Source organism: Quercus lobata, chromosome 9 (assembly GCF_001633185.2).
Source record: "Quercus lobata isolate SW786 chromosome 9, ValleyOak3.0 Primary Assembly, whole genome shotgun sequence".
Lineage (NCBI taxonomy): Eukaryota > Viridiplantae > Streptophyta > Magnoliopsida > Fagales > Fagaceae > Quercus > Quercus lobata.
Window position 1 is genome coordinate 51,524,664 of NC_044912.1, and position 126,188 is coordinate 51,650,851.

A 126,188-nucleotide genomic window follows, 5' to 3' on the forward strand; every position below is an offset into this window, starting at 1 on the left:
CTATGCAGGACGAGGACGAAGACCCCATCCTTTGGCCCCGCCCCGCCCCATTGCCATCCCTTTACGCTTAACTTATATTCTAGTACATTTTCTATATATTTATATAAGGTCATATTAACAGATGTCATTAAGGAAATGATTAATAAACCATAATAAGAAAGTTTTGACATCATTTTCATAGAAAATATAAAAATCTGTCAACAACATTTATTGTTTTATCATTCTCTCAATAAAATGTTCCTAAAAATAGTTCTTAAACCAATGCCTTTAGAACATTTCCTTTTTTTTTTTTTTTTTTTTTTTTGAGTAAACAGTAATACTTATTAGAATACACACGAAAATAATAATATTAGTATCATGAATTTGGGAGAACAATAAGTTAAGTAGTTTTTTTTTTTTTTTTTTAGTATTGTTTATATATATACTTATACAAACAAGAATATTGGGAAAAAATAGAAGTATTTTTTTCTACCATGTATAATAAAAAATCTTAAAACATTTTGGGGGCCTCTATATAGATCCGACTATGCTTCAAATGTCCATGTATAATTTAGTACAATTGGAGACCTCTACATCTAGAGTAATAAGATGTAGAGCCAATTTCTTGTCTTCAACGACAAAATTCACCAAATAGAAAATAGATTTTAACGGCATATTATGTGTTTAGGTATCATAGGAAGGTTTTTTTTTTTTTTAAATAGAGAGGGTATCATAGAAAGGTAATTGGGATTATTCTCATACTGAGTATAGCACAAAGACTTTCTCCCAAAAAAGAAAAAGAAAAAGTATAGCTCAAAGAGTTTATAAAATTTCAAGTGGCAGCAATCTTTTCAGCTTTGCTAGAATAAAAAAATACTAACATAAAGGCATTTGACTACTAATCAATATATGAATGTCCCTTTCTTCCCTTAAAACATTTGAAGTGCTATATGAATGTCCCTTTCTTCCCTTAAAACATTTGGAGTGCAAATTAGATCATGCAATGATTAGAGGATATGCTACCAAATTATAACATTTACCAATACAAACAAAATTTACCTGTAGCTTGAAACCTTTGTCTGTGTATATTAGCAATAAACAAAATATAATAAAATATTAGAGGAAATTTTTTATGGTTTACATTTATTGTCAAAACTACAAGTTATAAAAGAGCTTTTACAATCTAAAAAAAAGAGCTTTTACAAATGTAGGAAAACACTCTATCGATGAAGTTATGCATCACACTTAAAACAATTTAATCAATAATAAGTTTTTGTTTTGATTTTTTTATCTGATATAGAAATTTTACTCTAGTTTAATCTAAGTGTATGTGTGTGAAGCCCTCTTGTGAAAATTTGAACCCTTACCCTTACTCCCCCACCTAAAAAAAATTTATACATGTAAAATGATTGTCATATTAAGGGTGCGCAATAATTAATCTATAATAAGTGTGTATGCAATGGACAAAATTTATCCCTTCATCACACGTTCACATAATCAATTCAAACTTAGAAGAAACCAAAGACCAATAAGACTAGAAAACAGAAGTTGCTTGAACCAATATTAGGATGACTAAAAAGTCAGGTTTGGTTAGCTTGCACTAGCCAATCACAGTGTGGAATTTTGGTTTTGAAAACAAAGCACCATAATAAACAAGGACTACAATACAGAACCCAGAAACGCTCTCAACTCTCAAGCCGAACCCAGGCCCAGGTCCTTTATCTCTGGGCCTGAACTTGACCAGATGCATTAATTGGCGGTGGACCAAACTGAACAATACTACAGTGTCTGAAATAATTGTCTAACCAAGTCATCATCATGGCTGACTATGACTTGCCTTACAGGTTACAGCTCTTTTCCTTCAGCTAAAATTAGCAGCATTGATTACAAGACTTTTTGCAAAATGCAGATTTTCAATAACAAGACATTTAGAAATTTCAGTTCCTCAGTCAAATGACCCACAAAGGAGAAAGTTCCTCCCTGTGTTTGTAATTCCTGCATAGTAACAAGTATTTCTTTCCAAAAATAATTCTCTGAAGACTCAAATCTCGAGCAAACAACAAAGCTATCATGTAAACTGCTAATCAATACCGTTTTGGGGACCCCAAACCAGGACCCAATCTCTTGACCCAAACCCAAATTCTTTATTTCTCATTTGTTACTAACAATAAACAAAAATATAACAAAAATATTAGATTAATATATATATATATATATATATATTTTTTTTTTGGTTTTCATTTATTGTCAAAACTACAAGTTATAAAAGAGATTTTACAAATAGAGGAAAACATTTCATAAATTAATTCTTTTCCAAATATATTTATTGCTTATAGAGTTTTATTGTTAATATAGTACATGTTAGTATGCTAGAATTGCTTAAATAGAAAGAAAATTTTCAAAATTAAATTGATAAAATCTTACTGTGGTTGCACGATTTTCCTGGCCCAAATTTTATTGATCAGGCCTTGGCCCAAAGCGCAACCCACAATAAATATTTGTAGAGGATGGGTCAAAGAACTTGGCCTCAGTGAGCCTATGCGGTCTGATACATAGACAGTATTGTTGCAGAAAATAAAAACACCAGAATGGATCTCATACGTGTGGCTCTATTTCTTTAGTTCCAAATACAGTTTCTCCGTCCCTTTCTTTGAGGGACTCCACTACATTATATAGTTCCCCTCCTCTCATCTCAACCTTACACTTGTTGATCATCTAAGCATCTACTTGAGCACCTGTCCCATCAGACGCCCTCATCTCTCCCTTTGTGAGTTGCAGAGGCCAAGGTGGTACTGTTCAGGGGTCTTTTCCTCATTAATGCGGCCAAAAGGATGGTTGGGGCGCAATTAATGTGGTGGTGGCAGCTTTCCATGAGATATTTTGGATTTTATTCATTTTATATGTTGGGAGGATGAACTGAAATGGATGGGGAGAGTTCCTCGTCTGGGCTTCGTGATGTCCGAGGAGGAGTTACTCCTCGGACAGGTTTCCTTGGCGTTATTTGGATTGAGTAATGTTTCATATGTGGTTTCTCTTCGGACAGGACGCTCCTCGGACAGGCCTGGATTTGGAATAGCCCACTATTTTTGGGCCGGGCCCCACAATAGCCCCTCAAAACTCCGGTTTTTATCTTCTTCCGAGGAGAAAAGCGGGGTTTTGATGTTAGTGAGAGGATGGAAATAAGGAGAGCTTGGGGCGCGCGTGCGGACCGTTACTTTTGACGCGCTACAATTTACGAGGCGCGGTCATTATCTTCTGGAGGCGTTATGTTCCCTTCATCCAACGGTGTGGCGTGGATCGAACGGCCATCGTTTCTTCTCGTATTTTTAGGCAGGAGTGATCTTTTCTCTCTCCTCCCGGCTATATAAGACGTCAGAGGGGTTCAGTTTCTTCTTTTTATCTGCATTTCATAAACCTCAAAGGACTCCAGAGAACTCCATCGAATCCCAGAGATATACGAACACTTGCGTCCGTTACGCCACCGTAGCCGTTTTTTGTGAAGCGTTTCGTCCAAGAGAGATTTTCAGGCGTCCCATCGAGCGTTTTGTGAAGGTACCAGTACATTTCGTTCATCTCGCCGTTTCAATTCCCTCCTCGGACTCTACTTTTCTTCTCAGTCTTTACTTTCGTTTCCCTAGTTCAGTTCAGATGGGTAGATTTGAGAAATTAGTAAAAACTCTAGCCGCTATGGAGGCCTTTAGGGCTAAATATCACATTCCCCCGGGGGTTGGGCTGCAGTACTGTCCTCTTGAAGGAGTATTGACAGATAGAGGTGAGGGAGAAGTCGTTATCCCCATGATTGCTTTCATAGAGGGAGGGATGACACTTCCCATGCGTAGGATTACAAGGGAGTACCTGTTCAACCATAGGTTGACGCCGTATCAGTGTGCCCCGAATATGTTCAAGATACTAGGCTGTGTAGATGTCTTAGACGAGCGGATGAATCTAGGCCTTACTTGGCACGATGTGGCTTATCTGTACGAATGTCACCGCCTCGGGGATGATGGGTATTATCTTAAATCCCGGAACGAGGACGTTAGGTTGATCTCTTGTCTCCCAATATCCAAAAAGACCGTGAAGAATGACTTCCTTATTGCTTCTGGGGAGTGGTTCGACGGTATTCATTGTCCAACTCGGGCAGGAAACCCAAGTGCGGCGTTTTTAGGATCGGTCCTTTTTGGGAAAGGATTTAGTATTGAGGGGTTGTTTTTCTTGCTTTCTTTGTAATTGGAAAATTTCGTGAACTAACCCCATTTTTCTTGGTTGTTTGCAGATAAAGTTCACGTCGCTCCTCGGCTAAACTTTGTGAACGTGCCAGCGTTGAACTACCTTCTTAGGTCGGAGATTTACGTTTCCGAGGACGGACAGTTGCGTGCGGCCCATCTGGTTCTGGGCTATCAACCTCTGAGCAGCTCTTTCCAGGCTATCGGTCACGCTATAAGGGCTGGCAGTCCGAGGTTGGCTAGGATTGACGTGTCCAAGGACGGGTTCCTAGCTGAACACGATCTGCCACCAGTTGTGTTGCCCGGTGTTAGAAATCCCTACTTAGCAGAGCAGCTACCTCCGCCAAACGAGCCTGGTGTTGCCGTTCAGGTTGAAGAGGAAGCTGAATCATCTCGTCTTTCCCTTGAGGAAGAGATAGACGAGTTTTATTTTGAGGAGGAAGTTCAGCAAACCCCATTGGTTGGACTTTCCGATCCTGAAGGAGAGCAGGACCGACATTCTGCAGTTGGCGTTCCTTCCATCGTTATCTGCTCGGACGATATTTCGGATGAAGAGACAGAGCCCATGGCAGGAAAGGGAAAATCTCTAAAGGAGCTGATGGCCCCCCGAGGGAAAGGTCAGTCATCGAAGGGACCACCTCCATCACAAGTCAAAACCCTTCCTCCTGTGGTCCTTCAGGGCATTTCGGAACCTGGCCTTAAGGCCAATCCGGACCTGAAGAAGAAGAGGCCGGTTGACACCCCTGAGGAGGGTGAGGTGGTTGCCCAGCCGACCAAGCAGCAAAAGACTGCTCGGGCACCAAGGAGCAGAAGGGGCAACTCCTCGGAGAGTCGGGACGAGGAGAGCCTTGTGGAGGTACGTGCCACCCCGCGTGTATGGAGCCCCAAGTTGGAGCTGGATGGGGTTGCCATCCCCTACAATGCTTCGGTCCGAGAGTACAACCGAGGCTGGGCAGGGTACGTGGCCGAGGCCTTAGAGAAACCCCTACTCCTTCCTCGGGACATGGAGGCTTATAGGCGATTCTCTCAGCCCGAGATCTTCCTATCCCTTAAGAGGGATCTCGCGATGGTAAGTAATCCTTCTACTGTTTCATTAATTTATTTGACCTTGTTAGATTTTTTTTTAAAGCACTCTTGTTTCGTCCGTAGATTACTCAGCAGGTATTCGTGGCTGAGGAATTCTGCCGAGGTAACCGTAATCGGGCTGAGGCCGAGACCCAGGCTCGGACGGAGATGGAGAAAACCTTGGGGTCCCTCCAGCACGATCACCTTAAACTTACGGACGAGTTCAAGGAGTCGGAGAACCGGCGCAAAAGTGCAGAGGCTAGTTTGAAAAGTGCCGAGGCTCAGGCAGAGGACCAGCGCAAAGAGCTGTACTCGACACAGATTAATCTCGCTACTGAGAGGCAGGCAGTGCAAGATCTCAAGACTGCTCTGCAAAAAGTCGAGGATGAGCTGCGGCTGGTTAAAGAGGAGGCCCAGCTGATCCGAGAGGCTACAGAGGCTGAGAAGAATGCTGCTCGCCAGCTCGGGGCCGAAGAGACGGAGGCCAGGCTATCCGAGGAGATCCCCGAGGTGTGCAGGGAATACTGCAGTATTTCATGGGCTCATGCTCTCGATGCTGCAGGAGTTCCTGCGGATTCGGCACTAAGACTGCCCGAGAACATCTTCTATCCTCAGGAGATCCGAGAGAAGCCTGATGACGCCCAAGTGGCTTTAGAGCAGGACCTGGCGGTGCCTGATGCTGTCCTTGTGCCTGATATGGCGAAGGATCCCGCCGCAGACTCTACCATCGAGGTTCCTCCTCCTCAGCCCGAGCAGAAAGAAGATCCTCCTGCTAAGGCTTAGCCTTCTAGGCTTTTGATCTTTGTACTCTTTCCCCCCTTTTTTTGAATGAGAGTCGTCCTATTTTTCCATTCTTTGTAAGGACCTCTCTTTCTAATGTACTCGGAATATTAATATAAAATGTTCGTTTTGCTTACTATGGATGTATGTCAGTAGCGCCCTTCTTTAAAAATTTGCAACGATGTAGATACAGATAAACGGTCAAAATAAAATGGGTTTTTGGGCTGCGCATTTGAGGTTTGCGATGGTGCCAAACCGCGCGCATGTATTAAAATGATTTCCTTTAAGTAATAATATCCCAGTCTATCATAAGTAATAATTTCCCCTAAGTCTGTGGTCCGAGGAGCCATGCAGGACTTAGGTTCTGTTTAAAACTATGAATAGTTGCCTTAAGTAATAATTTCCCCTAAGTCTGTGGTCCGAGGAACCATGCAGGACTTAGGTTCTGTTTAAAACTTATAAAAATTGTCATGAGTATTAATTTCCCCTAAGTCTGTGGTCCGAAGAGCCATGCAGGACTTATGTTCTGTTTAAAACTATGAATAGTTGCCTTAAGTGATAATTTCCCCTAAGTCTGTGGTCCGAGGAGCCATGCAGGACTTAGGTTCTGTTTAAAACTTATAAAAATTGTCATGAGTATTAATTTCCCCTAAGTCTGTGGTCCGAAGAGCCATGCAGGACTTAGGTTCTGTTTAAAACTATGAATAGTTGCCTTAAGTGATAATTTCCCCTAAGTCTGTGGTCCGAGGAGTTAGGATGTCATGAGCCTAATGCCAAGACTTAGGTTCTGTTTAAAACTTAAGTGATAATTTCCCCTAAGAGGAGCCATGCAGGACTTAGGTTCTGTTTAAAACTTATAAAAATTGTCATGAGTAATAATTTCCCCTAAGTCTGTGGTCCGAAGAGCCATGCAGGACTTAGGTTCTGTTTAAAACTATGAATAGTTGCCTTAAGTGATAATTTCCCCTAAGTCTGTGGTCCGAGGAGCCATGCAGGACTTAGGTTCTGTTTAAAACTTATAAAAATTGTCATGAGTAATAATTTCCCCTAAGTCTGTGGTCCGAAGAGCCATGCAGGACTTAGGTTCTGTTTAAAACTATGAATAGTTGCCTTAAGTGATAATTTCCCCTAAGTCTGTGGTCCGAGGAGCCATGCAGGACTTAGGTTCTGTTTAAAACTTATAAAAATTGTCATGAGTAATAATTTCCCCTAAGTCTGTGGTCCGAAGAGCCATGCAGGACTTAGGTTCTGTTTAAAACTATGAATAGTTGCCTTAAGTGATAATTTCCCCTAAGTCTGTGGTCCGAGGAGCCATGCAGGACTTAGGTTCTGTTTAAAACTTATAAAAATTGTCATGAGTGTTAATTTCCCCTAAGTCTGTGGTCCGAGGAGCCATGCAGGACTTAGGTTCTGTTTAAAACTATGAATAGTTGCCTTAAGTATTAATTTCCCCTAAGTCTGTGGTCCGAGGAGCCATGCAGGACTTAGGTTCTGTTTAAAACTTATAAAAATTGTCATGTAGACCAGCAAGCAGTGGATAGTCACGAAACAAAATGTGGGCGAAGCCATTTTCATTAATAACAATATCTTCTGAGGTTATTTACATTCCATGGTCGAGGTACAGTTTTTTCATCCAAATCTTCTAGGTAGTAGGCGCCTATTCCGGCCACGGATGTGACTCGGTATGGTCCCTCCCAATTGGGCCCCAACTTGCCCCAAGAGGGGTTTTTTGCGCTGCCAAGAATCTTCCTCATCACGAGATCACCTGGACCCAGAGGCCGCAGTTTGACGTTAGCATCATACCCTTGTCTCAGCTTCTGGTGATAATAGGCCATATGAATCATCGCTTTTTCCCTTCTTTCTTCGGCTAGGTCCAGACTCCGTTCCAATAACTCGTCGTTATCGTTTGGGGTAAACGATCTAGACCTTAGTGTGGGAAAGTTGTTCTCGATTGGGAGCACGGCCTCAGCCCCATAAGTCATCGAGAAGGGGGTCTCACCGGTCGATCGTCGCGGCGTCGTTCGATAAGTCCATAAGACGTGGGGGAGTTCTTCTACCCATCTCCCCTTTGCCTCGTCCAGTCTCTTCTTCAGTCCGTTCACTATGACCTTGTTCACGGCTTCGACCTGCCCATTTCCTTGAGGGTAGGCGGGGGTGGAGTATCGGTTAATGATTCCAAACTCGCGGCAATACTCCCTAAAGTTCTTACTGTCGAACTGCAGACCATTGTCGGAAATGAGTGTACGCGGAGTCCCGAAGCGGGTGATGATGTTCTTCCAGATGAATTTTTGGGCGTCCACGTCCCTAATGTTGGCCAAGGGTTCAGCTTCCACCCATTTAGTGAAGTAATCAGTTCCGACTATTATGTATCGCTTGTTCCCCGCAGCTTTGGGGAAGGGTCCAACTATATCAAGGCCCCATTGTGCGAACGGCCATGGGCTAGAGAGGGGGTTGAGAACCCCTCCAGGTTGGTGGATATTCGGGGCGAATCTTTGGCACTGGTCGCACTTCTTAGCGTATTCTTGGGCCTCTCTTTGCATGTTCGGCCACCAATACCCTTGGGTAAGTGCCCTGTGTGCCAGCGACCTTCCTCCGGTGTGACTTCCACAAATCCCCTCGTGTAACTCCTCAAGTAGAGATTCAGATTCTTCTGGATGTACGCAGAGTAGGTACGGTCCAGAGTAAGAGCGTCGATATAATTTGTGGTCCTCTAATAGCCAGAAACGAGGAGCATTCCTTCATATCTTCTCGGCTTCCAATTTTTCCTCCGGCAAGACGTCGTTTTGAAGGAAGTTCTTTATGGGGTCCATCCAGCTGTGACTCTTTCTGATTTGATGGACTCTGGCCGGGCTTCTGCTGATGGGGCTTGCCTGGGCTAGATCTTCAACCAGGATCATTCGCGGCAGATTATGCGCCGAGGACGTGGCGAGAGTGGCCAGCGAGTCTGCATGGGTGTTTACACTCCTGGAGATGTGCGTCAGATTGAAGGATTCAAAATTCGTCTGTAGCCGCTTGACTTGTCCCAGATACTCTTGCATCCTAGTATCTCGAGCTTCCAGCTTACCCATCACTTGTCCGACCACCAGTCTGGAGTCCGAGAATGCTTCTATTATTCTACCGCCCAATCTTTGAACCATCGTCATCCCTTGAAGTAAGGCTTCGTATTCAGCTTCATTGTTCGTGGCCGAGAACCCGAGCCTCAATGATTTTTCAATGGCAGCACCGTCCGGGGATATTAAAACTATCCCAACTCCTGACCCTCTCTGGTTAGCTGCGCCATCCACGTAGACCTTCCATTGCATGGTCCCAACTGCTGAAATCGTACCAACCGATTTTCCATCCATGTCTTTCTTCTCGGTTATTGTTTCTATAGAGGGCTCAGCAAACTCCGCTACCAAGTCTACGAGGACCTGTCCTTTGATGGAGGATCTGGGCATATATTTAATATTAAAGGCTCCCAAGAGCGCACTCCACATGGCGATCCTACCTGTATAGTCAGCGCTTCGAAGCACTGCTCGAAGGGGAAGCTGAGTTAGAACGATGACCGTATGCGCCTGAAAGTAATGAGGAAGCTTCCGGGTTGCATGCACTATCGCCAGAATTGCCTTTTCTAAAGGAAGGTACCGTACCTCGGCCTCATGTAATGATTTGCTCACATAGTAAACTGGTCGCTGCACCCCATTATCATCCCGTATCAGTACCAAGCTTACAGCATGGGGAGCTACAGCGACATATGCAAACAGCACCTCATCTGCCTCAGGGCTGGACATGATGGGTGGTCGAGACAGGTAGTCCTTAAGCTGCTGGAAAGCCTGAGCGCAATCCTCCGACCATTCAAACCCTTTCCATTTGTTTATCAGGAGGTAAAAAGGCCGACATCGATCCACCGATCGCGATATGAACCGGTTTAATGCCGCAATCATGCCAGTGAGCTTCTGCACTTCCTTCGGATTCCGAGGAACCTGTAGGTTGTTAATGGCTTTGATTTGGTCGGGACTTACTTCTATTCCCATGTGGGTGACCATGTACCCTAGGAATTTCCCAGACCCGACCCCGAATGAACATTTGGAAGCATTCAGCCGCAATCGGTGCTCTCTTAAGATAGCGAAGATTACTCCGAGTCATTCACGTGCTCGGAAACCCTTTTGCTCTTCACAACCATATCGTCTATATAAACCTCAATGATCTTGCCCAGCTGTGGCTCGAACATCCGAGTCATCATCCTTTGGTAAGTTGAGCTCGCGTTCTTCAGCCCAAACGACATCACCTTATAATGATAGTTTCCGATGGGCGTCATGAAAGCCGTTTTCTCTTGGTCATCCAGCGCAAGGGGTATCTGATGATAGCCCTGGAAGGCGTCCAGGAAGCTCATTCGAGGGTGGCCCACGGTTGCATCCACCAATCGGTCGATTCGGGGTAGGGGGAATGGGTCCTTCGGGCACGCCTTGTTCAGGTCCGTGAAGTCCACGCAGACCCTCCACTTCCCTGTCTTCTTTCTTACCACCACCGTGTTCGCCAACCATTCGGGATAAAAGACCTCTTTGATAGCCCCTGCCCTTTTCAATTTCGCCACTTCGTCTCTTACGGCACTAGCGTGTTCCTTCGAAGGACGTCGGGGTGGCTGTTTCTTCGGGGCCGAAGAGGGGTTGACGTTCAAGTGGTGACAAATAAGGCTGGGATCAACTCCCGGGGCGTCGTAGGCGTCCCATGCGAACACGTCGACATTTTCTCTGAGAAATCTGACCAGCTCCTCTTTTTCCTGAGAAGGTAATTCAGAGCCGACCTGAAAGAACTTCTCTGGGTCGTCGTTGACAGCGATCCTATCTAAACTTTCACACCTTATCTCCTCGACCAGCCCATCGCCTTGCCCTGCCGAGGGGGTTGGTTGCTATAAGCTCTCTGGGGCCGTGGACTCGATTGGGGGCCGATGTAAAATGGCGGCCACCATACACTTTCTGGCCACGGCCTGATCTCCTCGGAGCTCTTCTACTTGTCCTTTGGATGGGTATTTCAATTTTTGATGAAGTGTGGAGGTCACGGCTTCTAGGGCGTGGATCCATGGCCTTGCAACTATCGCGGTGTAGGGTGAATAAGCGTCGACCACGATAAAATTCACCTCCACCACTTCCGCCCCAGTCTGTACGGGTAGCCGGATTTGCCCCTTTGGCGTAACAATCCTTCCCTCGAAGCTGAGAAGGGGGGAGTCATAAGCTGCCAAATCTTCTGGCTTCAGGTTCAGCCCCTTGTATAGATCAGGGTACATTATCTCTACTGCACTTCCCGAATCCACCAACACCCTTTTCACGTCGAAGCCCCCAATCCTCAGCGTGACCACCAAGGCATCATCGTGAGGTTGAATAGTTCCTCTCTTATCCTCATCCGAGAATTCCAGTATCAAAGAGCTTCCCTTTTTTAACCTTTTGGGTTCCCTTTGCCTGCCCTCGGAGGGGAGCCGATTGACAGCTAACACCCTGGGGATGGGTGGCCCCGTTCTTCCTGGTGCAGCGAGGATGACATGTATCGTCCCGGTGGGGGGTCTTAAGGACACGTCCTTTCGAGGCTCTTGTGTTGCTTGGCCGGGATGGCCACTCGATGGGTGCAGCAGGTGACGTAACTTTCCTTCTCGGACCAACTGATCTAGGTGATTCCATAGATTCCTGCAGTCCTCAGTAGTATGCCCATGGTCCTGATGATAGTGGCAGTACAGGTTCTGGTTACGTTTGGAAGGGTCTCTAGCCATCTTTCCCGGCCACCTGAAATAGGGCTCGTCCCTTACTTTCTTCAGTACCTGTTGTACTGGCTCTCTGAATACGGCATTCACTGTTTGCGGGTTGCTCTGCCCAGCCTGTCGAGAAAAATCTCTCCTCAGCTGACCAGGGTTGTGCCGTTCCGACCTGAAATCATTTGCCTTGGGGGGGATAACCTTCTCCTTTCCCCTCCCTTGCAGCTGATCTTCCTCCACTCTTTTGTACTTGTCGATCCTATCCCTCAACTGATCAACGTTGGCAACCGGTTTACCAGTGAGGGATTTCCTTAAGCCATGGTCGGGGGGGAGTCCGCTTTTGAATGTGCTGATAGCGACAGCATCATGGTTGTCATCCAGGTCGTTATACACTTCCCAGTATCTATCCGAGTATGCTTTCAGAGTCTCTCCCTCGTGCATGGATAAAGACAATAGCGAACCGAGGGGCCTGGGGACTCTGGTGTTGGTGATAAAGCGGGAGCAGAAATCCCGAGTGAGCTGCTTGTATGAGCTTACGGAATTTGTCTTCAGGCCGTTGAACCACCTCATCGCCATTGATCCCAAGCTGGACGGGAAGATTTTACACATAAGGGCTTCATTTTGCGAGTAGATCGCCATTTTTTGGTTAAATTGACTCACATGCTCTACCGGGTCTGCTCGACCGTTATAGATGGCGAATGCCGGTTGGTTGAACCGTCGAGGCAGCCTAGCCCCTTCAATTCTATACGTGAAGGGGGACCTTGAAACCTGGTCCAACGCCTTCTTCATGGCATCGTTTCCCGAACCCTTGCTGGACATGCTCTCATATTTCCGCACAGGGCGTGGTTCCTTTTCGTAGGAAAAGGTTTCACTTGGGGGGGTCCTTGACCTCCGTCGGTAACTCGCATCCTCCGCATTAGAGGACTCGTCTGAGTCTGAAGGAGATCGTTTTCGCTATACCCGTCGTAGCTTCCTCTTCAGATCATCTATCTCTCGCTGCATGGCCTGGTGACTATTTTGCCTTTGGGACACGTGACTACCTATCTGAGTGCGACTCTGGCTTGTCCGGATAGTATGCACACTTCCCTCACGATTTCCCCTGTGGCCTGGGTTGACGGGGTTATTTTGCCTCTGGGACTCGGCGGGTTGTGTCTGTTGGGAGTTAGCCTGGTGAGGATTCTCCTGGTGCGGACCTAGTTCTGCCATGCTTGACCGTTGCGCTAGCTGATGCCCTAGTTCTTCCCACAGACGGCGCCAATTGTGGTTGCACGATTTTCCTGACCCAAATTTTATTGATCAGGCCTTGGCCCAAAGCGCAACCCACAATAAATATTTGTAGAGGATGGGTCAAAGAACTTGGCCTCAGTAAGCCTATGCGGTCTGATACATGGACAGTATTGTTGCAGAAAATAAAAACACCAGAATGGATCTCATACGTGTGGCTCTATTTCTTTAGTTCCAAATACAGTTTCTCCATCCCTTTCTTTGAGGGACTCCACTACATTATATAGTTCCCCTCCTCTCATCTCAACCTTACACTTGTTGATCATCTAAGCATCTACTTGAGCACCTGTCCCATCAGACGCCCTCATCTCTCCCTTTGTGAGTTGCAGAGGCCAAGGTGGTACTGTTCAGGGGTCTTTTCCTCATTAATGCGGCCAAGAGGATGGTTGGGGCGCAATTAATGTGGTGGTGGCAGCTTTCCATGAGATATTTTGGATTTTATTCATTTTATATGTTGGGAGGATGAACTGAAATGGATGGGGAGAGTTCCTCGTCTGGGCTTCGTGATGTCCGAGGAGGAGTTACTCCTCGGACAGGTTTCCTTGGCGTTATTTGGATTGAGTAATGCTTCATATGTGGTTTCTCTTCGGACAGGACGCTCCTCGGACGGGCCTGGATTTGGAATAGCCCACTATTTTTGGGCCGGGCCCCACACTTACCTATGATTTATTATGTCACAAAAAAAGAATAATAAATTAACAATATTACCAACTGAAAAAAAAATAATAATAATAACAAAATTTGAATACAACCACTTCATTTTGGCGTACAATTAGAAGCTCAAGTGTCAAACCATTGTCATTATCCAGTTTGATTTCTATTTATACCTTCTTTTTATTTAATTTTTAAAAATAATTTGTTAGTTAGGAATGTGGATTAAAATCCAAAAAGTCTTTGTTGAAAAAAACCTAAAAGTTTTAATTGAGTTACAAGACTCTTAGCTTATTCTTTATGTCTGTGTTTTTGTTGTATTCTTTATGAATTTTTCCTACAAATTTCTGTTTTACCATTTATTAATTCTCTTCTATGGTGAAATTTATGCATCAAGCTTAAAACAGTTTAATCTATATTGAGTGTGTATGCGAAATTTGTCCCCCCAAATCACACGTTCACATAATCAATTCAAAGTTTGGCAGGAAACCAAAAAAAAAAAATGAAAGAAAGAAAGGGGGACCTAAGTGAGAAATTTGTTTTCCACAATTTATTGAATCCACCATTTTCAAATGCGCCTGGACCAACTTATATTGTTGGAAAATATTGCAAGTCTTATGAATTGTTGGAAAATATTGCAAGTCTTATGAATCAAAAAACAGCTAAAGTTTTCAGTGGCCAAAGACTAGAAAATAGAAATGGATTGAACCAATGTTAAGATGACTGAATAGTCATCTTATTAGTTATGTTAAGAATGAAAACACAATAATAAATAATTTTGGATACATCAAACTTATAAGTTATGGGTTTGATGACAATTGACTTTTCATGAAAAAGTAGAGTAATACTTCAGCTCTTTACCAGTATTTTCAGGAATCCAATGAAAGTTCAGAGGAAAATAATCTTTAGCAAATTTTTGGGGATTTGCAATCATAACCCTGTTGGGTTCAATAGAAAACAAGTTTTGGCAATATTGTTTTTTGACATAACTGGAAGTATTGGGATTTCTTGGAAGAGCAGTTTGAATAGGATGAGTAGTAGTGGCAACTGCATATGGATCATATGAGGATGCAAGAACAGTTGAATAATTGGGTTTAGGAACGGTACCAAGGATAGTAAAGCAACTAGCAACTTCAACTGGTGAAGCAGGTTCATGCTTAACCAATTGTTTACCAACATTTGTAGCAAGTTGTTTATCTTTTGATCTTCGGCTTGCCATTATGGCACTGTAAATTCACGAGTGAGAAAATCAGGGATAGAGTTTTGAAAACCTTTAATATATTCAATATCAAAAAAAAAAAAACACTTAAATTAATTTGCCATCTGGCAAAAATATGTTTTGAAGCAATGTTTTCAACATCTTTTTCTATAACATACTTAGCACTTTTACAATCAATACGTAGTAAAAACTTTTGGTTTAGTAAATCACTTTGAAATTTAGAAATGCATAGTACTATAGATAAAATTTTCTTTTTAATAGTACTGTAATTAATTTGTGCATAATTGGTAGGGATTTTGTAGTGTGCAGGTTAAATGTTTTTGCTTAGGTGAATGAACGTGATTATTGTGGTTTTCTTAACTTCCGTGATAGGTGTTAATGCATGCACAAAAATTTAAAATTTTAGATAAGACACATGGCACAAAATTAGCTATCCAATTTATAATTTAAATTATATTTTCTCTAGCTTTGATTTTAAATATATATAAAAATATATATATATATATATATAGATAATTAATTTTTTTTTTTTTTTAGAAACACACACACTTTAATAATTTATTATTATTACTATTATTTGCAAGTGAAAAAAATATGGATCAACCCTAAACCGAATGGACTTAATCCATCTGTAACCTATTTAGGATGACCTATTTATAGCCCAAACTTGTACAAGTCAAACTAAAGCCCAATCCACACCCATTTTCCATGACCATAATAGAGAGGGGGTTGCATAATAATTTAATTCTATAGGGTACTTCTTGTTTCTAAAAAAAAAAAAAAACTAAAACTTCATATATCATCTTTGTTGGGAAATTTAGATCTTAGTTGATAGAATTAACAAGTTTTAAACGCAAGTTGTTAATTAGATCTATTGTGAATAAACCTTGTTCAAATAAACAAAATCAATATCAAGTCAAAATCATGCACAGCTAAATAGTAAATAAGACAAGATATGATAACCCAGGAAAACTAATGAAACAAACTAGTTTCACAATAAAAAATCTGGAGGGAAACCTTCCCAAAAAGCAATCTACTATAATAAAGAGAAGTTTCAGATCTAGTACAAAACTTTTGTCTTTAGACTCTACAATTTCAATAGATGAACTTACAGCAGAAACTTTCTCCGCTTCAGAACTTCTTAACTCTCCAATATATGAATGCTCCACCCACAATCACAATTGAAACCTCCAACTGACTTCAAGAACCTCTTGACGGTTTTCTTCACAGTAGCAAGTCTGTGGTGGTTGCTATAACTTTAGCTTCTTCACCAACATAATCTTCAGATCTACTTTGAAACTCTTTGGTTTGGTGAAAGAGAGAAACTTCGTTACAAAATCCTAGCCTCATAAATGAAGTGTTTCTCTCTCTAAAAAGCGTTCTAATAGATGGCTTATAATGTTCTTATAATAAACGAATCTCAATTTGGGCTTCAAACGAATAACTTATGGGCTTTTTTGCGTTGTTGATTTTTGTTGATGTACATCGCTCAATCGATCGAGCTTGTGTTGAGGAGGCAGTAAGTTTCTAGCTTCTATCGAGGAAGTATCGAGCTGCTATTGAGGTACATGCTGAAAATGTGCTGGAAATGTGTTTTTCTTGAGCTTTTCTTGAGCAAACTTTGTGTGTTCAACTTAGTCTTCAATTACAACTTTAAGACACATCAAAACTCAATAAAAGACACATAATTTGACATGGTTTGACAATACCAAAACACATAACCTTAACAATCTCCCCTTTGTCAATCTATGACAAAACCTCAAGTACAAAAGTAAGTCCAATACATTAATAACTCGAATATAATGAATGAACCCTTATTCAAATAAACTAGCCTATCTAAAAACTACTAGTCCTAAGAAATCATAGCACGAACTAAGATTGACTGTTTTGATTAGCTCCATATCTGTCTTTCCTTAAAGCACCTAACAAACGTGTTATGCGCACCATGTGAAAGACAATGACAGATAATAAACAAGTAAAGTGCATTTTGTCATAAAATATGCCAATTATATATATATATATATATATATATATATATATATATATGTCAACCTAACCATCTCTAAAATTTATTGAGCATGTAAATTCTATAGGATCCTTATTGTGAATAGCTTTTGCAATAAATATTATTCAATAGTACATTAAAGCAGTATATCATAAACAAGCTTGATACATATTACTCAAAGTTAATTAATGAAGAAAATTTTACAAGCTTGATATCGAAGGGAAAAAAAACACAAACAACATGATTGCTATGGGATCGATATAGGGTAGATAAGTTGCTGCAATGCTGTATATCATAAACTGGAAAACCTTGTGGACAACCTTGATAAGAAGTCATCATCCTTGTTCACCTATGATGGGGGAAGAGAATTTCAACATATTATAATTAACAAGTTTAGGATTTAAAAAAATTACAGTATGCCAGATGAAGTTTTCCCTAAAGTAAAAAATAATTCAAATATTCATTATCAATAACTTAACTTGCAAATTAAACTTTCAATTTTGTTTTTACTAGTAAGAAAATTCATGACGCAAGAATGTCCATTTGTGGAATGAAAAATCTCAACTAGCTCAATATTTGTTGAATTGGTATCAATTTACTTAGATTTATTTAGACTTCCTCAAATCAGTTGTGAAGTCAGAAAAATTTACTTTGAGGGGTCATGGTTAACTTTAATCTTATATATTAGTTATGAATTGAATTCTATTACTCTGGAGTCTGGAATAAAAGAGTAAATATCACAAAACCATATGATATTTATTGTCAAAATAAAGTTTATTTTATATAAACTTATTGAACTATGATTAATTACTTTACAAAAAATTTTACAATGTGTTTTGTTATTCTAACAAAATTATTTTTTGGTATGATATTTAAGTGGTTATGATAAATAAATAAAATGCAATTATATCTCTCCAACTTGGACTATTTTTAATTACACTCCATATTATTTTAATCCGAATGTGGTGTTTATATAGCATCAAAACCATGTGGCTCGGGATTGTTTTAAAGGATAGGGACCAAATATGTAGCTTATCTTTTTTTTTTCTTTTTTTTTGTATTGTTTATATATATACTTATAGAAACAAGAATATTGGGAAAAAAAAAATAAAAGAATTTTTTTTTTTCTACCATGTATAATAAAAAATCATAAAACATTTTGGGGGCCTCATTAAATCTTATGCCCTCGATAGAGACCTCTACATGTAGAGTAATAAGATGTAGAGCCAATTTCTTGTCTTCAACGACAAAATTCACCAAATAGAAAATAGATTTCAATGGCATATTATGTGTTTAGGTATCATAGAAAGGTTCTTCTAAAGAAAAAAGGTATCATAGAAAGGTAATTGGGCTTATTCTCATACTAAGTATAACACAAAGAGTTTATAAAATTTCAAGTGGCATCAATCTTTTCAGCTTTGCTAGAATTAAAAAAAAATACTAACATAAAGGCATTTCACTACTAATTGCTATATGAATGTCCCTTTCTTCCCTTAAAACATTTGGAGTGCAAATTAGATCATGCAGTGATTAGAGGATATGCTATCAAATTATAACATTTACCAAGACAAACAAAATTTACCTGTGGCTTGAATCCTTTGTCTGTGTATATTAGTTCCAAGAAATTTTTTTCGAATTGAGTGTAGCTCAATTATCACAACACCCATGTTCATCCTTTCTCTTGGAAATTCAACAGAACAAGCAACTCCAATTTCAAGTATAAAAATCAAGCATTCTAGTCTCTTCGGACTTCCAATTTGGCTTTCATTGCAAGTAATGTTATTCACTCTGTTCTCTCCTCTTTCACAAAGAAGGATAGGATCTATAATGTCAATTACTCGTTCCGACAGGGCTGCTTTAACAAAATCATGAAGGTTTAAGCTATCTTGAAAAATGTTATCAGTTGGTTTTTTTCCCGTGAACATCTCTAACAATAATATGCCATAACTATATACATCACCATTTATTGACACCTTGTTTCCCATTCCATACTCTGAAATACACATAACAAATATGTAATATGTACATAGTTTTGTATCAAATGAAAAATGGGAAAGATATATAACTTAGTGGTATTAAAGGAGCTTTTACAATGGTATGTAATAAGAATTAAAATAAGTAAGTGAAATTTTTTGTTATATAAGATTCTATCTTCTAAATACAACACATCCTTCCTTTTTGAAATTGTTTTTTCAAGCTTTAAAATATAGTAAAAAACTAAAAAAAAGAGGAAAACAATTAAATTTAAAAAAAGATACCTGGAGGAGTATAACCAACTGTTCCTCTTACTCCAATAGAGCTTGATTGGTTAATAGAAGAATCTTGGATAGCATTAAAAAGGAATCTTGCCAAGCCAAAGTCACCTACATGTCCAATCATATCATCATCAATAAGGACATTCCTAGGCTTGAGATCACAATGAACGATTGGTGTTTGGCAATGATGATGAAGATAATCCAATGCATTAGCAACCATGGTTTTCAAACCCGGACCGGACCGTACAGTCCGACCGAAAAAACCTCGAACCGCTCTTTTTTGCGGTTCTTTTAGCTTCAAAAACCGTTCAATGCAAAAAAAATAGGAACCCGTGTGAACCACGGTCAGACCTCACGGTTTTGAGAACCGTGATCAGACCGCTTCTCACGGTTCTCTACTTCCCTTTGATCTGAACCTTTAAAAAAAAAAAAAAAAAAAAAAAAACACAGAAAAACGGATCCTCATCAACCAAACCATACTGAGCTTTGGGCCGATTGAACGAGCCGATGCCAACGAACGGAACTTGATGACCTTTCCGACGCCAGTGCGGTGACACAGTCGGAGTTGATTTTCAAAACCGACCAATATATAGAAATAAAATTAAGGGAAAAAAGAGAAAAACGTCCTTAATAAATTACTAGAAGGAAATCCTACTTATGCCCCCCAACACAGAAGGTAATATTTTCTTGGTAGATTACATCTTAGCGTCGCCGTTGATGCTTCTTCCGTATCTGCAGAAGAGAGAGCAGAGTTAAGCTTAGAAACTGACGAAGAGAAAAGAAAAGAATGAAAACTGAAAAGTAGAGAAGAATGAAGTAATTAGATAAGATTAAAAGAAAGTGGAGGTAGGTGGGCATTAAAGGAAAGTGGGGGTAGGTGGAGGTAATCAGATGGCAATGCCACGTTTTGATTTCTTAGTTAGTCAATTTTTTTTTTTTTTTTAGTTTTATAAAAATTAGAGTGCCACGTTGATCTAAAAAATATAAAAACAGAAAATCACTACACTTTTTTTGATAATAAGTCCACAGTTAACCAAAAAAAAATATATATATATTAAGAATACTCCTCTTTTAAGTTTAATTAATTTATTTATATTTTAAATAATTATTAAATTAATTATGACGTCATCACGGTTCGACCTTGGTTCGACCTTAAAAACTTTGAACCTCTTCCTTTTATGGTTCAATGAACGGTCCGGGTCTGAAAACTTTGTTAGCAACATCAATGGCAATATTCAACCATTGAAGAAGACTCAAATTTCTTGGTTCCTCAAGAGTCTCATTTATTATTGGAGTTGGATGCAGCCATTCATCTAGGTTTCCATTTCCCATGAACTCCATTACCAAAGCCTTAAAATCATGGCCTTGATAGTCAATACTAGAACATGATGTGAGGACCTTTACAAGATTTCGATGTCTAATATTTCGTAAAGCCTCACATTCTATTTTGAAACTTTTGGAAGCTCCACGATGCAAAAGGTTAAAAACCTTAATAGCAACCATATGTCTACCTTCATCAAGAATCCCTTTATACACGTACCCAAAGCTAACCACACCAATTAAATTGGTAGAAGAGAACCCATTGGTTGCCTTTAGGAGACTTTGGTAAGAGAGATTCGAAAGAAAATTTCCTAAGTCACTTGAGATATTTTCTTTTCTTTTCTTTCTTAAACAAAAAAGAAGTAGAAGTGACAAAACCAAAGATACTCCAATAAGCCCAGAAAATATAGAGATCATTAATTTCAAGGTAAGGGTCAACTTTTTCTTTTTGGATTTTTCATATTTGCATTTAGGAAGTTGAAACTTAGGCATGCCCCCACAAAGCTTATCATTTCCTCTAATTGAAGTTGCACTCATGTTCTTGAAAACTCCGTCTATTGGTACCTCACCCTCAAAATGGTTGTAAGATAGATTCAAAAATTGCAAAAAGACAAAGTTCTCCAAAATTTTTGGAATCTCTCCAGACAAATTATTGTTAGAAAGATCTAGAGATCTAAGGCCTCTTAATGATGCCAAAGATGGTGGAATAATCCCTTGAAAGTGATTTCTTCTCATAGCTAGAAATTCCAACTTTACGCAACTACCCAAACTTTCTGGAATTTTACCAAACAACATGTTTTCTGAAATATCCAAATATTCTAAATTTTTGAAATTCCCTAATTCCATGGGAAGGACACCAGTAAATTGGTTGGCAGACAAATCTAGCCTAATTGGTGAGAATGAAAGACCAATGACCTGTGGGGATATCAAACCACTGAGATTGTTATTAGAAAGAAACAAATTGATCAAATTTTGGCACTTGCCTATGCTAAGAGGGATTTTGCCTTGAAGATTATTCTTGTATAAATACAAGTCTGTCAAGATGGTTAAATTTCCAAAAGAAAATGGAATGTTCCCAGATAAATTGTTTGCATTTAGTGCCAAAAATTGTAGCTTCTGAGACTTTCCAATTTCAGAGGGAATATTACTTGATAATTTGTTCTGCCACATATCAAGTCTCTCCATGTTGATCAAATTTCCTATTTAGGTAGGAATCTTTCCGTATATTTTATTAGCATCTAGAAGCAACCAAGCAAGGCTAGTTGACAAATTGCCAATGCATTTGGGCAACTCTCCCCCAAATTTATTGATATTTAAAGACAATACGGTCAAATAGGTGGTATTTGTCAATGAACAGATAAAATTCAAGTCATTTGCCCCTCCATTTCCAAGATTGTTACCGGTAATGGTAAATCTTGAAAATCTATTAAGCTTCTCCAAAGAAGGAACTTTTCCCCTTAGTTTATTATCATTCAATGTAAGTGTATCTAGATTTGAGGCATTAGAAATTGAAACTGGGATAGATCCAGTAAATCGGTTGTTGCCAATGTATAATAGTTTGATATTTGGAAGAGTGAGACCTATGTCTGATGGAAGATGCCCCTGGATTTGGTTGTCTGCTATATCGAACATGTTTATTGAAGAAATATTGAAGATTGAGTGAGGAATTTTTCCAAACAACTTATTTGCACCCAGACCAAGTAGTTCAAGCTTGGTCAACTGGCCCAAAGAATCTGGGATAACCCCATGCAAGTTATTATATGTTGAAACAAACAGTTCTAGAAACGATAAGTTTCCAAAAGAAGGTGGGATTCTTCCTATCAGATTATTGGTGCTCAGAGAAAAAACTCGAAGCTTTGACATGGTGCCAAGCATTACAGGGATTTCTCCCGTCAAAAGGTTGCCACCGACACGAAGGTATTCAAGGCTAGGGCAATTGGATATATTGCTTGGAATTTTGCCACTAAAAGTGTTATTGGACAATAGTAAGAACTGCAATCTGCGTAACCGACCAATTTCTAGAGGGATTTCATCATGAAAACTATTGTTTTGGAGGGTAAGAATTCTCAAAAAACTTAAATTTCCAACATGTGGTGATATAGAACCTACCAGTTTTGAAGATTGTAGGTCCAACATGGTGACCCTCTGGTGTCGTCGACCACAAGTGACACCTCGCCATCGACAAAAGTGGAAGCTGTCATTCCAAGAGCTCATAACCCGGAAAGGGTCATTAATGATCTTGGCTTTGAACTCAAGCAATGCCAATCGGTCCGTCTCATTATTCCCGCCAGCTACAGAGGTGACTAAAAAGCCACACCCCCAGAAAAAAATAAAGGCACGCATACAAAAGGATGGTGGAGCTGAACTCAACTGAGAAAGCTCCATGCAAGGTCAAGCTTGGTACGATTGGGTGGGTATTAGACTATTAGTTTGTGGAAACAAAACAAAGGGTTTGATTTCGCTGCTTAGCGCTCAAGGAAAAGCACACATATACACATATAGTTGAAGATTGGAAGGGAACGAACTTAGCATGTAATGGTCACATCACATAGTACCGCTAATAATTTTTTCTTTTGACAATTAGCACCACTAATAATAATGACAAAGACTAAAACACAAATTCCTTCGATGTATATGTTTTTGAGCAACAAAAAATTGGGGGTGTTTAGTTTTGTTATTTAAACAACAGTTTTCAATATTAAAATGATATTATATGTATTTTAACATATATTTTTATTCATATATATCTCCACAAAACAACAACATTATTAGAATTTTTTTTATCAAACTAGCTTTGTTAAGCACTTAAGCATATATACCTCCCTTTATTTACGCTGTTGAATTTATTCTAGATAGTTTTATGTTTAAAGAGATCCACATGTGGACATAATTTTGTCAATTTACAACATGGTACATTATTATAATTTACAAGATTGTAAATGCCAACTTCAATACATATACAATTTCAGACTGATCTTCTTCTCAAAAAAAAAAAAAAAAAAAATTGTTCTCTGTTTTCAAAATAACATTGAATAATAAATAATAGGAGTAGAGAAAATAATAAGAAATCGATACTGATTAGAGCTGAGCAAAGACCTGGAAAACCTGACTCAATCACCCTATCCAACCTGACCAAAAGGTCTTGGGCGGGTTTAAACTGCTTCGGATTTCAAGTCAGTCTCGGATTTAGCCAACTTTAACTGACCCACCCAACCTAAGAGAGGGGGTGAAAAAAATCACTAATTAGATTCATCAATCTGAAAATTTTATAAGTTATGGCAGAAACTTTTAACTTTCATGAAGAATGATATTCTCCATGATTGCAAATTTACTAGGTTCATAACTTCTATGTTAATAATGTCATAATATTTATTTATTTTTCTCAAAAAAAAATTTTTTATTTTTTATTTTACATTTTTATGTATTTCTTTTACCCCATATTGGTATTTAAATTCTCAAATAAAAAATCTATAAAAATGTTTTTATTAATTTATAGATTTTTTTTATGTTTGATAGCCTTTTTTAAAAAAAAAAAAACTTAATTTCCTTTTTTTTTAAAAAAAAAATTGTTAGATAAATTTTATAGTTGCTTAGTTGGTCAAGCACTCCCAAGAAATAATTATATATATATATATATATATATATAAATTAAAAGATAAAGCAAAGACAAAATCCAATTAGATTTCAAATTAAAATTCAATTAGAATCTAATTTTGCGCTATGTTTTTCATCTAATCTAATTTATTAAATGTGCCAAGTTAAATATTAATTAAGTCCAAAAATTGGAATTCAATTAGAGTTTACTTTTGTGTCATATATCTCATCTAATGTAAATTTTTTAATATTTGTACCAAGTGAGTTAATTCAATATAGAAAACGAGGAGTTCAATATAAATAAACCATAAAAAACATATATATATATATATATATGACCAATACTTAGAGAAAATTTAATTAGATTCAAAATTGAATTTTGCTTTTATTAGCTTTCCATACAAATTAAATTATTTAGATTTTACTGTTAATTTTTCTCTGAACTAAAATGAGCATATTTTTTATACTGGACATGATACGATACAGAACTTTGTGCATACGATACGATATGAATCGTACAATACGTATTGATACTGACAACTATGCTAGGAATAAACAAAATATAACCAAAAAAATTGGAGAAATTTTTTTATGGTTTAGACTTATTGTCAAAATTACAAGTTATCAAAGAACTTTTACAAATAGAGAAAAACACTATTGAAAAAAGAGTAGAATAATTCTTTTCAAAAGGTATATATTGCTTATAGAATTTCATTGATGTATATTACCTATTACAGGTGCTATATAAAAATAATTTTTTTTAAATTAAAATTGATAAAATTTTATATAAGAATTACTATGTCACAGAAAAGACTAATAAATTAACTATATTATTAATCGAAAAAAAAGTTTAATCTATAACGAGGGTATATGCATGACTGGACGAAATTTGTCCCTGCATTATTACACATTCATATAATAAATTCTAACTTGGCAAGAAACCAAAAAAACAAAAAAGTAGACCTATATACGTGAGCTATTTGTTTTCCTAACATACCCATTGATGAATCCACCAATTTCAACTGCACCTGGACCTACTTATTGTTGGAAGCTATTGCAATTCTGTTGAATCAGAAACAGTTGAAGTGTTCTGTGGGCAAAGACTTGGTGCAACATCGAGATGGACAGGTCTTCGTGGTCTTGTCATTTCTCTTTGCTTTGCCACCGTAAGTTACGCTGACGGCTGACAAAGACTAGAAATAGCTTGAAGATTCGAAGCAATCTTAGGAAGACTAAGAAGAAGTCCTTGCACTGCTGAATCACGAGTGTGAAATTCTTTTTTTGAGAAACAGATACACACATATACAAGGGAGAGAGAAACGAGAGTGGAATTTTGGTATTAAAAATGTAGTACCATTAATAACAAGTCAAGGAGTAAAATGCAAGCAAGGATTAACAACACACTATTTGTTAATGTTACAAGATTTTTTTAAAAAAAAAAGTTTTGTTGCTAAAAAAAAAAATGTTTTGTTGGATGCTTTTTCTTATTTTATGCCATATTCAAATGTGGATTACGTCATTACATTATATCTTGTATATTTTTTATACTTACAAAATTAATAACTATCTCATGTTTCAAATGATTAAATATCAATTTGTTACATTAATATTATAAAAAAAAAAAATGAAAATTTTTATGTCTACGGACATTGCCTAGACTTATGATGTGGTTGTAAATCTACATATAAAGTCAAAGTTGTCATAAGGACAGAGCCAGGACTTGAAATTAAGGGGTGCAATTTTATTGTTAGCTGCATGTGGTGGCTTTGGCATTCGGCTGTACTGGTTAGCCGACAAAAGTTTTCTTTTATTATTATTATTATTATTATTTTTATGTGTGTAGAGCGTGTTTTTTGTTGGTAAGGATAAAATTATTTTGTTTCAAGTTTTTTGAAGGGCTAAGTTGTTTGTTTTTAGTAAAATTGGTTGATTAGTCTCAAATTTTTTTTAGCTTTGCTACCGCCTATCGGTAATTTTTGTTGTTGGGCTAATATTTTGGGCTTGTATATATATATATATATATATATAGATTTTAAATCTATAAATTTTTTTATGGACTTTGAAAGATGGAAAATACTAGATTAGTAAGTAAAAATATAATGTAAGTGGTAGACTCAGATGCAAATCAGTAAGAATTTTCTACCTCAATAGTTTGTAAAAATGTTCTAAAAAAATTTGTAGTTGCAACATTTCTCTTATAATGATCAATAAGATAGACAAAATGTAATTTTATTGAACAAAATTGCTAAAATTAGTACCTAGATGTATAGGTATATAATTATATTATTTTAAAAAAAAATTTGGGGGGAGGGGGGCATTGCCCCCCCTAGTCCATGAATGGCTCTGTCCATGAAAGTTGAGAAAATTCAATTAGATTCTCAATTTTGCACTACATGGCAATTTATTTATTTATTTTAAACAAGTGAGTTATTGGGTTCAAAATTCAAATAGATTATCCATAGTTTTGATCTACAATCCCTAGATACAAACTCTCTCTCTCTCTCTCTCTCTCTCTCTCTCTCGTGCCCGTTGATTTCTAAAGGGTTTTTTTTTTTTTTTAACCTTCTTCATGCTTATCTACAAAGGTTGTCCATCTTCCCATCAAATACAAATACCTAATATTTCTCCATCTCTTACCTCTTTCAAGTGCCAAAGGTCTCCAAAACACTAAATCTCTACTCCATTTTAAATTATTACACATTACTATTGCTAATAGAAAAAGAAATAGTCTCCGAAAACCCAAAACATGACTCAAATATTATTACCAAAAAAAAAAAAACTAACTAACTAAACTACTTTAATTCGACACACTCTATTTATATTTTTTTTCCTCTCCTTTAAGAAAATAATATTAATAACATTTAACAAATTTTGTGCATTGCACAAGTTACAAGTTACATGCCAGTAAGCTATGAAGTATAAAGTACATTTACACCTTTTAAGTTGGGGATGACTTCTAAATTGGTCTCATAATTAAAGAAATATGAAATATACATTCTCAAGTATGACATTGATGCCAATATACTCTTTCCATCATGCTTGGACACAAATTCACGATACAATATAGAACTTTTTGTATACAGTACGATATGAATCGTACAATACGTATCGATACTGACAACTATGCTAGGAATAAGCAAAATATAACAAAAAAAATTGGAGAAAATTTTTTACGGTTTAGACTTATTGTCAAAATTACAAGTTACCAACGAACTTTTACAAATAGAGAAAAACACTCTATTGAAAAAAGAGTAGAATAATTCTTTTCAAAAGGTATATATTGCTTATAGAATTTCATTGATGTACCTATTACAGGTGCTATAGAAAAATAAATTTTTTTAAATTAAAATTGATAAAATTTTATATAAGAATTACTATGTCACAGAAAAGACTAATAAATTGACTATATATTAATCGAAAAAAAAGTTTAATCTATAACGAGTGTATATGCATGACTGGACGAAATTTGTCCCTGCATTATTACACATTCATATAATAAATTCTAACTTGGCAAGAAACCAAAAAAACAAAAAAGTAGACCTATAAACGTGAGCTATTTGTTTTCCTATCATATCCATTGATGAATCCACCAATTTCAACTGCACCTGGACCTACTTATTGTTGGAAGCTATTGCAATTCTGTTGAATCAGAAACAGTTGCAGTGTTCTGTGGGAAAAGACTTGGTGCAACATCGAGATGGACAGGTCTTCACGGTCTTGTCATTTCTCTTTGCTTTGCCACCATTGGTTACGCCGACAAAGACTAGAAATAGCTTGAAGATTCGAAGCAATCTTAGGAAGACTAAGAAGAAGTCCTTGCACTGCTCAATCACGAGTGTGAAATTCTTTTTTTGAGAAACAGATACACACATATACAAAGGAGAGAGAAACGAGTGTGGAATTTTGGTATTGAAAATGTAGTACCATTAATAACAAGTCAAGGAGTAAAATGCAAGCAAGGATTAACAACACACTATTTTTAATGTTACACAATTTTTTTTTTTTTTAAAGAAGTTTTGTTGTTAAGTTTTGTTGGATACTTTTTCTTATTTTATGCCATATCCAAATGTGGATTACGTCATTACATTATATCATGTATATTTTTTATACTTACAAAATTAATAACTATCTCATGTTTCAAATGATTAAATATCAATTTGTCACATTAATATTGTAAAAAAATTGAAATTTTTTATGTTTATGGACATTGCCTAGACTTATGATGTGGTTGTAAATCTACATATAAAGCCAAAGTTGAGAAAATTCAATTAGATTCTCAATTTTGCGTTATATGACAATTTAAATTTTTTTTAATCAAATAAGTTATTGGGTTCAAAATTCAAATATATTATCCATAGTTTTGATCTACAATCCCTAGAAACAAATTTTCTCTTTCTCTCTTGTGCCCATTGATCTCTAAAGGGATTTTTTTTTTTTTTTTTAAACCTTCTTCATGCTTATCTACAAAGGTTGTCCATCTTCCCATCAAATACAAATACCTAATATTTCTCCATCTCTTACCTCTTTCAAGTGCCAAAGTTCTCCAAAACAGTAAATCTCTACTCCATTTTAAATTATAACACATTACTATTGCTAATAGAATAAGAAATAGTCTCCGAAAACCCAAAACACAACTCAAATATTATTACCCAAAAAAAAAAAAGACTAAACTACTTTAATTCAACATACTCTATTTGTATATTTTTTTTCTCTCTTTAGGAAAATAATATTAATAACATTTAACAAATTTTGCGCATTGCACAAGTTACAAGTTACATGCTAGTAAGCTATAAAGTATAAAGTACATTTACACCTTCTAAGTTGGGGATGACTTCTAAATTGGTCTCACGACTATAGAAATTTGCAATTTACATTCTCAAGTATGACATTGATGTCATTATACTCTTTCCATCATGCTTGGATACAAATTCACATTTAATCCACCTACAAAAAAAACATTATTTTTACCCAAAAATAAATAAATAACACATAAGAAGATAGAAAATAATTTTTTAAAAAATACATTAAAGAAAAAAAAAAAAAAAGAGTTCCTCCCTCAATATAGACGATTATTAATGGTTTCCAACTTCCTGATGACACCCACATCAACATTCAACAATAAATAAATATATATATATATATATATATATATATATATATATATATATCTGACCTAAAGACCACACACATCCCAAGTTCATCACATCTCTAGTCAAAACATTTCAACATATATACCCAATCAAAAATAACTTCTTCTTTTCTTTTCTTTTCTTTTTTTTTTTTTTTTTTTGTTTTTTTTTTTGTTTGTTTGTAATTTGATTCTTATGATAAGAGATGGGAGATTTGAATATTAGATTTTGACACATTAGAAGTATCAACCAGTTAAACTATAAAACTCTTAACAAATAACATTCATTTAGTATTAACAAACTATAAACACAAAAAAAATAAATAAATAAAAAACAAAAAAAACAAAATAATTGTTTCTTAATAGATTACAATGCATTTATTGTTGCTCAAATTAATTACTTTGCTAGGTAAAAAATAATACAAGAAAATAAAAAATTCAAAGTCAATTGTACTTACGATTAAGATTATTGTTAAGATTAATTATTATTACTAAATTAATTATTTATGTCTAGTAATGTTCTTTGTCTTTTTAATATAAAGATGATATCCAAAAAACAAATGCTCAACTAACTTCATTAAATATTCAGCAAGTCACCGACCATTAGATAAAGGCAATCAATAAAATGCTCAACTAACCATTAGCAATTAGTAATTATCCAACTTTATTTTTTTTGAAAACGAAAAATTCATTTATTCATTAAGATGTAAAGAATCTTGGTACAAAGCAGTCACAGAAAGTGATGGTGAGTCCTCCAACCAATACATTTCATCAAAGATATTCCTAGCATATTGAGCCAACGAATGTGCTACCATATTTTCTCCCTTCTAACCCAACTAATGGAAGCCGAGTGCAGCCTATCAAGATAGCTACAAATGTCTTCATATATGTGTCCCAACAGAGATTTATTAGCTAAAGGAATCGAGATTGCCCTCATCACGTTCGCACTGTCACCCTCAATCACTAACTCTGAAAAACTAGCTTCAACAGTGAATTCTATCGCCTTTCTGCATGCTAAGACTTCAGCTTCTTCACTATCATTCACATAGGGTCCCTTAACAGACATGCCAGCCATTACCTCGCCAGCAGCATTTCGAATAATTGCCCCAAAACCAGAGCATTTCAGGTCTGAAAATACAGCTGCATCGAACTTTATTTAAATGTTATATTCTACACTTTAGTTACTCTATTCATTCTCCTCAAAAAAAAAAAATATATAGTGACCGGATCAGTTCCAATTTAGGTTTTTTTGTTTTGAATTTTTGGAAAAATATTGACCAAAAAAATATTTTGACTAAATGAATATGATGGGTTTTAGGAAATGTTTGGTCTTACATATACTGTTCGTTTAATTTTGTTAATGGATTGTTGTTATTGGGCCTTTTTTTGGGTTTGGTTTAAGGAGGCGAAGGACAATATCAGGGGACGCCATCAGCTTTATTGGGCCGAATTCTAAAATAGGCCTACACAGTAAAAGGGATTTTTGAAAAGCTAAGTGGCCATGGTCCCGCTGTGGCTCTGTCCCTGTCAGTTGCCATACTTATTTCTATGTTTGGAAAAAATACGAATTAAAGAATAGCTCCCACAATACCAAATAAAAGCCATCTATTTTGCCACACCTAAATCTGTTGCCTCATCCTTCAAATTCAACTATAAACCCTTCCACTCTTCCCGTATTAATGCGGGATGCGGAAATGACAAGAAACAGAACATGATAGGGACCAACAAGTTCTATCTAGAATTGGGAATTAGAGAAGAAGAAAAGAGAGATAACAAGAATGGAATTGTCTTGTTACTTTCTGGATGATGTTACAATCTTTATAGCTCCCCAGTATATGCATTACAATATGATACAATCAATACCCACACTAACTTCCTGACAGCTCATCTAATTGCTTTTCCCTCCAACTTAGCAACTAACCCTTATTCCCTCCAATCAGTAACTAACTAACTAAAATACCTTACTAACCAATACCTATCAATAACCCCCAATCAAAACACCTTGCCCTCAAGGTGAGGGAATTGATGCTGCAAGTTATAGAGAGACTCCTAAGTAGCAAGGTCCTGATCTTGACCTTGCCACTGGACTAAGACTTCAGTAATGAGTCTGTTTTTGAGCTGTTTAGACCTATGTTGTAAGATAGCAATAGGTTTTGGTTGCAAGAAACTAGTAGAATCCACGGGAGGAAGAGTAGGAATAAGTGTGATTTGGGCACCCAGCTTCTTCTTAATAAAAGAAACATGAAAGACAAGATGGAGAAGACAATCAGAAGGAAGAGCTAGCCTTTTTTTTTTTGAGAAAGAAGACTACTATTTTATTGAAAACAGATCAGCCCGGATCAACAAAGAGTACATCATATAGGTGTGGTGGAATATCCTCCACCCACACCAACAAACCTCTAACATGTCTAGCATGTTTAGCTAGGTTGTGGGCAACTCTATTACCACTTCTACGAATATGTGAGAAAGCAATACAATTACTGGTAACTAGAGTGGATTTTGCAGACTCAAGAATATGGCCAAATGTTGACAGGGAAGCTTCTGTGTTTCGGAGGGTGTTTATCACAACTTCCGAATCTCCCTCAAGTATAAACTCAGTGATCCCAAGTTCCTGTGCAAAGGTCATCGCTCTCGCAGCAGCCATGGCTTCCACAATAACTGGTGCGAATGGTAACGGTGCTTGTTCAGAAAGTGAGGCAATGGCATTTCCATGGCTGTCGCGGACTACCACACCCAAACCCACCTTGCCCAACTCCGAAAAAGTGGCCCCGTCAAAGTTTAGTTTAAGACAGCTTTCCGGAGGAGGATGCCACTGGACACTGTGCTGAGAACGTGTAGCTGCTGCGTGGTTTGTGAGGGCGCATTGGGACTGTTGGAAAGTAGCAAGAGCTTGTGAAGCTTGTTGGAAGATTTGTGCTTTGGGAAGAACACTTGAGTGTGCGCGCATTTGGTTTCGTCGGTGCCATATCGTCCACATTACCATAGCCATGAGATCCACGTCCTTTCTTTTTTCGTGAGTCAGGTTGATCAGTTCTTTGATACTTGAAACATTAAACTGTCCCCGATCTTCAAAGCCTGGGATGTTTTGCCAAATCTCATCCAGCATGGGGCATTTCCATAGAGCATGGGTTGTTGTTTCGGACTCCCCACCACACTCTTCGCATTTATCTTCGGTAAGGATCTTCCTCCTCAACAGATTGCGCTTAGCTGGTATGGCTTCTTTGCAAGCCCACCACATGAAGTTCCACACTTTATTTGGGACATTAAGCCCCCAAATCAACTTCCATACCTCAGTTTGCTGCTGTGTGTTACCTGCAGGAGCACCTAAAGAAGGTAGTTTAGTTAAGAATTTTGAACCCGAGTTTACCGTGTAGTTACCTGAGGGAGTGAAAGGCCAGATGATTTTGTCCTCTACAGGGGTGCGGCTCAATGGAATACTAAGAACCAGTGCGGCTTCTTCAGGTGACAACAACCCGTGCACTAAATTTGCATCCCATGTTCTTGTACTTGGATTAATTAGATCAGCAACTCTATCGTCTTCAAAACCTGGTACAATATCTGATAGGACTCGTGGATGTTCCTGTGATGGTAACCAGGCATCATTCCAAATACTAATATCCTCTCCACACCCCACCCTCCATCTAGCACCCTTTATTAGGACATCTCTTCCTTTTAGGATACTATGCCAAGCGTGTGATCCAGAGCTAGAATCTTGAGCCTCCCATAAACTACAATTTGGAAAGAACTTCATTTTAAAGATTCTATAGAATAGAGAATCCTTATTGTGAAGTAATCTCCAAGCTTGCTTAGCTAAGAGAGCATCGTTGAAATTGGCTAGATCCTTGAATCTCATTCCACCTTCTTTTTTAGGAAGACACAGTGTATCCCATTTCACCCAATGGACTTTTCTTTGTTCTCCTTTCTGACCCCACCAGAATCTTCTTATTAGGCTCTCAATTTCTGAAGAAAGCCCTATTGGAAGTTTGAAGCAACTCATGGTGTAGGTTGGAATAGCCTGAACAACTGCTTTGATTAATATCTCCCTTCCAGCTTGTGATAGGAGTTTCTCCTTCCAACCCTGCAATTTCTTCCAAACTCGATCCTTTATGTAATTGAAGCTTGCTTTTTTGTTTCTATCTACCAATGAGGGTAATCCCAGGTATCTTTCATACTGAATAATTTCTGGAACTCCCAAAGCCAACTTGATTTGATTTCTAGTATCATCAGTGGTAGATTTATTGAAGAATATTGTCGTCTTGCTTCGGTTAATCTGTTGTCCTAAGCAACTTCCATACACCTCTAGGATGTCTAAAACTTGTTGGCACTCCTCAATGGTGGCCCTACAAAACAGCAAGCTATCATCTACAAACAAAAGGTGTATTAGGTGTGGGCTATTTCTACAAAGAGAGTAACCCTTAATATATCCTTGGTGAGCAGCTTTATTGATTAATCCATTAAAACCTTCAGTACAAAGTAAGAAAAGGAAAGGAGAGAGAGGGTCTCCCTGTCTGATGCTCCTAGATGGTGTGATCATGCCCTTGGGTTCTCCATTCACCAATATCGAGTATGTCACAGTTTTAACACATAACATCATGAGATCAATCCAGTGCTCTGTGAACCCCATTTTTTCCATGACTGATTGTAGGTAGGGCCATTCCACTCTATCATACGCTTTACTCATGTCCAGCTTGATGGCCATATAACCTTCCTTCCTTGTGTATTTCTGCATGCTGTGTAAAGACTCAAAAGCAACCAGAATATTGTCAGAAATAAGGCGGCTTTTTGTAAAAGCACTTTGATTCTCAGTGATAATATTAGGCAAAATTTTCTTAAGTCTATTTGCAAGAACTTTTGAGAAAATTTTATACAAAATATTGCACAAACTGATAGGTCTAAATTCAGAAGTAGATTCAGGATTATTCTTTTTTGGAATGAGGGTGATAAAAGTGTGATTTAGGTGCTCAGGTAAAGTGGCAGAATTAAGATAATGCAACACAGTTTTAGAAATGTCATCACCAATTAAATTCCAATAGTATTGATAAAAGAGGAGTGGCATACCATCTGGCCCTGGGGCCTTTAGCGAGGCCATTTGGTTAATGGCTTGCTTTACCTCCAGATGGGTGAACTCAGCTGAGAGCTTGAAGTTCATTTCCTCGGTAATCACAGTTTGAATAGAATCTGTAGCCGACGAACAGTATTGCTGGTTCGTTGAGCTAAAGAGGGTCTAATAATACTGTACTAGACAGTCCGCTATGCCTTCATTGTCCTCAACCACACGGCCATTGGAATCCTTCAGCTTCCGGATTAAATTTTTCCTCTTTCTTTGTGAAGCGTGGCTATGAAAGTATTTTGAGTTTCTATCTCCAAATTTTGCCCACATGACTTTTGATCTCTGGAACGAAAGTCTGTTTTCCTTATCCACCAGTTCAGCTATCTCCTTCTTCAAATCTCGGACTTGATGGTTATTTCCGGATCTCATAGCTACTTTTTCAGCCTCTTTTAGTTCCTTTCTCTTTCGACTCAACACCATTCTAACATTGCCAAAATAGTTCATGTTCCATATTCTTAATTCTTTGCCACATTTGTCTATTTTACGAATTACATGATCATGAGCACCTTCGTCTTCCCTAGATAGCCACACCGCTTCTACAATATCTGAACACCCTCGATCTGAGAGCCACATTTCTTCAAACCTGAATGGTTTTGAGAAAGACGGGATGTCCAAACCATCCAAGGTGATCCACAAAGGAGAATGATCAGAGGAGTCTGAATGCAAGTGATGTATTTTTGTACCCGAAAATTTCATGAACCAATCATGGTTGGATAACCCTCGGTCCAGTCTCTCCCATAGTGAATGTCCATCAGCAAAATGCTTTCTCCATGTGAATTGCTCTCCCACATACCCAAGGTCAAGAAATCCGCACTCATCAATGACATCCCTGAAAAGTTGCATCTGAGCTTGACTTCTGTTATTGCCTCCCAATTTTTCTGAGTGTCTTGTGATTTCATTAAAGTCTCCAGCACAAAGCCAAGGAAGGTCATGTTTATTATTGAGTAAGCGAAGTTTGTTCCAAGCTTCAATCCTTTTGTGTGTTGCCGGCTCACCATAGAAACCTGTGAATCTCCATGCTTCGTCACTTCCTTTATTGATTATTGAATCTATGTGATATTTAGAAAAAGAATCCACATGAACATCAAAGGAATTTTTCCAATACAGAGCCAATCCCCCACCACCTCTAGGATTTCTATCAACGTAAAACAGATTATCGAACTTAATATTCCTTTGAATTTCTTTTAGCCTAGCTTCATCCGTCCATGTTTCGGCTAAAAACACGACGGAGGGATCTTTAGCCCAAATCAATACTTCAAGCTCATTTCCTGTACGCAGGTTCCCAAGTCCACGACAGTTCCATACTAAGAGACTCATTGTGCTTGGCGGGGCTGCTGAGCAGCCTCCACCATTAGATTTTGTTGACTGTCTTCCTTCGAAACCTATAGTTTTTTGGCAGGTAACTCAGGAAAAAACTCCATTACTTCTTCTCTGCTTCTTTTTGTATCCGTGGGTCCATGTAATGTGTCAATCTCCATATTAGTTTCTCGTGCCAACCTTTTCCACGTGCGTAGAGTTCTATTTGATGGAGTAGGAGATGTTGGGTTCTCTATCATGTGGGTTGCATGCTCCTGACTTACTGCATATTGTGCTGGCGGTGAGGGAGTTGCTTGCTGCCCATTTTTAGCTAAGCCTTGAGAGGTGTCAGCTGTCCTAGGATCCACATGCTCCCCTTTTTTGTCATACTTTCCAATAGCCAAGTCTAATTCCTGAATCTGCGCTTCAAAATCAGCGTGATTAGTATGGAAAGAATTTAAATCCGGATTGGAATCAATTACCTTTAATGTCGGGTTGCTAGTATCTTGGTGTTTTTGCGTGATTTGCTCCCCCGCAACTTGAATTTCCATAATTGTCACACGCTCCAGGTCCGCTCCAGCCACCTCACCGGAGTTAGATCATTCCAGATTTTCTCCTCTTGTCTTAGCCGTCGTCGCAGATGGCTTCTCGGTGGTTGCAGGTTGAGAGTGTTTTGTAGCGCCTCCCAGACCATCGCCCAAACTAGCAACCACGATGAATGGAGTTCTTCCCGGGTTATATGGTGCAGCTCTTAGCCATGGTCCATATTCATAAGGTTCTATGTTTGCTGAATCCTTCCTTGCTAACCAGGTCTCGCAATCTTTTCCATCATGAGAAATCATACCACACCAGTTACAGAAATTGGGTAGTTTCTCATATTTAAAAGAAACCCAGATTTCTTCCTCTGCGTCCAGTGTAATCCGTCGACCCCGGCAGAGAGGCTTTGAGATATCAATTTCTACATGGACACGTAAAAACTCCCTTCCCACCAACTCGCTGAGATTCTCACACGGAGATACTTGTCCAAGTGTTTCTCCCAACTCAATTGCCATCTCAGAGTCCAGTAAACACATCGGCAAACCATGTATTTGCACCCAAAATTTCAGTTTGGTGAACCTCAAGTACCTTGACGGTATAGACCCATCAAATCTCTGTAACAAGACAGCATGTTTATCAAACGTCCATGGTTCATTAGCAAGGACCCGTTCTGCATCAGATTTGAGTTCAAATACGAACAAGAGTAGATGGTCGCCCGCTTCGCGCACCTTGAAGTCCTTTTTGGCTCTCCACAGAGGTTTAAACGTGCGGCCTATTGCTTCCACATTAAGGGCTCTCTTGGTAAGGAACTTGGCAGCCAAAACATACTCCTTGCTTCGTAAGTTTTTGGATTTCGATAGACTAAGCTTCACATCTTCCTCGTCTGTCAATGAAAGTTTCTTCCAGTCGTAAAGTATATCTTCCATGAAGGCAAAGCTATGTTGAAAGGATATAATGGAGAAGAATAGACCACGTGTACCAGGGACAAAGGTCAAAGAAAACCCTACAGCTAGAAAAGATTAGCAGAGGGGGAGGTTTATCATTCCAGGGAAGATAACGGCGTTCTACATTCTAGTCTCTCTAGAGAGAAACTAGGGCGAGAAAAAAAATCAATAACTTAAGGAAGAGCCAGCTTGTAAGCAATAGAACCAAGCTTTTGCAAAATATGAAAAGGACCAAAAAATCTAGGAGAAAGCTTGTTGAACTCTTTGGGCCTCAAGGAAAGCTGCCTATAGGGCTGGATTCTCAAATAAACCCACTCCAAATTGAAACTCATACCCAATAATGTTTTATCGTTGGAAGTGGTCTATGTCCAGCCAAAACAAAAGGAACTCATTTGCCATTCCACTCTCTCTCTCAAATCCACTAGTTATCTCTTTTACCCGTAATTTTATATAATTATACTTCATACACAATTTTTATGAACATTCCTAATATTAATTTGATTTTCAGTGAACCTATCTTTACTCATGAGGGTTGAAATTACTGCGTAATTTTATCAAAAAGTAAATTTGCAACTGTGCATTTAATAAATCAAGTTCTGTTATTCCACACTTTACAATTTATTTTATTATAGTCATATTATAATTTTTATTTTACATAGTGTTTCTTTTTCTTTTTTTGCTTATTTTTCATTTATTAAAGTCTACCAAAACATATGAATATGGATATGAAAATTTTAGAAAAAATAAAGGAAGAAAAATAATAATTAAATCAATAGCAATAAGTCCTTTTTAAAGAGGCACATTTATGGAACATCTCATTGAATCTCGAAAAAGATCTATCAGAGAAATTTGTTACTAGCAAATTAGCAATAACCAAAGAGAAATGATATGTTTACAATATTTTTACAACAAATCGTAAGTGACAAGTTATTACTGATTGTTATTGTTAGGACAAAAAAGTAATCTTAGTGTTAGTTTCAAATTTGAACCAATAAATGACAAAAATATTAGAGGAAATTTTTAATGGTTTACATTTATTGTCAAAACTACAAGTTATAAAAGAGCTTTTACAAATGTAGGGAAACACTATTGATGAAGTTATGCATCACACTTAAAACAATTTAATCTATGATAAGGTTTTAATTTTTTAATTTTTTTTTATCTAAGATAAAAATCTTATGCTAACCTAATTTAAGTATATGTGTGTGAAACTCTCACATTAAGACTTAAACCCTACGAGCATTCACATCCCAAAATTCTATCATATCCTATTTTACCATCCCAAAAAGTTACTTTATCAATTATACCATACCATTTTACAATACTCTCAGCATCCCAACTTTTATTTTACAATACAACACATTAAAATAATATTTCTACATAATAAAATAATATATCCCAAAACCCAAATAAAAACAAAAACCCAAAACCCAGTGTGAGAGAGAGAGAGAGAGAGAGAGAGGAATTGATAAAGTGAATAAAATATTATTATTATTATTTTTTTTTTAAGAATTGAGCAACAGTGCAATTCTACCTTTGAACCTTTAGAATTGCACTGTAGCATTATTGCAAATTTTTTTTGCAATAGTTGGTCTTTGCAAGTCCCAATGCTGGGCTTGTTTGGTGCATTAATGCTAAAATTCTCTTACATATAGTATTTGCAATACCAAATGCGAATGCTCTAACCGTTACTCCTCCCACTTCACAGAAATTTATGCATATTGAATGATTGTCATGCTAAATTTTCGTGATGATGAATCAATAATAAATGTGTATGGAATGGGTAAAATTTATCCTCGCATCATACGTTTACATAATCAATTCAAACTTTGCAGAAACCAAAAACCAATAAGACTAGAAAATAGAAATTGCTTGAACCAATGTTAGGATGACTAAAAAGTCAGGTTTCGTTAGCTTACAGTAGCCAATCACAGTGTGGAATTTTGGTTTTGAAAACAGAGCACCATAATAAACAAGGACTACAATACAGAACCTAGAAAGGCTCTCAACTCTCAAGCCGAACCCAGGCCCAGGTCCTTTATCTCTGGGCCTGAACTTGACCAGATGCATTAATTGGAGGTGGAGCAAACTGAACAATACTATAGTGTCTGAAATTGTCTAACCAAGTCATCATCATGGCTGACTATGACTTGCCTTTTACAAGGAGATTCTAGCCCTTTGCCCTTAATTTTTAAAAAATTTAGCAATATGCCCCTATTTCGAAACTATATAGGGATATGCCCCTGTTTCGATACTCGATTACCTTAAAATCGAGTTTCAATGAAATACTCGATTCGTAGAAAATCGAGTTATGCCGAATAAAACTAAAAAAAAAAAAAAAAGCAAGGAACTCGATTTTAGGGAAGTCGAGTTCAAAAACGCCGCTATAGTGCTTTAAAACATCACTATAGGGCTTAAAAACGCCACTATAGAGCCACTTGAACCTGGTATGGGACTTATAAAAATTTTTTGCAGAAAACGCCGCTATAGGGCTCTAAAACATCACTATAGGGCCTAAAAAAATGCCACTATAGGCACCCAGAACAGGGTGATTACACTAATAAAAAATTTTTGCAGGAAAACGCCGCTATAGGGCCTTAAAACGTCACTATAGGTCTTAAAAACGCCACTATAGGGCACCCTGAATATGGACCAATCACACTTATAAAAAAATTTGCAAGAAAACGCCGCTATAAGGTTTTAAAACGTCACTATAGGGCTTAAAAACGCCACTATAGGGCTCCCTGAATATGAGGCAGTTACACTTATAAAATTTTTTTTTGCATGGAACTCGATTTCCTAAAACTCGAGTTCCATGGAAATTTTTTTTTTTTTTTATAATATTTTTTTAAGTTTGATCGGGCATAACTCGATTTTCTACAAATCGAGTATTTAATTGAACTCGATTTTAGGATAATCGAGTATCGAAACAGGGGCACACTCCTATATAGTTTGCAAACAGGGGCATATTGACAATTTTTTTTTTAAATTAAGGGTAAAATGCCAGAATCTCCCCTTTTATAAGTTACAGCTCTTTCCTTCAGCTAAAATTAGCAGCATTGATTACAAGACTTTTAGCAAAATTTTGATTTTCAATAACAAGACTTTTAGAAATTTCAGTTCCTCAGTCAAATGACCCACAAATGAGAAAATTCCTCGCTGTGTTTGTAATTCGTGCATAGTAACAAGAATTTCTTTCCAAAAAATATTTCTCTAAAGACTCAAATCTCTAGCAAACAACAAAGCTATCATGTAAACTGCTAATCAACACCGTTTTGGGGACCCCAAACCAGGACCCAATCTCTCGACCCAACCCAAATTCTTTGTTTCTCATTTGTTACTAACAATAAACAAAATATAATAAAAATATTAGATTAATATATATATATATATATATATATATTTTTTGGTTTTCATTTATTGTCAAAACTACCAGTTATAAAAGAGATTTTACAAATAGAGGAAAACATTTAATTGATGAAGTTATATATATATATATATATATATATATATATATATTTATATAAGGGTCATAAATTAATTCTTTTCCAAATATATTTATTGCTTATAGAATTTTATTGATAATATAGTACATGTTAGTATGTTAGAGTTGCTTAAATAGAAAGAAAATTTTCAAAATTAAATTGATAAAATCTTACCTATGATTTATTATGTCACAAAAAAGACTAATAAATTAACAATATTACCAACTGAAAAAAAAAAATACTAACAAAATATGAATACAAACACTTCATTTTGGCGTACAATTACAAGCTCAAGTGTCAAACCATTGTCATGATCCAGTTTGATTTCTATTTATACCTTCTTTTTATTTTAATTTTTTAAAATAATTTGTTAGTTAGGAATGTGGATTAAAATCCAAAAAGTCTTTGTTGGAAAAAACCTAAGAGTATGTTTGGTACGCTGTAATAGCTCCTATAATGGAATAGTTATTTATGTATAATATCAATTTGGTCATTTGGTTGCATCTTTATTACATGGGTTAGTTATTACATTGGAATAACTATTCTTTAAATTGAAGAATAACTATTCCTCTTTAAAATGGATATAATAGCTATTCCTTAGTATATATAATAGGTTTTAAAATCAATATATTTCCAAAAATATAAAAATTTCCTTATACATCATCTTTTATAAGTTTTCCATATGTAACAACCAAACTTATGAATAGTAACAGTTATTTCATTACAATGTTTTCTATTCCCAGTAATAAAGATTACTATTCCTAATGTAATCTACATTCAATGTACCAAACGCACCCTAAAAGTTTTAGTTGAGTTACAAGACTCTTAGCTTATTCTTTATGTATGTGTTTTTGTCGTATTCTTTATGGATTTTTCCTACAACTTTATGTTTTACCATTTATTAATTCTCTTCTATTGTTAAATTTATGCATCAAGCTTAAAATAGTTTAATCTATATTGAGTGTGTATACGAAATTTGTCCCCCCAAATCACACGTTCACATAATCAATTCAAAGTTTGGCAGGAAACCCAAAAAAAGAGGGTTGGGGGGGGGGGGGGGGGGTTGGGGACCTAAGTGAGAAATTTGTTTTCCACAATCTATTGAATCCACCATTTTCAAATGCGCCTGGACCAACTTATATTGTTGGAAAATATTGCAAGTGAAGTCTTATGAATCAGAAAATAGCTAAAGTTTTTAGCAGCCAAAGACTAGAAAATAGAAATGGCTTGAACCAATGTTAAGATGACTAAATAGTCATCTTATTAGTTATGTTATGAATGAAAACACTATAATAAATAATTTTGGATACATAAAACTTATAAGTTATGGGTTTGATGAAAATTGACTTTTCATGAAACAATAAAGTAATACCTCAGGTCTTTACTGGTATTTTCAAGAATCCAATGAAAGTTCAAAGGAAAATAATCTTTAGCAAATTTTTGGGGATTTGCAATCATAGCCTTGTTGGGTTCAATAGAAAACAAGTTTTGGTAAAATATTGTTTTTTGACATAACTGGAAGCATTGGGATTTCTTAGAAGAGTAGTTTGAATGGGATGAGTAGTAGTGGCAACTGTATATGGATCATATGAGGATGCAAGAATAGTTGAATAATTGGGTTTAGGAATGGTACCAAGGATAGTAAAGCAACTAGCAACTTCAACTGGTGAAGCAGGTTCATGCTTAACCAACTGTTTACCAACATTTGTAGCAAGTTGTTTATCTTTTGATCTTCGGCTTGCCATTATGGCACTGTAAATTCACGAGTGAGAAAACCAGGGAAAGAGTTTTGAGGACCTTTAATATATTCAATATCAAAATTAAAAATAAATAAATAAATAAATAAAAACACTTAAATTAATTTTCCATCTAGCAAAAATATGTTTTGAAGCAATATTTTCAACATCTTTTTCTATAACATACTTAGCACTTTTCCAATCAATACGTAGTAAAAACTTTTGGTTTAGTAAATCGCTTTAAAATTTAGAGATGCATAGTACTATAGATAAAATTTTCTTTTTAATAGTAATGTAATTAATTTGTGCAAAATTGGTAGGGATTTTGTAGTGTGCAAGTTAAATGTTTTTGCTTAGGTGAATGAACGTGATTATTGTGGTTTTCTTAACTTTCGTGATAGGTGTTAATGCATGCACAAAAATTTAAAATTTTAGATAAGACACATGGCGCAAAATTAGCTATCCAATTTAGAATTTAAATTATATTTTCTCTAGCTTTGATTTTAAATATATATATAAATATAGATATTTTTTTTTTTTTGGTTAGAAACACACACTTTAATAATTTATTATTATTACTATTATTTGCAAGTGAAAAAAATATGGATCAACCTTTAACCGAATGGACCTGATCCATCTATAACCTATTTAGGATGACTTATTTATGGCCCAAACTTGTACAAGTCAAGCTAAAGCCCAATCCACACCCATTTTCCATGACCATAATAGAGAGGGGGTTGCATAATAAGTTAATTCTATAGTGTACTTCTTGTTTCTTAAAAAAAAAAAAAAACAAAAACAAAAACAAAAAAAACAAAAAACTAAAACTTCATATATCATCCCTGTTGGGAAATTTAGACCCTGGTTGATAGAATTAACAAGTTTTAAACCCAAGTTATTAATTATATCTATTGTAAATAAATCTTGTTCAAATAAACAAACATCAATATATTAAGTCAAAATCATGCACAACTAAATAGTAAATAAGATAAGATATGATGACCCAGAAAAACCAATGAAACAAGCTAGTTTCACAGTAAAAAACCTGGGGGGCCAAAAAACAATCCACTACAATAAAAAGCAGTTTCAGATCTAGTACAAAACATTTGTCCCTAAACTCTACAATCTTAGTAGATAAACTTACAGTAGAAACCTTCACCGCTTCAGAACTTCTTAACTCTCCATATATGAATGCTCCACCCACAATCACAATTGAAACCTCCAACTGACTTCAAGAACCTCTTGAAGGTTTTCTTCACAGTAGCAAGTCTGTGGTGGTTGCTATAACTTTAACTTCTTCACCAATATAATCTTCAGATCTACTTTGAAACTCTTTGGTTTGGTGAAAGAGAGAAACTTAGTTACAAAATCCTAGCTGCATAAATGAAGTGTTTCTCTCTCTAAAAAGCCTTCTAATAGATGGTTTATAATGTCCTTATAATACTACTTCAAACGGTCTCAAATTGGGCTTCAAACAAATAAGTTATGGACTTGCGTTGTTGATTTTTGCTGATCCACGACGCTCGATTGATTGAGCTTGTGTCAAGGAGGTAGTAAATTTCTAGCTTCTATCAAGGAAGTATCGAGCTGCTATTGAGGTACATGCTGAAAATGTGCTAAAAATGTGTTTTTCTTAAGCTTTTCTTGAGCAAACTTTGTGTTTTCAACTTGGTCTTCAATTACAACTTTAAGACACATTAAAACTTAATAAAAGACACATAATTTGACATGGTTTGACAATACCAAAACACGACCCTAACAATCTCCCCTTTGTCAATCTATGACGAAACCTCAAGTACAAAAGTAAGTCCAATACATTAATAACCCGAATACAATGAATGAACCCTTATTCAAATAAACTAGTCTATCTAAAAACTACTAGTCCTGAGAAATCATAGCATGAACTAGGATTGACTGTTTTGATTGGCTCCATATCTATCTTTCCTAAAAGCACTTAATAAACGTGTTATGCGCACCATGTGAAAGACAATGATAGATAATAAACAAGTAAAATGCGTTTTGTCATAAAATATGCCAATTATATATATATATATATATATATATATATATATATGTCAACCTATCAATCTCTAAAATTTATTGAGCATGTAAATTCTATAGGATCCTTATTGTGAATAGCTTTTGCAATAAATATTATTCAATAGTACATTAAAGCGGTATATCATAAACAAGCTTGATACATATTACTCAAAGTTAATTAATGAAGAAAATTTTACAAGCTTGATATTGAAGGGGGAAAAAAAACAAAAACAACATGACTGCTATGGGATCGATACAGGATAGATAAGTTGCTGCAATGCTGTATATCATAAACTGGAAAACCTTGTGGACAACCTTGATAAGAAGTCATCATCCTTGTTCACCTATGATGGGGGAAGAGAATTTCAACATATTATAATTAACAAGTTTAGGATTTTTAAAAATTACAGTATGCCAGGTGAAGTTTTCCCTAAAGTAAAAAATAATTCAAATATTCATTATCAATAACTTAACTTGTAAATTAAACGTTCAATTTTGTTTTTACTAGTAAGAAAATTCATGATGCAAGAATGTCCATTTGTGGAATGAAAAATCTCAACTAGCTCAATATTTGTTGAATTGGTATCAATTAACTTAGATTTATTTAGACTTCCTCAAACCAGTTGTCAAGTCAGAAAATTTACTTTGAGGGGTATCTTATATATTAATTATGAATTGAATTCTATTACTCTGGAGTCTGGAATAAAAGAGTAAATATCACAAAACCATATGATATTTATTGTCAAAATAAAGTTTATTTTATATAAATTTATTGAACTATGATTAAATACCTTACAAAAAAATTTACAATGTATTTTGTTATTCTAACAAAATTATTTTTTGGTATGATATTTAAGTGGTTATGATAAATAAGTAAAATGCACTTATATCCCTCCAACTTGGACTATTTTTTAATTACACTCCATATTTTTTTAATCTGAATGTGGTGTTTATATAGCATGAAAACCATGTGGCTTGGGATTGTTTTAAAGGATAGAGACCAAATATGTAGCTTACCCCCTTTTCTTTAGTATTGTTTATATATATACTTATAGAAACAAGAATATTGGGGAAAAAAAATAAAAAAGTTTTTTTTTTTTCTACCATGTATAATAAAAAAATCATAAAACATTTTGGGGGCCTCTATATAGATCTGACTATGCGTCAAATGACTATATAATTTAGTACAATTGGAAGTCATTAAATCTTATGTCCTCGATAGAGACCTCTACATGTAGAATAATAAGATGTAAAGCCAATTTCCTGTCTTCAACGACAAAATTCACCGAATAGAAAATAGATTTCAATGGCATATTATGTGTTTAGGTATCATAGAAAGGTTCTTCTAAAAAAAAGGTATCATTGAAAGGTAATTGGGCTTATTCTCATACTAAGTATAACACAAGGAGTTTATAAAATTTCAAGTGGCATCAATCTTTTCAGCTTTGCTAGAATAAAGAAAATACTAACATAAAGGCATTTCACTACTAATTGCTATATGAATGTCCCTTTCATCCCTTAAAACATTTGGAGTGCAAATTAGATCATGCAGTGATTAGAGGATATGCTATCAAATTATAACATTTACCAAGACAAACAAAATTTACCTGTAGCTTGAAACCTTTGTCTGTGTATATTAGTTCCAAGAAATTTTTTTCGAATTGAGTGTAGCTCAATTATAACAGCACCCATGTTCATCCTTTCTCTTGGAAATTCAACGGAACAAGCAACTCCAATTTCAAGTATAAAAATCAAGCATTCTAGTCTCTTCGGACTTCCATTTTGGCTCTCATTGCAAGTAATGTCATTCACTCTATTCTCTCCTTCTCTTTCCCAAAGAAGGATAGGATCTATAATGTCAATTACTCGTTCCGGCAGGGCTACTTTAACAAATTCATGAAGGTTTAAACTATCTTGAAAAATGTTATCAGTTGGCTTTTTTCCCGTGAACATCTCTAACAATAATATGCCATAACTATATATATCACCATATATTGACACCTCGCTTCCCAGTCCATACTCTAAAATACATATAACAAATATGTAATATGTACATAGTTTTGTATCAAATGCAAAATGGGAAAGATATATAACCTAGTGGTATTAAAGGAGCTTTTACAATGGTATGTAATAAGAATTAAAAAAAGTAAGTGAATTTTTGTTGTATAAGATTCTATCTTCTAGATACAACACATCCTTCCTTTTTGAAATTGTTTTTTCAAGCTCTAAAATATAGTAAAAAACTAAAAAAAGAGGAAAACAATTAAATTTAAAAAAAGATAATGATATTTACCTGGAGGAGTATAACCAACTGTTCCTCTTACACCAATAGAGCTTGATTGGTTAATAGAAGAATCTTGGATAGCATTAAAAAGGAATCTTGCCAAGCCAAAGTCACCTACATGTCCAATCATTTCATCATCAATAAGGACATTGCTAGGCTTGAGATCACAATGAACGATTGGTGTTTGGCAATGATGATGAAGATAATCCAATGCATTAGCAACATCAATGGCAATATTCAACCTTTGAAGAAGACTCAAATTTCTTGGTTCCTCAAGAGTCTCATTTATTCTTGGAGTTGGATGCAGCCATTCATCTAGGTTTCCATTTCCCATGAACTCCATTACCAAAGCCTTAAAATCATGGCCTTGATAGTCAATACTAGAACATGATGTGAGGACCTTTACAATATTTCGATGTCTAATATTTCGTAAAGCCTCACATTCTATTTTGAAACTTTTGGAAGCTTCATGATGCAAAAGGTTAAAAAACTTAATAGCAACTGTATGTCTACCTTCATCAAGAATTCCTTTATACACAGACCCGAAGCTACCTGCACCAATTAAATTGGTAGAAGAGAACCCATTGGTCGCCTTTAGGAGACTTTGGTAAGAGAGATTCAAAAGAAAATTTCCTAAGTCACTTGAGATATTTTCTTTTCTTTTCTTTCTTAAACAAAAAAGATGTAGAAGTGACAAAACCAAAGATACTCCAAGAAGCCCAGAAAATATAGAGATCATTAATTTCAAGGTAAGGGTCAACTTTCTCTTTTTGGATTTTTCATATTTGCATTTAGGAAGTTGAAATTTAGGCATGCCCCCACAAAGCTTATCATTTCCTCTAATTGAAGTTGCACTCATATTCTTGAAAACTCCGTCTATTGGAACCTCACCCTCAAAATGGTTGAAAGATAGATTCAAAAATTGCAAAAAGACAAAGTTCTCCAAAACTTTTGGAATCTCTCCAGACAAATTATTGTTAGAAAGATCTAGAGATCTAAGGCCTCTTAATGATGCCAAAGATGGTGGAATAATCCCTTGAAATTGGTTTCTTCTCATTGCTAGAAATTCTAACTTTACGCAACTACCCAGACTTTCTGGAATTTTACCAAACAACATGTTTTCTGAAATATCCAAATATTCTAAAATTTTGAAATTCCCTAATTCCATGGGAATGACACCAGTAAATTGGTTGGCAGACAAATCTAGCCTAATTGGTGAGAATGAAAGACCAATGACCTGTGGGGATATCAAACCACTGAGATTGTTATTAGCAAGAAACAAATTGATCAAATTTTGGCACTTGCCTATGCTAAGAGGGATTTTGCCTTGAAGATTATTCTCGTATAAATACAAGTTTGTCAAGATGGTCAAATTTCCAAAAGAAAATGGAATCTTCCCAGATAAATTGTTTTCATGTAGTGCCAAAAATTGTAGCTTTTGAAACTTTCCAATTTCAGAGGGAATATTACCTGATAATTTGTTCTGCCACATATCAAGTCTCTCCATGTTGATCAAATTTCCTATTTCGGTAGGAATCTTTCCGTATATTTTATTAGTTTCTAGAAGCAACCAAGCGAGGCTAGTTGACAAATTGCCAATGCATTTGGGCAACTCTCCCCCAAATTTATTGATATTTAAAGCCAATACGGTCAAATAGGTGGTATTTGTCAAAGAACAGAGAAAATTCAAGTCATTTGCCCCTCCATTTCCAAGATTGTTACCGGTAATGACAAATCTTGAAAATCTATTTAGCTTCTCCAAAGAAGGAACTTTTCCCCTTAGTTTATTCCCATCCAATTCAAGTGTATCTAGATTTGTGGCATTAGAAATTGAAACTGGGATAGATCTAGTAAATCGGTTGTTGCCAATGTGTAATAGTTTGATATTTGGAAGAGTGATGCCTATGTTTGATGGAAGATGCCCCTGGATTTGGTTGTCTCCTATATCGAAGAGGTTTATTGAAGAAATATTGAAGACTGAGTGAGGAATTTTTCCAGACAACTTATTTACACCCAGACCAAGTTGTTCAAGCTTGGTCAACTGGCCAAAAGAATCTAGGATAATCCCATGCAAGTTATTATATGTTGAACCAAACAGTTCTAGAAACGATAAGTTTCCGAAAGAAGGTGGGATTCTTCCTATCAGATTATTGGAGCTCATAGAAAAAACTCGAAGTTTTGACATGGTGCCAAGCATTGCAGGGATTTCTCCCGTCAAAAGGTTGTTACGGACACGAAGCTCTTCAAGGCTAGAGCAATTGGATATATTGCTTGGAATTTTGCCACTAAAAGTGTTATTGGACACAAGCGCGGCTTAATGTATTTGGGGGCCTAAAGCGAAAATTGATTATCTTGTTTTAGATGCAAAATTATTACTAATTAACATGAATTATGTAGATTTTTTTTTCTTTTTTTTAGAAATTTTATACACAGAAAAAATTTGACAAAATTTTTCATACTTGTTGATGTGGTAAATTGATAATGGTAAGTAAAAGAGTGGTGTTAGTGGTAGACTTAGATAAAAACTAGTAAAAGTTTGCCAACTAAACTTTTATTATTATTCTTTTTTTTTTCTTAGAAGTGCAACATTCACAATTTTTTTTTTTACAACAAATCTTAGGTTTTAAGTTGCTTTTTGTTTTCTACTTGAAAATATCACTATAATTATTTTTTTGCCATCAGTAATAGGCTTTAACAACTTACTACATAGCATTAGTTGTAAAAGTATTGTGAAAAATATTGTGGATGTTGCAATTTTTATCTATTTTTTATTTGTTTTTCATCTGGTAAAAAAATATTATTTTATTTATTGATTATAAATAACCCTATTGGTTAAAATATGGGGGCCTTTTTTTTACTTGGGGCCTTAGGCGACCGCATCTCTTGCTCCACCATTCAGCCAGCCCTGATTGGACAATAGTAAGAACTGCAATCTCGTAAACGACCAATTTCTAGAGGGATTTCATCAGGAAAACTATTGTTTTGGAGGGTAAGAATTCTCAAAAAACATAAATTTCCAACATGTGGTGATATAGAGCCTACCAGTTTCGAAGATTGTAGGTCCAACATGGTGACCCTCTGATGTCGTCGACCACAGGTGACACCTCGCCATCGACAAAAGTGGAAGCTGTCATTCCAAGAGCTCATAACTTGGAAAGGGTCATTAATGATCTTGGCTTTGAACTCAAGCAACGCCAATCGGTCCGTCTCATTATTCCCGCCAACTACAGAGGTGACTAAAAAGCCACACCCCTAGAAAAAAATAAAGGCACGCATACAAAAGGATGGTGGAGCTGAACTCAACTGAGAAAGCCCCATGCAAGGTCAAGCTTGGTACGATTGGGTGGGTATTAGACTATTAGTTTGTGGAAACAAAACAAAGGGTTTGATTTCGCTGCTTAGCGCTCAAGGAAAAGCACACATATATATAGTTGAAAATTGGAAGGGAACGAACTTAACATGTAATGGTCAATGGTCCATATACTCATTTCCTAGCATACTTTTATATCAATCCAAATTGAAATATACCTAACACCTAATAATGTTTTACCATACTTTTGCAATCCAAATTGAAACTCATCATACCCAGACCCAGACCCAGTAATGTTTTATCGTTCGAAGAAGTGGTCTATGTCCAGCCAAAAACAAAAGGCACTCGTTGGCCATTCCTTTCTCTCTCTCTCTCAATTTTTGTGAACATTCCTAATATTAATTTGATTTTAAGTGAATCTATCTTTACTCATGAGGGTTGATATTATTGCGTAATTTTATCAATAAGTAAATTTGCAATTGTGCATATAATAAATCAAGTTTTGTTACTCCACACTTTACAATTTATTTTATTATAGTCATATTATAATTTTTATTTTAGATAGTATTTCTTTTATTTTTTATTTATTAAAGTCTACCAAAACATATGAATATGGATATGAAAATTTTAGAAAAAAAAGGGAAGAAAAATAATGATTAAATCAATAGCAGTAAGTCCTTTTTAAAGAGGCTCATTTATGGAACGTCTCATTGAATCTCGAAAAAGATCTATCAGAGATGTTACTAGCAAGTTTCTCCAAAAAAAAAAAAGAGATTTTACTAGCAAATTAGCAATAAACAAAATGAAACAAAAATATTAGAGGAAATTTTTTATGGTTTACATTTATTGTCAAAACTACAAGTTATAAAAGAGCTTTTACAAATGTAGGGAAACACCCTATTGATGAAGTTATGCATCACACTTAAAACAATTTAATCTATAATAAGTGTTTTTTTCTTTTTTCTTTTTTCTAAAATAAAAATATTATTCTAACCTAATCTAAGTGTATGTATGCGAAACTCTCATGTGAAGACTTAAACCTTGACCCTTACTTCTCTCACCCCACAAAAATTTATACATATGGAATGATTGTTACGCTAAAGGTACGTGGTAATGAATCTATAATAAGTGTATATGCAATAGGCAAAATTTATCCCTGCATCATACGTTTCACATAATCAATTCAAACTTTGCAAAAACCAATAAGACTAGAAAATAAAAATTGCTTGAACCAATGTTAGGATGACTAAAAAGTCAGGTTTGGTTAGCTTGCACTAGCCAATCACAGTGTGGAATTTTGGTTTTGAAAACAAAGCACCATCATAAACAAGGACTACAATACAGAACCCCGAAGGGCTCTCAACTCTCAAGCCGAACCCAGGCCCAGGTCCTTTATCTCTGGGCCTGAACTTGACCAGATGCTTTAATTGGAGGTAGACCTAACTGAACAATACTACAGTTTTAGCTTATTCTTTAGGTATGTTTTTTGTCGTATTCTTTATTGATTTTTCCTACAACTTTCTGTTTTACCATTTATTAATTCTCTTCTATGGTTAAATTTATGCATCAAGCTTAAAACAGTTTAATCTATAATGAGTGTGTATACAAAATTTGTCCCCAAATCATAATTAATTCAAAGTTTGGCGAGAAACCAAAAAAAGAAAAAAAAGGGACTCATGTGAGAAATTTGTTTTCCACAATCTATTGAATCCACCATTTTCAAATGCGTCTGGACTATTGTTGGAAAATATTGCAAGTGAAGTCTTACGAATGAGAAACAGTTGAAGTTTTCAGTGGCCAAAGACTAGAAAATAGAAATGGCTTGAATCAATGTTGAGAATGACTAAAAAGTCAGGTTTGGTTAGCTTGCACTAGCTCACATCACATAGCACCACTAATAATAATGACAAAGACTAAAACTCAAATTCCTTTGATATTTTTGATGAACACAAATTCCATTGACGTATATGTTTTTTAACAACAGAAAGTTATTTTGTTAAGCATATACTCTCTATTTACGCTGTTGAATTTATTCTAGATAGTTTTATGTTTAAAGAGATCCACATGTGGACATAATTATGGCAAATTACGATATGGTACATTATTATAATTTACAATTAAGATTGTAAATGCCAACTTCAAGAGTAATTATTGAATACTCTTGGAGTACTTCCCACTTATATAACAGTGAGTTTCACTAATTAAATTTATTGTAGGACTCACTACTTCCGGAGTATTTAATAATTTTCCCAGTTTCAATACAAATACAATTTCAGACTGAGAGTATGTTTAGTAACTGTTTTTTCCCCTTATTTTATGTTTTCAAAACAGTTTTCTATTTTTAAGACTAAAAAACTGGTTTGGTAACCCAAAATGGATAGAAAACAAAAATTGTTCTCAAAACTCAATTTGTGAAGGAAATTGAAAACATGCAAAAGGCCATTTTCAGTTTCTAATTTTTAAAAGTCAATGAAAAAACGCATTTAATTTAATGAATCTGTCTAATTTAATGAGTTAGCATTAGAGTTCAAATCCTAGTAACAACATATTTTAGTATTTTCTATTTTTTTTTTTAAAAACTATCTTTTAAATTTTTGAAAATAGAAAACAAAAACGGTTACCAAACATAACCTGATCTTCTTCTAAAAAAAAAAAAAATGTTCTCTGTTTTCAAAATAACATTGAATAATAATAAATAATAGGAGTAGAGTAAATAATAAGAAATTGATATTGATTAGAGCTGAGCAAAGACCTAGAAAACCTAACTCAATCACCCTACCCAACTTGACCAAAAGGTCTTGGGCGGATTAAATGGCTGTTCAGGTTGGATCTAGGTTAAACTAATGAGTTTCCTTCGGATTTCAAGTCAGTTTCAGGTTTAGCCAACTTTAACTAACCCACTCAACCTAAGAGAGGGGGTGAAAAAAAATCACTAATTAGATTCATCAATCTGAAAATTTTATAAGTTATGGCAGACTTTTTACTTTCATGAAGAATGATATTCTCCATGATTGCAAATTCACTAGGTTCATAACTTCTATATTAATACTGTCATAATATTTATTTATTTTTCTCAAAAAAATATTTTTTTATTTTTTATTTTACATTTTTTTTGTATTTTTTTTGCCCCATATTCGTATTTAAATTCTCAAATAAAAAATCTATAATTTTTTTATTCTTTTTAATGTTAGATAGCCTTTTTTTTTAAACTTAATTTCCTTAAAAAAAAAATGGTTAGATAAATTTTATAGTTGCTCAGTTGGTCAAGCACTCCCAAGAAATAATAATAATAATAATAATAATAATAATAATAGTAGTAGTAGTAGTAGTAATAGTAGATGAAACTAAGAAAAACTTAAATTAGAATTCCAAACTAAAATTCTAATTTTGTGCCATGTATCATAAATTATTTATTCTTAAAAATTTTTATTTCTTAATTTTAGCATATATTAATAGAAAAAGCTAAAAAAAAATTCCAATTAGGTTCTAAATTGAATTCTAATTGTTGTCTAATTTTGCGCCATGTGTCCTATTTAAGTTTTTTTTTTTTTTTGGTTTTAGATGAATTAATGAGATGCAAAAGACGGAGAGTCTAATATAAATAAATTATCAAGAACTCAATAAAAAAAAATAATAGCATGTTACAGTGATGAATACTCTAACTATTAGGAGATAAATTAGCTAATAGTTATAGCTAAGCCGGCTCTCAACACCAAAAGTCAAAACTCTACTAAGAAATAGACTAGCTAATAATTACAATTAAGTTAGCTCTCAACACCAAAACTTGAAGCTGAAATTTAGCTAATAATTACAGCTAAATTAATTCTCAACACTGTAAGTCAAATTTGAAATTAAAGAGGCATAATTGAGAATACAAAACAAGTGGCTAGTTCCTATCAAAAAAAAGGAAAAGAAGAAAAAAGAGGCTAGTTGTACCCTAAGAGATTAGAAAGGGTGGCTGACTGATTGGTTTAAGAGTAGAGAGTGACTGACTTTTAGTCCTCAGAGTAAAGGGTGGCTAGGAGAGGAGAAATTTTCTGTTTACTTTTTTTTTTTTAATCATTAATTAATTCAACAATTTTAAATAAGTGGAAATATTTTAGTAAAATAGTAGATTACTGAGTAAAAGTGACGTAATCCATAAAGACAGTATAATTTATGAGGAATAATGCTAAGGACATATCATTTGTTACTCACCACTTAACGAGTTGTAATTAATAAATGTGTGATGATGAGTCATTTGAGACACATTTTTACCAATCACATGACAAGTAGTGATATAATATTATGGCAAATTATGCGTTTCAAGCATTACTCATTTACTAGAGTTGAGAGGGCTTTGCTGGATAGCCTATAAGAGGATGGAGGTTCGCTACATCACAAAAGCAAGCAAAACGTGCTTGGTTGGTGGTGCCTTTGCTTATAGAGACGGTTCCATGACTCTCCACTTATCTCACTTGTCTATTTAAAATTTAAAATCCCAACACGCAGTTTTCTCCGTCTCTTGTTCCAATCCAAAGTCCAAACTCTTCTCAAGTACAGTTTGGTGAATGGCATTCTCGTTATTTCCCGCCAACCCCAGTGGCATTTTCCTCTCCCCAACTCCTTTCTCCTCGGTCTCATCGACCAAACTTTTTATAGTAACCTTTTAAAAACACAGAGTCAGAGACCCAAAAAAAATCACTAAAAAAAAAACACAGACATACGCTCTCTCTCTCTCTCTCTCTCTCACACACACACACAAAAACACAAACACTTTGTGTGCGTACGAAAAGAGAGAGTAAAATGTTGAAGGTCTCGTGCAATGTGTTGAGTGACCAAAGCCAAGCGATAACCCAATGTGGGTTTATGGGCCGAGGGCCCATTTTGACACGTGGGCACCGGAGAAATGCAGTCGTTTTAGGCTCTGGTTCTGGTTCTTCGTACAAAGGTCCAATTATGGCTGTGGTGTCTGACCGGGTAATCGGATCCGGGTCAGGGTCAGGGTCGGGGACTCTCGCGGACCGTTTGAGACTTGGGAGCTTGACGGAGGATGGATTGTCGTATAAGGAGAGATTCATAGTGAGATGCTATGAAGTTGGGATTAACAAAACTGCCACTGTTGAAACCATTGCTAATCTCTTGCAGGTTCTTTCGAAAATCCCACATTTTGTTTTTGTTCTTTTCAATGAGTTTTACTTTGAATTGATTCAATTTTGGGTTTTTGTTAATGGGTTTATCGGTTGGGATTTGTGGTTTTTGGGTTTCTGGGTTTGATGGTACTGTTCTCTTTGACATGCATTTGCAACTTGTTCTAACATTTTTGTGGGATCTTCTCAACTGGGTATTGTCGGTTTTGGATGTCTGGATTTGATTGTGATTGTTTTGTTCTCTGTTACATGCACTTGCTACTGATTGTTTGGAATTTTCAAAATTGAGCATCCACTAAATGTGCCAAATGCCAAATATGTTCTAAATCTTAAAATTTTTGCCACATATGAACAGTACCGTTGCATTTTGCAACGGTACGGCCGAGAATGCTACCAAAAAAAAAGTTTTTTATTCATAGTTTGTTGTTGATGTTGTTGATGGTGATGACATGGAGGAGATAATATATTATTTTAATTTATAGTAAATATTATTTTAATATATAGAATTGAATGATAGATCATCTGATAAATGAGATATTGTAAAATGATGTGGTAAAATAATAAAGTAGACTTTTGGTATGTCAAAATGACATTTTTTTTGCAATATTTGATATGGATGCTTAAGTTTTTTCATGGGATTTTCTCTTATTGTTGGTTTTACTATTTTCATGGGTTTTACTATTTTCTCTGTCACTGTCCATTTCTTTGTCATGTAAATTTCTGAATTTTAGCGCCTGAGTAATGTTGCATGGCTTTGTTGTTGACTTGCTTAGGCTGGTCATTGTGCTCTGAAAACATTCCACTCTGCTTTCTATTATTATCTGTGTCAAGATGCATGCTTGTTAGGTACTAGACTCTACATTCATTTGAATGCTACCACGCTGGAATTTGAATTCTTTTGTCTTAATATCTCTGATTTGGATCAAGAAAATGTCAGTGAGCATTGAATTCTCAGTAACTCTTAGTTAGGGGGCTGCTCATTAGTTCAATATCTAGAGATTAATAAATGGTAAATTGGTAATTCAGAAGTTACGGTTCCATTGTTTTTGAAGCTAACCATATTATGAATGAAAAGTTGGTTTTCATTTTCAGAAAGCTAAAAAAAGAGAGAGAAAAAATCAATATGCAGTTACTCATTTCATCTTATTGGACAGGGGAGAGATACCTTCTACCTTAAATGAAGCTTATTGAAGGATTGGCTCTTCTCAAAGATCTTCAATATAATAATTTCCTTGTGTGATGTAGGAGGTTGGATGCAATCATGCACAGAGTGTAGGATTTTCAACAGATGGCTTTGCAACCACCCCTACCATGAGGAAACTGCATCTCATATGGGTTACTGCTCGCATGCACATTGAAATCTACAAATACCCAGCTTGGTGAGTTTTCTTCTTCTTTTTTATGTTGTGAGTTTAGTATGGGATTCTTACATGATAAACTCCATTTTGATACATGGTTGGTGGTACAGGAGTGATGTGATTGAAATTGAAACTTGGTGCCAGGGGGAGGGAAGAATTGGAACCAGACGAGATTGGATACTCAAGGACCATGCTACTGGTCAAGTTATTGGAAGAGCAACAAGGTGCATATTAAGCTACTCTTTCTTTTTTACGTCCTTTCCCTTGCAAAAGAGACTTATAAGGTAAAATAAATGAAGCAACAATATTGAAAGAGAGGAATCTTTTTTATAATCTTAAATGAGGAAAATGTTTTTGACACATGCATCACTAATTCAACCACATTTCACTTGTTTATATGATTTTCAAGTCCTGAGTGTCACTTTTTTGATGATTATAGAATGCTCTTCTGGGTGATTTTGATGTATGTTATAAACTCATGTATCAATTAGTCTCTTGTTGTGGTTTTGGGAAACTGCCCTCTTTCTCCATTTCAGTGTCATCTAATTTTAAAGCAATTTGGTTAATAAATCTCATGATTTCATATAGCTGTTGCTCAAACTACCCATTATAGCCTTTTATTTTTATTTTATAAGTAATAAAGTTTCATTAATAACAAAAAAATCAAGTCACCAAGTATACGAAGTATATGATTGGGGACCATACAATCAATTAATTACATAAATCTTTCAAATCAGTAATCGAACAAAGAATTGACTATGTAAAAATCCAACAAAGTTCTAAAGGAAAAAGTTTTAGATCAGGAATAGATCTCTTTGTATCTTCAAAGCACCAGGTATTCCTCTCTCTAGAGATACCACATCAAGCAATGCAGGGTAGCCATCCAAATAGACCCATTCCTTTCCTATGACACCCAAAATGGCCTTTGCCAACCAACTTTCAAAATTATTTATATTTCCGAAAATTTTGAGGTGCCTTTGAAGGAGAAGAATAAGAATGCACTATAGTCCATAATTTCCTTTATCTTAATTTTTATTTTCTGGGTAAGTGACTTGATCATACTGTTATGTTATTGCTAAGTTAATTTATTATATTGATATGAAGTTCCCCCAAAAGTGATGCGTAAACATGATTTTCTACCTAAAGTTGCCGTGATAGAACCATATATTAGATCATTCACATCCAGTTCTGCAAAATCTTTTCATATTTTGAAGAAATTACCCACTTTTCTACCTAGCCAAAAAAAAAAAAAAACCCACTTTTCTATTTTAGCTAGCCGCTTTTTAAATACACCTTACATCACACTCTTCATTTTCGATACGCTTTAAGTGGGCAAGGGGGTTTCAAATCCTAGATGTTTTCATTGGAAACACTAGGAGATGATGCCAATTGGCCTAAAGGTTGTTGGCATCCTGCCCTTAATTTTCTTATACATCCTATTAAATATTCAAATAAATTCTTTTTGTTTTTTCCTTTCTTCCCATCACTTTTTTCACTCCTTCCCCTATTCCCACCCCCTTCTGTTAGGCCCCTCTCCTAGGCTCCCCCTACAATGTTTGACGACACCAATTTGCCACCGCACTGCCAAATCAGCAGCCTAATGGCCAGATCAGCCACCCACCAACAATACCAAGTCCAAGTTGGCCCCCAACAACTGGTGAAGCCAAATGGCCAACAACATCAGCAGATCACTTTGCAGATGAGAGAGAGAGAGAGAGAGAGAGAGAGAGAGAGTAGCATATAAAATATGATGCAGTGCTTGGTATGGCTAACAATTATTGTAGCTTTTTTCAGAATTTTGAATAGTAATGAGTAATGATGAGCAGGGTGTGGAGAGCCTTTTTTTTTTTTTTTTTGGTGGTGATTCCTAGCTACAGTACTCAACAATTTAGCTAAAAAGATCATTCGCAAAACTGGATGTGACTGCTGTTATGGGGATTGAAGAGCGACCATGGATTTATATGTATTTTTTTGCATTTTTTCTTTCCTTATAATATTCTGAAAAAATATATATTCTACTCTAAGATTAAACATTTCAATTCCTTCCTGTAGTAGCTTCTTTGCAAATCAGAAAATAAATGAAGCCACTATAAATATAGATCAAGAGGTTATCCTGCTGGAACAAAATTATTCATAAATTTAATGCTTCTCTTGACCATTGACAAAAACTATGCTAGTCTGGTGTGTGCCAGAATGTGCTTAAATTATCCATCTTAATATTTTACTTTTTTTACTTCATAATTTACGACCCCCCTGCACACTTTTTTTTGGTTAAAAATTCTGTTTATTAATTAATCAATCTCATCTTGATTCAAAGATCACCGTTGTGGAAGCTATCGAACATTTGTTGTCAGATTAACTCAACACTTGACTTAGCAATTCTTGCAATTATTTCTAACTTTGTCTATCTGATTTGAGATGCATTGTCAAAGTTTATCATGTGAACCTTATGTTTCAGCAAGTGGGTGATGATGAACGAAGACACCAGACGTCTTCAGAAAGTTAGCGATGATGTACGGGATGAGTATTTAGTTTATTGTCCGCGAGAACCCAGGTAAGGATGCCTTGTTTTCTCTAGGTATAAAATATCTGATTTTCTTGTAAATGGTTTTATACAGTTTACAAAATGTAATTCACATGGCACATTGGCTTCATCATAATTAACACTTGCAAGATGGCATGATTTTGCTTGGCATATTTTTATTGTGCGATGGTTGAAACCCTTTTGCTCACATCTTTGTCATATGTGTGATGGGACATTGTAAATAAGATAATATTCATCAATATATTAAAATTTGATAGGAACTAATTTATTTAATGAGATTGGGAGAATAGATAGTTTTACAATACATAGGGTCAAGGTGCTACCTGTTCTTTTGTAGGTTTGTATGAGGCACCAAATTTCATCACAGTAAATTGTCTTTTGCAAGCTTGAGAGAGAGCATTTTGAAAATGTAGAGTACACTGTTGGAAATGCATTAAATCATAAGCAATCTAATTATCTAAAGCAAGAGTGTGAGAAATAGTTAAGTTTGTATGATAAACTGACTAAATTATTAATGAAGGTTGTTGAATATTTTTACATTCAAAAATATCAGAAGATGTTAGTGTAGAGCTGGAGCAACTATGTTATTGAATCTTGCTCTACAATTGCAAACATTTAACAAAGCTTGAGTTTACATGTAACCAATTGAAAAAGTACCGGAGATTGATAAATGTGTAATGTTTATAGTAACATTTAATGAAGCTTGGAAAAAATTAAGTCATGCAAGCTATAATGTTTTATCGTAACATTTAATAAATTTTCACTTATCAAAAAAAAAAAACATTTAATAAATTTTGAGTTATTTTTATTTTTATTTTTTTATATAAGTAATGATGATTTAGTTTTATGTAAGTAACAAACTCAAAAAAATGAGAGTTGCTTTATATGGTTTGCTCACTTGCAAAGGAGAGTAATTAATTCACCAATTAAGGAGTTAGTTGATTTAGGTCGATGGAACAAGAGAAGGTAGAGGAAGACCTAAACTAACATTTAAATGCATGCATTCCTATTTTTATATCCTATGAGTAAGCATAACAAAAAAAGAAAAAAATAAAAAATAATTTCATGCATGGAAAGGGCATAACTTCAGAAAGGTTGAAAGGCTCAAGAATTAAGTTTTGAACTCCTCCCCCAAGAAAAATGCCATTCTCTTAATATTCTTTCTTTTTGGGTAAGGTCTCAATTTTCCTCAAATCAATGGTTTTACCTGGTATATTGTTGAAATAATCATTTGCAACAATAAATGGTCAATCCTTTGTTTTTTTTTTTTTTTTTGGCCTGAAAAGCTTTACTTGTAATAAAAGATTTTACTAACATGGAAGCAGTGCCATTTTTTTCTTGATATACCGTGTAGGACCTACTCTTGTTAAATTCTTCTGTTACATGGATTAGATGGGGATCTAATTTTATGCGAAATGAAATAACTGAAGATTGTGGTAGATATTTTTACATCACAAGATATAATTGGAAACATCCCAGGTGAATATAATATGGGGTGTATAGATTACTTATAGCTTAAGTTGATAAGTTCTGATCATCTCTAAACATCTCTATATTTTGTACTACTGTTATTCTCATTATTGACTTTGTTTGATATTTTTAATTTTTATGTTTTGTCGGTTTGGCTTTTCTAGATTAGCAATTCCTGAGGAGAACAGTAGTAGTTTGAGAAGAATACCAAAACTGGAAGATCCTGCTGATCATTCTAAGCTGGGACTTGTGGTAAGATCATTTGGTTGATCTAAATTATTTGAACAGTTTTTCGAGGTCCCACATCTCAGTATTGATTTTTTGCAGCCCAGAAGAGCTGATCTGGACATGAACCAGCATGTTAATAATGTCACCTACATTGGATGGGTTCTGGAGGTTGGTTGAAGCCATCTTTTATTAATATTAGCAGTACTCTTGTTAAACAGATGCCAAAGCTTCTTAATCCCCCCCCCCCCCCCTCTTCTTTCTTTTAGTCACTGACTTTTAATTAAAAGTATCCTTACAATGGAGCCACTTTCTAGAGCACTTCAGCACCCATAATTTGTATAGGGTTGGAGAGGTCCGTAGTATATTCCATGCCTTTGTTTCCAGGTAGGGTGCCCTGTAAAGCGGGTGAAATAAATGGTACCAAGAAAAACTCCTGCTGAAAAACTGCTTTACTTCTCAGATATGGGTGGAGAGTGCCTTTTCAAGCTTCTGAATTCCTTTTGTTTCTTCAAAAGGAGGACCACAAATTAAAGAACTAAAATTAAATTAAAAGGGGAAACTTTTTACATAAAAAGCTTGGTAGTGATAATATTTCTTATTACTCATCAACAATTGAAAAAAAAAAAAACAAACAAACAGGATAGCAGACTTATCAGGAAAATAAAGTAATAAACTCTAGATAAGGTGTCTTTACATAAATATGTCTTATATAAATGGTCTCCCTAAAGTGACCATTGAGGGGAATGCAAAGTCATGCATGGATTCAGTGATACATCATGCTATTGAGAAAGCCTATGATCATGTGAAGTGGGAGGCTTTACTTGATTTGTTGAAGAGAATGGGATTTGGGGTGAGGTGGTGTAGGTGGATCCGCACATGCATATCTATTGTCCAATTCTCAGTCTTGTTTAATGGGTCTCCAACTGATTTTTTCGAGAGTTCGAGGGGATTGAGACAAGAGGACCCGCTATCTCCCATGTTGTTTTTGGTTATGATGGAGGTCTTCAGTAAGGTGATGAAAAGAGCTGAAGGGGCTGGTTTACTTCGAGGCTTTAGGGCTGATGGTAGACGGGGTGGAGGGGTATGTGTCTTGCATCTTTTGTTTGCGGATGATACGATTCTGTTTTGCGATGCAAATGAGGAGCAGATTCCATATGTTCAGATGCTTCTTCTTTGTTTTGAGGCAGTGACAGGTTTAAAGGTTAATGCGTTGAAGAGTGAGATGGTTCCCATTGGGGAGGTTCCTAATGTCCATGTCTTGGCAGAGATTTTGGAATGCCGGATTGGGTCTCTGCCTATGACCTATCTTGGTATGCCATTGGGGGCATCCCACAAGTCTCCCACTATTTGGAATCCTATCTTGGAGAGAATTGAGCGCAAGTTGGCCAGTTGGAAGAAGATGTATTTGTCTAAAGGGCGAAGACTAACGTTGCTTAAAAGCACATTAGCTAGTCTCCCCACTTATTTTTTATCTCTTTTTACCATCCCTACACATGTGGCCAATAAAATTGAGAGGTTACAAAGGGATTTCTTGTGGGGGGACTCCAAGACTCATTTGGTGGGATGGGACAAGGTGTGTGCACCTTTGAAAAATGGTGGGTTAGGAGTAAGGAAATTAACTACTTTTAACAAAGCCTTACTAGGGAAGTGGTTATGGCGGTTTGGGATTGAGCAGACAAGCCTTTGGAGAAGGGTTATAGCTCTCAAGGTTGGGAAAGAATGGGTGGGATGGACTTCCAAGCTAGGTAGAGGGGTTCATGGGTGTGGCTTGTGAAGAAGCATCCGCATGGGGTGGGAGGATTTTAGAAAAAATATTCGCTTTGTGGTAGGGGTGGGAGATAGAGTTAAACTCTGGACAGATCAATGGTGTGGGGATTCTCCACTTCAATCAACCTTTCCGAGTGTGTATGGGATTGCATCCAACAAAGAGGCATCAGTGGCCTCTTCTCTTGAACGGTTGGGGTTAGAGGATCGGAGAAGCTGGAATGTTCATTTTACTCGGAGACCAAATGATTGGGAAATGGCTGGTGTGGATGAATTTCTTTGTACTTTGAGTTCAAATCTACCTCCCACTGAGAATGGAGATCATATGCGATGGAAGTTGACAAAGAATGGGGTTTTTGATATTCGTTCGTTTTACAATAAGTTGAGAAGCCCCTTGCCCATTATTTTTCCTTGAAAAGGTGTTTGGAAGGTTAAGGCTCCTCGGCGTGTTTCCTTCTTTGTGTGGACTGCTGTATGGGATAGGATCCTTACAGGTGACAATTTGAGGGGTAGAAGGATGGCTTTTGTTGACTGGTGTATCATGTGCCGTTGTAATGGGGAGACGGTGGATCATTTGTTACTTCACTGTGGTAAGGCTTATCGGCTGTGGAGTTTGGTATTTAGATCTTTTGGGATTTTTTGGGTCTTGCCAAGATTGGTTGCGGATACTCTATTTGGTTGGTGGAATTGGCTTGGAAAGCATGTGTCTAGGCATTTGGAACTTAGCTCCATTATGCTTGATGTGGTGTCTTTGGAGGGAGCGAAATAGTAGGACTTTTGAGGACATGGAAAGTTCGGATGACCAGTTATTGGCCTTTTTCAGTGGCTCTTTGCTTGACTGGTTTAGGGCTTGGGGACTCACCTCTAGTGATTCCCTCCCTTTGTTCCTTAGCTCTCTCCTGTGTAATTAGTATCCTTTCCTTTCTTTTTTCTTTTTTTTCTCTTTCTTTCCCATTGTATTTTTCTCTCTGCCTTATGTTTTTCTGCATAAGGTAGTTTCTTGAATATATATCTTTATTACTTATCAAAAAAAAAAAAATCATGCTATAAAGGCTAGTCTGCAAATAAAGAATATCGTTCACGAAGTCTAGACCTTAGCAGCACTGTTTGATTTTCGTAGTTTTTTAACTTCTCATTGGGTTAAAAGGGAGGCAAACTTGTATGCAGTCTACCAACTTGTTTGCTCCCGCAGAGCGGTCAAGTTGAAGCCCTTAGGGGGATTCTTGCTTGTAATTTATATGTTTTTTTTTTCCATGTTTAATGAATTTCATCTATATAGCCCCCACAAAAGAAAAAGAAAAAGAAAAAGAATGATGGCATTATTCACATTTTGTTGTTTTATTAGTAAGTTACCCTCTCCTAGTCTGTTTTGAACTCACAACCTTGCCCTCCACCCATTATTATGGGAGGAGGAAGTACTGTTATTTTTAATGATGACTTTACATATGACAAATTCATTGCTGATTTGACCCAGTTCATCCAATTATTTCTTCCTAATTTTGGAAATCAATATGAATGTAATGATTAACATCTGATAGAAAATTATCTTTTTATTGTTACGAGTGTTGAAAGGTTTGAATTCATTAGAATTTATGGGGATCTTTGTAGCCTTCCCCACCCACCTAAAAATATCTGTACGCTGCATCATTCTTAAGTGACTTATTATGGCTCATGTTTTTGTTGTTGATGATACTTCCTGTTAATATTATAAAGCTGGTTGAGTAATACATTTTTTTTTTCTACCACAGAGCTTGCCTCAAGAAATCATTGATAGCCATGAACTGCAAACTATTACTTTAGATTACAGACGGGAGTGCCAACATGATGACATAGTTGATTCACTAACCAGTGTGGAACCAGTAGAGGATGCCGAAGCAATTTCTAAGATTCAAGGAACTAATGGGTCTATAGCTGCAGCAGAAAACAATGAAGATTTACGTCAGTTTCTACATTTACTGAGAGTGTCAGGTGATGGGCTTGAAATAAATCGAGGACGCACTGAGTGGAGAAAGAAACATGCAAGATGATACATAGTTAGTTGACTTTACTTTTCTATTGCTTTCAATGGTTCTTATTCAATCTTTCTTCTCGTGTATTTTTTACTTTTCAGCTCAATGGATTTTGCTCCAAAATTGTCTTTGGAGGGAGTCAGTTTCTTATGCATCCATTGCACACAACAGATGTCTCACAGTAAACAGGGAGGGGAAATGCGGAAAATTGTGGATCTCATCTGTTGTCAGACATCAGTTGCCTGCAATGGATGCACTAGAGACTAACTCCGTTGGATCATGCATACAGATTGCTTTGAGAGACTCCACGAGCCATTTGATGTATTTTATTTCTAGTTTTTCTTTGATATTTATAAGCTCAATGTTCCATGTATTGTGTTGATATTTAATAATCTTGGCAGGGATATGCCTCCATTCCAGCCCTGCCACCATTCCATTGTGAATAGACTCTTAGGGTCCGTTTGGATACAATTGAAAACTGAAACTGAAAACTAAAAAACACTGTAGCAAAATAATTTTTAAATGTGTAAATAGTATCGTGGGACCCATTTTTAATGAAAAAGTTGTTGAAAAATGAAATTTGTGGGTCTATAAACAGTACACGATGTGCACTAATTGGCTGAAAAAAGTTTGAAAAGTCTAACTTTGCGGCTACTGTTTATTGATCAGTGCATGAACAGTAGCCGCAAGTCTCAAAAACGCGTGGAAAAAAAAAAAAGGAAAAACGCAGACGCAAACATTTCAGTCGAATCCGCCTTAGTGTTTTCCACAGGTTTATATATGTAGAAAATGATTTGTGAACAAATCATTGCTCAAATGGGTCGGTAACTGTTATATTGGTCCCAAATATCGAGCGGCAGAGTCTCTTCTTTAACTCATTACATTGGGGATTTTATAAGACTAATTATGTGTATAATTTAAACAAGTCACATTACTTATTAAAAAAGTTATGTGACCAAAACTATGCATGTATGGTCTTTTCAATTGTCATATAGCGGGTTCAATGGAGTTAGCTTCAAGCCAAATTAGAGTTAAATTTCTTCTGATTATTTAAACGAGATAATCCACATTAATAAAGCTTGAATATCTATCTTTTCTTTCAAATAAATAAATAAAGCTTGTGTAGGTTAGGGTTTGTTGTGGCTTAATGAAGCTTCAATTCAGGTTAATCTTGAACATGGACAGTCTCGCCAGCTAGAAGGCTTATGATTTGCAATAGACGTCTTGCATTCTCACTTCGGTTGACTGTGTTGCAGACATCAAAACATGTGCTACTTTATGTTAGTGTCTGAAATATAAAACATATAGTGTTAGCATTTGAAAGACGAACTGTTAAAATACTCAACGAATACTACCTTTAAACATATATTTGTATTATAATATTATATCAATTTTTTTTTTTTTTGATACCACACAGGGGAGAAAAACAAACCAACAGACTACACAATAGCTGGATTAAACCAGCTACAGTTCAGAGGCATTTGACATGCCAAGTTAGCAACTGACCAAACAGAATTTACAACAAGTTTAGGCACTAAGTACACATCACAGCAAAACCCATTATGGTTCAAAAAGTCTAAATCAGCAAGTCGAATCTGTTGCAGCCGATTTGTGTTCTTCCTATGCTGAATTAGATGGACTAACTGTCTGCTGGTGCCTAGAAACAAAACATACTGGAAACCATGGTTTTTTGCTTTGAGAGCAGCTTCCACCATAGCATCCAACAGCGCCCCACATGTTGTATCAGCTACACTACTATTAACACCATAAAACAAGCTATCTCCCTGCCTAGTAATAGCTTCATAAGCTGAAGACCAGCGATTTGGCTTCTTGCTCCTGGCTCCAGCAAGCTTAACGATCAACTGCCACTGCCCTGAGGATGAGTAGTGTTCTGGTTGATATCTTCTTAGTTGACAAGTGTGTCTTGGTTGATCAAGGAAAGCCTCTTTGTACCTGCAAGCCATAGATTGAGAGATTAAAATCACGCTCATAGGATTAGGTTGTAACCCATCATATAGCACTCGGTTCCTGTGTAACCAAATATGCCAAAGGGTTGTAAAAATTGCTTGTAAGTAAGCCATAGAAGAAGGCTCCCTGGATTTGAACTTCATGAGGATTGTTGAAAGCCAATGCTGGACACTTAAACTCCTAAAGTCAGTAGCATGTACAGCCAAGGCTGATCCGTGCCAACAAGCTCTAGTAAATGGGCAAAGGAGAAAGAGATGAGTTGAAGATTCAACATCAGAATTACAGAGGGGACATGTTGTTTGGGTTGAGATGCCTCTGTTGTTTAGATTACTAAGAGTGGGTAATCTGTCCTGGATAAGTTTCCAAACAAAAGTATTGATTTTCAAAGGAACTTTGACTCCCCAAATCAGATTCCACACATTTTGGTCTCCATGAATATTTCCAGAAGAAAGGGAATCTTGTATAAGAATCTCATAGGCTCTTTTGACTCCATAGTTACCGTTAGCCTCATTGGAAAACTTCCAAAGCAACTGGTCTTGCACATCATGAGCTTTAGGTAAAGGAATTTGAAGGATTTGTTTGCTCAAAGGAAAGGGGTATAAGGTTCGGACCAAATCAGCTTTCCAAGTTTTGGAATTGTGGTCAATAAGATCCCCCACTGTACCAGTTTGTATTTCAGGATGATGCAAAGTACCATGAGCACTAGGAAACCAGTTTTGATGAGTAAGAGGGATATTGAAACCATTACCAACTCTCCACTGCCCCTCCCTAAGTCTAGAATCACCTTGCTTAACAATGTTCTTCCAACACCAAGTATGATGAGACTTTGGAGTGTATTCTTGTAAAGAACAATGTGGGCAGTATTTAGCCTTAAAAGTTCTTGCCAGCAAAGAGTTAGGATTTTGGTACAACTTCCAATATTGCTTTGCAAGCATAACATGGTTCATGGGACCAAACTTTTTAATACCAAGACCTCCCTTCCTCCTAGGTTGACAGAATTTTTCCCAATTCAAAAGGTGAAGTTTTTTCTCACCTTGCCCATGCCCCCACCAAAAGGCTCTAATAATGGTATCCATCTCATTACACACCTGATCAGGAACCTTAAAACAAGAGAATGTGTATAATGGTAAAGATTGAAGCACAAAGGAGATAAGAGTTGTTCTTCCTGCTTGTGATAATAACCTCACCTTCCAACCCTGCAATTTGGACTGGAGTTTTTCAACCAAGAAGTGAAAATCAGCTATTTTGTTACCCTTAAGCTTAAAGTTGAGGCCGAGGTACTTGGTAGGAGTATGCACCAGATTAACTTTCAGCTTTCTAGCCAAGGCTTCCTGGTCTTCCATAGGCATATTAGGTGAGCAAAATAAATCAGATTTGAGGGGATTGATAGACTGCCCAGATACCCTACAATACCAATCCAAAATTTTCAGCAAGGTGTCAACAGAGTGCTTATCCTTTTTGAAGAACAGAAGGGAGTCATCAGCAAACAACAGATGGGTAAATGAAATGCCATTCCTTCCAACTTTAACCCCTTTTAACTTGTTTAAGGTTTCAGCTTGTGTAAGGGAGATGGAGAGGATATTAGCACAAAAAAGAAACAAGTAAGGGGATAGAGGGTCCCCTTGCCTCAACTCTTGAGTTGGTGTGAAAGACTTAGACATGTGACCATTAATGAGTAAGGTAAATTGCACAGAGGTGACACACTCCATAATCCAATTAATCCATTTTGAGTCAAACTTCATCACCACAAGCACTGCCTTCAGAAAATTCCATCTAACTTTATCATAAGCTTTGGTCATATTATATCATTGATTAGTGAAGTTCCATTATAGTTTTTTCCCCAAGTTATTAGAGCTGTTATATCCTCATATATAACCATCCATTGGCACAATTCTTATTGGAGACAGTTTGTTTGTATTGTTGATCAGATACCAATATTTGAAAGAAAAAACGTGTATGCACAAGTAGGATCGATTAATTCGATCACATAATATCAACAACGAAAGCAAGACACAATGAATCACACTCTGAGGAGCCTAAGAATCCTTCCACAGAAAGTTAAAGCAGAAATGGAGAGTAGTTTTCCTTCTCTCATATTCACATTCACACACCCACTTCCATCAATTACCCAAATGGGGTAATGCCACTACTATTTATAGATTTTTGTCATGTGTAGTTATATAGTTAATTACTGGTTGAAAATCAAGAGAGGTCACTCTTGATTATGAACTACAATGCAGACTGTCAAAGGGAATCACGTTAATCTTTTATGTTCTTTGTCTTTATAAGCTCCTTTTTATTTAGACTCGCTTTCCCCCCCTTATATATCAGTAAGAACAATATGAGCAGTTAGAGCTCAAAATAAAAGATAGCATTAAAAAAATCCACGCTAATACGAGGCTTATACCACAGTACTTAAAAAAGAATTGTATCTAGTGTATAAAGCTCTCACTCAGAAGAAGTAATTGGCAGGCTACCTCATACCCCATGATTGTCTCATGGAAATTTCATTAACCATTGTTACTAGTTTCATAATAAGTTTAATTTGAGCAACATCTCATCAATGGAGTCCACCACTGACCACATTTATCATACACTAATTACTAGTTACAGCATGTTACGTCAGTAATTATGAAAATGTTGTATCAAACTTATTATTTTCAGCCATGAGGCCAAATGTTTTACCTGCACGCTACACCTGCTCAACTTCTCTACCTATGCTCTGATCCATCATATTATTCCACTTAAAAATTATATGCTTGAAAATGATTTTGCAACCTGACGCATTAACTTTATGGGTTCATGAATCATGATGCTATTAGCAAAGACGAAACTATTGGAAGATTAAGAAAATCTACTGCCAAAACAATTAAGCAAATGCCCATGCAGATTTAATTCATCAACTATATTACGTTAAGTCACCACATCATTCTTTCTAAAATAACCAAGCCTCCCATGCATAGAACATTAAATTTCATTCCCAAATCAAGTTAAGTAAGAAAACCTCATTTTCACAAGTTTCACTATAAATTCGAGTGGCCATGAAGCAATTCTCTCCATACTAAAAACAAAGACAAAAGATAAAAATATAATGGGGAAGACTACTAAGGCATTGCTCGTTTTCGCTCTATTTCTTATTGCATTTCTCACTGGTGCTGAAGGAGGAAGAAATGTGCCAAAGAAAGATGATCAGGTCTACCAGCCTCAGAATTTCGACTTCGGCTTTACTTGGCCATTCTTATTCCCTCTCGGGACTGGATTCCGTATTTTTGCAGGCATTCCTGGCTCAGGTTATCTTGGAGGCTCTACTGCTTTTGGTCCTGCAGGTCCTGGTATTGGAGGAGATGGTGGCAATGGGGACATTCCTAATGCTGGTGTTGGAGCTGGAGGCAACTCTCCCTGATCAATCAAATGGAACTAGCATGTTTCGAAGGTGTTTAATATAAGGGTGTGTTTTATGAAAATAGTAAATAAACAATTAGCCTCCAATAGGCTGTGTCCTATTTGTGATTGTTCAATCATCTTCTATACATATGGCTAGTGATATGAAATGAAATAAAAATGTGCTTTAGCTATGTTATCTCCTCAATACTTTCAATAAATTAGGACCCTGTCTCAAGGGGTCACTCCCATTTCACACCATACCTGATGTCCATATATAGATTGTGTGAAATAGACAATATGAAATAACAATTTTCCTTCCTATCATAGTGCAAGTACAGTCCAAAGCTTTTTTTTTTTTAATAATCCCTCTTGAATTTAATCCTTTTTGAATAATGTTAAAACCCTACCAATTTTAATGCAATCACGATGTTAAAGAAATGACACCTGTTGACTGTGAATACTAAATGTGAATGTGTTATCAATTTTTCTACAATGATGAAATGAGTCCTCATTTTGAGTAGTTTTAGGTCTTCTTAAGTTCTTATTTAATGAAATCATAACCTGTATACATATAGTTTAAATAATGAAAATTGCATTGAAAATGTGAAACTATTTAAATGGTGAAATAATATTTTAAATTTCTTGAATCTTTGGTAGTAGAGATTTACATAAAGCAAACTATATTAGTAATTAATTTAATAAGCTAATTGTAACAACTACAATTTTGACATGTATTTTATCTTTATTTCTTGTTCAAATCATAAGAAAATAAATTACTAAAATTTTGTGAGATCAACTTGGCTTATGTACAAACAAATAGTCATAATTTTTTTTTCCCACACACACCAAGTTATTACAAAGAGGATTCACTTGGAGATGACCCCAAATTGCTGGCAAGAAGTTTCGAACACAGAATTTCATATATATCACAAGGTTTAAGAAACCAACAAATAGTCATAAATTAAAAGGATGATTAGTGATTCTCAAAATAAAAAATTGTATTTTAAGAGGCCCTATGTTAATTTACTTGAGTGGATTTAATTTAAGCTCTAAAAAGTTCAATTACCCTTTTGGGCCCATAATTTTAAAACCTAAACCGTTCAATAAACCGTAAAAGGGAGTTCAAGGTTTTGAGGTTGAACTAAGGTTTGACCAAGGTAGAACCGTGATGATGTCATAATTAATTTAATAATGAGTTAATATTAATATATATATATATATATATATAAATATATATATATAAATTAACAATCTTGTCAAAAATAATATTTATAGAGGTTCAAGTATATCTTAATTACAGATAAGGTGATATTATTTTACAAATTTATACAAAGATAATTAAATATTCTCCTATTTCAAATACTTAGCAAATTTGTACCACATAACAATTTTTCAGTATACCAATATAATTTAAAAAGTAACTTCAAATGTTTGGATTACTATATTCCATTTAAACTCTCAAACGAAGAAAAAAAAAAAGAACCACAACCACAAATGTCTTTTTTTTTTTTTTTTTTGAAAGACAACCACAAATGTCTTGTCTCAACTTAAATAATTATTTTAAATACAAAATACTACTACCTGGCCTTGTAAGTTGTAATTTGAACCTACTCGCCTAGGGTTTCAAACAGTAATAAAGAGAGGAAAAAAAAAATCTATAGTCAATGGGATCTGTTTATAGGATCCATTTATTTTGTTGAAACTAAAAACTTTTTACTGAAAATACTCTAGATAAAAGTAAAGAGAAAATATGTTGTCAGGAGCTGGCGTAAAAGGTTAGATTTGCGCCACCAATCAGTGTTTGCTACGTCATACATTTAAGAAAAACCCATACACCCTCTCACACACAATTATATTCCTCACACACGCCTAGACCTATTCTATCTACTCCTCTGCTCTTACCACCGGACCGGAGCTCCACCCCACCGCTGGCTTCGCCGCACCGTCATTTTGGAGCTGGCGCCACTGCACCTAACCTCAAGGTTTGTTCTGATTTCTGTTATTGTTTGATTAGTTATTTCCCCAAACTTTGGGTTTCGAGATTTTATGGGTTTGGGTTATTTTTTGGATATCAATCTGTTCATATTGGTATGGGTTTTGTTGATTTAGTATGGATTTTGCTTCTTTTTTGTAGTATTTTCATGGGTTTTGATTGGATTCTTAAGTGGTAGGTTTAAACCTTAAAAAATTTGATTGTACCAAATGAGTTTGCTGGCAAAGATAGTGCCGTTTCATGTAATTCTGAGCCTTAATAATAGAATTTGCTATTAGCTGCTACCTTAAATGAAAAAGTAAATCATCTTGCCGCAAAACTTAGTTTAGAGAATCCTGTTATGATCGGCCTTGATGACAAGAAGATATAGCCTGTATTATCATCTGAAGATTTTGGATCTTTGGGATTTGATGTGAATGATGAATTAGAATAGCCTGATAAATTGACGAGCTCTCCAATTGTAGATTTTAGAGTTCCATCTCAATTAGTTCAGAGATATGTGAAAGGTTTATGCTGATATAAAGCTTGATTTTGTGAATCTTTAAGCGGCTTCACATGAGAAGTACCCTAGAAAGCGGCCAAAATGGCCAAATGGCCATAAAATTCTAACTATATAGTTAGTAGTTCTGGTTACTAAACTATATTATTTACTAGCATCTCGAGTCTGAAAGACTCGATTTTGGCCTCTAAATCGAGTCTCAAAGACTCGATTTCCATTGTCTGATGTGGCATCTTTTTCCTACTTGGAAATTGAGTCTCTAAGGCTCGATTTATAAACCAAAAAAATTTAAAAAATTCTAACTCTCAAGTCTCTCGTACAAGCCAAAATACACAATTTTTTTTTTTTTAAAGAAATCCAGAAACACAACAATCAGATCAAAGGGAGAAAGAATCAGATCAGATAGGAGAGGCGACCTGCCCAGAACATATCAGAGAAGAACCCAAAGAAAAAAAAAAAAAAAAAACCAGAAACAGAAAGAGAGAAGAACCCAGAACATCAGAGAAGAACCTGGATCGGTCGGCCTGGGTCGCCGTGCACCGCGCTGCCTAGCCTGGGTCGCGCACGGCGCACATGACCTGGGTTCTTCTCTCTGTTTCTAGTTTGTTTGTTTGTTTGATTTTTTTTTTTTTTTTGTTTTTTTTTTTCCTCTAGGTTCTTCTAGGTCTGGGTTCTCTTTGACCTTTATAAGGTTTATAAATCGAGTCTTAGAGACTTGATTTTCATGTGGTCACCACGTGGAAAAATATGTCACATCGAAAATGATTAGACCATGAAAATCGAGTCTCTGACACTCGATTTATAGGCCAAAATCGAGTCTTTTAGACTCGAGATGCTAGTAAATAATATAGTTTGGTAACTAGAACTATTAACTATATAGTTAGGATTTTATGGCCATTTGGCCATTTTGGCCCTAGAAAGCCTCAAGAGTTTAAAATATATTCTAATAGCACATTTCATATCCCTGTTAGCAATGCTCACCAGGTAAACAACCCTATGTTTGATGTTTTCTAATGGCATTAGAAGATGCTATCTAATGATGTAATTCAGAAGGGTAATGTGGGCTTCAAAGAACAACTTAGAGGATGTTCTGAATCCATCTAGAATTTCAATTATTCTATAACTGCTTATATATGTCTTGCACACACTTCTCATCATTGACCTATTCCAGCAAGCATGAATTAATGATCAATCTTTTTTGACAAATTTTACTTCTTTTCCCAGGCTGAAGTCTGTGGAATCCAGCAGGATGGCTTACACCTCCAAGCAAGAAGTCAGAAGTATGGCAAGGTTTGTCTTCTTCATAATTTATAAACTTCTACATTCAGACGTAGAACGTGAAGAAGGAAATAATTGTTGACTAGCTCGTTTTACATAGAAGAAGCAAGAGCAGTTGGAACTCACAAAAAAGTTCCGGATAGTTTCCTTCTATTAAATATCTTAATAGTTGAAATTTGTAGTGCAAGGAAATAAAGATTTTGTTTTATAAGATACATTTTCCTAAATTTTAAAAAGCAAGTGCATTCGGCATTCCATCCCTCACTCTTATTTCTGGAGCTAGAGTTTTTACTTCTAGAGCAACTCTAGGTGTGCAACGCATCAATTTACTCACATGATGAATTGAAGCAGCTAAAGGTTCTCTAGCAGTATTTTTTTTTTTTCCCCATTGATCAAGCTAAATAACTCCTAGCATCTTTTTCATTGTTGTGTCTGTGGTTGGTTCAGTTTCATAGCCTTTTATCTGTTAATGATCGTAATTTTTTCATGACAGCTTGAGAGGGGTCAATTGCTCACAGTTCCTCCTTATCTAGTGAGGAGACGCAAGCAGCATTTCCACCATCTAGAACAGTGCGGAGTTGACTTAATACTCGGATGTAATGGATTCATTTGGGTTGGTGAACATGTTGAAGCCAAAGATGATATGGTAGAGGATCAAGCAAGCAAACTTGAGCAATAGAATATTAAATCTAATAAAAATTCCATTAGTCTTAAAGAGCAAGAACAAACACACACTCTGATAGAGACAAGGCAGAGCATATGTGGATTGCAAATGCTGTCCGGGTATTATCTATTTTAGGCTTCAATATAACCATCGAAGTGATCAGGGATACCATGAACCTGAGTAGCTCTCTGAATCTTGATATACATGAGATGCTTGGTTCAGAGTTCTGTGTTCTGGTTGCAGAGGGAGAGGCTGAACAGCGAAGCTTGACTAAAAAGAAGGGATGATTGTAGCATCCCTGTTATGTTCTAAGTACTAACTGTTTAGAGAATCATCAACCTTCATATCCTCTCTTTTTTTTTGTCTTGATTTTTTTGGGTTTTAGCCCTCTTTGTGTTTGGTTTTACCATGAATATTAGGGAGCGTTTTTTTTGTCAATTGTAAAGGACAATTATGTACTGTGAGCAGAAATCCATTAATGCTTCTTTTTATTATTATTTATTATTTATTTATTTTTAAGAAACCACTCTTGATGATTTTTGCTTCAAAGAAATATATATATGATAGATCTGAATCTTTACGCTTCAGAATAATTGGCCCATATGATATGTTTTAAAACTAGCATTTTTTTTTCTCTTCTCATAATAACGTAAACAAGGACACAGTATTTCTTGTTGCATTACATCGAATAGTTCCCAAAGGTAGAAAGGAAAACAAAAAAATATTGTTAATAATTCTAATATCTATCATACACCTATGTAGAATCTAGAACGTTAACTCTGAACATTACATAAAAAATAACTGAAACTTCTATTGTCTATTTTCTGATGAATATTGAAGTATCATTTATTTTTAGCAAATGAAAGGCTAATTTGGTGTGTTAGCACTATGCACAAGTCATTGCTTAAAAACTACAATTCATCTTTAGGAGGTGATTGGAAGCAGTGTTCATCCCAATAGTACGGGTACTTCAATTTTGCTGCGGTGTGAGTCATGGACCAATCCTCGTATATAAACCTGAAAGCAAGTGCCAGAATGCAAATTTTCTCTTAGAAGATAACAATTAAAAAGGAAAGAAAGAACCGAGAATGAGACACAGAAAGCCATCTAAATTTTATAAACAAGCAGGTTCTTTGCAAAACAGAGAACTTTCAAAGTAGTGCTTTATAAAAAATAAACACAAATGCAAATACATACATACATGTTATGCACAAATTTAAGGGTAGAAAATGTATGTACATAGGCATGAAATTTGTGGATTTAAATATTCATATGCTTGAGAAACTTGTATCCATCGCTCTGATTTAATACAGGTTCTAATTTAATGCTTTTATTATCTTTTAACTGGTAAGTAACACACACTCCCAACCCACCACATTACCCATCATCTTGTACTTAGTACTTACAGGATGTCATTTGAGCTAAAACTTATTGAAAACATTATGTTACTAAAAAAATGCAGATTAGTGCAGGAACCATAAGAAGTTTTGTAGATGGTCCCAATACCATCATATTGGTCACAATTAAATGACCTTGGTTCAAATAACTTTCAAAGCTGATATTTTTTCAGTATTAGGCATTCCAGAGAAACTAGTTACTTGCATCCTCCCCCTAGATTTAACATGGTTTCCAATATATTACTTGTATCCTTCAGATGATAATACAGATTGTATCTTCTTGTCATCAAGGCCAATCATAACAGGATTCTCTAAACTAAGTTTGGCAAGATGATTTACTTTTTCATTTAAGGTAGCAAATAATAGCAAATTCTGTCATTGAGGCTCAGAATTACATGAAACGACACTCTCTTTGTCAGCAAACTCATTTGGTACAATCAGATTTTTTTAGGTTTAAACCTACCACTTAAGAATCCAACCAAAACCCATGAAAATACTACCCAAAAAAAAAGAAAAAAAAAGAAAAAAAAAAAAGCAAAATCCATACCAAATCAACAAAACCCATACCATTATGAACAGATTGATATCCAAAAAAATAACCCAAACCCATCAAAATTTCAAAACCCAAGGTTTGGGGAAATAACTAATCAAACAATAAACAGAAATCAGAACAAACCTTGAGGTTCGGTGCGGTGGCGCTAGCTCCAGAATGACGTGTGTGGCGGTGCCAACGGTAGGGTGGAGCTCCAGTCCAGTGGTAAGAGCAGAGGAGTAGATGGAATAGGTTTAGGCGTGTTTGATAGAGTTTGCTCTCTAATACGTGTGTGAGGAATATAATTGTGTGTGATAGGGTGCATTGGTTTTTCATTAAATGTATGATGTGGCAAACATTGATTGGTGGCGTAAGTCTGGTCTTTTACGCCAGCTCTTGATCGTATGTTTTCTCTTTTGAAAAAGTTAAGTATTTGGCTAGCACTTATAAAAGTGGCGGTTTGAGTTGTAAATTATCAAAAAGGACAATGTATATATAAGGGGGTTTATTTCATACTTAAATCAACTACTTAATAATACTTACTAAAAAAAAAACTACTTAATAATAATAATAATAACAACAACAATAATAATTTATTGTTAAATAAAATTTGTTGTAAAAATATTGTTAACTAAAATTTGTTGTAAAAATATTTTTACAATATTTTCACAACAAATCATACATGGTAAGTTGTTACTGATTTTAATTTGAACACATCACTTAAATTATTTTTTTTCACTAGTATTAGCTAGTAACAACCCACCACTTAAGATTTATTGTGAAAATATTATAGTAGCATTTCTTAGTTTTAATTTTTTATTCTTTATTTTATTTTTCTTTTTATCTCTTTTTCTTTCATCCACACGTTATTTATATTTTTTTTCCTCTTTTTTTCTCCTCCACACACGTATTCTTTATCTTCTCCCTATCTTCACTTTTAACTTTTCTTTATACTTTTCTTCTTCACCATACTACCACCATTTCGTCCACTCTCATTCTAGAACATACCATTTCTTTTTTCTCTTTCTCCACTTTCCTCCACACATTCAGCAACACAGCCCACACCCACGCACTTCTTCACCTCGATCTTCTTTATTCTTTTCTTTTTCTCTAACTTCAACCACACACAGCTCACACCCATGCACTTCTTCATCTTGATCTTCATAGGTAATTTCTCTTAATTTCACCAAAAATCTTCAATACCTCTCTCAACCGACACCCACGCACTTCTTCACCTTGATCTTCACAAGTAATTTCTCTTATTTTCTGTGTTTGTCTTTAGTTTTCAGTGCATTTTGTGGTTAGTAAGATGAGGGTAATTTGGGTCATTTCTTGCATTTCCAACGGTAATATTGATCAAAAGCGCTTTTACGTTTGCAAAAGCTCTTCAAACCTGCCCGCACGTTTTGGCTCAATTCTTTGCATTTCAAAACGAAGCTTTTTTGAGAAAGCACGTTTTGAAACATTACCAAATGCCTGACTTTCATTTTTGCTCTCAAAAAGTGTGTTTTGGCTTCTAAAAGCTGAAACAAACGGGTACTTAAACTCACTGCTACAATTCCATTTTAAAAAACTGAGATAGAATTATGTCCAATGCATTAGGGATAGGCTGGGATGCGAACATGTGTTCGTCTATCAATGTGCTAGTACACAAGCTGTGTCCTCAAGTATATGAAAATTCTCATTTTCACATGCATTTATTTCGTCTATCCCTCTTTAGTTAAAAACACACGTCAAATAGTTTTCTTCTTCTCTAATTGTTTTGTTTGTAATTTCTTTAGTTTTAATTAAACATGTTGTTCAAGATTTGCCAGTGTACTTCTTTCACGAGCACTCCAGAAGCCATATCATCATCCTCTTCTTCTTTAAAATCTCGATGGTTGCAAAAAAAAAAAAAAGAAATATACAGTGGAAATATTGTTAGGTTCTAAAGTTTAGGACTTTATGTATTTTAGAACTCTAATGTGTAATGTTGGCAAATCATGATCAAAACAATGTGTTTAGAAGTGTTTAAAGCTAGCTCAAAGTTGTATGTCAATGTAAAGTTGGAATCGAGTGGAAAGCAGAAAGCAGTATGGCTTTCGGCCTGGCTCGATCGATCGAAGCTTAGGCTCGACCGATCGAACGTCGAGCAGATTGCTTTTCTGCAGATTCGTCCAACTCAGCCCTATGTGTTTAAAATGTTTTTAGGGTTTCTTATTTGTCCTAAGTATAAAAGGCAAACCCTAGCCACGTTTTAGTGTTGCTCATATTGCGCTTGTGAGATCTAGAGGAGCTTTCCTTTACACAAACTTAGGGTTTTCAAGGAAGAGATATTCTCTAAACCTTGATGATCAAAAACAGTTGCTGCCATTAAAGCTTAAAGAATACACAAGCGGGGGTGCTTGTAGCTGGTGGAATCCAAAGAAAGAATGAGTCCGTGGATTCGGAGCTTGCACGTGGTCGTGTTAGTAAGTTCTACTGGTTGATAGCATTAGGAAGTCGAGCGGGGGTACTTGTAAGTCCTTTTGTATGAACTTCGATTCTTTCTGATAGTGGATTCAAGTTTATCTTGAGGATAGCTAGGTCAAATCCTCCCCAGGTTTTTACCGGTTTGGTTTCCTAGGTGATCATATCGTGTGTTATTTATTTTCCGCTGCTTTGCATGATTTGATCTTTATTATTGTGATAACCTAGATTTGTTAATCTGACTAAGTAACAACTTGGCTAATTAACTAGGGTTAATCAATTGTTTAAGGGGTCTAAAAACTGTCAAGTGGTATCAGAGCAAGTAGCTCTTTTGTTGTTGATCTTTTGATCTTTGAGCTGATCCTTGACCCCTGTTGTCATGGAACACGGACACTCTCTAGTTATTCCTCCTCACTTTGATGGGAATAATTATGCTTACTGGAAAGTAAGGATGAAAGCCTTCCTGAAATCCATTGACGAGAGGGTGTGGAATTCCGTTGAATACGGATGGGAGAAGCCCACTACTCCTGTTAGTGAGTGGCAAACTTCTCAGAAAGAAGTAGCTTCGTTTAATAGCAAGGCTATGAATGCGATTTTTAATGCTGTTTCTATGGAGGAATTTAAGAGAATCTCGAATGTTGAGATCGCTCATACTGCTTGGAATATCCTCCAGACTGTGCATGAAGGCACAAAGGCTGTCAAAATAAATAAACTGCAGCAATTGACTTCAAAATTTGAAAGAATTAGGATGTCTGATGATGAATCGTTTGATGAATTCTATGCTAAACTGAATGATATTGTTAATTCTGCTTTTAACTTGGGTGAAATCTATGATCAACCTAAAATTGTTAGGAAGATTCTTAGATCTTTGACTGAAGACTTTAGACCCAAAGTGACTGTCATTACTGAAAGCAAGGATGTGGACTCCATCCCTGTTGATGAGCTTGTAGGATCTCTTCAATCCTATGAGTTGGATCTACCTAAAACTTCCAAATCCAAATCAATAGCTCTTAAGTCAGTTGATGATGTTGATGGTGGTGGATTTGATGATGAGCTCTCTGCTACAGAGATTGCCTATCTTGCCAAGAATTTTAGAAATTTTCTCAGGAATAACAATAGAAAGGCAAGAGGCACAAACACTGCTGAACCTAGAAATTTTAGGAAGTATGATCCCACTAAGGTTAACAACAATGATAAACCTAGAGAAAGAGTAGGTCAAACTTCCAATAATTCTATGGGCTCTCAATGTTTTGGATGTCAAGGGTATGGACACTTGAAATCTGAATGTCCAACCTATTTGAAGTCTATGGGTAAAGCTATGGCTGTAACCCTTAGTGATGGTGAAGTTTCTGATCATGATTCTGATTGTGATGAGGATGGAAACTTCATTGCTTTCACTGCTACTGCTGTAGTTGATGAGAGCATATCTGTTGAAGAGAACCCTTCTGATGGGGAACTCTCTGAAGATGCAAGATCTTCAAGAGGCCTATAACAAACTTTGCAAAGTTGCTGCAAAGGATGCTATGAATGTTGAACTTGGCCTAAAGAAAATTGAATCTCTTGAGCTTGAAAAGAAAAATTTGCTTGTTAAATTATTTGATGCTAATGACCTTTTGAACAATGTGAAAACTGAAAACATGCTTTTGCTTGATAAAGTTAAATCCTTAGAACTTGATTTATCTGTTGCTAGATCTGCTAGTTCTAAACTTGATCAAATGCTAAGTGTTCAAAAGTCATCTTCTGACAAAACTGGTTTAGGTTATGTTGATAGCATCTGTGTGTCCGCTCCTCATTCCACTAAGTTTGTTCCTTCATCTTCTTCCTCTGAACCTTCTGCGAGTGAGATAGTGAGTGATACTGTCAAACCCTTGTGAGTGAGGTTGCTAAACCCTTAGAAGGTTCACCATCTAGGAAGATTAGGGTTGATCTGAAAGAATCTAAGCCTAAGAAGCCTACCCTATCTAAGGACAAGACACATGATAAACCTGCATGGGTATGTCATTTTTGTGGAAAGACTGGACACATACGTCCAAATTGCTACAAGCTGCAAGCTGCAAAGAGAGCAAACAAACCAAAAGTACCTGTGCCTCAAGCACTTGATCCTATGGTACTTATTGGTGATTTGGTAAAGGCTTTAAACCTTTATTCTAATCCTGGAGTTGGAAATCATTCTCAAGTGAATAAGAACTCCAATGCTCGTGGTGCATCTAAAAAGTTTTGGATGCAAAAGACTCGACCTAACTGAGTCTTTCTGACATGGTCCTTGTGCTTCATTGCTATACCCTTTGTGACCATTGTTATTTGGTTTTTTGTTGTCTCTAGGATTTGCATTGCATAACATTCATGCATTTCATTCTAGGTGTTTTTATTTGTATTAAAAAAAAAAAAAATGGGAAAAGGAAGCACATTTTGATTTTGCACTATTCTTCTTGTTTTTTGAGAACATGGTTGGTCAAAATATTTTCACTTAACATGTTGTTTGTACCTTGTTTAGCTTTGATGAACTTATTTATTGCACTCTACTAGTTGAAGATTTGTAGTGCATGTTGTGTGGGAAAGATGTGTATGGTTTTTTTTATTACTATGTCTTAATCTTGAAGTCACATGTTTTTAAATGTTGGACTTGAACTTTTAGAGAAAGGCATAAATAACCATCTCACCACTGTTCACTAGCCAATCATGAACACCTTAGTGCATATCATAAGATTTTGTACTCGAGAAAGTGTAGCACATGCACAAAAAGAACATAAGGTGAAGCCTCGGTTAAAGTGCTTAATTCTTAAAATCTAATTGGTGTGTACTATTAGGCTTGAAGCCAAACTCACAATAAACTTAAAATTGGAATGTATATTATGAGGCATAAATACAAGAAACTTACATGATTGCAAGCTTATGATCTAGGAGATGTGGGAGTTATATGATGTAACTCTTTAGGTGATAGTCTCTTTTAAAATTCTTTGTGATGAATTTTGTAGACTTTGTGATTAATTGCTATTCACATATCACCTCACATATTTCTCATGTCTTTGCTAGTCGCACATACTACACGAGTTACTCGTTGCTAAACATTGTACATGTTATTGTGTGTGTTTATGGTCTGACCAACCAAGTTTTTGCAATCACTATGAATTATGTGCAAACTAAATTTGTTGCTTAAAAATTTGTGGAGAATGCAAAATTTTGTTTTTGGGGATATTGGGTTTAAAATTCTTGTTTGGAAAAACATATCATCTCATACTCATGCATTTTTGGTCTTAAATTTTAATGCTTTGAGTCAAATCTTTTTGTTTTTCAAAAATTGTGTTTTTTCCAGAAAATTTGGTGAGCCTCTACCTGATTCGATCGGTCCATCCTGTTTTTCGACCGATCGAAATTTTAAAAAATTTTTAATTTTTTTAAGAGAGGGAGCCTCTGTCTGTCTGTTTATACCGGTCGAGGCTGATTTTCGACCAATCGAAACTCGGATTTCTGGTTTCTAAAAAAAGGCAGAATAGGACTTTTTCAAAGTCACTATTCAAACTTTTTCAAAGTTCCTCTCTCTCTCCGCGTTGGCACTTGGCTCCACCATCAATTTTTGTCGTTTTCCTTCAAGATTCTTGCTGGGTTTTTGTCTTTAGAAGCCGGTAAGACCTTTTTGCCCATCTTTTTCAAGTTTATTTCTTGATTTCATGCATTTTTCATGCATTCTCATTACTATTTTCGGCACTTTCAAAATTATTGGGGTTTTTGATGATTCAAGCCAATTCTTGTGTAATTGATCAATGGGTTTTTATGCCATGATGTTATATTAATGTTCCCTATGATTTAATTTGATAAATTTGGTGGTTTTTGAAAAATTGAAAATTCTAGGGTTTTGAATTTGATCCGAATTGGGGATTTTGTCAAATTAGGTTTAAATTGATGAAATTGGCTTCTCCAATTGATGTAATTGGTCTCTCCAATTGATGTAATTGGTCATTATTATTTTTATTCTATCATGTACAATGATCAATTCGTCAATTTTTTTTTTTAAATTGATCGAGTGGTTTCTTTAATTTGGGGTTTTTGTGTTAAAAACCTTTATGTGCAAGCCATTTTTATAATTTGAATCTTTTTGACTCAATTCATTGCATTAGCACATGCATCATGACATTTTAACTTGTTCATGCATCATATAGGTTTTGATTTGTTTTGTTTTTGTGCTAACTTGCAGTCTGCCCTTGGTTTCTGTTTTGTGGTTTTTGTTCTTTCGCTCTGTGTTTTGATCCTTCTCTTAGCACCATGCCTAGGAAAACTAGAGCTAATAGGACCACTTCCACTTCCTCTGAGTCTCCACCTAGAGTAGAGCTGTTTAAGAATGATAAGTGTAGAGAAGCCTATGACACCTTGATCTGTAGGCGTAAGATCTGGTCTGAGCGAGCTGTTGTGTTAGATGCGCTTGATCCGGCCATTAGGGCTAACTTTGAGTCTAGGGGTTGGTTGCCTCTCGTACAGATAGATCATCTACCTCCGACCGCCCTGATTAGAGAGTTCTATGCGAATCTCTCTTGCCACATCTATGATTCCAACACCCTTGTTAGGAGTTGGATACGAGGTGTAGAGTTCACCATTACCCCTCGGGTGGTGGCTGATGCTCTAGGGGTGCCGGTAGTTCTGGATGCTATCTATCCCTATGAGGAGTCACCCTCTTTAGATGTAGTCATGTCTTACATCACTGGGTCATCTATCCAGTGGGGTTCTGATCCTCAGATCAAGTCCGCTGAGCTTACCGAGTCTGCTTATCTCCTTTTTAGGATTGCGTGTCATTCTGTGTGGCCTATCTCTCACTTCCACATCATCCCTTTAGAGCGATGTGTGTTTTTGTATGCCTTATCTTCTGGAGCATCTATCAGTTTTCCTCACTTGTTCCTTCGTTCTTTGAACGAGGTTCATAGGAGTTCTGCCGTAGGGCATGTGTTGATTCATCCTATTTTCATTCATAGGATTCTGCTCTATTTGGGTTTAGATGGTTTTCCTTCAGGTGAGCCTGTTCATGTGATAGCTCCTATAGGTGCCACCTTTCTTCGTCAGAGGGCTGCTCAGTTGAAGGGTCCTCCTTCTCGTCCTAGAGGTGCGTCGTCTAGTAGTGTTCCCCCTCCTCCCTCTTCTACAGGTGCAGATGCTGCTGAGCCTTCAGGTACTGCTGATGCTGCTGTTCCTCCACCGACTGCTACGGATGATTCAGACATTCGTCACACGTTGGATCATCTCTTGACCGTTCAGGCGGCTTAAGGACAGATTTTGGTGGACGTGCTTGATGAGATCCGTGCTTTACGTGCGGAGTTGGCGCAGTTTGGACCACCTCCCTTTTAATGATGGATTTCTTGTGTGCCCTTTGGCATTCCATCACAAAAAGGGGGAGTACTTGTGGAGTTTGCTTTCAGGGGGAGTTTTTTGTTTTTGGTTGGAGCTTGTGGAGTTTTTAGATTGTATCTAGGTGCTTTACTGTGTACTTAACTTTTTTAGCTCTTTCCTTGTTTTTGATAGATATTCATGTTAGGGGGAGTTTTATGTTTTTTGTTAGTACTTTATTTGTTTCTTATTTCAAACTGCTTATTGATTTATATTCATGAGTTATTCATTAATATATGTCTTTATTTGTGTGTTGTTTGAATTCAAGAAGTTAATTTGTTTACTTGTATTATTTCCACACATGCGGTTATGCATTTTGTTTAGTGTTTCAAGAAATATACAGGTTGATTCAATTGAGCTGTTGTCAACACTTGCAACTGATGGATAGTAGTTAGGATTGAATTTTTTTTTTTTATGAGCATTATTTTGTAAAGGGTTTTTTCATGTTGTAAACTTTGAGCTCTTAAGTTGTGTTTTGTCACAGATTGCCAAAAGGGGAGTTTGTTAGGTTCTAAAGTTTAGGACTTTATGTATTTTAGAACTCTAATGTGTAATGTTGGCAAACCATGATCAAAACAATGTGTTTAGAAGTGTTTAAAGCTAGCTCAAAGTTGTATGTCAATGTAAAGTTGGAATCGAGTGGAAAGCAGAAAGCAGTATGGCTTTCGGCCTGGCTCGATCGATCGAAGCTTAGGCTCGACCGATCGAACATCGGGCAGATTGCTTTTCTGCAGATTCGTCCAACTCAGCCCTATGTGTTTAAAATGTTTTTAGGGTTTCTTATTTGTCCTAAGTATAAAAGGCAAATCCTAGCCACGTTTTAGTGTTGCTCATATTGCGCTTGTGAGATCTAGAGGAGCTTTCCTTTACACAAACTTAGGGTTTTTAAGGAAGAGATATTCTCTAAACCTTGATGATCAAAAACAGTTGCTGCCATTAAAGCTTAAAGAATACAAAAGCGGGGGTGCTTGTAGCTGGTGGAATCCAAAGAAAGAAGGAGTCCGTGGATTCGGAGCTTGCACGTGGTCGTGTCAGAAAGTTCTACTGGTTGGTAGCATTAGGAAGTCGAGCGGGGGTGCTTGTAAGTCCTTTTGTATGGACTTCGATTCTTTCTGATAGTGGATTCAAGTTTACCTTAAGGATAGCTAGGTCAAATCCTCCCCATGTTTTTACCGGTTTGGTTTCCTGGGTGATCATATCGTGTGTTATTTATTTTCCGCTGCTTTGCATGATTTGATCTTTATTATTGTGATAACCTAGATTTGTTAATCTGACTAAGTAACAACTTGGCTAATTAACTAGGGTTAATCAATTGTTTAAGGGGTCTAAAAACTGTCAAATATGATGTTTTCCTTAGTTTTAGAGGTGATGACACTCGTAATAATTTTACTGACCATCTATATGCTGCTTTGCAATGGAATGGCATTTTGACCTTTAAGGATGAAGAAAAACTTAAGAGAGGAAAACCTATTTCTTTAGAGCTCTTGAAAGCAATAAATGAATCAAGGTTTGCTATTGTAATTCTTTCAAGAAACTATGCATCTTCGACATGGTGTTTGGATGAGCTTGTAGAAATTATCCGATGCATGAAAGAAAATGAAATGATAGTTATACCAGTTTTTTATGATGTGGATCCATCTGATGTACGAAAACAGACAGGAGCTTTTGCAAAATCCTTTATTGATCACAAACGTCTTAACAAGATTTTAATGGAGATTGAAATGTGGAGAGATGCTTTGAGAGAATTGGCCAATATCGCCGGATGACATTTACAAGATAGGTAATTTCCATATAAACATTTCTTTTACTGATATCTAAATAACAGCTTTATTATTATTATTAATCATATGCCATGTAGTATATAAGTAGCTATGAGAATGTATTACAACACGCGTGGATTCAAATATTTCAACTTATGCTTGTGGGAGTTGAGTGATTTTCCAACAATGAGTGCTCTCGAGCCTTAGGCACGTAGCAGCAGTTGGTGTCCCACAGGTGCTTGTGGGAGTTAAGTGATTTTCCCCCTGTTTCGGGGTGGTGAGGTCAGGGGAGTTTGGTGGTTTTGTTTTCAAATGGCAGAAGAGCTTGAGTTTCTATGGCAAAAGTTAAAGGTCACGGAAGAGGAAGAGAAAAGTGTTAACCTAGGGAGAGAATGTTCTAAGGCTGCAAACGAGAGAGGAAAGAACTGCTTAGTTATGAAGGTCTTATCACGCAGAGGAGTTATCCTGGATGCACTAAGGAAAAATGTTAGGATGTTATGGAAGCCAAATAAGAGCATTAGTATTTCGGTGATTGAAGAGGAGATGTTTTTAGTAGAGTTTGACAATGAACGGGACAAGAGGAGAGTCTTGGAGATGAGCCCGTGGCATTATGAGAAGCAACTGGTTCTACTCTTGGATTTTGACGGAGACCAAGACCCAAAGGATATTGTACTCAGGTGGTCTCCTTTCTGGGTTCAAATGTACAATCTGCCCCTAAAACATAGGACAAGAGAAACAGGGATGGCCATCGGGGCTAGTCTTGGTGAAGTTTTAGAGGTGGATGTGGCTGACTCCGGGGTTCAGTGGGGAAAGTGCCTTCGAGTTCGTGTCAAGATAGACGTTTCTCGCAAGCTTATACGAGGAAGAAAGATAAACGTAGATGAGGGGGTGGCTTGGTGGGTGCTCTTCAAATATGAGCGCCTTCCAAATTTTTGCTACCGTTGTGGACTGTTGGAACATGACCTGAAGGACTGCACGCAAAAAGAAGAGTTAGACAAAAACGGCAAAATGGGAGAGCTTCAGTACAGTGCATGGATGAGAGGTGAACCGGCGAGGAGATCAGGATGGGAACAACATTATGCAAAAAAGGATGAAGGTGTAGGCGTGTGGGGGAGAATACTGGACGACAATTACCAGTTTTCAAAGGCACAGACGTCGAGGTATGAAACGGTGGGGACTGACAAAAGAAAGCCTGATGTGCAAAACGTCGGGGAGAAGACTTTGGATAGCATGACACTAACCTCGGTGGACAGAGAAAGGAGCAGTGAGGGTTATTAGGAAAAGGGGTTGGTCAACACCATCGATGAGACTCCAAGGGAAAGCATTGCCATTTTGGTGAAAGAAGGCGTGGATAGAAATTAGACAAACAACGGGATTGAGGGATGTGGACAGGGAACGAAGGAGACACATCAAATAGGGGTCCCAAAATTCAATTTTAAGCCCGTGAAAAAGGTTCAGGAGGAAGGAGGTCAAGTGGGCTTGGATTCAAAAGTTGACGGTGATGGCCCAATGGCCATGACTTATGCATGGAGTTAGGGTGGGTTTCAGAGGTTTTAGGCCCAACTAGTGGACATTGGAAGAGAAAAGCCCGTGAGGGGCATACCAAAGGCAAAGATAAGGCTTTAAGCCCAGTGAGGAAAAAAAGAAATGCTCAAAACCCACTCACAAAATTAGATCAGAATACTCTGGAAGTGAAAAGAAGGAGAACAAAAGTGCAGGAAAAAGACGTGGTTGAGAATGAAACTCAAAGGGTTGGCGGTGTGGCGGATGCTGCAAGGCAGCACTGTCGAGCCCAATGAGCCTCTTGGCCTGGAATTGCTACGGCCTTGGGTCAGCTCCGGCGGTGCGCTCACTCACCGATGAGGTGAAAGACATCGACCCGGTTTTGGTTTTCTTATCGGAGACCAAGGCAAATCGAAATAGAGTTAAAGGAATTCAGAGAAAGCTAAATTTTACTCAGGGGATTATAGTTCCAAGCGATGGCCGGAGTGGGGGGCTGGTGATGTTGTGGAAGGAAGGGGCGGATGTGTCCTTTAAAAGCTGTTCAAATGCGCATATCAACGTGGTGGTCCGTGAGGGAGTTGGCGCGCAACCGTGGCAAGCTACGGGGTTTTACGGACACCCTGATGCAGGTATGAGATTTACATCTTGGAATTTACTTAAATCACTAAAAAGACAGTGTGATATGCCGTGGGTTGTTTGTGGGGATTTTAATGAAATTGTGCAATCTGATGAGAAATTCGGGTGGTTAGATAGGGACGCGAGACAAATGGAGGTGTTTAGAGAGTGTCTATCTGACTATGGTCTCATTGACTTGGGTTTTGTGGGGCAGCGTTTTATGTGGTGTAATGGTAGGATTGGGGAGCAACGTACTCGGGTTAGGTTGGATAGGATGGTGGCTAATGAGGAGTGAAGGAAGATGTTCCCTGAGGCAAGAGTTATTCACAGAGCAATGGCAGCTTCAGACCATTGTTTGCTAAATCTGTCTCTTAGGCAGTGGGTGAAAAGAAAGGGAAGTAGAAAACGGTTTATGTTTGAAGCTATGTGGACTAGAAAAGAGAGCTATAGAGAGGTGATTGAAACGGCCTGGGATTCTTTGAATGCTAATCCGGATGTGTAGATTCAAGATAGGCTAAAAAGTTGCCAAGCTCACCTGCAGACCTGGAATCGTAGGGAATTCGGCAATGTTAACAAAAATTTGAAGCAGAAGCAGAGTCGCCTATAGCAACTAGAAGAGTTGAACTTGCTACATGAATCAGCGGAGGAGATTTAGACTCTGAAAAAGGAAATAAACGAAGTATTGTTGCAGGAAGAAATGATGTGGAATCAGAGGTCAAGGGCTTTATGGGTTAAATGTGGGGATCGGAATACAAAATTTTTTCATGCCACGGCTAGCAATAGGCGCCAGAAAAATAGAATAGAAGGTTTGTGTGATTCGGGGGGTATGTGGAGAGAGGACTGTGAAGAGGTGGAAGGTATAATTTTGACATATTTCAAGGAAATTTACAGCTCAAACTTCCTAGTTGATTTTGGGGCTAGCCTTGGGGCGGTGGACAAGAAAGTTACAGAAGAAATGAAAGAAAACCTGCTGATGGAATTTAAGGCAGCAGAGGTTTGGCATGCCTTGAAGCAGATGCATCCCACAAAATCTCCAGGCCCAGACGGTATGTCACCTATATTTTTTCAAAGATATTGGGATATTGTTGGTCCTTATGTAGTAAACTGTGTCCTCCAAACTCTTAGAACAGGTGTTATGCCAAATGGTTTAAATGACACTTATATATGTCTAATACCTAAAGTTAACTGCCCCCAAAAGATAACGGAATTCCGACCAATAAGCCTGTGTAATGTTATATATAAACTTGTATCCAAAGTATTGGCTAACAGGTTGAAGAGAGTACTCCCAGAAGTCATCAGTGATGCACAAAGCGCCTTTGTACCAGGGAGGCAGATCACAGATAATGTTCTTGTGGCTTTCGAAGTCATGCACTGTATAAATAAAAGGAGAAAAGGGAAAGAGGGGTTGATGGCAATAAAGATTGATATGAGTAAGGCGTACGACCAGGTTGAGTGGGCGTATTTGGAGGCGATGATGCTCAAATTGGGTTTCCAAGATAGGTGGATATCATTGATGATGATGTGTGTGACCACGGTGTCATATTCCGTGCTCTTATATGGGGAACCGAAGGGTAGGATTGTTCCAACTCGAGGGCTTAGGCAGGGGGACCCGATATCACCGTACCTTTTCCTTTTGTGTGCGGAGGGTCTCTCGGCCATGCTTAAAAAGTTTGAAAATGGGGGAATTCCTAGAGGCATTGCGGTGTGTAGAAGTGCTCCTCGGGTCTCTCATTTACTTTTTGCTGATGACTGTATAGTGTTTGGCAAAGCTTCAAAGGAGGAGGGGCTGAGACTTTTAAAAATCCTTGAGGTGTATGAAAGGGAGTCGGGACAAAAGCTAAACAGAGAGAAAACTTCTCTCTTCTTCAGCAAAAATAAAAAGGGAGGAGTTTAAAGAGGATGTGAAAGATATGTTTGGAGCACAAATCATCCATCAGCATGAGCGATACTTGGGGTTGCCCCCGTTGGTGGGGAAGGGAAAAAAGAAAGCCTTCCATCAAATATTGGATCAGGTTGGTCGAAAAGTAGCGGGTTGGAAAGGAAAGCTGTTGACAACAGGGGGCCGTGAAATCCTAATAAAGGCCATTGCCCAAGCCACCTCAATGTATATGATGAATTGTTTTAAACTTCCTGATTCCTTATGTAATGAGTTAAACTCGTTGATGAGGAAATTTTGGTGGGGTCAGCGTGAAAAAGAAAGGAAGCTTGCTTGGATAGCTTGGGAGAAGATGTGCACACCAAAGGCTGAAGGTGGGATGGGTTTTAAGGATCTCAAAGCTTTTAATCTAGCCTTGCTTGCAAAACAGGGGTGGAGAATCTCTCAAGATACAGATTCCTTGGCTCATCGGGTGTTTAAAGCTAAATACTTCCCGGATTCCAACTTTTTGGAGGCTCAGTTAGGCAAAAACCCATCATACACTTGGAGAAGTCTAGTGGTTGCTATAGGGGTTCTAAAGCGGGGACTGAGATAGAATATTGGTAATGGGCAAAGGGTGAGGATATGGGCAGACAAGTGGATTCCAATCCCCAATTCATTCAGGGTTGTAAGCCCTCATCCTCAAAACTTCGAAGGTGAACTAGTGGAAAGCCTTCTAGACTAAGAAGTTGGGGGGTGGAATACTAGTGTTGTGAAAAACTGTTTCTTGCCCCATGAAGCGGAGGCTATTTTGAGCATCCCTATCAGTAAATGTTTGCCGGATGATGCCTTGGTCTGGGCTTGGACCAAAAAAGGTAACTTCATAGTGAAAAGTGCTTACCATGTAGCACATGAGTGGCTGATGGATGGAAGAGGCAAAGGGGCTGGTTGTGAGGGATCAAACCTGAATAAGAAAAAGGAATTTTGGAAGACCATTTGGGGATTAAAGTGCCCAAGTAAAGTCAAACACTTTATGTGGAGGGCGTGCAAGAATATCCTTCCTACAAACTATTGCCTTTGCCTTCGGAAGGTTTCCAAAGGGGATGAGTGTGGGCTGTGCGGGCTGGTAGAATCCTTGGGACATGCCTTGTGGGACTGTTGGTTGGCAGATGCGGTTTGGAAGGAAGCTAAGATTTCATTTCCGAGGGGCTGCCACCCTCATCGCGATTTCATTGATGTGGTTTGGAAGCTGTGGGAAGAAAGAAAGGAAGGCGAGCTAGAACATTTGGCGTGCATAGTGTGGTGCATTTGGAAGAACAGGAATGCTTCAAAATTTGAAGGAAAATGCAAGGACGCGAGGAGGATTGTGACTGAAGCCACTGCTCTTGTTGAGGAATTTAGTGAGAAGTATGGTGCCCCAAAACAAACTACCCCACAGAGATCTGAAAGATGGACCCCTCCTAGTGAAGGTTGGTATAAAGTAAACATGGATGGGGCGGTGTTTAATGAGCTGGGCAGCTGTGGAATTGGGATTGTCATAAGAAACGAAAGGAGAGAAATCATGGGAGTGATGAGCAAAAGGACGGACTTTCCGTTGGGAGCTTTGGAAGTGGAAGCCAAAGCTTTTGAAGAGGGCTTGCTGCTTGCTGGTGACCTTGGGCTGAAGCACATTGTGCTGGAAGGTGATGCGCAAGTAGTAACAGATGCGTTGATGGGCTGTAGCTCCCCCCCAACCTCAATCCAGATGATTATCGAAGGCATCCAGAGGCTGAATTGTAACGTCCTGGATTGGAAAGTCAGCAATGTTCGTAGAACAAGCAATATGGCTGCACACCGTATGGCTAGGAATGCAAAATTTGTGAATGATTCTGTTATCTGGGTTGAGGATATCCCACCCATCATTGAATTTCAAGTTATCAAAGATGTAACTGTTTTGGACCACGGTCCAGTTTAATGAATGCTGTTGAAGTTTGAACAAAAAAAAAAAAAAAAATTCAACTTATGCTAGTTAAAAGCTTGTTGTATTTCGGGACTCAGTGGAAGCAATGCTGATATATTATTGTTATAACAAATAATTTGAGACGGCTGCTTCAACACTTAGGAGAAGCTCGTTTGGAAAAGAGTGAAACAAAACTATCCATAATATTATTATAAATGTTGGATTCCCAAACTAGAATTGGATGATGCACACAACAACACGTGTCATATATGAGTCTTAAAATGCTTGACATGTAATTGATTCTTTAAGATATTTAGGACTAACAATGCTACATGGGAAGGCTCACGTCTTAGGCAAGAACAATAATTGTTTGCTTTGAAATTCTTTTTTTAGATCATTCTGTCGTAAACCATCTCCCCCTCACCCCCCATAATAAATTGCATGGAATGAGAGACAATTGGATAAAGATCGAACTGAAGTAATCTAACCAGCATCAACAAAAGGTTTTATAACAAAAAAAATATAGTTCCCAATCCATCATTTTGACATGTATAAGTGATATAATCATACAGTTCTTATATGAGTAATTCTATCCACATTGCTCAAGCTAATGAATTCATATTTGTTTCACTTAAGTATTATCACCTAATGCTTTTCTCCACAGGCGTGAGGCAGATTTTATCCAAAACATTGTGGAAGTGATACTGCGTGAACTGAGTTCCAAATTCTCAAGCATTACCCAAAAAAACTTGGTAGGAATAGATTCTTCAGTAGAGGAATTGATCACTTCATATTTAGATTTTGGGGGCAAAGTTTTCATGATTGGGATTTGTGGTATGGGGGGGCTGGGAAAGACAACTCTTGCTAGAGTGATTTATGAGAAGTTCTCCAACGATTTTGAAGGTTCTAGCTTTATCGCTAATGTTAGGGAAGTTTCAGAAAAACAGAGTTTGCTTCCATTACAAAAACAACTTCTTGCACAAACTTTGGGGGAAAGAAATATAGATATATGGGATGTTTATGATGGAGTTGACATGATCAAGAAGAGGCTACATTGGAAAAGGGTTCTAGTTGTTCTAGATGATGTTAATCAATTGGACCAATTAGAAAAATTGGTTGGAGAATATGGCTGGTTTGGAGAAGGGAGTTGGATCATAATAACAACCAGAGATGATCATTTGTTGCTTCAACATGAAGTTCATAAAATATATAAGCCTAATACATTAAATGTCCATGATGCTCTAAAGCTTTTTTGTTTGAAAGCCTTCAAAAATGAGCAACCAGGAGAAGGTTATGTACAACTCTCTGAAAAAGTGATATCTTATGCTAAAGGACTTATGTTGGCTCTTGTAACTTTGGGTTCCTTTTTGTTTGGAAGAACAATGGATGAATGGCAAAGTGCATTGCACAATTTGAAAAAAAAAAAATCCTAAAAGTGAGATATTTGATTTACTTAAATTAAGTTATGATGGACTAGAGAAAATGTGGAAGGATATTTCTTGGATATTGCGTGTTTCTTAAGAGGGAAGACTAAAGATCAAGTAATAGAGATATTAGAGAATCGTGGGTTTGATGTGAGAATCGGTATTAGTGTTCTTTTAAATAAATCTCTCATAATCTTAGAAAACAAGACATTGTGGATGCATGATCTACTACAAGAAATGGGTAGAGAAATTGTCCGTCGAGAATCATGTGAAGAGCCTGGAAAGCGTACGTAGTAGGTTGTGGCTTTGTAAAGATTTGTTGCATATAATGACGAAAGATACGGTAAGAGCAATGGCAAAAATAAAAATTTATTTCAACAAACGAGTTTAAGTTGGTATAATAGCCTAATTTCGTTCAATAAAATAGTTTATTCTGATTCAACAGGTACATAGGTGCCTAGGTTCTTGATTAACGAAATACAGAATACAAACTTTCGTTTTCATATATTGTTTCTAACGATTTTTTATATTTTTGAAAACATAATATGATTGTATCATATCTATAATATATAATGGAAGTTTCACAATAAATTTTGCAAAACTTCTGTTACTTCATGTCATCAGCAACCCATCACTAGCTAATTTTGGTTCTCCATTCCAGTCCCTTTATCTCCTCTTAAATTCTATGGTTGTACTTTGTTCAACCTTTCTTCTTTTTTTTTTTTCTTTTTTTTTTTTTTTTTTTTTTTTTTTTTTTTTTTTTTGTAATGTTCAATATTCCATTCCATTCCTTTTATGCCTTCTTAAATTCTACCACTGCACTTTATCCAATCTTCATTTTCCTATTTTTCAATATTCACCACCCCCCACCCCAATTAATTATCTTCCATATTATTTTCCATATAAATCTATGGGGTAATATCACTCCCCTTCTTAGAAGAAGTTTGGGGACATGACATTCCACCTCAAACTTAAAACGAAAAAAATATTTTTCCCCCTTTGACATCCGTTTGACCAAATTTTGTTTAATTAATATAAAAAAATTATGTACCAACTTACCCTTTGCTTAAGGCAAGTTTCCAAAATTATCCTCCATTTCAAAATTTATTATTTTTAATTTTTAATTAAAGTGTATTTTAAAATATTAAGTATGACTTTTGCTCTTTTTTCTTTTTTCTTTTTCTAATGAGTTATGGAGAGATTTGCCGTTGTAAGTGTTTTAGTACTTGATAAATTTTGTATTTTTATTCTAATTTTATTAGTTGTGTTTTTGCTTACCATGGTTAAACTTTTGTAAAAATATTTTTATAAAAATTTAAAATATTTCGTTACTAATATAAATAGAAGGGGTTGAGTGTTGATTTCTTCAAACCTCAAGGGAGGGGAGTATAATTACCCCTAAATCTATTATTACTCCCTTTAATACCCTCTCTCTTGTTCATTACATCCTTTGCCTTCAAGTTAAAAAAGAGGCCAATACTCCCTATTTCTTCCATTTTGTTTCCCTTTTGGTAATTTTTTTAATTGTCTATTTTTTTACTAACATATTATTTTGAGAATTGTTTATATCCACAATATTTTCATAACAAATTCTAAGTGATAGTTGTTAATAGTTGTTATAGATGGGCAAAAAAATCATTTAAGTTATGGATTCAAATTAGAACCAATAATAACTTACCACCTATAATTTGTTGTGAAAATATTGTGAAAATATTGTGAACTAGCACTTCTTTATTATTTTTGGTTTATTTAACTGCCAAATGCGGCAATGCACATCACATTTATGTTAACAATGCTATACTTGTGGCCAAAATATTTCTGTGTTAACGAAGTAATGTTATCAAACTATCATATTCAAATTATTTTATGTTTATTTTTTACTGAAATTTTCATTTCATATTCAGTGTTTGGTAGAACTTCCCGAGAGATGAAGGTGGATGAGGTTCCTTTCTGTTTGATCTTTCCAGAAGATTGGAAAGAGTTTCATTCTTAACCTATTCAATTCTGATTCAGACTTACGTGTTCTGCTTTTTTTGGTTTTTGTTCTTGAAGTTGTTTGCTTTATTTTGTTTCTTGTATTGAAAAATATTTGATATACACTTGTATTTTGGATATTAGGGACAAAAGGTTAGAATTTGAAGTAATTTTTGTTTTCGTTTTGTTTCTTTTTTTCATTTTTGTTTTGAATTGTGGTTTTGAATTATGGTTTTGATACTTTGGATTTTATATTAGGGGGGAGAAAGTTTTTATATTTTTATAAAATTTGTTTTATAGAATAATTGTTAATTTTTAGCATACTTTAGGAATTGATGATGCACAAAATTTTGTAACTAAATGTTGTTTAGGAATGGATATTTTTTCTGTTATTGAGAAAGATTGTTTTGCTTTTCATTTTGATAGTGGAAAAACTGTTTTATTAATTATAGTGTGTATATAGGTGTCATCTTAAATTTTCTTGCAAATCGCCCAAATTAATGACTAGTTTGTAAACTTGAATTCATTTTTTTTAAATGAATTCATTTTTCTTGATGTAATCATCCAATCATTCTCTGATTACTACCTAGAACAAAATGCTAATATATATATATATATATATATATATTTTTTTTTTTTTTCAACTTCGATCTATAGGCTTAATTTTCTTTATTTTCCAATCACTTTAAAAGTAGTGTCGTCATTTCCTATATATATATATAGACACACACATATTGTCTTGGTCTTGAATTCCTAAAAGGTAGAATTGGACCTCTAGTTTTGAAGCATGGTTATAAAACAAAATTAGCAATCTTCATATATGAGTTTTAAACTGGACGATAAGAAGAAAACCTTAAAATATGATGTGTTACGATCATCTCTTTTAGGGATACTACGCTCTTTTAATTACTAAAAGGACTCTTAATATGCAGTGCATTTTACTGTTAAACCATGACGTTGTACTATGATCTATTAGTGACTAACAAGAGTCTTAACACGATTTATATTTTACTATTATATATTCTATGAATAGTGTTAGGGATACAACATTTTTAATTATATATTTTTGATAATTATTAATATGATATATTGTGATTGGAGCCGTACCACTTTGAATTGAGCCAAACTTTGACATCACTTTTATCATGTACCAATCACAACTTACAATATCAATAGTTTTGAAAAATGTTGTATCTTAGAACTTATTGATTTTCTATTGTTAAATTTGAAGTTAGTTCCATCATTTGGGGTTCTCTTGGGGAGGGCAATGCAAAATTTAAATTACTTCTAGGGGGTACAATGGGGCAATTTTCCACCCTCAACCTTGTTGGTTAAGATGAAGTTATAAAAAATCGTAAAAAGGTGGCACGTAATGCACAAAACTATCACTTTTTGCTGGGTTGGTTAGAAGGAAGTTATATACATAGAAAACTCAATGAATATATATTTTCATCTCCTTAACATTGTATAAAACTAGACTGATACTTGTACTCGTATATTTTCTCGTGCAAATCACCAAGTCTTTGCTTTTGAATTTTAGGCAACAGAAGCAATTCAAGCCATAGGTTTGGCCTCTTTTGATGTGGATCCGGAAGAGGCTCAAAGCTTTGAAGAATATTCTGAAGCCTTTTCAAAGATGTTTAATCTTAGATTGCTTATGATTGATGATTTGCATATCCCAAATGGTCTCAATCATGTTTCTAATTCCCTAAGACATCTTATATGGAATGGTTATTTCTCGAAATGTTTGCCGTCCAGTTTCCAACCGAAAGAGCTTGTTAAACTTGAATTGCATTCTAGCAACATTGAATATCTTTGGAAGGGAGTTAAGGTACTTGTGTCTTTTTAAGTGCATTTCTATGATATATTATTTCTCTTTTCTCTAGGTGTAGTTACAATACACTCCCATCTTTTCCCTTTCATTATATAATTGTTTTAATTTAAACATTATTTACTCCTTAGACTAACTCTATATTTACTTTAATGTAAGTTAATTGTTATTTTCTTTTCTTTTTTCTTTGCAACAGTATTTAGACAAGTTAAAGTCCATTGATCTTAGTGATTCCAAATTCCTTATTGGAACACCTGACTTCTCTGGGCTTCCAAGACTTGAGAGACTATATCTTATTGGCTGCCATGATTTAGTTGAGATACACCCATCTATTGGACAACTCAGGAGGCTTGTTGTTTTAGATCTAGAATCCTGCCTATCTCTTACGAATCTTCCTAGCATGTCCACTGAAATGGAGTCCCTTACAAATCTTAATCTTTGTGACTGCATAAATATCACAAATATTCCAGAGTTTAAGGGAATTATGAAAAGCCTATCAGAACTTTCCTTGAATAAGACTGCTGTTGGGGAACTACCCTCCTCAATTGAGTGTTTGACTGCGCTTACTTCTTTAAATCTATGAGACTGCCAAAATCTCGAATGCCTTCCAAGCAATATGGATAGTTTGAGGTCTCTTGAAAAACTCCTTCTTCCAGGATGCTTGAAACTTTCCGCCCTACCAGAGAACGTGTGGAAAATGAAGTGTTTGAAGAAACTTGATTTGAGTGGACCTGGCATTAGACGAGTTTCCCAAAATAAACTTAATTTGGGTGGGACGTTTCGACTTCAAAGAATAGGGCTTAATTGTATTGGCTTCTTATCCTCGTTAAAATATTTAACATTAAGTGGAAACAGTCTTGTCACCCTGCCTGCAAGCATCAGTCAACTTTCGAAACTTGAAACTCAATATTGCTTAAACCCCTTGATTGGAATTTCAAAAAGTTCTGACGTTGGCATCTGATTTGGAAGACTTCATGGCGCCATTACCTTCCTCCATTATGTTTGGAGCATTAATAGGATCAGGTATGATTGGGAAAGAGTCCATATTCGGCTCAACCACTGAATCATCGTGTAACGTCTCAACCACATTAAAATCATCGTGTAACGTCTCAACCACTGAAGCAGTGATGAGAGCATCAAAGCCCTCATCACTGCTTCTACCCGTTACCAAGGATGAATGATTCACCTCCACTAGACCACCACTACCCGCCTGCCTCTCCGCTGCACCTGGTTGTGAGTTGGAGACCTGAGCCATGGCATGAACTCTGGTCTTATTTCGCTCGTAATATCCAGGGATATAAATTACGTCCTTACCTGCCGACGTATACGGGGCTGCCTTCAACGATGAATCAAATTGTTGTTGCTCCGGTGTAAGCGTACCCTTGCTATCAATCCATAATTCACAGTTCTTATCACTGTGATTCAGACGTCCACACCAAAAGCAAATGTTGGGCAGCCGCTCATACTTGAACTTCACCCAAACTTTTTCTCCATTCTCCATTGTAATTAGCCTTCCATGGCATAGGGGAAGAGAAATATCTATGAGTACTTGGACTCTTATGAAAAGACCACCATCATCATCCACTGCCCTTGCTGATTTTTGCACCTCACCAACTATTTCGCAAATATCTTCAGCCACTCGTCTATTCATATAACGAACTGGAATATCGTGAACTTGGACCCAGAATAGGGTCGTTTTGAAAATCAAGTCACAAACAGGAACATCAGAATTGTATCTTTGCAACATGACTAAGTGCTTGTCAAAACTCCATGGTTGATTTTGCAAAATCCTATCCACATCACCCAGATTGTCAAAAACAAATAAAACTCTCTGTTACTTGTGATTTCGAATTTTGAAACCATTGGTAGACCTCCAGAGCTGTTTGAAGGTCCTCGCCATTGCTTCCATATTCAAAAATCGAGGGGGTTAAGAATTGTGCTGCTAAAAGAAATTCCCCCGATTGTTGGTCACGTTGAAGAACAAAACCTGTTGTCTTCCTCTCTGACAAGGAGAAAGTGCTCCACTTTGCAGCCAGATCCTCCATGATACAATTTTGAGAGAAGACAGCCTAATTAGTGTTTCCCTTAACCCCTAAAAGAAAAAACCCACAAGTTCTAATGACAAACTTATTGTCTTAGAGAACAAACTCTCCTTCTTAGAAGGGACAAAACACTTCTACTGCCGTAGGGAAAGAGAGAGAGCTGACTCACCTAGCAGCAGAGAGACAGTAAAGAATTAGTGAGTTATCGGTAGAAATTTAGTGCAGTGATATTTGCTTGAAGTGAATATATAACAATCATATATTTACTTGAGAAGCTTATTTTTGGCTTGCTTTAATGATATAAAATAAAAGAGAGTTTGATTATCTCATAGGGTTTTTAAGTTTAACTCAAGCTTCTCCATTTATTCACGCTTCAAGTTGATGCAACACAGCAACATTGCCTACAAAAGTGGAAAATACAAAGTAAATCTTCATGTAGTCATGGTTACATCACCATTTCGTCATGGTTACATCACCATTTCTGATCAATTATCCATTGTGTTATAAACTTAAGCTGTTAGAAAATGTTGAATTAATCATTTAGTCTAACACTCCCCTTCCATGTGGCCTAAACTGAAATTATTAAATGGGGCCAAACACATGGGAATTCTATAAATGGGATTTAAGATGGAGACAAGATTTGAATCCAAAACCTCTTGTTTTGATACTATGATAAATTTTTTTGATAAGTAATAAACTTCATTGAAATTGAAAAAGGTCAAAAAGAAAAAAAGGAATAGGGCACACAGGCAGTGTGCTAAGAGACAACAAACAAAAAAACTAAACAGTAATGAAGGTACAAAAATCAAGCATGTCAGGAAGAGACATGAAGGTAACGAAAGTACGTGCTTTCCTCTCCCTCCATATGACCCACATAAGAAATGAGGGATCATACTCCAAAGCAACTTAGTTTTGAGTCTACAACTCCTGCCTGACCAACTTGCTATAAGATCCATAACCCCACATGGCATGACCCAATGATACCATAACAAATTACCAATTGTCTTAAATAATTAAACTAGTACAAAATGGTGAATTTGATCATTTAATCTAAAACAATTTCATTAATACATAATAGTGCACTGCACACGTGACATGACATAACATAACGTGCAAGGACAAGTGGGCATTACATGGTCAAATTCATGACTTACGTTAGTCAGGTTATGGCTTCTGGCCTCTATTTCCAAACCATAGAATTAATATTAACTAAATTTCTAAAACATAGAGCAAAAACACACCCATGTCCTGCCAGAAAAAGCATGGAAATCAGGAGAATTCAACAAAATAGGAACACATAAGAAACAAAACACATGGTATACGTGGTTCACTTAACAAATCCATGGTCAAAGATACCAACCAATTCACTATTCATGAAGATTCAAACAAAAACCAAGCTTTGATGGATAACTAAAAGGATTATTATTATTATTATTACTAGCCTCATCCTATTGTGTAGGAAAAAAAAAAAAAAAAACTGTGTTTTTATTTTATATATATAATTTTTCTTTTGAAAATCTAATTTATAGGAGAGTGACCCTATTTTTTATGCAATATTTTAGTAGATTTTTTTTTTTTTTTGGTGGGGGGGGGGGTGAAGCAAAGCATTCATTCATTCAATAATATGTAAAGAATCTTGGTACAAAGCCTCCACCATAGGTGGTGGTGAATCCTCTACCTAATAGACTACATCAGTAATATTTTTACCGAATTATTCTTTTGTTTTGTTTCTACTTAAACATAGAGATGTAAAGGCATTTTGGAATAAAAAAAAATGAGGATCCCAAATAAAAAAAGCTCCTTAAATAGTAGTATAAATTATTAGTTAGGAAATTCTGATTTTGGGTTTGGGAATTTTATACAATAGAATTTTATACGATTCAAACAAAACTTATAAATGAATCACATTAAGAGAACCAGGCTAGTCAAGATCCCATACTCGACAACATTGAAACCACTGTACCATGGGGAAGGAATATTCCTAGGATTTACTACAAACTTCACAGGAGGTACAAGCTGTTGCTACTGCAATTAAAAAGAAAAAACCAAATAGTTATGCTTTGATTGTTTTGGTTAGAAATTAAAATGCTTTACTAATCTTATAATAGTTTAGGAACAAAGCATTAGTACTTGTAAAGTTGTAATTTACAACTATTTTGTGTTGACTTTAATTCCATGCCAAATTTTATTGTAATTTCTTCAATCATATTTCCCTGTATTTATGTGAGTTTTTAATTGTAAAGGATGAGTGTGAAGACTCAAGATAAAAGGATGAACAAGTGGATTTAGCAAGTGTCTCGCGAGAAGCTTGTTGGAAGTTTAGTTTGAAAATTGTCCATATTGATTAACAAAGTTACAAAGCAATATCAATAATATATCAATAAAACAAGATATGCTCAAATTAACTTATAAGCAAAATAGACAAGTACAAAAGCGTATAAAATTAAGGATTAAGTAAAACTTATTGCCGAGGCACAGAACTAAATCCGTTGTCCTTAAGAAGTGATTTCGCCTCCACTGGAATGAATTTGTCGGTGCAAATGGCTCAGGCGGTCACTCTCCAGGATACAAGGACAACTTTGTTAATGTGCACTCACAAACAAAGTTTTGAACTCATCACAAATGCCCAAGAGAAAATTTTCAGCAGAAACAAAGTAGCTAGAGTATCAAAAGTAATATATGTTTTATTATTTTTAACTATTATCATATATGCAGAATTTTTTTTTTTGGAGAATAGCTTCTACATCAAATGGATGGAACTTGGCATTGATACGTTCTTTGTCCCACTAGTGATTCGGCCAATCAATTAAATCCGAGACCCTCCACTCCCAAATCTCCTCCTCCGGTTGAAAAAGATTTTTTTTTTTTTTTTTTTTTTTTTTTGTTGGTTGATTAGGCAGCTAGCAATCCTTTAAAACCCGAATGGAAGCCCCATTACCCACTCTCCAATAACATCCTTTCTTCAAAAGTGGTTGAGCCGCTATCAAACTCTTCCATACATAGGAACTATTTTGACAATCCTTCGCCTCAAGAAAATCCTGCAATAACCTCCAAGCTTATTTTGCTAGCATGGCTAAATTAAATGATCATATATCTCTAAAACCTATTCCACCCTCTTTCTTTAACAGTGTTAAAGAACTCCAATTTTTCCAGTGTATTTTCCTTTCCTCCCCAATTTGTCCCCACCAAAATCTAGCACACATAGCATCCAACTCACCACATAATTTCCCAGGTAGCTGAAAAACCCCCATTGTATACGTGGGAATGGATTGAGCCACTGCTTTTATAAGAACCTCCTTGCCGGCCCGTGATAGCAACTTCCCTTCCAACCTTGCATCTTTTTCCAAACCCGTTCCTTAATGAAAGCAAAAGTAACTAACACATTGCTGCAAATTTATAAAACATTATTCTAATTAGGTAAATATGAGGGCCCAATATTTTCCCTCTCAGCTTCTCATGTATGGATTTGGTAAATATGAGGGCCCAGTATCAAGAATTAGGAAATTGATTACCAATTTAAGTATCCATGACTTAATTTCCCGTCTCCTACGCTTAATAAATTTCAGCCCAGTCATGATACCTCCAAAACCCCACCAATTAAGACAACTGAAGAATCTCCAAAAGAGAAAGGAGCTTGTCATTGGAGATATATTAATTGACTCATTCTTTCTAGGAAAATTTTTTACTTTTGTGTAGTATTGTTCACTTCATGCTACTTTCAATATTATCAATTCACTATTTATTCTTTTTTGACGAAATGATGAGACTGAGGAAAGATAAGTAAGACGAAACTTTCCCCTAATTTCTTCTTCTTCTTTTTTTTTTTGAAAAAAAAAATTATTATTATTATTAGCTGTTTGTTTTTGCTGGAGTGAGAATGTTGGTACTTGGTATAGGTATAGCTTATAATTATTTAAGTAATAATCATGGTGCACGTAGTAGCTTGCTAGGATATAAAACGAATCATTTCCTAAATCTACATGTTGCCTTAGAATACAATCCGAGGCGGGATTTTTCGAAACTAAAAATCATAAAGGTCATTGTATTATATGATTTTGAAATGCATATTCATATATCATATATCATGTATAAAAAGTTAAAACCCTAAGAATACCATCTTAAATACTTTTAATTTATTGAAGAGATTGATTTTTGTACTCAATCCCTCGACTAGTTGCTTTTGGTGGATGGCACTTGCCATAACACTAAGATGACATCTAAGTTAGTATGTTTACCATATATATATATATATATATATATATATATATATATATATATATAAGTTGAAGTGTATATTTTGTTGTTGCTACGCTTTTATTGAGTCACATTAGCAGCTACATCATCCACCTATTTTCAACACTTTCTCTCTCATTTTTTTTAATTTTTTTTTCTCCTTATTAATTTATCACCTTACAATTACACTTCCTCCAACATTTTTCTCTCACTTTTACCTTTTCATTTCCCAACTACTCTATAACTTCTTCTTTTTCTTCTTTTTTTTTTTTTTTTGGTGTGAACTACTCTATACCTTAATGTTACAATCTCCTCATCTTTTCGCGTTACCTTTATTTTGATCCCTCTTCTATTTTGGGTTGATGTGATTTAGTTGTATTTTAATTTGTTATCTTTTCTTTTCTTTTTCTTTGATTGATAGATGTTATCCTATGACATTATATAGTGTATAATAATATAATGTTATTCTATTATATAGCATGACTTGGATAATTTGGTATTTACAACTATACTTATATTCTTTGGAGTATTCTTCTACTCAATTTTTTTAATATAAATTTCCTATTTCTCTCACATTCTTTCCCAAAAAAAAAAACTGATTGTTCTCTCTCCCTCCCTCTTTCTTTCTTATTTATTCTTTCTTGAAACTTTACTTTAGATATTGATAATTTTTTGTATTTTTTTTTAATCTCTACCTTGGGTATGTTTTTTGAGTTCCCCATCACATATACTCTTCCCCTCTTACAGTTTTGGTTTGAGTTAATTCTTATATAGTTTTGGTTTGAGTAATATCAATCGATGAAATTTGATTATCATGATAATTTCCTTAAGAGAATAACAAATTTGAACCAAGAATTTGAAAATTAAAAAAGTTTAGTTGTACCCAAAAAGAAGAAAAGAAAGGAAAATATAGCACACTATAAGAAATGTTTGAAGAATACAGATCAATTCTAAAAAGAATAATATCAATCATACACACCTAAGTTTCTAGAAGAAAAAAACACCAAAATAATATAATGATATATTTGTAGAGAAAAAGAGATGAAAAATACATTTAGAAATAGTTCAATTTTTAAGGAGAACAAATTATCTTCAATAAATTTAGATAGTCAATTATACATTATTTCACATTACAAACATTTATATATTCTTATGCATCGCGTGGTTTTGTGACTTATAAAAATTGATACTAAAACAAAACTTGAACGGTTTATGCAATTGCTATATCAGCCCTTTCTTCTTCAATTTTTTTTTTTTTTTATAATAATTATTTATATCAAGTCCTTTAAATTCAAAAAACCGACAGCATCTATAATATCCATTGAGGGTCCCAAAATCTGTTAATGGAATCGCACCTTCACAACCATGTATGGAAAGAAATTCCAGTTAATACTGACGGCTCTTAAGATTCAATCGTAGCCCTTGAAAATCCAATTCGATTAAGGCCACACACAAAAAAAAGGGTGACTCCCACTATCTGCATTACTTCTTTGTGTATAAACATCCTCTCATATCGATAGTTCTTCATCTGCTAATAAGATATTCAGCATTTGAAATATGAATCAATTCCTCCCGTTATTGCTTGCCTCTTGTTTGTTCTTCATTTCTCATTCTCAAATTACTTCTAATACTTACTCTCAGCATGCTTGCCACCCTGACCAAAGCTCTGCTTTGCTGCAACTAAGGCAAGAATTTATTGAAAAGAGAATTTCATTTGATCACGTTCGTTACTTTGATCACTCTGATTACATAAATTACTACAGTATTTCATATCCGAAGATGAAGTTTTGGAAGTCAGATACCGATTGTTGTAGCTGGGATGGGGTCACTTGCGATGCAGAAATTGGTCTGGTGATTGGCTTAGACCTGAGCAACAGTTGGCTTTGTGGGTCTCTAGAGTCTAACAGTAGCCTGTTCAGCTTGCGTCACCTTCAGAAACTCAACCTTGCCGTCAACAACTTCTCTTCCTACACAATCCCATCTGAATTTGGCCAGCTTGTAAGGTTAACACACCTTAACCTCTCTCATTCCTTCTTATCCAGCCAAATCCCGTCCGAAATTTCATGGCTATCCAATTTGGTTTCACTTGATCTCTCTTTCAATTATGATTTTCTTGGTTATTTTTATTTGAATTTCAAAGTGATTGATCTTGAAACATTTGTCCAGAACATTACAAATCTAAGAGAACTTCATCTGGATAAAGTGGAATTTTTATCGTCACTACCTCATTCCCTCACAAACTTGTCTTCCTTGACATCTCTCTCTCCTTGATTGTCATATAACTTCAAGCTCTCTGGTTTCCTTCCCAAATTTCATCATGGTAGTTCCCTAAAGCAATTGCATCTTTCCTTCACAAATTTTTCTGGAGAACTGCCCCATTCAATTGGCAACCTTAAGGTATTTTAGATCTTTCTCAGACAATTTTCTGGAAAATTGCCCAATTCAATTGGCAATCTCGAGTCTTTGAAATATTTAGATCTTGATTTAAATAATTTTTCAGGGGTAATTCCACCTTCTATTGGGAACCTATCACAGCTTACTTATCTTTCACTCCAATCTAACAGTTTTCATGGTCAACTCCCTTTTACATTGGGAAACCTTGCAAAACTCATTTCTCTGAAAGCAAAACTCATATCTCTGAAACTTGGAAGGATCCTTTTTCATGGGAAAATACCATCCTTCCTAGGAAATCTTACACAACTAGAAGATTAAATAAACAATTTTGAAGCCGGGTTCCCAATTTCACTAACAAATATTATTCAACTCCGTGCTATAAATTTTAAAGAAAATAAGTTGGAAGGACCAATCCCATCTGAAACAAGTAGAATTTCTAATTTATCTTTTCTTGGGTTGTCATATAACTCACTCAAAAGGGCCATCCCCTAGGTTTTGTATACAATGCCTTCATTGTTTGAACTTTCTCTATATCAAAATCAACTTTTTGGCCTTCTCAAATTCCAAAATCTCTCTTCATCACTATTAAAAGTCTTGAGATTGAGTGGAAACAAATTGAATGGACCGATTCCAAGGTCAATTGTCAATCTCACAACTTAAAGGGCAAGATGGAGTTCAACATTTTCTTTGAGCTTAAAGAGCTTCAAGTTCTCGATCTTTTAGGTAATAATTTATTTGTTTCAACAACAAACATTAAATCAACCCTCCCCAAGTTTTCAAATTTGCACTTGTCTACTTGCAATTTGCATGAATTTCCTCATTTTCTAAAAGCCCAAAATGAATTGCAATGTTTGGACCTTTCTTACAATAACATTAGAGGTAAAATACCCAAATGGCGCTGGAATGTTGGAAAAGACACATTGCAATACTTGAATCTTTCTTTGAACCTTCTAAGCAGTTTTGAGCAACCACCAATAGTTCTTCCTCGGAAAAAATTGTTCCTTTTAGACTTGAGATCCAATATATTGCAGGAGACACATTTTATTCCCCCATTGTCTACCGTTTACCTTTTTGCCTCAAAAAATAAGATGACCTGAAATATTTCTCCAATGATTTGTAAGCTGAATCATTTGCAAGTCCTTGATCTATCTAACAACCAGTTCATAGGTCACAATCCACAATGTATAGGTAACTTTAGCCGTACTCTTTTAGTATTAGCTATGAGAAACAACCACTTTCAAGGAAACATTCCTGAAACATTTGTGAATGGATGTAGTTTGAGGACATTAGACTTGAGCAACAACCAAATAGAATGCTAGAAGTTCTGAATATTGCAAAAAACAAATTGAACAATACATTCCCTTTTTGGTTGGAGTCTTTGCCAGAGTTACAAATTCTTGTCTTGCGAGAAAATGGATTTCATGGTCCTATATGGGATCCTCATACCAAGTTCGGCTTTTTCAAGTTGCGTGTCATATGCCTTTCTCAAAACAATTTCTCTAGCAAGTTACCAACAGAATACTTCAAAACTTGGAATGCAATGTTAATGGGCCTTGGCAAAAACAAGTAACAATTTGAATATATGGGAATTAAGTCCATTTATCATAAAGACTCATTGACTACAGTGGTTAAGGGAAGAAAAATGGAACTGGTAAAGATCTCTCCAACAACAGGCTTTATGGAGAAATTCCAAATAGCTAGTGTGGGGAATCTAAAGGGAATAATTGTACTCAATTTATCCAACAATAGCTTCGTGAGCCACATTCCATCATCATTGGGGAACCTAATTTTGCTTGAATCGATGGATTTGTCTCAAAATGGACTCTCAAGTAAAATCCCTCAACAACTAACAAGTCTCACATTTCTTGAATATTTAAACTTGTCTAAAAACCAACTTATTGGTCCCATTCCACAAGGTGGACAGTTTTCAACATTTCAAGGTTCCTCTTTTGAGGGAAATTTAGGATTGTGTGGCTTTCAATTGTCGAAGGAATGTGAAAATAATGAGACACCAACTTCTCAATTGAGCCATGAGTCATCATTTGGAGAAGGTTTTAATTGGAAAGTGGTAGTGATAGGATATGCTTGCGGACTAGTAATTGGACTAGTTACAGGACATGTTGTCATCTCAAAAAGACCAAGATGGTTTATGAGAACTTTTAGAGTGAATCTACCTAAATGGTAATGTGAATTGACTGATAACTGCACTTGTTTCTTTCTTTCTCTTTCTTTTTTTTTTTACCTTACTTGTTTTGGATTTATACCTGTTGTAATAATTATATCTTTTGTGTGCAATAAGATAATCATAAGTTGTTTTAATGAAATTGAATGCTCTAAAATGTGTAAAAACACGAGCTATTTAGACCCCCAAATTAAAATTACGGCTCGATATATTTTACTCTAACTTATATTAAGTGCGGAAGAGAGTAAATGCAATCGTATAAACAAACAAGCTACTCTAACTCATATTCATAATAACACAATAGTAAAATGAAAGGCAAAAGAGTAGGGAAGAAAGATGCAAACACAAGATAACACGCTGATGTGTTATCGAAGAGAAAACCGAAGAACTCGGCGAAAAACCTCTCCGCCGCCCTTCAAGCGATAATCGATCCACTAGACAATCAGTTGGGATACATGGGTTAGGAAGAGATCCTCCAAGCCTAATCTACCCGCTGTACCTAAGCCCTTTAAGCTCCTACTCCAACAAAGCTTCTCGAAACCATGTCTTGTCTAGCTCTCCGGATCCTGCAATACGCCCAATTGCATCTGCCAAAGCCTGGCTTCTTCCAATGCTTCCCAGCAGCACCAAATCCTCACTTGACACTCTGAAAGGGTGTGGTAAGTGTTTGGGTTATCAACCTCTCAATGGTATGGAAATGGAGAGGTAGGAGTTGAGAAAAATCTATAAGCAAATGTGTAGAGATATGTGGGTATAACAATCTCTAACTTTCAAGGTTTGTGGCTAGGGTTTTCTCTCAGAAGCACTCCTCAACATTTGTAGGTATATATAGTGTGGGTACAGAAAGTGTGTATTAGATAGGACAATATGACAAAACAGAATGTTTCGCGAGTGTCTCGCGGGAAGGCCTTACCCGTGAGCTATTTGCGAAACACAGCTATCTCCATCTGTCCTGACTCTTCGCATTCCAGTCATGTGCAGGGCACATGCATCATTTCGCGAGATGCTTAGTCGTGAGCTACCCACGAAAACTCTTCAGTCTTCAATTTGCTTAAGTCTTCACACTCTCTCTCTCTCTCTCACACAACCCTTACAATTAAATCCCACAACAAATACATGGTACAAAAGATTGAATAAAATTACAATCAAATTTGGCACGGAATTAAAGCCAACAAAACAAATAGTTGTAATTTACAACTTTACAATCTCCTCCTTTGGCTATTCCGTGACAAAACCCCTAAAACAGACTCTAGACTTAAACGTGAGTTTGGGAACAATGGCAAAACTCACTCACACCTAATCTAGAAGATGTGAAGCACTTGCATGTATATACCTGTAACCTGAAACACTCGCACACAAACAAAACTTTTATTAAGCTTATGACAAGTTGAATACATGGTACGTACATGAGCAAGTAAAGTGCGATCAAATTTGTAAACACTATAAAGCATATAAGCATATCTTGATCAAACAAGGTCAATCATTAAAGAATGACTACAATGAACATTTAGCAAGTAAATGCTTATCTGGACATGCAATGCAATGAAAACCAATCACAATGATCAATTGCATGTCCAACACACAACCAATGCAAAATACACGAAGTATATGCATTTTGGATACAAGATCCTACTAGGGTACAAGTGTGAGGTACTTAAGACATATTAGCAATATCTTAAATTACAACCAAAAAAAAAAAAAAAAAAATGCTACAAAGCATTGAGATAAACACAAATAATGAATATAAAACTAAAATTAAGAACAATGTACTAAAGCTTTAAACGAAAGCAGTAAAAACAACTATCCAAGAGTTATAAACTAAATAAAGCTGTAAACAAAAAATGAGCGTGTCAGCTTTTTCTTTTCCTGTCTTTTTGAGCTCACAAAACTCCCCCTTTCACTATGCACACTTTCCTTCCTGTGTGATGCTCTCCCCCTTACTATATGCTATCATCCAATCTATACAGTCTATACACAGAGATTACTCTCCCCCTTTTTGGCACGAATAGCTAAAGGGTCTCCTCTAACTTGCGTTGAATCTCATCTAACTATGTCTCAATGGCAGTAAGATGCATTTGAACCTGGTTGTTTATGGAGTAGATGGCATTTGCAAGTCCTGAAACATGCTCATGTAGACTTTTAGCCAACATAGTGAACTGATCGGCGTGAGTGCTAGATTGTCCTGGCTGAGTACTAGTAGTCTGAGGCTTAGGAATGTAAGGAAATGTAGTCTCAATATGTCTAGGGGTAGTGTGAGCAGATTCACTCTTTGGTGTTGTGGACAGATCTTTCTTTTTCCGCTTAGCAAAAGACTGACTTTTGCTCTTTTAAAGTGAGGCTATAGATATTGGGCGATCACGAACTATGATTTTTCCATCTTTTGGTGGACAAACACCTTCATGTTTCATGATTTTCATGAGAAGACTGCAGAAGGGAAGGCACATTTGTGCTGCTATTCGTACTGCTGTTTTTCCAATAGTCTGGAAGATATGAGCACAAATGTCAATTGGAGCTCCTGTGATGAGATCACACAAGAACTGTGCTCTTCCAAGATTGATGAATCCCATGTTGGAGAGTGGATATAAATTGGAGAACATGATGAACGTGAGAGTTTTTAGTTCAGGTTTGAACTTCGCTGTTCCAATGGATGTGCCTTTGGCTGAGACCTCATGTTCAACTCCAAGAATTTGAAGAATATCTGACACTTGGGGAAGTCTGTCATCATATGGGGAGCTATCCACATTTTTGGGTCGAGTGATGCGAAGGATCTTTGCAAGGTAGTTCGGAGTAATGATGAACTCCTTTCCTCGAACCCAACATCGTAGTTCTACTCCAGTGAATCTAGCATTTGAGTAGAACTCCTTAACCAATTCTCAATCGGATCCTCGAAGTTTCCAAATAGATCTGCCCAATCTTTGTCTTCAAAAATCTTAGGGATAAAGGTGGATCCCAAGGTGTCAAACTGGACAATCCGCTCCACCACAGTGGGAGCGTCCTGAAAAGTGCTGGAGAAAGTTTGAAAGTCCAGTGGAGTCTTGAATTTCTTGCTATTGGAGACTTCAAACGAATGCCGTGTTCTTTTTGAAACTGGTGATGATGTAAGGTCAATCACAGGTTCTTTACCTCGAGAGGAACAGTAAGACATCTGTAGAAACAGATAAGAAAGAAAAGATACAGGTGCACAAACACAAAACAGAACACACACTTGATTAGATTCAAGTTAGTTCCAAGTCAAAAGAAAATATGCTTAAAGTAGAGCATAACACACTGAAAATAACATGCTATAATTGTTAAAACTTGTAAAAAATAACATAATGCATGAAAATAGCAACTGTGCATGTGTGTGCATGTGCATGTGCATGTGTGTGCGTGTGCATGTGCATATGTGTGCAACAGGTGATGCATAGGGTGTGCCTAGGAGGTGCATGGCATGGCATGGCATGGTACAAAATGGGCACAGTGTGTAAAACACACACCCTTTGACCAAAACATGTTAAACATGTTCAATCAAGAGTAAACCCAAGGAATGGAGCTCAGTTGAGTCCAATTCAACACAAAATGTCACTTGAACATTTTGTCAAACACTTAGCATGCAACAGTGAACTACACCAATGAAAAATGCATGAACATATGTGAAAATGCCTCAATACATGTTTAGAATGCCACACGAGGCCAACACAGATACACAAAGATCAAATGGGACTCAGCCCAATCAAAATTTTGAAAAAAATTTCACGAAATCATGAACCCTAACCCATTTTTGAAAAATCCCCAATTTTGGAAACCCTAACTTAATTCCTGCATAATCTAAGACAAAATAGAAGAAAATGTTTTAGAAAACATACCTTGAAGTTGAAAATGCAAAAAAACAAGCTTGAGAGTGAAGGGGTTTGAGTGAAAAATGATTTTGGGTTGAGAGGGGTTCGAGAGAGGTTGTGCGTGGGAAATAGAGATTTTTTGAAAAACTATCACATCTGCCATATAAAACTGAAAACACGCGTTTTTCGCAGGTTAGGTAGTCACAAGATTAGTTGCAAGAAGTATAGAAGCTTTCGCGAGAAACACTTAGTCGCAAAACAGTCGTGAGACAATCGCTATAGCCTTTGTATGAAATCGAAAAATTTCCAATTTTTGCCTAAAAATCATTTCGCGAGAAGGATTTAGTCACGAAATACTCACGAGACAGTTGCGAGACTTTCTATAAGAAATTGAAAATTTTTATTTCCCTTAAGCTGGTTTTACGGGAAGCTCTAATTCGCAAGCTTCTCGCGAAACTACCTCTGAACCAGTTTTTGAAGAAAAACTCAAAAATGCATTTTGAACAAAAACTAAAAACAAGAAAGTATAAAATCACTTTCAAAAACATATAAAACACTCAAAAATCTATTTGGGTTTGATCAACAAGAAATTAAGCATACACATCACATTTGAACATGTACAATCACACAAATGAGATAAGCATTAATTGAATCAAAGTCTTGTGTGTTGTGGGTGAGTATCAAATGTGGAATAGTCCTTAGACCAGAGTGAAGCTTCAATGATCAATTCAATCAAGTCATACATAACTGGTACTAAGTCAAGTGGTCTATCTCAATTATAGAAATGAACATATATGACCTCCCACAAGAGAATGATTACAAAACTTAGAAGATTTTCATTTGGCTTCTGCATAAATTATAACATTTGATCATTTTTGGATAATACATCTCTTTTTGAGATCGGTGCATGAAATTTTTGATATTTCAATAGTGAGAGTTAGCTTTTAGCTTTTTGAGCACCATACATTTCAATACAAAAGTCGTTTTCCCTTTTTCCTAGTCAAATACTAGTATGTGCGACAGACTTTTGCAGCTCATAATCTCTTTTTCATTTTGAGATTTACATTTGGAGAGCTCTAATGCAAAAACATAAAAGTAAAGGTGGGAAGATATATAGGCACAAGTCTATGCAAGTATCAAGACCCTCAAGACTGTTGACCAATCATTTATGACAAGCTTGAAGATCTATTTACAACAATCACACATAGTTTTCATGATTTCTCCCACAAAGATATATGTGCATACATAACAAACTAAGCTCGTAAATGTACTACGCCATTAGTACGAAGGTACTAGGCCAAACTCTCATGTGATATACACAACACGAACGATCAAACTTTTTGAAGATTTTTCAATTTTTATGGGTTTTTGAATTTTTTGAACACACTCAAAAACAGAACAAGTAAAGTAAGATTAACAAAAACAAGTATAAAACAAAACTTGTAAAAGAAACAAGCTATAAACCGGAAGCCATAACACAAAATGAATTATGCATGTCATGATGCATGAATCTATGACCCTAAACAATGGAAGTATTAATGCATGGGCATAGGAAGTGATCATGCATAGGTACCCTTCTGCACCCACACTTTACGAGTGTTTTGGGTGAGAGCCTTAGATGGTGGGGTATGACCAAAATAGCTTTCAAACCTTGGAGTGAAGCTAGCAAGGCACAGTGATATGTTCTTCAACATCTCCATAACGTCTCCAATAAGATGTCCCTCACCATCTCCCTTAACTTGTGCTCCTCTTGGTCTTCTCCTTGAAGTTTCTTGACCATGCATCGAATCAACCTTTTTGAGTGCATGAAGCTTGAAACAATTCGGCCTTGTGTGTCCTTGTGCACCACAATGATGACACAAGTGCTTTACTCGGGGCCCTCTTTGATTTTTGGTTAATGACTTCCCTTTTTTCCTTTGGTTTTGCACTAATGGTCTTCTTTACTACAATAGGGGTCTCAATCTCAGGCTTCACTTCTTTAAGTTTCTCTTCATTCTTGACTGATACGAAGTTCACTTCCTTCTTGGGTTCACTGCTCGAACTTCCTTCTCCGTTATAGCCCAAACCGGTCTTATCATGTGAAGGTTTTTGAGAGGACAACACATTGTCAAGTTTCTTGGTAGAGATGCACTCAACCTTGACATTAGCTTGGATAATTTCACGTTCAAGAAACTTGATATTAGAGTAAGCTTCAACCAACTCTCCCTTAAGTCCTTCTACTTCACACTTTGCTTCCTTAAGTTGCACAAGTATTCCCCTATGCTCTTCTTCAACCATTTCATCTTTTTCATAGCAAGGTTGGCAACTTTGGCATACTTGCCACAATCTTCCAGCAGAGAATCATATGCTTCTTGTAGGTTGATTTCCCCTTCATTTTGGCACACATCTTCATCTTCTGATTCTTCAATTTCCTCATCCTCGGAAAGATCACCAAGTTCATCAACCAGATTGCTCAAATCATTCTTTGAATCAACGGAGGCAATTTTCATGAAGGCTTGGTAGTTCCTTTCACTGTCACATTCACCTTCTGTGTCTGAGTTTGAACTATCAGAATCACTCAGAGTAGTGGCAAACACTTTGCCCTTCCCTCTCAAATAGTTGGGACACTCCTTCTTGAGATGTCCATGGCCATTGCATTCGTAACACACAATTCCTTAAGGGGATTGAAACTCCTTCCCATCACCCTTGAAGGATGAAAACTTTCCTTTGCTGAATGACTTCCCACTGTTTTTCATCTTCAGAAATTTTCAGAAATTCTTTGCAAGGAATGCTACCTCCTTCTCCACATCATCTTCTTCGAAGGAATCATCCATTCTCTCGGTGATGGTTTTGAGAGCAAGAGATTTGCTCGACTTTTGAGAAGGCAGTCCCAGCTCATATGTTTGGAGAGATCCAATTAGCTCTTGGATTTTGATCTCATCCAAATCTTTACTTTCTTCTATAGCTGTGACTTTTGCTCGGAAGCTCTCTAGTAAAGACCTCAAAATCTTTCTCACCACCTTAGCATCCTCAATCTTCTCTCCAAGATTAAGCTTAGCAATTACAATTTCATTGAGCTTTCCATAGAATGAGTTGAAAGCCTCATCATCACCCATCTTAAGCTCTTCAAATCTGGTGGTAAGCATCTAGAGTTTTGTGTCCTTTACTTTCTTAGTACCCTCATAGGTAGTCTCAAGAATCGTCTAAGCTTCCTTGGCTGTCTCCACATGCGATATCCTATGAAATTCATTAGTAGACACACCACAAAATATAGCATTAATAGCCTTTCTGTTTGCATTTGCCAATGCAAGAGTTGCCTTGTCCCATTCGGACTTGGCTATCGTGGGTTTAACATACCCATTCTCGACGGAATCCCATACTGACTCATCTATAGCACACAAGAAAGCCCTCATATGGACCTTCTAAAAGGCATAATTGCTCCCATCAAAAAATGGTGGGGCATTGAGAGATTGTGACCGGTCCATCACAAAGGGTCAAGGATCACACTCAGGTATTTAAACCAAAATAAGTGTACCTGCTCTGATACCAATTGAATGCACTAAATTGTGTAAAAACACAAAAGCTATTTACACCCCCAAATTAAAATTACAGCTCGATATATTTTACTTATTAAGTGCAGAAGAGAGTAAATGCGAGCGTATAAACAAACAAGCTACTCTAACCCATATTCATAATAACACAGCACTAAAATGAAAGACAAAAGAGTAGGAAAGAAAGATGCAAATACAATATAACACGTCGATGTGTTATCAAAGAGGAAACCAAAAAACTCGGCGAAAAACCTCTCCACTGCCCTCCAAGCGGTAATCGATCCACTAGACAATCAATTAGGATACATGGGCTAGTAAGAAACCCTCTAAGCCTAATCTACTCGCTGTACCTAAACCCTCCAAGCTCCTACTCCAACAAGGCTTCTCGGAACCTGTCTTGTCTAGCTCTCCGGATCCCGCAATATGCCCGATTGCATCTGCCAAAGCCTGGCTTCTTCCAATGCTTCCCAGCAGTACCAAATCCTCACTTGACACTCTGAAAGGGTGTGGTAAGTGTTTGGGCTATCAACCTCTCGATGGTGTGGAAATGGAGAGGTAGGAGTTAAGGAAAATCCACTAGCAAATGTGTAGAGATATGTGGGTATAACAATCTCTAACTTTCAAGGTTTGTGGCTAGGGTTTCCTCTCAGAAGCACTCCTCAACATTTGTGGGTAATGTGGTTATATATAGTGTGGGTATAGAAAGTGTGTATCAGATAGGACAATCTGGCAAAACAGAATGTTTCGCGTGTGTCTCGCAGGAAGGCCTTACCCGCAAGCTACTCGCGAAACACAACTGTCTCCATCTGTCTTGACTCTTTGCATTCCAGTCATGTGCAGGGCACATGCATCACTTCGCGGGATGCTTAGTCGCGAGCTACCAGCGAAAACTCTTCAGTCTTCAATTTCCTTCACACTTTCTCTCTCACACACAACCTTTACAATTAAATCCCACAATAAATACAGGGTATAAAAGATTGAATAAAATTACAATTAAATTTAGCATGGAATTAAAGCCAACAAAACAGATAGTTGTAAATTACAACTTTACAGAAATAATTAAATAATTACATTGATTGTAATAATTGGATCGCATTGTACAATAAGATGAGCATGCATACTATAATTAATATTGTACTCAAGTACTTTCTCAAAAACGAAAAAACAAAATATTGTACTCAAGTATGTTACGAGCTCTGGAAACTTTTGTTCTAAAAAAAAAAAAACAAACAGTTACCACAGTTTAATAAAAATCACTAATTCTTAGGATAAAACTTAATTTTATTTAATGCAATACATTACATTCTCCAATTAAAATTAAACACATCAATGTATTGAATTTAATTGTTATTGAAAAAAATAATGTTTATATTTTATGTTAGGATGAGTGTCCTAAAATCCAATTGTATGACATTATCTTATAAATAATAAACGATGTTTTATTTTTCGAGATTATTTTTACATGAATATTTGGACAATATATTACAATCCATGACATGTTTTGAATGTGATTTAGATATGAGAATGAAATTCGATACAAAATGTCTAAATTACAAGTTCCTTGTAAACTCATAAACCCTAGTTCATAGTTGGTGATGAAATTAGGCATTTAATCTGTGAAGACTATAACATATCTAAAATATGTCATATTATCCCTAGCAGGTATATAGAACTCTTAACACAAAGTTTTACAGCTGAGTTGATTTTTACACTAAACTAATCAACATAGTCCAAGTGTAAATGACTTGGCAAATTTCCAAACTAACTACACTACACAAACATGGCAATCTAGAAATGTAAAGGAAATATAGAGGAAAGAAAGAAAACCACACATAACACCACAAAGTGTTATGGAAGAGGAAAACTCGAGCCCCGGGCATAAAAACCTCTCCCCCGACCACCCATCAAAAAACTCCACTAGAATGAATAGTTGCAATACATGGATGACTATAAACTTTCCAAGCCTATATCTCTCTGTGTACTTGAGCCCTCCAAACTCTAGCTAGCAACAAACTCCTCGAGTCTTTTCTTCACCTAGCTTCCTAGAACTGCCATCAGAAAGCTACCAAATGATTTAGATTTGGATATGACTTCTCACTTGTCCAATGCCATTCTCTCACTCACAAGGTTTGTGTTTGTGAATGAGGAAGGTTTTTGCAAAATCTCTATCAATACAATGAAAGAGATGGAAAGAGAGGTGGGAACTTGGTTTTTCTTAAGGAAAAAGCTCTCTCTTTTTCATACATAGGCTTGGCTTCAATTTCTTCCCTCTTTTCTCATCTTTAGGGTTTCTTCAACCCTTATTTGAAGCCCCTTGCCATGCCTCACAGCTATGTGTATGTATGTGTTGGCAGATGGACAGTGGATAGGTTCAGTGCAGAGTACAAAAATTACGCAACTCACGACCTGGTCACCCCCTAAGGTCATGAGCTGTAAGTGAGGTGCATGATTGCACTCTTAACCAAAACCCTACCACATGGATTTCACGAGCAGGCTAGTTTGCGAGATGGTCACCTCTAGACCACAAAATCTCTATCTGATGCTGCTTCCAATCTTCAAAGAGAGGCTCAAGTACTATACCCTAATTAACATGTAAACCTAGGAAACAGTATATCAACAATAAAAACATTACAAACAACTTAGGTGAATTTTAAGCCAATTAATCCATTGGATTGGATGAGGAACTTATATAAAGTAAGTTCCCAAATGATGCTCCTTAGGTGGAAAAAATACACCCTGATTCGGGTATATGTTTCTCCCCACTCACAATTAGCGAGACCCACAGTTGATGGGACACACTAGCTTTGAGGGGGAGGAAGCATACACCTGAAACAAGATATACTTCCTCCCTTAGGTGGGTCCTTGGATTCCAAGTAAACAAATGGGCCTAGGCCCACTTGGAATCCTAACCACGGGCCACAATCAAACAAACACACAAAGTGAAGTTTATTTTGATTTTTGTATTTTGGGAAAACAAAGATGAGCCTTTCATTAAAGGGCTTTTGAAAAAGATGTTGGCCTTTTATTAAAGAGATTTAGTAAAAGGTTTTTAATTGGGCTTTTTGGGAGAAAAAAAAAAAAAGGCTTTTATTTGAATAAAATCATGTTTGCACATAATTGTTCATGTATCTATATATCACCATCTATGTTCATGTGTGTGTATATATGCATATTTAGCCAATCAATGAAATAATTACCATGACATCAATTAAACATATGGCATAATCAAAGGATAACCACATTAAGCCTATGACCTAATCGAAGAATAACCACATCAATCCTATGATATAATCAAAGAATCATACCTATCATATCTCGTAGTCATAGGATAATAACATTAAGCAGATGACATAATCAATGATAATCACATCAAGCATATGACATAATCAATTTAGACACATGGATAAAGATATATTCAAATTAGCCAAACAAGCATAGATAATTGTCACATATCTCAAACAAATATGTGATATGAACATGAAAATAACATGGAATTTCATAAATCAAGGTATATGATCAAAGAATCACGCACAAGGGAATGATTTGGTTATATATATATAGTTGAGTTATGGTTTTTCACATAACATTTATGTTGGCTTTATTCATGACAAAAAGTGTTATAATTGCATTAATTTATTTCCTTGTATTTTGTGGGATTTATTTGTAATGGGTTTAGTATTAAGTTGGTGAAGATTGCTCAAGAAGTTGATCTCACGACTTGGCTCGTGAGTGGTGCAACTCGCGAAATTCACATGAGAAGCACATGCTGGAATTCACCCGCGAAATTCATGCTTGTTATGTATGCACATATTGAATGTGAATGAAATCTAGAAATCTATGTTTGATTGTTGTAAATAGATCTTCAAGCTTGTCTTAAATGTCTAGCCAATAGTCTTGATTGATCTTGATACATGCGTAGACTTGATCTTATATATCTCCTCATATTTTCTTTTATGTCAAAAAGCTTTTCAAACGTCAATCTCTAGAAGGAGAAAGAGCTGAAACAGCCTTACTTCGAAAACTAGTTAGACTAGGAAAAGGTGGAGCAAAAACGTATTCAAACTGTATGATGCCAAAGCCAAAGGCTTATTCTTCAAAGAAATATAAAAAATTTCACGGCATCATTGCTCAAAACATGAGTTGTATTGATCAAAAAGTGTGAAAAATGGAAGCCAAACAAAAAGCTTTCAATCATTGTAAACACTTTGGTGAGGAGTCATATATGTTTATTTATACTAATGAGATAGGTTACTTGACTTTGTGCTATTTGTATATAACTTGATTGAATTGATCATTGAAGTTTCATACTAGATTATGAACTAATTCATACTTGATACTCACACGCAACACACAAGTCTAGTGTTCAATGAATATCTATTTCATTTGTGTGATCGTACATGTTTGAATGTGATGTGTGTGTACTCAACCATATGTGGATCAAACCAAAAATATTTTTTATCATTTTATTTGTATTTCGAAGTGTCTTTTATCACTAATTGTTTTTAAGTTTTGTACTTACTTTGTTTTTCAATATTCCAAGCTTGTTTTTGTGTTGAAAATAGAGGTCAAAGTCTTTCGCGAGTTGTTCGCGACTTGGCTGCAAGTCACGAAGCTAAAAAATGCATTTTTGGCTATTTTTGGTCATCAGGCAGTAGCTTTCCCGAGTCACTCATGAGTTGGCCAATCACAAAATGCCCAGATCAGTATTTACATGGGTATTACATGAGTTTTTGGTTCAAAACTCTTTCTATGACTCCATCTTCTCCAAACCTTCTTTTTCAATGTTTCTGCATCAAAACCCAACCAATTTCAATTTTTTTACATTCCATTAACATTTCTAAGGTAATCTTTAACACTTTTAATTGTTTTTTATCTTTAGATTATGTTTTTAGGGGTTTTATGCTCATAGTTACATTTTTTTCAAATGGGGGTTGGAAAGTTTTAGTTTTGTCAATATTTTTGATTGGGTTTCGTTTCTTTTGATGATTTTCTTTGGATGTTGGCCCCTTGTGGAAAAAATAAAATGTATTAAAGGTAGATTTCATGATGTTCATGCATTGCTATATTTAGTTGTTCATAGTGTGCACAGTAGGTGTTTGATGAAATGCCTCTTAGGTGTTTTCTCAATCGTTTGGACTCCGATGAATACCAAACTTTGGGGTTTTCATGTTTCCTCATTAGGAACATGTTTGATTTATTGGTTGTGTATTTTACATACCTTGCCCACATGTGCTTTTTCCATGCTTTAGTCATGCATTGCACATAGCCACCTTTTGCACACACCTTTGCTACCCTTGTCATGCATTGGTATATACCTTGTTTCCTCATCCTTAGCATGTCATGTTTACTTTATGCTTTGCAGCATTTTGTTTTTAAGGTGTTTTGTCTTTGTTTGAGTTTCATTTTTTCATACATCTTGTACCCCTCATGCATCTTTATCCTTGTTCATATCTTCATATCTTTCCTTCATTCTTCTTGACTCATTTGTCTATTCGTGTAAAAAAGAGGGAGAGTATACTAGAGAGTATTGTCAATTCTATATGACTCTTGTGCACATTCTCAGGGGGAGAAATTCTATTTCTTGTGCACATTCTTAGGGGGAGAAAGTCTTAGGGGAGATGCATATACCAAGGGGGAGAAGACACTTCTTATCAAGAAAACCATGTTTTGTTTTGTTTTACTCTATGTTTATTTTCTTGTTTTTCTTTATGGTGCTTTGAGTTATGTTTAGTAGCTATGCCTTGTTGTTCTCATCGCATCGTGTTTATGTGTTGAACATGCATACATCCTTACGCTATTGTGCTTTATTGATTGCATGTTTGGATGATCATTTGTTTTGCTATGTGATTATTGTAGTCATTTCCATATGACTGTTTTGTGTTTGATCAAGTTGCTCATATGCTTCACATTATGTTTACTTGATCGCAATTTACTAATTACATTATACTTTTCCTTTATTACTTGCTTTACCTTGAGAGTCTAATGTGTTTTTTTTAAGTGTTTCAGGATACATGTATTTTGTTCTAAGTTTGTCACATGTTTTAGATTTAGGTGCAAGTGAGTTTTGCCATTGTTCCCAAACTCACGTTTAACTCTAGAGTCTATTACAGGGTGTTTTTTTGTCACAGAATACCCAAAGAGGGAAATTGTTATGGTTTTTCACATAACATTTATGTTGGCTTTATTCCATGACAAAAAGTTTTGTAATTGCATTAATTTATTTCCTTGTATTTTGTGGGATATATTTGTAATGGGTTTAGTATGAAGTTGGTGAAAAATGCTCAAGAAGTTGATCTTGTGATTTGGCTCGTGAGTGGTGCAACCCACGAAAGTCACATGAGAAGCACATACTGGAAGCTGAAGTGTAACGCCTCAAGAATCATAAGCAATAAAAGTCTATTTAATCTGAATAATCCATAAAAATATTAAATAAAAGAAACCAACAACCTAAAATCTCATCACAAATGCCAGAGCGCTAATCCACCAAAGACAAAACATCCTCAAAATAATTCTCCAATACAATGTTTAATGCCATAAAAATAATAATAAAATCCTCAATTCCAAAAAATAGTTCGTAACTGCTGTCTCCCAAGAATCTCTAATCCAATAATCCCTCTAATGTATCTGTAAGGGGAAATAAAGGGGGGTGAGATAACTCAATAAGTGGAATTCACTAACATTGGGGTGTGGGAACAGACCTTTCAAATAAATAATTCTTACAACAATTCATAACTTGTAACTTATCAATATTTTGTCATCAAATATTTCATAAAAAAAATATCTCTATAGTGTGAGCCATCATAATATATATATATATATATATATATATATATACCTTCATATAAATAATTTCCTAGGCTTTTCTCGTGGTCAACGTTTACGCCCCGTTGACAGGGTTGTGTTGTCCCCTTTAGGGACTAGAACCTCCTTTTCATCCCTTTTCTTAAGGATGGCTCCTTTGAAACCAAAAGGTGCACTCCCTTGCTAAGGAGCTTTCTTTTTGGATCCTCCATAGTATATTCCCCTGCTAAGGAGCTATCAAATGTGCACTGTCCCATTTTCTAGGACCGTCCCTTGCTAAGAACTAGCTGTGGTATAATTGTCCCTTGCTAAGGATTAAATACAATACTGAGCTTTTAATCACGACTTGCCATAGGTTTTCAAAACATATTCAATATGCTCACAAAAAAAAAAAAAAAATCCATTCATAATTCTCAAAAATATAAAGATATATTCACGCATATAAGTTTAAATAAATTCAGGTTGTCCCACAAGTTTTTCATAAAAAGAATAGCCAATGTGCACATCAAACATTTATAAAATATCAATTTATATATAGAATATCAACATATTTCTTTGATATAAAAATAGTTTGATAATCAAAACTATTTTGGGAAAACCCCCCAAAATTAGTAAACACCACTTACCTCTTAGTTGCAAAATAAAAGGAATCAATCACCCTTGAGTCACAATGAATTAGTAGAATTAGAGCCTAGCAACACCAAAAATAGGTCCATCAATACACGAATTTCCCACTAAAATCTGTTTTCATACTTAGACAATATAATCTTAGACAACACTGATATTTCCAAAATTTTACATTTATTTACATAACTCTCCAGTTCACTTTCAGCTTTAATCTAATTGTTCTATTTCACTCATTTTTACTATCTATTAATAAGCATGATTGTACTGCAACTCTATAAGACTCTAGCATCTCACTATAGGTCTAGCCATCATATATTCTACTATTCCTTAGAAGCCACATGAGATATATATATATATATATATATATATTTATATATACACATATCTGATCAACCTAATATTTATATCTATTAGTCCAAAAGTAGAAGCCACAAATTATAGTTCTGTCAAATCAATCTCAAAGCCTATGGAGAACCATACGGCTATATATATACAATTCCTATTTTAATATTGTAATAAATCATAGGTCGGCTTCCCATCAATATAGGGATAGGTTTAGATTTTATGAACCCAATGCCAATTGTTTTACTTGGTACCAAAAGAACAAATGCACGGACCCATGTGGGGAAAATTATTAGCCATAGAATAATTCCTACTCTCTAAATCTTTCAACTTTCTAAAATTTCAGCAAGACAAACCATACCTGAAAATACTTGTGCACAGCCGTAGAGAAGAAAGAAAACAACTCAATTGTGTGTTGTGGCTGAAAACAAAGAGGAAGTTTCTTATGTACTTACACGTGTAACTTAAAAGGTAAAAGGCTAGGGTTATCAAGGCCCATATATTTACTTATGCCACCTCATTTGGGTTTCATATCCCATAGTATTTATCTTATTTTTAATATCTTAGGTTCAAATCAATTTAATCCATTTAATTGTAGGCCTCTATAATTTACGTATAATAATTTAATTGATATCAAAATTATGGGGTGTTACAAGAAGAGTCAAGTGCCAGGCTATATTTTGCAAGTCACTTCACGACTCAGGCCAAGTTGCGAGTGACCCATGAAACTCTCTGCCTGGAGGATTTTAAGTGTGACATTTCTTCTTCGTTACCCTACTATATATACTCTCATTACCCACAAATTGTAAGGAGGCTATTCAGAAGAAAACCATAGAGAGGTTTCTACAACACACCCACCATTTTAGAGAGAGCTACTCATCCTAAAGTGAGAATTCCTTTGTAGTCTCTTCTTCTGTCCCTCACTCATTTTTATATCTTGAGAGGAGATTTGTACCCAAACACAACTCACACTTATTCAGAGTGTAAAGAGTGTTTTGGAGCTTGGGAGCATTTAAGATTTGCCAAAAGAAGCCTATGAGGCTTGGTGGATGCAATTGGGTGGTATTGCGGGATCCGGATAACTAGTGAAGACAAGACTCCGAGAAGTCCATTGGTAGCTAGAGCTTAGAGGGCTCAAGTACATTAGGTAGATTAGGCTTGAAGGATCTTTTTGATATTCGTGTACTCCAACTTATTCACTACTGGATCAATTTTGATTTGGAAGGTCGCGGAGAGGTTTTTTGCCGAGTTCTTTGATTTCCTCTTCGATAACACATCGTCATGTTATCTTATGTTTGCATCTCTCTTCCCTTACTCTTTAAGTTTTATATTTGTTAATTGCTTACTTGTGGTTTTGGCTTAGAGAGTAGTTCCAGTTATTGTACATCTTTTACTCTTGTTCCGCACTTACATAAGTTAGAGTAAAAGCAATTAAGCCTAATTTTAAAATTAGGGGTCTAAACAAACTATAGTGTTTCACACTATTTGAGCTTTCATATATATATATATACAATCAAAAAAAAAATAAAATACTCATTTATTATTTTGTTGAACTAGCACCAATTACATTCACTATCACATTAGTTTATAAATTTTTTGTTATAAATTTATAATACTTTTAATATTTTTCAAAAAAATAAATATATTATTGTTCAATTTAAGTATCCCCAATTTACAAAGTGACATTATTGTTCAATAAGAAGATATAGAAATAATACATCAATGAATATGGTAAAACAAACTTTGTCTTTTTATTTTATAGCATCTTGAAATAAAGTGTACTTTGAATGGGCACAATAAGATACAGAGGGGCCAAAATTGCAAAATAATGTTTTTTTTTTAATTTATTTAAAGTTATTTGCCAAACAAGTTCTTTTAAAACTGCTTAGAACTCAACTTTTGGAAAGTCTACTTACAAACAAGGCTATTTCCCTAGAGAAGTTTCATAAGAACCCTATTTGGTAAATAGTTTTAAAAAAAAAAAAAGCATTATTTAGTGAAATTGAGTACCATTATTGTTCACATGTTTAAGTCAACTTACAGTACACCATTCTAATAAATTGTGAAATTGAGTGAGGTTACGTTTGGATCCAGCGTTTACTCAGCGTTTCACGTTTGCATTTTGATGGGCGTGGGACCTATGGCTACAGTGCCAGCAAGTAAACGCGCAAATGGTTCTCAGTTGAAATGCAAAAAGAAAGGAAATACACACCGTTTCATTAAAACATCTGTGCGTGTGCAGGTACTCTACTTGGACTTAAGCATAAACACAAAACGCGTTGCACTGTACTGTACTATTCACAAAACTCTGACCCACGAAGCAGAAACACAAAACGTTTCGTTCTCTCCAACGGCTAAATTTTCACATTCTACCCTTTCTTCCTCTCAACTACCGTGCAGAGATGTCTTCAATTTTCATCAATGATCCGTCCTCTTCCTCTTCAATGAAATGCACCTACCCACCAACCAATAAACCATCAAAACAAGAGCTAAAAAACGGTAATTGCAAACCCACACGGAACAAATGAACCCATTCCTTCGTGCTTCGCTCGAGCTCACCTTCTCTCCGCTTAGGACGTCGTTGTCGCCACTGTGGGTCTCTGCATTCACAGGTAAGTTTTGTCTAACTTTTCATACTCTCTGATCAGTTGATGTGTGGTTATATTTTTTTCCATGAGGATTCAATCTGTGGTTTTTGTGTTTTCCATGACATTAGTATGTGGTTTTCTCTCTCCTTCGTGTAATTTTGTGTGTTTCTCTTCCTACCTATGTTGTATTTGGAGTATATGTGAGTTTACTTTGCATTTTTCATATGGGCATGCGTAACTGATTATGATATGCATACAAACTATTCGTTGAAATGCCTCAATGAGTATAGAAGGAAGTTGTAGTAAAAATGGGTAAGGGGAAATCGAAGGCCGATGGTAATGAAGTGAGAACTGGGTGGAAATAACCTAAGGAACTAAAATCTTATTGTGATTTGTCGGTAACTCAAGTCCTAGACAGCAACATAAATGGAGGATTTTTGAGAAAGGAAGGGGTTGATGCAGTGATTGAGCAGTTGGGTGAAATGGGAAAACTGGTGACTCACACGCAATTTAAAAACAAATGGGATCATCTAAGAAAACAGTGGAAGGCTTGGAAGGAGTGTTTTGGTGAGACTGGGTCGGGTTATGATCCTATAACTAGGATTATTCAGGCCACTGATGAGTGGTGGACCCGAAAGGTTCAAGTTAGTTCACTTTACATAATTTTGAAAAACTCAGCTGTCTACAACTATGTTGTGTTCTAACTACCGGTTGTCCACATGTAGGC

At 36.0% G+C, this 126,188-nt stretch overlaps 10 protein-coding genes and 1 pseudogene across 12 annotated transcripts; 5 read left to right on the top strand and 6 right to left on the bottom strand.

Moving 5' to 3' along the window:
- Positions 1-15,960: 15,960 nt before the first annotated feature.
- On the bottom strand, positions 15,961-19,582 carry LOC115959149 (probable LRR receptor-like serine/threonine-protein kinase At3g47570). 3 transcript variants are annotated; one of them, XM_031077463.1, is made up of 3 exons: positions 19,187-19,582; positions 18,511-18,780; positions 15,961-16,835 (listed from the first exon to the last, which is right to left on the bottom strand). In XM_031077463.1, exons 1-3 carry the CDS (start codon positions 19,401-19,403, stop codon positions 16,756-16,758), a joined length of 567 nt encoding a protein of 188 aa, XP_030933323.1. In that variant the 5' UTR covers positions 19,404-19,582; the 3' UTR covers positions 15,961-16,755. The 3 variants fall into 3 exon arrangements, with proteins under 3 accessions (XP_030933323.1, XP_030933321.1, XP_030933322.1); XM_031077461.1 differs by having other exon boundaries at positions 18,511-18,921; XM_031077462.1 differs by lacking the exon at positions 15,961-16,835 and adding an exon at positions 17,022-17,277 and having other exon boundaries at positions 18,511-18,921.
- Positions 19,583-19,878: 296 nt separating this feature from the next.
- LOC115961966 (probable LRR receptor-like serine/threonine-protein kinase At3g47570) lies at positions 19,879-21,688 on the bottom strand. The gene is made up of 2 exons (XM_031080850.1): positions 20,376-21,688; positions 19,879-19,915 (listed from the first exon to the last, which is right to left on the bottom strand). Exons 1-2 carry the CDS (start codon positions 21,686-21,688, stop codon positions 19,879-19,881), a joined length of 1,350 nt encoding a protein of 449 aa, XP_030936710.1.
- Positions 21,689-21,706: 18 nt separating this feature from the next.
- Positions 21,707-30,300, bottom strand: LOC115961967 (LRR receptor-like serine/threonine-protein kinase EFR). The gene is made up of 2 exons (XM_031080851.1): positions 30,099-30,300; positions 21,707-22,806 (listed from the first exon to the last, which is right to left on the bottom strand). Exons 1-2 carry the CDS (start codon positions 30,298-30,300, stop codon positions 21,707-21,709), a joined length of 1,302 nt encoding a protein of 433 aa, XP_030936711.1.
- Positions 30,301-36,230: 5,930 nt separating this feature from the next.
- LOC115961968 lies at positions 36,231-37,094 on the bottom strand. The gene has a single exon (XM_031080852.1). The coding sequence runs from the start codon at positions 37,092-37,094 to the stop codon at positions 36,231-36,233; it is 864 nt and encodes a 287-aa protein (XP_030936712.1).
- A 7,491-nt stretch (positions 37,095-44,585) lies between these two features.
- Positions 44,586-50,323, bottom strand: LOC115961969 (probable LRR receptor-like serine/threonine-protein kinase At3g47570). Its single transcript, XM_031080853.1, has 5 exons — positions 50,243-50,323; positions 49,585-49,909; positions 46,667-48,970; positions 45,981-46,394; positions 44,586-44,717 (listed from the first exon to the last, which is right to left on the bottom strand). Exons 1-5 carry the CDS (start codon positions 50,321-50,323, stop codon positions 44,704-44,706), a joined length of 3,138 nt encoding a protein of 1,045 aa, XP_030936713.1. The 3' UTR covers positions 44,586-44,703.
- A 4,254-nt stretch (positions 50,324-54,577) lies between these two features.
- Positions 54,578-64,915, top strand: LOC115960683 (oleoyl-acyl carrier protein thioesterase 1, chloroplastic-like). The gene is made up of 7 exons (XM_031079650.1): positions 54,578-55,094; positions 56,342-56,475; positions 56,565-56,678; positions 58,913-59,008; positions 60,634-60,721; positions 60,797-60,865; positions 64,210-64,915. Exons 1-7 carry the CDS (start codon positions 54,753-54,755, stop codon positions 64,486-64,488), a joined length of 1,122 nt encoding a protein of 373 aa, XP_030935510.1. The 5' UTR covers positions 54,578-54,752; the 3' UTR covers positions 64,489-64,915.
- Positions 64,916-65,909: 994 nt separating this feature from the next.
- Positions 65,910-68,237, bottom strand: LOC115961970. The gene has a single exon (XM_031080854.1). It carries the CDS (start codon positions 68,235-68,237, stop codon positions 65,910-65,912), a length of 2,328 nt encoding a protein of 775 aa, XP_030936714.1.
- Positions 68,238-69,529: 1,292 nt separating this feature from the next.
- LOC115961972 lies at positions 69,530-74,599 on the top strand (annotated as a pseudogene).
- A 15,192-nt stretch (positions 74,600-89,791) lies between these two features.
- On the top strand, positions 89,792-90,352 carry LOC115961973 (uncharacterized mitochondrial protein AtMg00310-like). The gene has a single exon (XM_031080855.1). The coding sequence runs from the start codon at positions 89,792-89,794 to the stop codon at positions 90,350-90,352; it is 561 nt and encodes a 186-aa protein (XP_030936715.1).
- Positions 90,353-90,658: 306 nt separating this feature from the next.
- On the top strand, positions 90,659-91,690 carry LOC115961974. The gene has a single exon (XM_031080856.1). The coding sequence runs from the start codon at positions 90,659-90,661 to the stop codon at positions 91,688-91,690; it is 1,032 nt and encodes a 343-aa protein (XP_030936716.1).
- An 821-nt stretch (positions 91,691-92,511) lies between these two features.
- Positions 92,512-97,487, top strand: LOC115961975 (TMV resistance protein N-like). The gene is made up of 3 exons (XM_031080857.1): positions 92,512-93,024; positions 96,614-96,904; positions 97,101-97,487. Exons 1-3 carry the CDS (start codon positions 92,512-92,514, stop codon positions 97,485-97,487), a joined length of 1,191 nt encoding a protein of 396 aa, XP_030936717.1.
- The last annotated feature ends 28,701 nt before the right edge of the window (positions 97,488-126,188 follow it).

Bases quoted from the DNA above. Each gene is read 5' to 3' on its own strand.
- LOC115959149 (XM_031077461.1), bottom strand. From the start codon at position 19,403: ATGGTTGCTAATGCATTGGATTATCTTCATCATCATTGCCAAACACCA. The intron at 18,922-19,186 runs GTATCTTTTTTT...TGTGTATTTCAG, and splicing joins AGTTGGTTATACTCCTCCAG to AGTATGGAATGGGAAACAAG. The intron at 16,836-18,510 runs GTAAATTTTGTT...AGGTGCTTTAAG, and splicing joins ACAAAGGATTCAAGCCACAG to GAAAGACAGATATGGAGCTA.
- LOC115961966 (XM_031080850.1), bottom strand. From the start codon at position 21,688: ATGGAGAGACTTGATATGTGGCAGAACAAATTATCAAGTAATATTCCC. The intron at 19,916-20,375 runs GTTCATTGAACC...TCTCTTCTGCAG, and splicing joins AAAGTTTTCAGACCCGGACC to ATACGGAAGAAGCATCAACG.
- LOC115961967 (XM_031080851.1), bottom strand. From the start codon at position 30,300: ATGGCTGGCATGTCTGTTAAGGGACCCTATGTGAATGATAGTGAAGAA. The intron at 22,807-30,098 runs GTAGCTATCTTG...GTGGCTTTTTAG, and splicing joins ACACATATATGAAGACATTT to TCACCTCTGTAGCTGGCGGG.
- LOC115961968 (XM_031080852.1), bottom strand. From the start codon at position 37,094: ATGGAAGATATACTTTACGACTGGAAGAAACTTTCATTGACAGACGAG.
- LOC115961969 (XM_031080853.1), bottom strand. From the start codon at position 50,323: ATGGCCAACGAGTGCCTTTTGTTTTTGGCTGGACATAGACCACTTCTT. The intron at 49,910-50,242 runs GTATGATGAGTT...ATTTTTTTCTAG, and splicing joins ATTACTGGGTCTGGGTCTGG to GGGTGTGGCTTTTTAGTCAC. The intron at 48,971-49,584 runs GTTCTTACTATT...AAATACATTAAG, and splicing joins TGGTCGTTTACGAGATTGCA to CCGCGCTTGTGTCCAATAAC.
- LOC115960683 (XM_031079650.1), top strand. From the start codon at position 54,753: ATGTTGAAGGTCTCGTGCAATGTGTTGAGTGACCAAAGCCAAGCGATA. The intron at 56,476-56,564 runs GTGAGTTTTCTT...TTGGTGGTACAG, and splicing joins ATCTACAAATACCCAGCTTG to GAGTGATGTGATTGAAATTG. The intron at 59,009-60,633 runs GTAAGGATGCCT...TGGCTTTTCTAG, and splicing joins TATTGTCCGCGAGAACCCAG to ATTAGCAATTCCTGAGGAGA.
- LOC115961970 (XM_031080854.1), bottom strand. From the start codon at position 68,237: ATGACCAAAGCTTATGATAAAGTTAGATGGAATTTTCTGAAGGCAGTG.
- LOC115961973 (XM_031080855.1), top strand. From the start codon at position 89,792: ATGTTTGGAGCACAAATCATCCATCAGCATGAGCGATACTTGGGGTTG.
- LOC115961974 (XM_031080856.1), top strand. From the start codon at position 90,659: ATGGATGGAAGAGGCAAAGGGGCTGGTTGTGAGGGATCAAACCTGAAT.
- LOC115961975 (XM_031080857.1), top strand. From the start codon at position 92,512: ATGGGGGGGCTGGGAAAGACAACTCTTGCTAGAGTGATTTATGAGAAG. The intron at 93,025-96,613 runs GTAACTTTGGGT...TTTGAATTTTAG, and splicing joins AAGGACTTATGTTGGCTCTT to GCAACAGAAGCAATTCAAGC. The intron at 96,905-97,100 runs GTACTTGTGTCT...TCTTTGCAACAG, and splicing joins ATCTTTGGAAGGGAGTTAAG to TATTTAGACAAGTTAAAGTC.